The 107,050-nt window shown below is 43.5% G+C and overlaps 2 protein-coding genes across 2 annotated transcripts; both read right to left on the bottom strand.

Annotated features, from left to right (window-relative positions):
- Positions 1 to 16,073: 16,073 nt before the first annotated feature.
- MEGF9 (multiple EGF like domains 9) lies at positions 16,074 to 27,018 on the bottom strand. The gene is made up of 2 exons (XM_075260074.1): positions 26,420 to 27,018; positions 16,074 to 16,731 (listed from the first exon to the last, which is right to left on the bottom strand). The coding sequence occupies exons 1-2, from the start codon at positions 26,778 to 26,780 to the stop codon at positions 16,265 to 16,267; spliced, it is 828 nt and encodes a 275-aa protein (XP_075116175.1). The 5' UTR covers positions 26,781 to 27,018; the 3' UTR covers positions 16,074 to 16,264.
- Positions 27,019 to 31,628: 4,610 nt separating this feature from the next.
- On the bottom strand, positions 31,629 to 99,500 carry LOC142184923 (coagulation factor VIII-like). The gene is made up of 26 exons (XM_075260075.1): positions 99,311 to 99,500; positions 94,595 to 94,698; positions 91,257 to 91,379; positions 83,918 to 84,130; positions 81,228 to 81,299; positions 80,640 to 80,717; positions 77,922 to 78,143; positions 77,310 to 77,559; positions 76,964 to 77,093; positions 74,746 to 74,833; positions 74,053 to 74,264; positions 73,311 to 73,446; positions 72,394 to 72,600; positions 70,572 to 71,220; positions 68,822 to 68,978; positions 65,299 to 65,487; positions 62,702 to 62,972; positions 61,160 to 61,339; positions 60,337 to 60,450; positions 58,947 to 59,018; positions 57,863 to 57,948; positions 56,623 to 56,778; positions 55,649 to 55,793; positions 54,577 to 54,725; positions 41,446 to 41,625; positions 31,629 to 31,787 (listed from the first exon to the last, which is right to left on the bottom strand). The coding sequence occupies exons 1-26, from the start codon at positions 99,448 to 99,450 to the stop codon at positions 31,644 to 31,646; spliced, it is 4,467 nt and encodes a 1,488-aa protein (XP_075116176.1). The 5' UTR covers positions 99,451 to 99,500; the 3' UTR covers positions 31,629 to 31,643.
- Positions 99,501 to 107,050: the final 7,550 nt, after the last annotated feature.

Raw genomic sequence — 107,050 nt, 5'->3', positions numbered from 1 at the left:
TGAGGAACATAGTAAGGAAATGGAAGACCACAGGGACAGTTCTTGTCAAGCCCAGAAGTGGCAGGCCAAGAAAAATATCAGAAAGGCAGAGAAGAAGAATGGTGAGGACAGTCAAGGACAATCCACAGACACCTCCAAAGAGCTGCAGCATCATCTTGCTGCAGATGGTGTCACTGTGCATCGGTCAACTATACAGCGCACTTTGCACAAGGAGAAGCTGAATGGGAGAGTGATGAGAAAGAAGCCATTTCTGCAAGCACGCCACAAACAGAGTCGCCTGAGGTATGCAAAAGCACATTTGGACAAGCCAGCATCATCTTGGTAGAAGGTCCTGTGGACTGATGAAACAAAGATTGAGTTGTTTGGTCATACAAAAAGGCGTTATGCATGGCATCCAAAAAAAACAGCATTCCAAGAAAAACACATGCTACCCACTGTAAAATTTGGTGGAGGTTCCATCATGCTTTGGGGCTGTGTGGCCAATGCCGGCACCGGGAATCTTGTTAAAGTTGATGGTCGCATGGATTCCACTCAGTATCAGCAGATTCTTGAGAATAATGTTCAAGAATCAGTGACGAAGTTGAAGTTACGCCGGGGATGGATATTTCAGCAAGACAATGATCCAAAACACTGCTCCAAATCCTCAGGCATTCATGCAGAGGAACAATGACAATGTTCTGGAATGGCCATCCCAGTCCCCAGACCTGAATATCATTGAACATCTGTGGGATGATTGGAAGCGGGCTGTCTATGCTCGGCGACCATCAAACTTAACTGAACTTGAATTGTTTTGTAAGAGGAATGGTCCAAAATACCTTCATCCAGGATCCAGGAACTGATTAAAAGATACAGGAAGCGACTAGAGGCTGTTATCTTTGCAAAAGGAGGATCTACTAAATATTAATGTCACTTTTCTGTTGAGGTGCCCATACTTTTGCACCGGTCAAATTTTGGTTTAATGCATATTACACATTTTCTGTTAGTACAATAAACCTCATTTCAATCCTGAAATATTACTGTGTCCATCAGTTATTAGATATATCAAACTGAAATGGCTGCTGCAAACACCAAAATATTTAGAACTAAAAATGATTAAGATTAATAGGGGTGCCCAAACTTTTTCATAGGACTGTATGTCCCCCCTCCGTCTCTCCCCCATTTTCATATACACCCTTCATCTACCCCTAGTTTCATGTCCCCCCCTCTATCTCTGTCCCCAGTTTCATGCCATTCTCCCCCTTTATCTGCCCACAGTTTCATGTCCCCCCCGTCTCTGCCCCAGTGTCATGCCGTTCTCCCCCCCTTCATCTGCCTCAGTGTCATGCCGTTCCCCCCCCCCCTTCATTTGCCCCAGTGTCATGCTGTTCTCTCCCCCTTCATCTGCCCCAATGTCATGCCGTTCTCCCCCCTTCATCTGCCCCAGTGTCATGCTGTTTTCCCCCCTCCATCTGCCCCAGTGTCATGCCATTCTCCCCCCTCCATCTGCCCCAGTGTCATGCCATTCTCCCCCCTTCATCTGCCCCAGTGTCATGCCGTTCTCCCTCCGTTCATCTGCCCCAGCGTCATACTGTTCTCTCCCCCCTCCATCTGCCCCAGTGTCATGCCGTTCTCCCTCCGTTCATCTGCCCCAGTGTCATGCTGTTCTCTCCCCCCTTCATCTGCCCCAGTGTCATGCCGTTCTCCCTCCGTTCATCTGCCCCAGCGTCATACTGTTCTCTCCCCCCTCCATCTGCCCCAGTGTCATACCGTTCTCCCTCCGTTCATCTGCCCCAGTGTCATGCTGTTCTCTCCCCCTCCATCTGCCCCAGTGTCATGCTGTTCTCTCCCCCTCCATCTGCCCCAGTGTCATGCTGTTCTCACACACACACACACACTCACCTTTCTTCGTTCCCCCGCAGCTCTCTCCCTCATACACATATTATCGCGGCTACAAATGCCGGAGCTCAGCGTTAAAGCAGGAGCTGAGCTGTGACAGCTCTTGCTTTAAACGCATATGTAAATCGGGACATGCTGACCGGGACCATTTTGTTAGGTCCGGGCCGCGCCGCGGGGCCCCGCTGGGATCCGCCCCTGGTTGGCCTCCGAAGTAGTCGATCTTCAATTACATTAGACGTCACATGACCCAGGACGCAGGCCGGGGTCATGAGACGTCAGACGACTAGGCCGAAGTCTGCACGGATCGTGGACAGGTAAGTAACGGTGTTTTGTTATGTGTTATGTTTCTTACCTCTCCCGGTTCGCCAATCATTATACTCGGGGGTCTGAAAAGACCCCCCGAGTATAATGATAGCAGCGGTAGCGGCTGTCGCCGGACCCCTAATGTCCCAGGCCCTGTGGCAGCTGCCTCTGCTGCTATGGCGGTAGTTATGCCACTGTGCCCAGCCCTAGTCATTGGTATTGGGGTTGTTTCACGCAGCCACACTTGGGCCCATAAAAAAATCAGTCCATTTATCCGGCCTTAGCACAGCTAGGCTACACTGAACACATCAGTGCCATTCTGGGGGGCCATACCACTTCTAAGGAAATGATGCATGGCTAAAAGAGAACCCTTTACCTCCTCCACCAATCCCAGTTAATAGGTGCGGGTCCTCAGATTCTGACTACATTAGAATGTAGTTTATAGAGTACACAGAAGTCCGTGTCTTTTTTAGTGGACAGGTTTTCAGTCTTTTGTGTCCCCATATGGACCTAGACGCAGGAGAGTCGATTACTGTGGTGAACCTAGTGTAAAACAGTACTAGTAAGCCTGCCCCACTGTGTGGCACAATTGCAGTAACATTTCTAACACAAGTAAACCAACAAATAGGAGGTATAACCTGACACTAGACGGTCTAAAGATGCACCAGATTTATTGTTCAGCATCAGCCACTGCTATAAATATGGTGCATTCTTAGACTGTCTGCCTAAAGAGTAATTGAGATTAGCAATTTTGCTCCAACGTGTTCTTTTTATTGTGCGGGTTATTACAGACACAACGTTACAAATTATTTTGTTTTATTTTGTAATGAGAAAAGGCGCTTAGCAAGTGGACTAAAATACACATTTTTATGTGGAAAATGTTTTTAACCCTAATTCACAGTAGGTGACTTGAATATGTAGTCCTCCGATCACTCAGGTTGGGTGTACATCTCTGTGAGTCTCCATTGCTGTGACCGTCATAAATTGCCGGACAAAAAAGTGGTGCAAGTCCAACTTTTTCATCTGGCAGTTTCAGTTTAAAAGAAGTTACAATGGGACCCCATTGGTGTCCATTGTTTTAGCAGTCCCTATGTCTGTTGTTCTGGTCCTCCAAAGCCATGCTCTAGGGTAGAGGGAAGAGTATCAGGAAGACTATCAGTCCTGACCTAGAACACCCTAATAAGTTTCCCAAGTTGTTGAGGAGGATGTCAGCTCAGGGTTGACACAGTTACAGTAGGCCTCTTCTTCTAGCAACCAGAGGAATGTCTGCTCCAGTAAAAAGGGAGATCAGGAGCACAGGAAAAAACAGGTGCTGGTATTAGGAGACTCAGTTATTAGGGGTACAGATAGGGCAATCTGACACAAAGACTGAAAATAGCCAACAGTTTGTTGTCTTCTGGGTGCTCAGGTTCGACATATCACAGATCGGGCTGACAGATTACTGGGAAGGGCTCTGGAAAAACCAGTAGTCATGTCAAAGTTAGAGGTGGATGGATGGTCCTAAAAAAAAATGATTATAGGAACTTGGACAGAAAACTTAAGACAAGGACCTCAAAGGTAGTATCTTCTAAAATAGTGCGTGGCCACACAAGACAGGCAGTAAGAGATTAGGGTATAAACAAGTGGTTCAATAGCTGGGATAGGAAGGTGAAATTTGGGGTTTTAGAGAACTGGGCTGACTCCTGTGTTGGCTGTGTGTATGCATACTAATGCCAAGAGCCTCAATACCAAGAATGACAAAGTAATATTGAAAGAGGAATATGACATAGTAGGGATAAGTGAGACATGGCTGGATGATAGCTATCTATAGAAAAAGCCAAGTCTCTAGGTATGTCTAGCAAGCGACACCCACTACTGGTCACAGCATGTCTACCACGATAAGACGTCTATCACGATAAGACACACCTGGGTCAAGAATCTATTGCTCTATTGCAAGGCTCAATTCTAAGATAAATATATCAGCATAGAAAATTCTGCTGCCACTAATTCAACAGCTGTGTATATTGTATGAGCAAGCGCCTACCTAACCACTTAGTGAATGGCCCATAAAGACAGCATTTTGGCTAAACTGAGACCTGCTTCCGCTTCCTACTGAGTATATTAGCTATAACTGGCCTTTAGTAATCATAGGGCAACAAGCTATGCTCATGAAATGTTGTGGATGAAGGCCAACTAGCTCATACTAAAAATAGACCCGCTGATGAAATAAACATTGTCACGTACTACCCCTATTGTGAGTAACCCGAACACCCTACACGTTTCACCAGACTACTACTTCATCTTCAGGGGCTATACAAAGTGTATTTGAAGTGTAGAGAGATAATCTGAGTGCTAAAACTAGGACAGCGGGTGGCCATCGTCTAGGTATAGTATCTCTCTACAAATGAGGGCAAAGTGCTTTGGGGACGTGTTTTAGATTGCTTGGACTTTGGTCTCAGCTCTAGGTTCCCAGGCAAAGCACTTTTCCTCCAATTTGCATATGAATAAAACAGTGATGTACATGGGACTTCAAAGCTGAGTCACAGAGACATACTTGGAAACTGTAGAATCGCTTCTACAAAGCATTGAGAGTAGGTTTACTAAACTGCTAACAGATGACCTTTAACAAAGCAGATGAAGCGTTGTGGGATTATTGTTCGGTGCCTTCTACACTGTGATGCTAGGTTCACACCTGCGTTCCGGTCTCCGTTCTGTGGTTTCCGTCTTCTGCATGCAAGAAGACGGAAACCATAGACCGGGTCCGGCCGTGAGCGGCGGGGAGCGTTTTATGCTCTTCGCCGCGAAACCTTTTTTTAAAAAATCCGGACACAGAGTACTGCATGTCCGACTCTGTGTCCGGATTAAAAAACCCGGTTTCGCGACGGAGAGCATAAAATGCTCACCACCGCTCACAGCCGGACAGCTTTCTCACCCATTCAAATGAATGGGTGAGAAAGAGTCCTGCAGGTTTCCGTCTCCCGCCTCTGTTTTATGCAGGAAACGGAAACCTGCAGAACGGACACCGGGCGCAGATGTGAACGAGCCCTTAGCAGAATTATTAGGCAAATTAGTATTTTGATGACATCATCCTTTTTATACTTGCTGTCCTACGGCAAGCTGTATAGGCTTGAAAGCCAACCACCAATTATGTAAATCAGGTGATTTGCATCTCTGTAATGAGGAGGGGTGTGGTCTAATGACATCAACACCCTATATAAGGTGTGCTTAATTATTAGGCAACTTCCTTTCCTTTGGCAAAATGGGTCAGAAGAGAGATTTGGCGGACTCTGAAAGGTCAAAAATTGTGAGAGGTCTTGCAGAGGGATGCAACAGTCTTGAAATTTCAAAACTTCTGAAGTGTGATCATCGAACAATCTAGCTGTTCATGGCAAATAAGAAATATCTTAAGACTGATTTTTCTAAGGTTTTATGGACTGATGAAATGAGAGTGACTCTTCATGGGCCAGATGGATGGGCCCGAGGCTGGATCAGTAAAGGGCAGAGAGCTCCACTTCGAGGTGGAGGTGGGGTACTGGTATGGGCGGGTATCATCAAAGATGAACTTGTGGGACCTTTTTGGGTTGAGGATAGAGTGAAGCTCAACTCCCAGACCTACCGGTACAGAGTTTCTGGAAGACGCCTTCTTCAAGCAGTGGTACAGGAAGAAGTCGGTATCGTTCAAGAAAAACATGATTTTCATGCAGGACAATGCTCCATCACATGCATCCAAATACTCCACAGCGTGGCTGGCCAGTAAAGGTCTAAGAGAAGAAAAAAAAATGACATGGCCTCCTTGTTCACATCATCTGAACCCCATAGAGAACCTGTGGTCCTTTAGAAAATGTGAAAAAGGGAGAGAAAACAGTCCACTTCTTGGAGCAGTGTCTGGGAGGTCGTGGTGGCTGCTGCATGCAATGGTGATCGTAAACAGATCAAACAACTGATAGAATCTATGGATGGAAGGCTTTTGGTTGTCATTGTAAAGAAACAAACAGATATCCCCCTAAGATAGCCAAATCTAAAAAAAAAAAAACCACTCCAACTTCCAAAAATATTGAGCTTTGATATTTCAGTCTTTTGGGTTGATTGAGAACATACAGTAGTTGTTGAACAATAATAAAAAGAATCCTCTCAAATACAACTTGCCTAATAATTCTGCACACAGTGTAGTCATCAACGTGCCAGTTATCGCCACGTGTTGCAAAATGAGAGGGACAGAATGCTTGAACTGAGAGACTTTTGTTTAGCACCCTGGCAGATTGCTCCGTTCCTAGGCTGTTCAGCGCTGCATGTCCCAGTGATTGGGAGAACAGCGAACTGGAATGACAGCAAGAGATGCATGGAGGCAAACCTCTGCATGCATGGAAGAATGGCACGTAGTGATCCACTCTGTACTGCAAGTGAAATTGGACGTGTCATCTCAAGCCTAGGACGGCAGACAGTATTGATGTAAACCATCAGAAGGCCTTTGTACTACATTAGGTTGTAAATCAAACATCCAACTACAGTTGTTCCATTGACCACAAACCACCGCTATCATAGGCTATCAGGGTGCACAGATAGATTGTAATAGAAGCTGGAATGAAAATGTATCCACTTTAGCAATGCAATGATAGCTGGAGATTGGTCAGGAGACCATGTGGGCAATGTGATGAAGAGGCCTTCACAAGAGGAACGTCACTCCAGTCCTGGGATTAAGGTGTGGGGTGGTATAATGTACAATAGCCGGACCCCTCTAGTCTTCATTTCAGGCACACTAACAGCTTGGCATTACATTGGTTTGGTCATGGAACCAGTGGTACGTCCGGTTCTTTAAAGTGTCTCAGAAGCCGTTTTTCAACAGGACAATGTCAGGCCTCATGTGGCTTGTGGAAGAAATTTGGTTGAAACATGTCAGTAACTGAACTGTGTGGCTTTTAGTCTGTGTCATCTACAATAACGAGGAATAATTGATCATCAACCCCGGAGTGCAGGACTTTTGGTTTCCTTGTGTTTCAGCTTCAATGTTGTGGACAGGGGCGTAACTACCGTGGTAGCAGCAGTAGCAGCTGCCACAGGGCCCGGGCCATTAGGGGGCCCGGTGACAGCCGCTACCGCTGTGGTTTTTTTTTTTTTTTAAAAGTCCGTTACGGGCCCCATTCACTTGCCGATCCTGGCTGGGCCGGGATCGGCAAGTGACACTGCGGGGCCCACAGAGGCTATCATTATACTCGGGGGTCTTTGCAGACCCCCGAGTATAATGATCGGCGCACCGGGAGGGGTAAGGTAACATAAAAACCAGTGTTACTTACCTCTCCACGATCCTGCCAGGCCTCCGTCATTCGTGTCTGACGTCACATGACCCAGGCCAGCTTCCCGGGTCATGTGACGTCTGACGTCATTAAAGCTGGACAAGAGCGGACAGGACAGCCGACAGGAACAGGTAAGCAACTGTCTCTGTTCTTTTAATGGTTTTATTCCCCCGGGTCTCCGATTATTATACTCTGGGGTCTTTTCAGACCCCAGAGTATAATAAATGTTTATAGGTGTCCACAGTGGGACATATGGGAACACTATTGGGGATAATACTGTGTGTGCAGGGGACACTATAGGGGTTAATACTGTGTGTACATTGGACACTATAGGGGTTAATAATACTGTGTGCATTGGACACTATAGGGGTTAATAATACTGTGTGTGCAGGGGACACTATAGGGGTTAATACTGTGTGTGCATTGGACACTATAGGGGTTAATACTGTGTGTGCATTGGACACTATAGGGGTTAATAATACTGTGTGTGCAGGGGACACTATGGGGGATAATACTGTGTGCATTGGACACTATAGGGGTTAATACTGTGTGCATTGGACACTATAGGGGTTAATACTGTGTGTGCAGGGGACACTATTGGGGATAATACTGTGTGTGCAGGGCTTACTAAGGGACATAATAGAGTGCGGAGGAGGGGGTCAGTCGAGGTCTTCGGCATCGGTTTGGGGAGGGGGGGCCCCATGTCAAAAGTTCGCCACGGGGCCCCGCCATTCCTAGTTACGCCACTGGTTGTGGAGATTATAATGATGTGAAAAATGACTTTTGCACACAGACATTTCTTTCACTTGTGTTTCCTTGAATGTGGTTTGCTCTATTTTAGTTTGGGCACATCTTTCACTTGGTGTAAGCAATTTTCACACTTATCCTACACACATGCACAGTTCTTTTCATACTTTCATATATATGCATGTTTACATTTACATGTTTGCATTCGATATTTTGTTTCATACCTTTCTCACAGTATAAGTATTGTACATATTCTGTATGGATGTTATTTGTAATAATGGGCTGTGTATAAAACCACATACTTAGATGCTGTGACGTATTATACAAGGCGTTGTTATTTGTCATACCCCTGATTCAGCACAGGTTCTATTATTTGCCTTAGGGCAGGTTGTGATCTCGCTTGTGGATCTGGTTATGTATGTCTTGTGTGCACACGTTTGCCGCTGCTGTCTGAGCCTGGAATGACGTTCTTTAGATGACATCATGTGCAAAGCGCTCTAATACTGTGTGCGCCTGACACTGCCTTGTACTGTCAGACAGGTAAGCATGTGTTGTGAATGACATTTAAAGAGGGGCAACACGGTGACTCAGTGGTTAGCATTGCAGCTTTGCAGCGCTGGAGTCCTGGATTCGAATCCCACCAGGAGCAACATCTGCAAGGAGTTTGTATGTTCTCCCTGTGTTTGTGTGGATTTTTTCCCATTCTCCAAAGACATACTGATAGGAGGGGAAAAAAAATGTACATTGTGATCCCTATATGGGGCTCACAATCTACATTAAAGAAAATGATAACATTTAAAGGGAATCTGTCAGGGCAATTTGGGACACTAAACCATCCACAGGTCCTTATGGACTGGGCTTTAGTGTCACAAATCACTCTGTAATAAAACCATCAGTGCACACAATAAAAGAAGAAAAAAAAAAAAAAAAATCGGTGAAAACTGCAGGTGCTGGGAGCACCAGAGGTGAGTCAAATGAGGTAAGTGTAAAGGCTTTTTTTTTAAATATCAATTGTGAGCACAGATGGTTTTAAAAGACCCAGTCTATAAGGACCTGTGAGTGGTTTAGTGTCGAAAATCGCCCTGACATGTTCTCTTTAACATTGTTCAGCTCTAATGTGGATCACTCAATGGTGGTCTTTGGTATAAAAAATCCTCCATTTCAGTTTAGCACCATCTCCCAGCAGAGGGCCTGATGCTTAGGATGGGTTCACACGAACACTGAATATCCGTAAAAAAACAAAACAAAAAAAAACACCTATCATAACAGACACAAAGTGATGTTAATGTGATATATATATATATATATATATATATATATATATACACACACCGTATATACTCGAGTATAAGCCGACCCGAATATAAGCCGAGGCCCCTAATTTTACCACAAAAAACTGGGAAAACTTATTGACTGGAGTATAAGCCGAGGGAGGGAAATGCAGCAGCTACTGGAAAATTTCAGAAATTTAAATGGTCGGAGTTTTTGGGTGCAGTAGATTCTGGGGAAGGGGAGGGGGTGTTTTGGTTGTCTGTCTGCCCCTCCCTGAGCTTGAGGACTGTTTTTTTTTTTTCCCCCACTTGGAATTCAGTCTGGCTGACTATAGGGGATCTGCAGTGTTCCCATTAACCCCTTCCCGACAGAACAGGAGCACTGCACATACCCTATATTCAGTAGACCGGGCACTATCAGACACAGGGATACCTAATGTGTATGTGTGACACAGTAATTTTCTACTTTTGTATGTATTCTAGGGAAAGGAGGGATTTACAACTTTTATTTTTTTTAAAATCTTTTTTTTTTTTTTGCACTATCTTATGGGATATTCTATACATTGATATTGTGGCTGGTCATAGACACCAGATAAAATCTCATTGAAATCCATGGAAATTTTAACACACTTGTGATGGTTCTGTTGCTAAAATCTTGTAACAGATAATAGCACATACACTACTGACAGTCACCAGCGGTGGTAGTGTGAACAAACCCCTAAGATGCATGTTGCGGTTGGATGCCCGTGTCCGCAGATTGTACTAGACAGGCAATAGATTTGGTTCAGACAGGCGGGTTCTTTTGCATATGATTAAACTAAGTATTGTCAGTCTCACTACTATACTGCAGTAACCCCTTCAGTGAGTGTTAATAAAGGGGATCAGCTTAGTATTTATGTAACCTTTGCCGTCATCACTGGTTTTGTTTCGCCATTTTGGAAGAACATTAGGATTTATATGCAATCACAGAATAAGGGCTGAATTGTCGCAGCCGCTATGCCCTGGGTCTGTTTCTGTCGCTTCGTAACAAATTCCCTTTGTAATCTTTTACATTTATATTGTATTGTATTATTGTACTTTATAATGGAATAACAAAATAACACTTTTTACATTTTGTATAGTGTGTGATGGGAACCTCTTTCGTTCATGTAGCTGTATTGTTTCCCACGTGACAGTATATTAAAGGGGGTCCACCATCTACCCCAAGCATATTCATCTGCTCAGACTGCATTGCAGATAATGATACACAACATACCTTTCACATTTGTAGATTTGGAGAACACCAACTTCTAAGTATTATAAGTATTATGCATATGATGCAGTTGGTGCATTGGGGGACGGCTGTCAGCCCTGGGTGCACTGCAAGAGGGCATTTCTTTTGTTGTCGTGTAGAGATTATAAATATCATTGCCTATATACAGTACACCCTAGTGGTCAGCTTATATCTTGTGCAGCTGTAGAAGAATGGAGCCGGCAGACAAAAGCCAGACATTAAAATAAAAAAAAATTACCATGTCCACATCACAGGTTCTAGCCCCACTACAAGCGACACCACACTATGTGTTACCCTCATAAAAATTACTGTAATGCAGAAGGAAAACTATTGAATAATGTCAGACACGTTTCCCTTCCTTTATAGATATAGAAAAAACATGCAAAAATAAATTCAGAAAAATAAAGCCCAAAGAATTATTTCAACAATCCAAATAAATAAAAGTGCATGTACAAAAAAAAAAAAAAAAAATACAAAATGTTTATTGTCCTTGTTGCCATAGAAATGTGACTTCAACTGACTGACAACCCTACATATTAGATTCTTAGATTGTAAATTGTGAGATATTGCAGAATTCTCAGTCCAGTACGCAGAGAAAGCAGTTTGGAGATGTATTAAGGCCGTAAGGAAAACAGCCCCTCCCCTCTGTATTCACTGTGTGATGAGACCAATCCCTCCAGTCTCCACTCACCGTGAACCTGTCTTGCTTTTTAAATGGTATCTATGGACAGGAATTCCCTAGTAACAGAAAGTGAACAGCAAATTAGCGAGAATGGAGATTTTTGGTTCATAATCATATGCTCTATTAAAGAGGACCTTTCATGGATTTGGGCACATGCAGTGTTATATACCGCTGGAAAGTCGACACTGTGCTGAATTCAGCGCATTGTCAGCTTTCATGATCTGTGCGTCGGGTGAAGAGCTATCGATGCCAGTACCGTAGCTCTTCACAGTTAGAAGGGTGTTTCTGATACTCTGTCAGGAACCTCCTCCTGATCACTGGGGGACCCAGTGTTTGGACTCCCAGCAATGGGACACTTATTCCGTTTCAGTGCACAATCCTTTTAATTAGTGACCTTGATTCTATTCAATAGGCATAAATGTATAAAAATCTTCTAACACTCTGCTCTAACACCTTCTCAAAGCTTTCAAAAAACTTGCATTCTCACATTACCTCATTGCTGACAGTTGTTTCACAACTCCATGACCATTAACCACATTCTTTTGCTGTCATCTCTTTGGCAGGATGTTACTTAACCTCCTAACAGTTACATTAAATGTGCAAAAACCACCCTGTATTCCAGAATTCATAGCTTTTTACATTTTATTTCATTGTAGGCTTTGGAGACTTTATAGATTGTGGATATATGTAATGTACTGAATACATTGAAGTTAAATATTGTCTAATTAACTTATCCTGTAAAACAACTTACAGTCAGCAAAGACCACAGGATCTATGAAGTTACAGGGTACCCAAGTTTTCAGACAAATATAAAATACCTCCAGAGTCTTGCTGGACGGTCTATTCCCTGGCTGTACACATATGTATGCCTTTACACATGACGTTCTCGAAGTTTTTCTTCTGCCACTATCTCCATTATGGCTGCAGTACATTTTATCGCTTAGGCTGGGGGGGGGGGGGGGTGTACAATAAGGAGCAGTCTGCCCACCCCTATGAATTACTACTGGATTTACATACAATTGACTGTAAAATAACAAAAATTAAATATAGGGGTTAAAGAAACGCTTGACTGGAAATATAGGTCATGATACAGCTAAACAGCCACCTGACACAGAAAGAGAAAGCTGCTTGCTGTCTATTACACACATCCCATCAGTAATAACAGAAGCAGCCAGACAGATACTTGTCTTACATTGCAAACTGTGATATGTGCAGAACGATCAGTTCAGTGCACAGAGAAAGTTGTTTGTAGATGTGTAGGCTGAGGAAAATCAGCCCCCCCCCCCTTCCTCTCCATTCATGGTATGAAGAGAGAACAGACCCTTTCTCCACTCATTGTTAACCTTATTTCATAGTGATAACTAAGGACAGAAGTTCCCTAGTAACAGGGACTGAACAGCAAATTAGCTAAAAGGGAGATACCTGGTGGCAGGAATTTTAAAGGGGTTTTGTTCAGGCAGAAAACAGGAAATTCTTTAAATAAATTGCATTACATTTTGATCCAGAATCATACTGAAGAGGCAAAAACAGCCTAACTAAGCACAAAGCAGTTACAGCTAAATAAGCGTTCATCTAATCACTCCACTGCTCTCTGACTGATAAGGGGCATGATATCCCTTGATGCCATCTGAAGTCACAGGGACACAAGAATGAGTAAGATTTCAATTGCATCTCAGGTGTTTATCGTATTTTTCGGACTATAAGACGCAGGTTTTAGAGGAGGAAAATAGGGAAAAAAAATTTTGAAGCAAAAACTGGTAAAATATTTAATATATGGGAGTTGTAGTTTTGCAACAGCTGCAAGGCCACATTGACAGGTGACCCTGCAGCTGTACGGGGATGCATAGAGCGTTTTTTTGCGGCGCCAGCTGTACTTTTTATATATACAATAAATGTATTTGTTTATTCAGCACTGAATCAAGAGTGTGCAGCAGATCATTTCTTTTTGGATACTGACAGGGTCGGAGGACCCATTTTCCGCTTGCACCTCAATCCAATATGTGTGCGGTTCCACTGTTTTCTTACATTTGTTAAGAGCACCACTCACACCCTCTTTAGACTAAGGCCCCACGTTGCAGAAACGCAGCTTTTTTTGTTGCAGATTTTACAGTTTGTTGAACCAAAGCCAGGAATGGATTGAGCAGAAGATAGAAGTATAAGAGCTTTCTATATCTCCCATTCCTATTGCTGCCATTACTGGCTTTGGCTCAAAAAAAAACCAAGCAAGCAAAATCTGCATTTCCGCAACGTGGGGCCTCAGCCTTGGTATATTTTATTTGTTAGACAAACCCTTGAACGCACAGCTGTAGTGAGCTGAAATGTTAGCACTAGAGATGAGCGAGTACTGTTCGGATCAGCCAATCCGAACAGCACGCAAGCATTGAAATGAATGGACGTAGCCGGCACGCGGGGGGTTAAGCGGCCGGCGTCAAAGCGGAAGTACCAGGTGCTTCCATTCATTTCAATGTGTGCGTGCTGTTCGGATCGGCTGATCCGAACAGTACTCGCTCATCTCTAGTTAGCACAATTTCTGCAACCTAAATGATAAATACATACATAAAATACTGTCACAATTCTGAATAGTATAACAAATCAGTCAGATTGACGCAATCATTCCAAGTTTAGAAATGTAAATATTATTCACTTTTTTTTTTTTTTTTTTTTTTTTTATATATACTTGCTGAAACAAAGATTGAACAAAATCTTTAACCAATTAAACGTATCAAACTCCACAATAGCAAGATATATAATACATGTCAGGTTTTGTTTGTAAATAACCGGATCAGGTGCATATAAAACTTTGTAATCCTTCCCTCGTCCTCCTACTAAACTGCTCCATTCACTGCCAGATGAGACTGCAGTCCATAGAAATCTATGGAGAGGAGTAAGAGTAGAAGTAATACTCAGAAACACACATCCCGGAGCAGATACAGCAAGATACTTATCTCTAGAGTTTTATTCACATCTAAAACTTAGTGGAAAACTGCTAAAACATGTTAGATATATCTGATTGTTTTCTGTAAAACCACATCCCTGTGTTCGTTTCTTATTTAAGCTCTTCCCCATTCCATAGACTTCTATGTAACCTGATCTATCTGTGTGTAGTACATACTCTCTGGCAGTGAACTGAGCAGTTCAGCAGGTAGGAAAAGAACAGGAGAATGAATTATCCTTAGACAGGTACACAGTTAAAGCAATTAAAAGACAGGAGTTAGTTTTGTTTTTTTCCTTTAAGGCCGACTGTACATTACACATGTATACTTACCTGATGTTGTCCGTGTAGCTTACAGTCTGTTCTGTGATAAAATGGCCTGGACTTTCTCTAATATGCAGAGTAACTCAGACCCTTTATCACTGTGTCTATAAGGCAGTCATGTGACTGTGCCTTGCAGATGCTCCATGGGAAGAAATTGGACATTTTATCACAGAAAGAAAGTTTATTTTTAATGTCCCTGCAGATCGGCAGTATTATATACTGCTAAAAAGCTGAAACTGCGCTGAACTCAGAACGGGCCTGAGATATAGGTGCTGTAAGTTGGTTTGGCTCCTATATCCCTCCACTGTCAGAAGGCCGGGGCTTACAGCCTAGTGTCATCTCTGGGTGTGAGGAATTCCCTCATCCCCCGACAGTACAAGGCAATGGAAGTATACCGTCGGGGAAGTGATGATGATGCCAAGCTGAAAGGCCCACCCTTCTGACAGTGGAGGGATATCGGTGCTGAAACTAACGATACCAGTGTCTCTGGCACCCAGGCATATACCAGCAAAGCTGGCAGTATACTGAATTCAGAGCACTGTCAGCTTTCTAGTGATGTATAATATAGCTGATCTGCGAAGACGGTTCCTCTTTAAGTCCATGAATCGTACTCCACCCCCTTAGCCACTGTTAGGGGGCGTAACAGAATCTAACTCTTGCCAGGAGCATTACTGCAACCAAACATGGTAGTTGATCCCAGCTCAGGTTATCCTCTGTCCTACCTCTGCCATGCATCTCAGTTATGCAGATAAGCCTGTTGAATTGCCTAATATAAGGCACCCCCGAAAATAAGGCATGCCCAAAAATCTTTGCAACCGACTGAACAGCTTTCCTGTGGACACAGAGCATGGCATCCAGCCGGTTGCTGTGTCAGTGAAGTGAGGATCGCTAAGCCCCGCCCCCCAAAGGCATGCTAAGTCCCGCCCACCACTGCCGGGACAAACAGCAGCACCAGTGCTACTATGAAGATGGGAAAGGTAAGTGGAATACCTTCCCCCCCCTCCCCTCCCTACAACCGGCAGTCATGCTGACGCTCCGCTAAGAAAGTGTCAGCATGACTGCCGGTTGTCATAAGACGCCCCCCGAAAATAAGACAGGTCCTATATTTAGGACGACAATTTAATATAAGACACTGTCTTATTTTCGGGGAAACACGGTATAACATCCTAACTTACATAATACTGTTTAGAGATCCATCCCAAAATAAACCTATATTTTCTTTATTGACAACGGAGTAACTCCTGTCTAGGTCACTTGGCTTGAAAACGATCTGCTTGTTTTGTAGCCAATACTAAAATGCGGAAGACATATAATTTAGAAGGAATGGACAAACTGAACAAGTGATGCAATGACAAACTAAAGAAGCCCCCTTAAATAATCCTAAACCATAAAAAACACAGTTTGGCTTAATCTTCCTTAAATGAAAAGCAAGCCATGGTTTTATTAAATAAAAAAAATATCCAAAATGCCACGTTCCATATTGAACATTGAGTTAGTTGCTCAATACATACAGTCCTTGAAGATATTAATTGCAATCTCTAAGTCAAGTCACCTAGTGAGACCAGGTATAGCAGTTTTTTTCTGATTTTAGGGTTTATAGTTGTGTATAGGAGCAGACAATGTGAGTTGGCCATTTGGAGCAATTTCATTTGCATTATCTTCCAGAAGCCCGGAAACATCCGCATTGGGGATGCTGTCATGGTAACTGCTAAAACTGATATTGTCCTCTTTCAGTTCAATGGTCCAGAAAGGAGCGTTTAGCTTCCGGCTCTGATATTCTCTATACATGTACACGGCCCCCACAAATCCCATTAACAGAACCACTACAATTATAATGACTGTCAGGATGATGATATTGAATTGAGTCCATGACATATCTGCTACAGCAGACGTACTATTATCGGGGGAGCTGGTTATATAAAATGTTTGTAATGTTGTGGATATTGGACTTTTGCTGGATAAAAGAACCTCCAATGTAGTAAGTGCAGCTGGTGTGCTTGAGCTGGTGACAGGTCCATCCAAGGCGGCGGTGGTAGGACTCTCCGTAACCGTTTCTAAAAAGAAAAAAAATAACAAAAACATCAATGTAAAGACTTACAACAGCACAGCTCTGAGTCACAACATAGGACTATATCTTTCCCAATCTTAACCCCTTAAAGTGACCCTGCTGCTTCTCCTGAACAGATGCCGGATACCACCATAGCGTATGGGCGAGGTGCTATGGTAGGCATCATACAGTTTGTGGGAAATAATGTGCAGAGTGGGAAACAGCGGTGACAATGAAGAAATGAAAAGGGAACCGGATATTCAACACTGTAAAAGGTCTACAGTATAGTGAGTCGCAGGGTTGCTTTGAAACTGTCCAACGAAGGTTTTACAAAAAAAAATTTGCCATTTTGCTGAAAAGAGGACAAAGCTAAAAAAAATTGCTACAATTTATGCTGCAGACGTGTAAACTATAGCTGAAATCTATGCCAGCTCCTAGGATTTCCACCACACGGAGGGCTACAGATGTGTTAGTTTAGGGAGCGTTCACACTACCGTTGGTGTCCGACATGTAGTGTCCGCTCAAAATCTGTCATGGACACTAGGAGCGGACACTAGCTGTGTCCGTGACACCTGCATGCAGGGTTCTTCTGTCCGCTTGAGAAGTCGGACATCTTCACTCGCGGACAGGGAAGGACGGGCACGGAGTGCAAAAGAACGCACCCGATGCCCATTGAGATGAATGACAGGTGTCACGGACACAGCTAGTGTCCGCTCCTAGTGTCCGTGACAGATTTTGAGCGGACACTACATGTCGGACACCGACGGTAGTGTGAACGCTCCCTTAGCCTTAAAGGGTCAATGGCCAAGTTCTGAGTTCAGACACTGTCCGGGCAGGTTATTTTCATCTACTGAAAAAAAGGTATTTTCCTGTCCTTCAAGTAGTTCATTTATTTGAGAGAAGTGGAAAGGTAATCAGACACCTGGCCCCTGCACTGATCAGCTGTTCTGAGTATAGTGAACAAAGCAGACAGCTCTGTACACTATGTAGTGGGTCAGCAGTGCTATTGCGGTTTCTATTCAAAAGTATGGGAGCAGAGTTGTAATAACATGGTCAGCTCCATACACATCGATATGGAGAGCAGCTGATCTATGCAGGGGCTAGGTGCCTGACCCCCACAATCTCAATCAGGACCTATCTTAAGGATGCAGATGGGCATATGAAAAAAACTATATTAAAAACTTCACTTTTAATAACGCATTAAGAACTACGCCAAGTAAAATATAAAATGCACATAACAGGAAAGGTAAAAGAGGGATAGGGAGATGTATTGAAGTCTCATTTATATATCACCTCCCTTCCACTATATATTGAGGGATATAGCAATAAAATAATTGTGTCTCCTACTTTATAGATTCTGATTTTATATATATGTATATGTTAGTGGCCAATATGATGCCTTAGTGCAGGGCTGCTATAACATAGAAATCCTCATGACATATCATTGCAGGAATGCACAGGGCTATGGACTCCCAGCCATTACTAATGATAAGTACTAGGGTGTTACGGCATCCGGGACAAACCCTGCTCTGTCTCAATGTCACTAAATATATCGCAGCTAATATATAAATAAAACTCGGCTGTGACTAAGACAGGTAAGACTAAGTTCACATCTGCGCCAGAGTCTCTGTGGGAGACAGTACCACACAACCCTGCAGTGACCAGCAGGGAATCAGAACATCGGACGCACCTGGCGGACCCCAGTATAGTCAATAGGGTCCGCAGGTAACCGCTGTTTAAGCGGTCTGGCTTTGTGCCATATGGGTCCCCCGGAAAACCCTAACGATGGAGAGCTGGACATAGATGTGACCCTAGCCTTTGTATGTGGGTTACAACTAGTACTGGTGTGTAATGAACGTGTCCAGCACAAGCAATGCTACAGCTAGAAAACATCTCCAGCATTTATATATCCCTGCCGTGTCTCTAGGCTATGATGTGGTGCAAGGCTGAGACAAAGACAGGTGAGTGTATGGAGGCCTGGAGGAGTCAGAGCCCCTGTATGAGACAGACAGGTGAGTGTATGGAGGCCCGGAGGAGTCAGAGCCCCTGTATGAGAAAGACAGGTGAGTGTATGGAGGCCTGGAGGAGTCACAGCCTCTGTATGAGAAAGACAGGTGAGTGTATGGAGGCCCGGAGGAGTCAGAGCCCATGTATGAGAAAGACAGGTGAGTGTATGGAGGCCTGGAGGAGTCACAGCCTCTGTATGAGACAGACAGGTGAGTGTATGGAGGCCCGGAGGTGTCAGAGCCCCTGTATGAGAAAGACAGGTGAGTGTATGGAGGCCCGGAGGAGTCAGAGCCCATGTATGAGAAAGACAGGTGAGTGTATGGAGGCCCGGAGGAGTCAGAGCCTTTGTATGAGAAAGACAGGTGAGTGTATGGAGGCCTGGAGGAGTCACAGCCTCTGTATGAGACAGACAGGTGAGTGTATGGAGGCCCGGAGGAGTCAGAGCCTTTGTATGAGAATGCTATTCCAGCATCAATTTCAGCCGTTGCTGTCTCCACAACATGCATTTAGCTGCTATAGGAAAGGCACTTGGTAGATTGCCAAGTATGCAGTGGTGGGATAAATTCCATCTGTCCCTCACTATTCTATCCCTAAAGCTTCACCACCGAACACATTTTTCTCTAATACTCAGATTCTTCTAGGGTTAATTTTAGGGATTATTTTCCCTGGCATGGATATTCCTAGACCCATCTGCTATCACCTCTGCCTGACATGCCTATGTGCAGTCGAAAGATGGCAGTGTCACACCCATTAGCCCCTTGTCAATAGAATCCAATTAGAATATCGGGCACCAAAACTAAAGGTGCTGCCATTACAATGTATCATGTGGGGCTGCTGGAGTAATGTCATGAAAAGTACAGTACTTATCACAGAATAAAGGATAAATACCTTATCAGTGTCAGTATGAACTGCGGAGACCCCCAATAACCCCGAGAACCGGGGTAGGTCCTCCCCCTTGCTGTACATTCAGCCTGATTTCAGCTAGGCTAGATTTAGGCTGCTGGTGGACAGCGCGCCCATTCGTGTGTTTCCTCCCACACCCAAAACACATACTGATAGGGAAATGTAGATTGTGCTGTATATGGGACAGCGGCTGACAATGTCTGTAAATCACTGCTATATAAGTAAGCAAAACAAATCACTTCAATGGGAGTTTTGGAAATAGCCAAAAAAGTACTTTGCTACACTAGTGGTGCCTACATTCAGCCGGACCACACAACAGGAAAAAAGGACCCCCCTCCCCCACACGCCTTTCTCTGGATAGGTGAGGGGCTCAGAGGACAGACCCACGTTGATGGATAGAGGACAAATACTTTATATGGTATAACTCCACTTCAGGGATTCTTTTAGTACACTTGTCAAATCATTGGGGATCAGGAGAATCCCTGCATTATCCATGTGAATGAAGCACTAGTATGCTCACCGACTGGCGCTCCATTCACTTCTATGTAACTTCTGGGACCAAAATATCCAAAAGCCCGAGAGAAGTGAATGTCCATAATGACAAAATCCCATTAAAGTGAGTAAAAGCATTTATTGATTATGGGCTGTGCAGCAACCGCATAATAAATCAGTGAGACAGTGGAATAGCGTTTAGCAAAGGGTGCAAATAGCTGGACTTAAAATGGTTAAGGTCCCTGCTAAAACATCACCAGTTCTGCACATGACCCGAGGCCAGTGCTTGGGCGCAACGGTCACAGGAGCTTTACTACTTTGCCACCTTCCAGTGAGAGATAGGGGGACTAGCTGCCCAAACAGAGCACCAAGGATAATAGGGTATACCTTTCCTCTTATGAAATTTTACACTTCTCCACAGGTACCAAGGTTTTAGTTGCAAAAAAAACCCAAAAAAGACAACATGCAACCTGCCTATACACTCATATGTGACAGATGGGATCCTAACTCTCATGGTTAGTAGGGTTCCCAATAATCAAGATGCCTAATAATTACAGTTAGCCCCCAGTTTGTGAAAAGCAGTGACCCATACCCTACAGGAAAAAATCAGTGACCCATACCCTACGGGGGGGAAAAAAGCAGGGACCCATACCCTACGGGGAAAAAATCAGTGACCCATACCCTGTGTGTGGACTGGGATGGATTTATTGACAACTAGCACACATTTCCACGCTTGATAAATAATGTCCTTTATTAAAGCCTCAGGATCCTACTATGGCTGTGATCAAATGTATTAGACAAAGCATGGCCAAAAAACACACTTGTAACGCTAGTTGTCTGAACGCACAGATGTACTACCAATCCCAGCAGGTGCGGCCACCAAGTTAAAATTTGCTATAGGGCTGCAGTCCATAAAGCTATGCTTTTACATACATACACTTTTCTACTAATATTGCTGTTGGATCCACCCATAGAGCGGCGCCCCTTCCTGTTTGTTATTTAAAGGGTTACTGTGCGCTCTGCAATCCTTCCCAGTCTACGTTTTTTCTGTGTATTGACCATTGACTCTTGTCTGTTGATCCTGTTGTGCCTTAGATACCAGCTTGTTCCTCAACTCCTGGTCTGTACTAGACTACTTTTTTGGCTGACCCATTGGTGCCAGGGAGGCTACTTAGACAACACCCTCGGGAGTGGCCGAAAGCCAAACTGATTAGGTGGCACAGCCGATCTACAACCCATTGTACGTTACAACATTGACCTGTAGAGTTGTAGGTAGACAGCAGTGGGAGGTTTTCACATTGAGGGAGCGAATATGCAAAGGATAGACGGTACCCTTGAACACAACATGAACACAACAGTGTGCAGTATATGGATAAAAACAAAATGGATGCCACCAGAATTGATATCTGTGTGCTTTCTGTGATCTTCAGTGACCCACACACTTGAACAAATGGACTGAGCCACAAACATGGACCCGCGCCATATTTTATCTACAGGCCGGAAACATATCCGTAAAAACTACCACTGTATGGGACCATAAAAAAATATTTGGTGCGTATATTATGAACCCGTAATTGAGAATAACATGCGGTATAGGAGACCTTAGCACTACAATGATTCCATTCTTATCTAGTAGTTTAGCAGCTTCAGCCTGAGCCAGTGATAAGGATATATGGATAAGGATCCGGGGCTCTTTGTAGGGTGTGTAGCTAAACTAGCAACCAGTGTGCGAATAAATAGCAAGTACACAACACTCAAAGGTAATAACTTGTATATCATTATTGGGCTTACACATGGACAGTTGCTTTAACTCTTTCAGGACCAAGCTGAATACAAGTGGGTCCAATCACTCCTACAATGTCTTTTCATACAACTGTATCGCGGTATATTGTGCAATTTCTTCATTTCTATTACACGCTGCCAACACTTTGCACTTTTCAATAGGTGCTGCTCCACAGATTGTGGTGAAGGTAGTCCGCACTGTTAGTTTCATCATCCAATATGCTTATTAGATTCTCTACTATCCATCAGACAGTGCTGCAACAGCCGGGGACCGCCCACTTGACAGTAAGCAGCCTAATAAGCATACCAGGTGTTAGAGAGAAAGTACCAACTGCCCCAGGATAGATGGATTGTCACCTATAGAACGCAATAAGCATAAAAAGCTAAAAAAATTTATTAATTTTTTAATATGTGCTGTAAAAAACTAGAGCTGAATAATAGGCCACCATGTTATGTGTATTGCGTATTGCCTGCTTCAATGGCACTGAAGAGAAGGGAGACACCTGCTGCCTGCAGAAACAGTGGGCAAACCTGCTTTCCCTGTCTAGGACACCTTGAAGTAGGTCTCGTCCGTGTCTTGGGTCACTGCCACGCGGCATGTCACTTGTGCACCGGTGTGAGTCACTGCTTTCCAGAACAGAAAGTGATGTTACTACGCAACTATGGTCATCTTAGGTTTCCAAGTACCTGCAGAACAGAGGAAGGCCTTAGGGGCTTGTTCTCCAAAATCAGCTACAAATTGCCTGAAATCTTTTCGCACCGATTTCAATTGAAGCAAGCTAGCCAAAAGTAGTAGTAGTGGTTGCGACGATCCGTTTCCAGAAAAGGGGAAATGGATAATCAGAAAATGTGGGTAAATAAACATTTTTTTGATAAATGATGTTATTTGTAATGTAGGTGGGGGGAGGGGGTTTAGATTGGAGTCTGTTTTCTAGTTATCTCGGACAACCCCTTTAATACACTAGGTGTCCACAATGTTCAGGGTCGGCCAGCTAGCTAGATTAAAATAGAACGGGGAAGGTGTCAGCAACCTATTTTGTTGGTGTGACTTTTTTTTTTTTTTTTTAAAGTTATAGATGAGGTCCTCAGTGTACCCTGCCCTAATAGTAAGGGCGCTGACCCCTACAAGAAAGTCACAACATAACCAATAAACTGGCTGATGAGACTTCCATATCAATGTGACCCTTGTCCTGGATTTTTTTTTTTGCAAAGATGCTCCTTTTCTTGGCTGAAATGTGGACATGCACCTGCACGCTAGCTTTGTGGGAGGCAGAGGGTATCCTTCACAAAAAAAAATAACATTTTTGGACTCCACGCCCCATGCTTCCTCCCCCACCTCGGTCTATCAGAGAGTCCTGTGCTGGGTAAATATGCCTGATGTGCCGACCTCTGCACAGGTGCTGGAGGTCGCTGATCCCTGTTTTCGAAACTTAGACTCAAAAAAATAATAAAACGAAAGACGCTCACCTTCTTCATACAAGTCATAAATGAGTCTAAACAGGGCCTAAACTTCATGATAAATTTGGTGTTGGTGTTTATTTGTCACAAATATCGCTTAATAAATCTCACCCCATGTGTTCTGTCTGGGAGTCAGGGCCAGTTTTTTCTGGTCATAGTAAGAAAAAAAAAAAGTTACTCAAAAGAAAGTGATTATTTGAAGTTCTATTCTACAATTCTTAATATTGCCGAAATAACTGGATGCAGAGCTTGTAGCATATTTATGATCATAACATCTTTACTGCTGTCTGACCACGACTGTCAGTCATTTATCAAGGAGATGGACTGGGGAAAAAGGAGTCAAAACTTAGACCTACCTGCTCCATAGCCCTGCTATGACCTAAAAGCAGAAAACGGCACAAAATAATCAAATAACCACTACCTGTCCCTGAAACGATGATGTTGCATCAATCACATGACCACTGCAGTCAGCCAATGGCTTCAGCAGCAGCAACACTGGCATATACTGTATTACTCGTGAGGGCTCAGGTCAGTGGCTGGCTGCAGGGGTGACATGGACGATGTATGTCATCAGAGCAGGACACTTCAGCCCCAATTTCCTCATTGTGGCCGGCTTATCAGATTGGGAAGATATGTGCATGAGCAGAGAACCAACCGCAATAAGGAAATCATGTTCCAGCACTGATGATTGTAACCATTGGCAGACGACCAAGACGGCAGACTGTCACCGCTAAGTTATATTTAGAGAAATTCTCTGCAAAATTTTTACTTTTACTTGCAAAAAGGTTTCACTCTTATCTACAAATTTAACGAGAACCCTTTCACGTCCTCTAAGACTGTGTGTGTTATATGACCCCTGCAAAGCTGAGTGTGCAGCGAATTCAGTGCACTGCACTTTTACCAGCATCTCCCCTGGTAGCGGAGATATTGGTGTGGTTAGCTTTAGTACTGATATCACTGCACTGTCAGAAGGGCCATCTCACTGAATGGTGAGGAACACTCCCCCCCACTTATATACACTTGTACTGACAGGGGGGCAGTCCTCACTGATAAGAGGCGATACTGGCCATGCTGACAGTACACTGAAGTAGATACCGAAACTAAGGCACCAATATCTCTGCAACCAGGGCAGATACTGGCATAGGCGACAGTGAACCAAATTCTGCACAATGTCAGATTTGCAGCGGTATATACCACCTACGGAAAACCCCTTTAAGCCTACAACATTAGTTAGCAGAGGACGTCATTTTCTATTTGCTCCCTATCCTAACAATTCCTTGACAGTAAATACCAATCACTAACACCCCACAAGCACTTCAGCTGCCCTAACTGGTAGCCATGGTGCTAGCCACAGCGACCTGCTACAGATATATTCCAGGATCCAGCCTACCAGCAACCTCCCTACAATGTTACAACAAAAACATACTATAGCTCTATTCACACGATCGCTGTTCACAGCCATGTGACAGGCTTTATTTTTTAAATGGCTACATTAAAATCAATAAATGTGAACGGGGCTATAAACACAACTGATTTTTTTGATGGTCCGATTTCATTGATCCCTCAACAGGCTCAAATCTATGACAGATCCGTCAACGTGGTCCCCGAGGATACAAGACAAATGTGAATGATATCCCTTTTTTATGGTTGTTTTGTACATCATTCACATGAACGGAGGCCAAGCACACACTTCATCATTCCGTATCAGCTTGACCCCGCAGGGCCCACTTGTTCATTCCTCAAGACACGTCAATAAGACACGACTCTGAGGAGAAGCTGAATCCTTAGAGAGTCTGGGGTAGGTTGGTTAACAATGCGTCCCTTATATGTTGTATTAGCGTTTTGCCATTTCAGCACTATTTTACCAAATACGTCAATACTGTACGGACCTCCACTGATCGGATATCGATGGCGTATCCTTGGTCATCAATATTTTTTAACTGCATGGGGAATACAGGCCAGATAATGTGCTCTACTCATCAGCCATATTTCCCATCCTGAGACCAGTCAGGAGACCCGGACTCCAATGACACTAAGACTCCCTGCTATAGACAGTATGGGCATGTGATATACAGTATTTCCCATCTGTATAAATATGAATGATCGGATTAAACGACCCCAAATAGGTCATTAGTATGTAATCTATGGAGTCCGACACCCAGATCCCGCACTGATCAGCTGCCAGGAGACTGGTCCTATCCATGTAATAGGAGTGGTCAATGCATAGTGGTGCCTTCAGGTAACTGTAGCTCTGACCCTAGTGTATTAGGTGAAGGGGAGTAGCCTGCACCCACTCCCTGTCCACTGCACAGGCTGATCTGTGCAGGGCAATGTGTCACTTCCCCACAGATCAGATACCGATGACCTATCCCATGGATCCATGTAGGTCTGGAAAACCCCTTTAACAATCATCTCTCATTCAGGTTCTCTCTGCCATTGAAATGAGTGCAGATAAACTTATTTCATCATTTATTGGTGCAATTGTTCAGGACAACAATTCACCTCTGGAGAGTACCCCGAAATTGTGAAACGACTGACATCAGCTGAAGGTGTCCCAACCAATCCTAGAGATCTCCATCACAGATCCCAGGAATCTAATAATAGAAGCACAGTGTCTATGGACAACATGGCTGCAGTGTCCCTGATCAGGGCATCTATTCCCCTCTGGAGAGTCCTACAATATTGTATCAATGGTAATGTGTCCCTGCAATCTTACAGATCCCAGGAATGTACTGGTAGGACCATTGTGTCTATGGACAACATGACTGCAAAGGAAGCCCCTTGCCTGCCACCATGCACACCCCCTTCTACACAATTAGGACTACCCCTTTAAATTGTGCAGCCACCATCAGGTGCCGCAGCCGCCGCCAGGCCTTGGACATATAACAAGAGGCATTGTGACGTCACCGGAACAAAGACTGCAGAAATTCGGCTGACAAGAGAGCAGAGCCCGGGCTACAAAACCGGTCCTAAGACAGCGGCCATTTGCCTGGAGAACACCCCAGCCCCTGGCAGCAGAGCTGACACACACACACACACACCGTGCAATTCACCTTCAGTCGTGCCGCTGGTGGGCCCTGTGCTGATGGCAGTGGTGGGTGCCGGGGTCACCGCTGCGGCACCGGTGGTTGGGGGCACGAGCTCCCGGTAGATGGGCACCGTCCCCGGATCCTGGGTTAACCCCTGCAGCGCCGTAGTCGCTAGTTCAGTGGGCGCCGCTTCCGCCTCGGTCGCGCTCTCTAGTATTGTGCTTGTCTCGGTGGCCTCGGAGCCGTTCACCGGTGCTGTAATCTCCGTCGTATTGCCATCTTCCGGGTAAATGGTCGTCGTCTCATTGAAATCAAGGCTCCTACAGCTACGTAGTAGCACAAAGGCGGCCGCCAGATATAACGCCATCCCTGCTCGTACAGCCATCTCCCATTTTCCTGCTCCGGGATCTCGGCCTCGCCTAAACCACAGCAGCGACCCCCGTCTCCCAATCACCCCGGGCACAAGCTGGGTACCTACTGCTCATTCCTTACAATGCGGCTAACACCTGTGAGTGAGCGACAGCCGCCTTCTCCAATCACAGGCCGAGGCTCAGGAACCAGCAATGTGATTGGCCAATGCGGGCCTTGTGTGCGCGGTGACGTCAGTGCGGGAGCCAGTCTGCGTCCTGGGCTGCTCAGCAGGTAACCTGTATGAGGCAGAGCCTGCTGCTGTGTGACAGGACGGACTTGTCATCCCAGTACAAGGCGCTGACATCAGGTGTTATCTGCTCAGTGATGACGGTGACGTCTGCGCGATAGTGTGTTATTGAAAGGAGGCCAAGCTATGACGTCATAAAAGCCAAAAATACTCCACGGTGTGACATGACCTCTATACCTATTCTCTGAGTGACGTCACTAATGGATATTTCTATTATAGCTGCCAGTATAGTGGAAACCCCCGAAAAGTGACCATTTTGGAAACTACACCCTTCAAGGAATCCATCATGGGCTATAAGGAGCGTTATGACGCCACATAGGGATCGTAAAATGTATTAATATTGGGCTGTAAAAGTAAAAAAATGCATATTTTACAATAAAATGCCATTTTAGCCCCAAAGGAGAAAACACACCCCACGATTTCTTACACAATTTGTGGGTGAAACTGCTGTTTGGGGGCTGGGCCCAGAAGGGGGAACGTGTCGGCAGGATTTTGGGGCGCACATTTTACTGGCGCCTTAACACATGTAAAACTCCTTGAACAAAAACAATTAACCCTCGAGCAATTGCCCAATTTTGGAAACTTCTGGAATTTTTCAAGGGGTATAGAGGTCATTCTGATCCAAGTGGTTCCCAAAAATGAATACATGCTGGTGGCTGTAAAGTTGAAATTTTTAAATAAAAACTCAATTCCAGTGCTCAATATGTTGTGCCCACTTGTCAATAGAGCCACACACTAAAAGCAGTTAAGTGGCTGATCCCAGGCATAGGCGTACGCAGAACTCATGGGGCCCATAGTAAGATTCAGAAGGGGCCTCATCTCAATCTAAAAACTCATAAATACGCTGACAAATTTCACTATTGAGCTGAAAGCAAACTTGTGTATTGATGACCCGTTCATAGGATAAGTCATCAGTATCAGACCGGTCAGGGCATGTATATGTTTGAAACTATCTCTGCTGTTATTGAAGTGAATGGGAGCAGAGCTGCAGTGCCCAGTGCCACCGCCATATTGTATGGACAGGATGATGTATGTCCTATAGGAGTGGAGATGTTTCTGGCCATATACTTCTTCCACTGGGAGAAATACAAATACAAAATCTATAAAATCCTACAGAATTCTTATTTATTGGTATTTGAAAAAATGTTTGAGGCTCAGGTCACACTTGGTGAAATGCATTTTTGTTGCATTTCCTCTGCATTTTTCTTTGCCCTAGGTGAGAAGGTGACAGGTAGAGTGCTGGAATCTCGCTATATCTTCCCCAGGTTTCTAACCTATGTGTGGTCCAGTGCGAGTCTTGAGTAGGGATCAGCTCCAGGGATGAGTCCTTGGCTCATTACTGGGCCGCCACAAAAAAGGCTGCAGATTCTGCACTCCAATGCTGGTCCATAGAGTGGGAGTAGACGTCTGGGTCTGTCCTGTAACCCTGAGTCCGGTGAGACTATATCGTGCTTGTTTTGTTGATGTGGCTGATAGTAAGCCACACGTATAGTTAGGTTACGTTTTTGTTTAGTCACTCAGGCGAGCACGAATTTGTTTTCTCTTAAGGCTGTATTTTGTGTTGCTCATTTGTACCTGAAGTGAACCCCTTTAAATTACAATTATTGATTTCCATAGTTTACTTGTATAGCGCTATCATATTCCACAGCGCTTTGCGGATATTGTCAACGCTGTAACAATATCCAAAGCAGCTTTGTGACTCTTGTCACCAGTGTTGGAGATTAGATTACTGCCACTTTGTGGACTCTCTCACAGCAATCCCTCCTTGTTTGTGCATCATTGACATTTTTTCATTTCTGCTTTCTGTTTTTGTGTACTTTGTACCTTTTATTGTCTGCTGATTAATTCTTTAATACAGGTAAACAAAGCAGCTTTCTCTGTGTTTTGATAATTCACTGGGACAGAGCACAAGAGAGAAGTCAGGATGAAATCAAGATGGCATCTGACCAGAAGAAGAAATAATTCTGGATTACAGGGCAGTAAATCCAGTATGAAGGGTTTGATACATAAGAAACGTGGGAGTTGTAAAGAAGGAGAGACGTGTTTCTCTTGGTTATTCCCATCTTATAGTCAAATGTTTTTATTAATATTTTTGCAATAAATTAACTCAAACATAACAGGCAAGGTGCTGCAGCACCCCATGTGAGACAAGGAGACTAGTCTAGGCCAACTATTCTATCCAGCTAAGGCATGGCACCTGAGAGAAGGAGCAAGAAAATGGGGGACATGTGCAAGTGGGATGTAGGCAGGACAGTGTCTTTCTGCAACACTACTAGTACAGCCAGCCATTGTGATGACAAAAATGAATAGGTGTTGCACGCTACCCCCACCAATGCACCACAGCGAGGGGAAAGGTAGGGAATGAACTTCTAAATCCTCATAGAGAGTAAAAAGGAACTAAACAGAGAGTGGAGGGAGGGAGGGGACAGCACTATCGGACTGAGGAGCCTTCAGCCTCCCGGCATAGGTAGCAGAAATGTCACTGACTAGCAAAAGACTGGGGAGGGGGCATTCACTAATAGGGTCAACTGATGATATTGCCGAATAGACTTCTCTGTTTACTTGGGCAATATGTTGATAATGATTTCCCTTCTTACCGAAAGCCTCCACCCAAACCATCTTCATAATGCAAGAGAGTTTCTCCAGCAATGGCAGGGAGGATTCTGGGTGCATCTAGGTATGTAGAATAGTTTTAACCCCTGCAACCACCATGACATGTGGCAGGCTTATACTGCCTAGGATGGATGAGGTTATCTCTTTTTCAGTATATTAAGATATTGCCCCGGTGGGGTCAAATGTGGCTGCAGTAGTAAGATGAGTGGTTGTGAATGTGTGAACCCTGGCCCAAAATGTCTGCACCCGCTCACAAGGGTACAAATCAGCTCCCTCAAGTGGACAATGAAAACATTTATTACTAAGGTAGTAGCGAGAGGTGTAACCTCTCATCGAGGCCGGGTGTCGCAGATAAGAGCGAAGTGCTATGTTCCATTCCAGCAGACACATGGCCCCTGTCACCTTATCAGTGAATCTCTTCTTCACCCGTAGGTCCGCTAGGGAGAGCATGTTGTCATATCAATGTTCACGATCCCACCTTTATGCCAATTATAAAATTTGGTATGAGGGGAGCCCAACTGAAAGTCAGGGTTGGCAAAAACAGAGTAAATTTGGTGCAATTGCATCAGAAGCTGCATCTCCTGCTCAGTATGCCATATGAATATGAGCAATAGATTGGGCCCGATCTTTGCTAGTTACACCCCTGGTAGTAATCCCTCTTTGTTCTATGTACAGAGAACTGACAGTTTATGGTTTTATTTATACAAGTAATAAAAGCTGAGCTTATAAAATTGATGACATATTCTTTAGATAGGGAACAGTGCCATGTGAAGTCACATTTATCAGTCACATAGCCTATCCTCATAGATTGTAAGCCCTCGCGGGCAGGGCCCTCTACCCCACTGTGCCAGGCGGTCACTGTTAGTATTATATCTACCTGTATATTCTGTGTATTGTATGTAATCCCCCAAATGTAAAGCACCATGAAATTAATGGTGCTATATAAATAAACAATAATAATAATTTACAGCTCAGTCCCATTCAAGTAAACAAGTCAGAACTATGTGCTTAGTTTTTAGTGAAAGGGCTGCAGCAAATGTCTGAACTCTGCAGGGTCTCAGACAACAGGTTATTGAGGGTCTCAGGTCTCTGACTGCTAATGATCTGCGGTTGCTGACCTACCCAAAGGATAAGTCCGGAAGGTCCCTTTAAGCAAAACCATAATTGGGAACAGAACGGTCGAGCAGAGGGCTCCATCTGAGCTCAGACTTCAGTTGTAATAGTTACAATGAAGAAAAAAAAACTCTTAAAGGTTCTGTTTATTAAGAAGTTATAAATAGTTGCCATTAAGAACAAAAAACAAACAAATACAATTCATTGTGGTCAAACATGATAACTGCTAATACAATATTCCTACCGCGCTGGCTATAATGCGAAGGATCCGATATATGGCCTAGGTTATATGACCCTGACCCAGCAGCTTACTACAGTGATCTGATGCAGCAAAGTGAGATACTTTGCCATTTATTACCATAAAAATGCTGTTCAATTTGCATTTCTATGCCTACAAATAGTGACCTACTCATGAGGATGATCCTATATAGTGATCTATGTGTAACTATGCATAAAGAGGTAGCTGTCAGTTACCAATAGGTCTGACTTATAGACTGTATTTTAAGCACAAAAAAAAAGCAAAAATATTAAGAAAAAATTATAAATTATACTAAATGTTTTCCCATAAATTACACATTGATCTAACTTCTATGCTAACACAGTATAAACAATATCACAATCCAATACTGTGTGACAGTGTAACCAAGACAATCTGCTATCTAAGTCAAGGTTAGCAAATGTATTTGTACATCTGTAACACATAGGCTTAAAAGCATTGAAAGGCTAAATATATATTATGCTTGAAAATAATTTAAAAAAAACGACGAGGTAAGCTTATATGTGTGTAATATCAGAGGATATAAGTTACTTATAGGTTATTATAGAGCATTGCCTAACCTTTTAATGTTATATCTTAAAACCAGGTTATATATTGCATCCTATAATCTCCATCCTCAGGGCAATGCCTCCCTTCCATTTCTCAGGATGCAGTTTTATAAAACGAGTTATTATTGAATTATCGAAGGTGACCCATATAGGGGTGTCAGAGTCCGAGCTCCCCGGAAATATCTGAAAAAGAAAATACATTTTATTGAAGATTTTACATAAAAGTGAAGTAGATTCAGTTTATAGCTTTCCATATTTGTATATTATTTTATATACAGTATATCGTATATACTCGAGTATTTTTTGTGCTGAAAAAGCCCCCTCGGCTTATGCTCGAGTCAAGCAAAATAAAAAAATGTTGTTTTTTGTTGTTTTTTGTTGTTTTTTTTTGGGGGGGGGAGGGTGTCTATGACCAGCTGCAATAGTAATGTATAGAATCTCCCATAAAATAGTGGGGGGAAAAATTTGAAGCTTTAAAAGAAAATAATAATAAAAAAAAATAAAAGTTGTAAATCCCTCCTTTCCCTAGAATACATATAAAAGTAGAAAATAACTGTGACACACATGCACATTAGGTATCCCTGTGTCTGACAGTGCCCAGTCTACTGAATATAGGGGATCTGCAGTGCTCCTGTTCCATCGGGAAGGGGTTAATAGGAGCACTGCAGATCCCCTATATACAGCCAGGCTGAATTCCAAATGGGGAAAAAACTCAGTCCTCAAGCTCAGGGAAGGGGCAGACAGACAACCAAAACACCCCCTCCCCTTTTCCAGCACCCAGTAACTACTGCACCCAAAAACTCCGACCATTTTAATTTTTGAAATTTTTCCAGCAGCTGCTGCATTTCCCCCCCTCGGCTTATACTCGAGTCAATAAGTTTTCCCAGTTTTTTGTGTTAAAATTAGGGGCCTCGGCTTATATTCAGGTCGGCTTATACTCGAGTATATACAGGAATATATATATAATCAGCACATCAGTATTCAAATCAATAATGAAAAATCTCATTCTCTTAATGTTTCTTTGGGGCAATAGTGTTTTTTTGTTTTTTGTTAAATGATACATACAAAGTGCAGTTACCACAGCACAAAAAACAAGCTGGTTGATGGAGTGTCTTACATTTTGATGGAGTGTCTTACAATTGTGTTTGTTAACCAGTATATACAAAGTGCCCTATAATAGCTGATTGTCGGTGGCGTTGTGACACTGAGGTGGGCCAAATTGTCCACCACAAACATGGTAAAAATTACTTTAGTCAAAATGAATCAGACATGGATCTGTAAGGACATCGACTGATGTCACCAAATAGATTTTCTACTGTCTCCCTGTGTCATAGACCATTTGCTGTACTGCTGTTGCCGTCTGCTACTCCTAATAGGCAGTAAAAAATGTCAATAATATACAGTATATTGTGATGCACTGTTCTGTTATAGGTTAAACAGTAACCCTGGCGTAATGATATAGCTGGAAAAAATTTAAAAAAATCAATAGAAATACAGACCAAAAGAAATGTTACTGCGCTTATAGCTATGGTGTATTTTACAAATAGCGATTTGAGGTCTGAATAGTCTATGGTGGAACTCTGTCACTTGCACTACGCCATGGATTGGGTAAGGTTGCTATAAATGCTTTAGTTTTAGTGACATTTATTCTCCAACTAAGTATGAAGCAATTTCCCTCAGTGTCTCAGTTCCCTGGTGCCGGTCAACTCTTCTAACTCCAACTAAAACATATCTGCCAAAATACTAGAGAGACAGGTTGTATCTAAGGGTAAGCAGGTCTGTGCCCCTTTACATCTATCTCTCTGTACCAATCCCTAAGCTCTAGGTAAGATTACTTATATTCACTCCCTATGTGTTTCTGTGCTGTTAAAATAAAATTATATTTTTCAAAATTAAAGCAAAACTGACAATAAGATGGAAAACAACTGAATTTATTTTTCAGCACTTCCACTATATATTAAAAAAAGTTTCCTTCTACGTTTTTAATGTCAAAGTGTTTGATGAGCTTCTCAAAACTAATCCTGTATATGTAATGTAACACATCATCTTCTACAGATAGTAATGACAGGGCATCCAGCCTGCCTATATTATGTTTTCACTTATTGAGGGGACTCCTTCTTGTACATCCTGGTGTAGCTTCACCCTTTGTAGATTTGCACCATTTGTTCTATCATAGTAAATCCAGCTATGGAAAAATTCTGTGGTGCCCCTCCCCCTTCCTTTGATGCACTAAGCACACGCTTATTTTGCTTAAAGGGATTCTATTAGAGATGAGCGAACAGTAAAATGTTCGAGGTTCGATATTCGTTTCGAGTAGCCACTCAATATTCGACTACTCAAATCAAATATCGAACCCCATTATAGTCTATGGGGGGAAAATGCTCGTTTCAGGGGTAGGCAACATCCGATCAAATTACACTTACCAAGTCCACGAGTGAGGATCGGGCTGGATCCTCCGAGAAGTCTTCTCCTTGCAGCGTCCCCGCGGCATCTTCCAGCTCTGAATTCACTCTGCCAGGCATCGGGCCTGGGCAGAGCAGACTGCGCATGCCCGCACTACAAGAAAATGTAGTGTGGGCATGCGCAGTCGGCTCTGCCCAGGCCGGATGCCTGGCAGAGTGAATTCAGAGCCGGAAGACGCCGCGGGGAAGCTGCACGGAGAAGACTTCTAAAGGTAGGAGAAGAACCAGTGTTGATTGGCCGACTGTATAGCATTCGGCCAATCAATGCTGGTTCTGCATCGAACTTTTACATTCGAATAGCGAGTGGTACTCGATCGAGTACGAATATTTTGAATACCGTAATATTGGATCGAATACCTACTCGATCGAGTACTACTCGCTCATCTCTAGATTCTATCATTAGAATCCCATTTTTAGCTAAATCCACATCAGAATAGCCTTAAGAAAGGCTATTCTTCCCCTACCTTTAGAAGTCTTCTGTGCACCGCCGTTCGGTTAGATATACCCGGTTTCTTCATTATGGTAATGAGTTTTCTCGCAGCATTGGGGGTGTCCCCTGTACCCTGAGAATGTTCTCCAGCGCCGCCTTCTTCTTGTTCTCTGCCTCTTCTCTCCCATTCCGCCACAGGAAAATGGCCGACGGACATGCGCAGTGGGCGGAGAAAAAGAAGGCAGCGCTGGAGAGTTTTCTCACAGCATAGGGGACGCCCCCAGTGCTGCAAGAAAATTCATTACTGAATGAAGAAACCGAGAATATATACCGAACGGCGGCAAAGAGTAGACTTCTAAAGGTAGGGGAAGAATAGCCTTTCTTAAGACTATTCTGATGTGAGTTTAGCTAAAAATGGGATTCTAATGATAGAATCTAGAGATGAGCGAGTAGTGAAATATTCGATATTCGTTTCAAGTAGCCCCTCAATATTCGACCGAATATCGAATCCCATTATAGTCTATGGGGGAAAAAATGCTCGTTTCAGGGGAAACCACAATTCGACTAAGGAGAGTCCCCAAGTCCACAATGACACCCCAGGAAATGATGCCAACACCTTTGGAATGCAACTGGGACAGCAGGGGAAGCTTGTCTGGGGGCATCTAACACACCAAAGTCCCAGTATTACCCCACTATCACAGCCTATCAACTAGACAATTTCCACACTCAATGGAACCTCTATGAAAGTGGAAAAATACTTGGAAACCTTCTTTCCGCTACATTAGTATGGACAGAAACACAAATTTTAAGCTAAAGAAACATTAGCATGCACCCCTTTAAATCATGTTGCCCATGACAACCACAGATGGCATAGGCAATGGGAAATCCAACAGCCCTCTGTCATTGTTTATGTGTGTGTGATGTGGTGAGACCTCTAAAAATTAGTTTTCTGGCCCTTCACGTGAGCCCTTCCAAATTAAGTTAGAGGCCCTTAAGCTGAGCCATACAAAAATTTACTTGGGGCAAGTTGAGCCTTGTACCAGCACAGTGTTAAGGCCTTGAAGTCAGTTGAGCCTTGCACCAGCAGAGTATTAGGCCCTTAAAGTGAGTCGAGCCTTGCACCAGCAGTGTTTTAGTTTTTGGCCCTTTGGGTGAATTGAGCCTGGCACCAGCAGTGTTTTTGGCCCTTTGGGTGAGTTGAGTCTTGCACCAGCAGTGTTTTAGTTTTTGGCCCTTGGGGTGAGTCCCAAAAACATTATTTGCCCTAAAACATCAGTGGGGTTATCTTAATTATTTTTTAACGGTGGTGGTGGTGGTGTTGGAGGAGGAGGAGGACAAGGAGGAGGACGAGGAACTTGTGAGCTGGCACAGACACATGGAACTGTCTCGTCAGTACTGTTGACAGGACATGCTGGTTGCGGGTCCACAATATCTGCTATCCACTGTAACATCAGTTCCTGGTGCTCGGGCCTTGTCAGTGGGGTACCCTGCACCCTGCTTGACATTGTGGCACTGCTGGCTGCCCCTCTCCAGTAGCCATTGGATCTGCAGTAGCTCGACTGTGGCCTGGATCCCCAGCTGGATTTCCACCTCCGTCCTCGTCCCCGTCCCTTTATGCTACCCTGACGCACTGTTAGATGTGTAAAGGTGACATTACGAAACTTTATTCTCACCCCTATGGGACACTTGTAATGAATTTGAGCCCTAAAAAGGGCTTTTGTGAAGCTATGGCAGGTTCAGTGTATATACGGTTGAGTATATACACTGTTCCTGCAGTGTAGCTCTGAAAAGAGCTGTTGATTGAATTTTTTCTACCTAGCAGTAGCTAAACTCTCTCTCACCCCAGGCACTAAGTCTCTCCCTATCTCACCAAACCGCATCTGACACAAATATGGCTGACACTACTAGCCAATGACTTTTTCCTATTTTTTTTCGATGCCTACATTTTCCTGCTTCCTGTCCCACCTCCCCTGCACAGTTATTGGTGCAAAAAAAGTGCCATGGAAGGTGGAAGGGGATACAAATTTTTACTACGTTTACCGTGTGGTATTCGATCGAAATCGAATATGTCGAATACCATAATATTCGATCTAATACCTACTCGATCGAACGGTATTTGCTCATCTCTAATAGAATCCCTTTAAAGGGTTTTTTTCCATGTAAGACATTTATGGCGTATCTCCATTCACCTCTATGGGAGGTACAAAAACATCACAGAGAGCTAAGCTGTGCTTTCTCAGGGAGTTTGAGGTCTGATAACTACCGGGACATGAAGGCTGGGAACGTTCATCTTAGAGATAGTTGTACATCTATCTGGCTTTCATAGTCTATGGATGTGTCATAAATGTCTTTCACAAAAAAACGTTAATATCTTATCTAGCTCTTCTAGCCAACTTGCTGTGAAACTGGTGAAAGAGTGCGGAGGGGGGTGGTGGTGGTGGGGGGGTGAGTGACTCCCTTTAGAGTAACTGTGGTTAGATCATCCTCAGCCCCTGGGTAGAGTGAATTACATTATAATATAAGCATACTCTCCACTTTCCCTAAAGTTGGTGAGACTGTAATGATTTTTATCGGAAAACAGTTTTTTTTTTTTTAGTGATTGCTTATTTAGTCACCAACCCTTGATCCCTTGTGAATCTTCACAGGCCCACCTTCTGTTTGATTCCCGCCTGACACACATTATACCTGCCATTTTACAGATCGTGCAGCATGCTGTACTTTTTTGTGCACATTTTCTGACTTGTGACTAGGTGGAAGTACATGTACTGTAAAGTTACTAAAAATTTAATATTCTGGAAATCCCTGTCAAATGCAAGTCAGAGCCCCTGAAAACCCATCCATCATCCCTCAAAGCAATGTTCAAATGTTGGTGACTATGTATAAGAAGCCCTAATTGCCCCCAGAGGGTCCTTGCACATCTGTTACTCTTGAGATGGGCGGCACAACACAGTATACAGCAGCACTAGTCTGGAACAGCAGGAGGAGAAGGTGTGGGGAGAAATAACATTTGCTTTAGCCTTATGTCTTCTTGTAAACCCACTAAGTTAAACCATTCTATACTTACAACCCCAATTGGATCCAGAGGAAGGTAAAAATCACTTTGTTAATGGCACAGACCCAATGCACTGTTAAAGGGATTCTACCATTAAAACACATTTTTTTTCTCGTAGACACGTAGGAATAGCCTTAGTCTCTCCCTATCTCACCAAACCGCATCTGACACAAATATGGCTGACACTACTAGCCAATGACTTTTTCCTATTTTTTTTCGATGCCTACATTTTCCTGCTTCCTGTCCCACCTCCCCTGCACAGTTATTGGTGCAAAAAAAGTGCCTACCTCCTACCTTTAGATGTCCTTCTCCTACCTTTAGATGTCTTCTCTGCGCCGCCGTTTGGTATATAATCCAGTTTGTCGGTATGCAAATGAGTTCTCTCACAGCACTGGGGATGTCCCCAATCGTGCAAGAGAACTCTTCAGCGCCGCCTCCATCTTCTTAAGGAACGGGTCTTCTTTGAGTCTTCTTCCAGCATTGGCTTCAAACTTCTAGGCCAAGGACCTAGCACATAGCCGACTGCGCATGTCCGTCGGCCACAAGAAAATGGCCGCTTACACAGTATTGTAAGCGGCCACTTTCTTGTGGCCGGCAGGCAGGCGCAGTTGGCTGCCCGAGGCCTAGAACTTTGAATCAACGGCCGGAAGAAGACGCGAAGAAGATCCGTTCCTGAAGAAGATTGAGGCGGCGCTGGAGAGTTCTCTCGCAGCATTGGGAACGCCACCGGTGCTGCAAGAGAACTCATTTGTATACCAACGAAAACTGGATTATATACCAAACGGCGGCGCGGAGAAGACATCTAAAGGTAGGAGAAAAATAGCCTTTCTTAAGGCTATTCCTACGTGGTAGGCAGAAAAAATTGAGTTTTAATGATAGGATCCCTTTAAGTGGAAAAAATCCTTCCTTAGGCTAGTTTCACATCTGTGCTTGGTGAGTGCTCAGGTATTCTGTTCCCCATTCCGCTTGAAAAATTCGGTAAAAGTGGTTACATGTGGCAACTAGAGATGAGCGAGTAGTATTCGATCAAATACCTCCCCGCCATATGTTTCCGTGTAAGCGGCCGAACACCAAGGAGTTAAACGCATTGAATATTCGATGCGCTTAACCCCTTGGTGTTCGGCCGCTTACACGGAAACCTATGGCAGGAAGGTATTCGATCGAATACTACTCACTCATCTCTAGTGGCAACCCATGGATCCCATAGACTATGTTGTGGTCTGCTGGGTTCCTGTCGCTTTTCTCTCCGCCAATTTCAAGTGGAACCTGGGACAGAGTCCCTAAACACTAGTGTGAACTTAGCATGAAAAAGATGTCCTGAATGAATTTATTTGCGTAACTTATAATATCATAATATTATATATATATATATATTATTACTTCTGCATAGTTTCCTATGGTCAGATGTATGTTTGTGTAAATATATACATTATTTTAATATACACAGTCTTGTTTGTTGTATATAATACACACATATCATTATAATATAATGTAGTGTAATATAATTATACATTATATACATATAATATATTCATAACATTAGATTTTTTTTTTTTTTATATATGGCATAAAACACATTTTGAAAAAAATCAAATGTATACGATGTTGTGGAGCCTGTGGCAGAAACCAGGGGTCAAGCTTCATCTCTCTGCCACAGATCTGCCTGCTGACTAACCCATGTAATGTCCTCCTTGCTGGCGATATTGTCCCTTTAAGCTTGCTGAATCACTGTGATCATTGATGTAAGCAGAAACATGGCGTGTCGTGACTTGCTGCAAATGAAACTTGTGATAAATTGTGTTTTCTGCCCTCCTACTCACTACAGCGCTTCTTTAATGTTAAAGTTTCAATTCTCCCTTGATATACCAATATGTGCTTTCATAGTCCACTGTGTATAACCAGTTTGTGTTTTACAGGCAGTATATAAACATATCCTTTCTATGAAATATATGAATACAGATGTAGAAATATATATCAAGGCAAGATAAATGTTTCAAGAGATTGGGAGAGATCATTGCACATTCTTGTGCAGTTAGTTTCAAGGTGCTAAAATTCTATGACCTTCAAAGTTTGTGATAGTGGCCAGAAGATATTCATATTATGTGACAGACTTGTGATCTCCAGGGGAAATACAACTTTCCATGCTTGTGTAAGTTGCTGGAAACCACTACTTTCCACAAAATGGCCTCAGATGGGTGAATTTATTAGGTCTTTATCAAAAATTGTCCTATAATTGTGTCTAGAAGATCAATAGAGTTGGGTCCAGATGACTGTAGGGAAAATCAGGTATTTGGACAAGTCAACCATTGTTATAGAGTCATTTCACCCTCCTGTAGTGTGGAATGGTAATTGTAAGGGATGACAATCATTAACTAAGATTTAGAAATACAGCCAAACAATAGCGACCAAGGTAATTCGGGAGGGGGTGGATTGGATTACAGAGACAGATGAACAAATTTGGGGTTATTAAGTTTAGAAAAAAGAAGGCCAGGGAGATCTACTAACAATGTACAAATACAGGAAGGGACAGTCCAAAGACCTTTCTAATGATCTTACTTCTAGGCTGGTGACAGTGACAAGGGGACATCCCCAATATCTGGAGGAAAGAACATTTCACCAGCATCATAGACGAGGACTTTTACTGTAGGAGCTATGAGACTATGGAAGTCACTGTCACATGATGCGGTGATGATGGATTCATTGTGGATTCTTGAACAGAAAAGATTAAAGGTTTTAGTTGATCCAGGGTTTTATACCGATTGCCACATTTGGTCTTGGAACATGAGACAATTGCCATCAGCTTAATGAGGCTTTTGCCTTCCTTTGGATCAGCAATGTAGGGTTATATGTTGGACTTGATGGATCTGTGTCTTCATAAAACCTCATCTACTCTGTAAGGGTGCATTCACACGGAGCAACGTACCGCGTGACCTGGCCGTGTGAGATTTTGCGGGCCGTATACGCTCCCATTGATTTCAATGGGAGCTTGGATCGTAAACGCCGCGTTATTTTGCGGCCGTGATTTTGCCCACAGGGACATAATACTGTGTGCAGGGGCCACTATGGGGTATAATAGAGTGCGCAGGAATGTGTAGGAGGGTGTCGGTCAGGGGGAGGGCCCATGTCAAAAGTTCGCCACGGGGTCCCGCCATTCCTAGTTACGCCACTGGCCAGATTATAAGATAAGATAATCATCTAATAGTCCCACAGTGGGGAAATTTCATTGGAAGCCTCAATTTATTGTCAAGAAGGATTTTTTTTTTCCCTGAAATGAGAAATATTCTTTTTCTACCTCTTTGATTTTTGCCTTCCTTTACATCCAACATTGCAGGACAACAGGAGGAACTGGAGGCATTTATTTGATGGCTATATGTCTCTATAGTCTACAATGTTATTATGCGTCAAGAGCTGACAGCTATCTTGTCCAACTCCCATATACACATTCATGCTTGCCTTGGTCTAACAGTGCATATGTATTAAATGAGACAGGGAAGAAAATGGCTACCAAGCATGTTCTCATAGTACCTCCTCTTACATCTATTGTCAGGGTAGAGTCAGGAGATCTCCATACACATCAGATATTCTGGGGGACTGGTGATGCCGGCACACTGCCCAAATGTGGTAGCTAATGGATATATGATTTTGTTGGTAATTATCAGGGGTGTGCAGGGTTTTGGCTGGCGGACTATGTGACCTTGTCCTTATTGAATCCTTAGAATAGCCAGGTCATTCTAAGTAAGGCATCCATCTCCTTATGTCCCGAAACAGTCAAACTCACCTACTTAACAAAATTGATATCATATTTTCCAGTCAGCATCAATGATGAATAATGATGAATTGTAAAAACTCTAACAACTGTATATATATATAAGGGATCTCTATTAAACTATAACATACCTTTCGTTGACCGTTTGGTTCATGTACAAATTCCCAGTTTTTGCCGTCATTACTGAAGCTGACAGAGAAGTGCGTGATGTACATAGAAGTAAACGATGAGCGCGCCCCCTGAATTACTACTCCGGTCACCTTCATTTCATTAGTAAGATCTACTTGAAGCCATTGACCACGTGTGTCTGCCTGTATATAAATATAGAATATATGTTAGTCATCATTTATAGAGATGAGCGAACAGTGTTCTATCGAACACATGTTCGATCGGATATCAGGGTGTTCGCCATGTTCGAATCGAATCGAACACCACGTGGTAAAGTGCGCCAAAATTCGATTCCCCTCCCACCTTCCCTGGCGCCTTTTTTGCACCAATAACAGCGCAGGGGAGGTGGGACAGGAACTACGACACTGGGGGCATTGAAAAAAATTGGAAAAAGTCATTGGCTGCCGAAATCAGGTGACCTCCATTTTAGACGAATAGTGGATTTCAAATCCGGGTCATATGAGAATGTGAACTTTGTGACTATGAGACAGGGATAGCTGTACAGGCAGGGATAGCTAGGGATAACCTTTATTTAGGGGGGAATGTTATTAAAAATAACTTTTTGGGGCTCTATCGGGTGTGTAATTGTGATTTTTGTGAGATAAACTTTTTCCCATAGGGATGCATTGGCCAGCGCTGATTGGCCGAATTCCGTACTCTGGCCAATCAGTGCTGGCCAATGCATTCTATTAGCTTGATGAAGCAGAGTGTGCACAAGGGTTCAAGCGCACCCTCGGCTCTGATGTAGCAGAGCCGAGGCTGCACAAGGGTTCAAGCGCACCCTCGGCTCTGATGTAGGAGAGCCGAGGGTGCACTTGAACCCTTGTGCACCCTCAGCTCTGCTACATCAGAGCCGAGGGTGCGCTTGAACCCTTGTGCACACTCTGCTTCATCAAGCTAATAGAATGCATTGGCCAGCGCTGATTGGCCAATGTATTCTATTAGCCTGATGAAGTAGAGCTGAATGTGTGTGCTAAGCACACACATTCAGCTCTACTTCATCGGGCTAATAGAATGCATTGGCCAGCGCTGATTGGCCAGAGTACGGAACTCGACCAATCAGCGCTGGCTCTGCTGGAGGAGGCGGAGTCTAAGATCGCTCCACACCAGTCTCCATTCAGGTCCGACCTTAGACTCCGCCTCCTCCGGCAGAGCCAGCGCTGATTGGCCGAAGGCTGGCCAATGCATTCCTATGCGAATGCAGAGACTTAGCAGTGCTGAGTCAGTTTTGCTCAACTACACATCTGATGCACACTCGGCACTGCTACATCAGATGTAGCAATCTGATGTAGCAGAGCCGAGGGTGCACTAGAACCCCTGTGCAAACTCAGTTCACGCTAATAGAATGCATTGGCCAGCGCTGATTGGCCAATGCATTCTATTAGCCCGATGAAGTAGAGCTGAATGTGTGTGCTAAGCACACACATTCAGCACTGCTTCATCAAGCCAATACAATGCATTAGCCAGTGCTGATTGGCCAGAGTACGGAATTCGGCCAATCAGCGCTGGCTCTGCTGGAGGAGGCGGAGTCTAAGGTCGGACCTGAATGGAGACTGGTGTGGAGCGATCTTAGACTCCGCCTCCTCCAGCAGAGCCAGCGCTGATTGGTCGAGTTCCGTACTCTGGCCAATCAGCGCTGGCCAATGCATTCTATTAGCCCGATGAAGTAGAGCTGAATGTGTGTGCTTAGCACACACATTCAGCTCTACTTCATCAGGCTAATAGAATACATTGGCCAATCAGCGCTGGCCAATGCATTCTATTAGCTTGATGAAGCAGAGTGTGCACAAGGGTTCAAGCGCACCCTCGGCTCTGATGTAGCAGAGCTGAGGGTGCACAAGGGTTCAAGTGCACCCTCGGCTCTCCTACATCAGAGCCGAGGGTGCGCTTGAACCCTTGTGCACACTCTGCTTCATCAAGCTAATAGAATGCATTGGCCAGCACTGATTGGCCAGAGTACGGAATTCGGCCAATCAGCGCTGGCCAATGCATTCTATTAGCCCGATGAAGTAGAGCTGAATGTGTGTGCTAAGCACACACATTCAGCACTGCTTCATCACGCCAATACAATGCATTAGCCAGTGCTGATTGGCCAGAGTACGGAATTCGGCCAATCAGCGCTGGCTCTGCTGGAGGAGGCGGAGTCTAAGATCGCTCCACACCAGTCTCCATTCAGGTCCGACCTTAGACTCCGCCTCCTCCAGCAGAGCCAGCGCTGATTGGTCGAGTTCCGTACTCTGGCCAATCAGCGCTGGCCAATGCATTCTATTAGCCCGATGAAGTAGAGCTGAATGTGTGTGCTAAGCACACACATTCAGCTCTACTTCATCGGGCTAATAGAATGCATTGGCCAGCGCTGATTGGCCGAATTCCGTACTCTGGCCAATCAGCACTGGCTAATGCATTGTATTGGCTTGATGAAGCAGTGCTGAATGTGTGTGCTTAGCACACACATTCAGCTCTACTTCATCGGGCTAATAGAATGCATTGGCCAATCAGCGCTGGCCAATGCATTCTATTAGCGTGAACTGAGTTTGCACAGGGGTTCTAGTGCACCCTCGGCTCTGCTACATCAGATTGCTACATCTGATGTAGCAGTGCCGAGTGTGCATCAGATGTGTAGTTGAGCAAAACTGACTCAGCACTGCTAAGTCTGCATTCGCATAGGAATGCATTGGCCAGCCTTCGGCCAATCAGCGCTGGCTCTGCCGGAGGAGGCGGAGTCTAAGGTCGGACCTGAATGGAGACTGGTGTGGAGCGACCTTAGACTCCGCCTCCTCCAGCAGAGCCAGCGCTGATTGGCCGAATTCCGTACTCTGGCCAATCAGCACTGGCTAATGCATTGTATTGGCTTGATGAAGCAGTGCTGAATGTGTGTGCTTAGCACACACATTCAGCTCTACTTCATCGGGCTAATAGAATGCATTGGCCAATCAGCGCTGGCCAATGCATTCTATTAGCGTGAACTGAGTTTGCACAGGGGTTCTAGTGCACCCTCGGCTCTGCTACATCAGATTGCTACATCTGATGTAGCAGTGCCGAGTGTGCATCAGATGTGTAGTTGAGCAAAACTGACTCAGCACTGCTAAGTCTGCATTCGCATAGGAATGCATTGGCCAGCCTTCGGCCAATCAGCGCTGGCTCTGCCGGAGGAGGCGGAGTCTAAGGTCGGACCTGAATGGAGACTGGTGTGGAGCGATCTTAGACTCCGCCTCCTCCAGCAGAGCCAGCGCTGATTGGCCGAATTCCGTACTCTGGCCAATCAGCACTGGCTAATGCATTGTATTGGCTTGATGAAGCAGTGCTGAATGTGTGTGCTTAGCACACACATTCAGCTCTACTTCATCGGGCTAATAGAATGCATTGGCCAATCAGCGCTGGCCAATGCATTCTATTAGCGTGAACTGAGTTTGCACAGGGGTTCTAGTGCACCCTCGGCTCTGCTACATCAGATTGCTACATCTGATGTAGCAGTGCCGAGTGTGCATCAGATGTGTAGTTGAGCAAAACTGACTCAGCACTGCTAAGTCTGCATTCGCATAGGAATGCATTGGCCAGCCTTCGGCCAATCAGCGCTGGCTCTGCCGGAGGAGGCGGAGTCTAAGGTCGGACCTGAATGGAGACTGGTGTGGAGCTATCTTAGACTCCGCCTCCTCCAGCAGAGCCAGCGCTGATTGGTCGAGTTCCGTACTCTGGCCAATCAGCACTGGCCAATGCATTTCTATGGGGAAAAGTTAGCTTGCGAAAATCGCAAACTGACAGGGATTTCCATGAAATAAAGTGACTTTTATGCCCCCAGACATGCTTCCCCTGCTGTCCCAGTGTCATTCCAGGGTGTTGGTATCATTTCCTGGGGTGTCATAGTGGACTTGGTGACCCTCCAGACACGAATTTGGGTTTCCCCCTTAACGAGTTTATGTTCCCCATAGACTATAATGGGGTTCGAAACCCATTCGAACACTCGAACAGTGAGCGGCTGTTCGAATCGAATTTCGAACCTCGAACATTTTAGTGTTCGCTCATCTCTAATCATTTATAATCAGATCTAACCAGCTGTATGTCTAGTCCAATCTTTTGTCCAGTTTTACTCTCAAATGTTTTTCTGATCTTCAAACCGGTCATTTTAGAAACAAGTTAGAAGAGCTTAAAGGGGTTGGCCACTTTCAGACCAATATTGAGAGACAAATGTTATTGTTTGTATAATATAAAGTTGTACAATTTTCCAATATACTTTCTGTATCAATTCATCACGGTTTTCTAGATTTCGGCTTGCTGTCATTCAATTTTGTTACTTCTAATGGACCATGGTCGTGTGATTTATGGTCCATGGTCATGTGATGAGCACACAGGTGCCGCTCATTATAGTCACTGCCTGCCTGTGTGCTCATCACATGACCATGGACCGCAAATCACATGACCATGGTCCACTAGAAGTAACAGAATGAATGACAGCAGGCCGAAATCTAGAAAACCGTGAGGAATTGATATACACTTCATATTAGCCTATTTCTAATATTTCATCAGAAAGTGGACAACCCCTCTATTGATTCCTACTGGTCTACAAAGGATTAGGGGTTCCTACCTAATCTCATTAAGTGGTGAATCAGTTAATAATAATGGCCATGGTGCTCGGCTATAACTACTAACTTCCACATCTGATAGCAAAGGGACTTCTTGTAGAGATATTATAAAATAAGAAAACTATGTAAAAAATTCTAGAAAAAAACATTAAACTCAGATCGTGGCTGGTTAAGAAAAGCGATGAAAACACTAAACAATTAAATGTCTATTCGTCTACAATGAGATAAGTGCAAGGTCAGATGAAGAAGGGGATGACGTCAACTAAATGTCACCTACACAACTGAAAGGAATGCAGACCCGCCTTAGAAAGACTAAAATAGACAAGTAGCCAGGTATTATATTACAGGGAGAGAGAGAAGCTGGGGGGTTGTGAGTATGAACAGGTGACATGAATGTAATGTACATTGGATAAGTCCATGGACATCTTAATCTAGTTACATTGTGAAAAACCTGGCCAAAGACTTATATTGGGAATGGCTACCGCTCCTGACTCCGCCATGAGACTGAAGAGGAAGTCAAGAGACAGTGCCGTGTTGTCGGCAGGATTGTTACGTGTGGTTACAACAAGAAGTGAGTGGGATGAATAGGATAAGACATTTCTATATTCTATTTCCACTTATTAAAGGACCCTGTAGCCATTACATGGCATGTATAGCACTGGTGTTATGGGTTACTGGGCCCCATTAGGCAGCAGGGTCTAGGTGCAGCTCCTGCACCCATATATCCTTAAGCAGGTATCCTCATTATTAGGATATCCTAACACTTTATACAACCTGTGAGACCCCCTCCATCCAGAGAATGAAGGATTCAGCTCCTCCTACATAGCAGCACATTAAGCAGCCATTGAAGTGAATTTGGCCAACTATAAAAACCTATCTAGACAAGAGTACCAATGTGCCATTATGCAGGGAAAAAATGAATAGGCACTAGATGGGGCAGTATTCACTCCAATATCCTAAACCATACCTTTATTTATTTTTATGGCATAAATGTATTCAGCCACTGGGGAAGTTTATAAAGTGTGTGGAGGTAGTTGGAAGCATTATAATGTATGTAGGGGCCCTTAGAGAGTATTATACAGTGTGCGCAGACCACTGGGGGCCATTAAACTATGTATAGGAGCCATTGGGGAGCTTTATACGATGTATAGGGGCCGTTAGGGAGCATTATACTGTATCTAGGGGCCTTTAGAAAGTATTGTACAATGTGCAGAGACCGCTGGGAACCATTATACTATGTATAGGGGCCATTGGGGAGCTTTATACTATGTATAGGGGCTGTTAGGGAGCATTATACTATGTATAGTGGCCGTTAGGGAGCATTATACTGTATCTAGGGGCCTTTAGAAAGTATTACATGGTGTGCAGACACCACTGGGGACCATTATACTATGCATAGGGGCCTCTGGGGAGTATAGTGTAGACCACTATTTATAATGTGTGGTTGGGTGACAAATATAAGATGATGTTGCTATGAGGGTTTATTTACAAGGTGCAGTTAGAACTTCAGTTTTGGAGGAGTTTTTCTAATCTTACAAAAGTGAAACAAAATGATTTAACACAACTGAGCTATAAATTCCAAAACTCTACTAAAAACATATTTTTTTTTCTTCCAAAGGTGCCCCGAGTCTGAAAAGGTTCAGAAGCATTAGGAATGGATATACTGTGTCACTACATACCTAATGGAGAGCCTAAGAGGAAGGGTGTGTAATGTACACTAAAGAGAGCATGCCTGAATTATACAGTACCCCTCAGGCCCTGTACTAGCTATATAACAATCTATATATATATATATATGTACCTGACATTGAGTCATGAGACTATGATGCCTTTTGATTATTTATACACTTGATCTGTAGTTGTGGAACAATAGTCTCTGTCTCTGTCCAACGATTTTTAGGGGTTTCCCCACAAAGTAAGTTATTCTGTATCTGACTGCTCAGACCCCCACTGACCAGGAGAAAGAGGGAATTATCTCTGTTCTGATTGGAGAAGTGGTCGGGCGTTCATTTCAATGGAAGTCCTGAAGATAGTCGAAGTATTGTCATTAAAATGAAAGGACCGATGCACGCACTCCCTGATCACCGATCCACTCAGAACGGAGGGGACAAAAGTGAGTGGTCAGACCCCAACAGATGTGCAAGTTATCTCATATCCTAGGAATAGAGAATCGTGCCACAGACTTTAAGTAAATATAGTGACAGTGGCACACTTTGTACGTATATATACTCAGTGGAACACATTGTAAATAAATAGTGACACACATTGTAAGCAAATATAGTGGTAGTGACACATGTAAATAAATATAGTGACAGTGACACACATTGTAGGTAAATATAGTGACAGTGGCACATGTTGTAAGCAAATATACTAATAGTGGCACACACGTAAATAAATATAGTGATGTGACACACGTTGTAAGTAAATATAGTGATAGTGACTCCTGTTTTAAATAAATATAGTGATGGTGACATACATTGTAAATAAATATAGTGACGGTGACACATTGAAAGTAGATATAGTGATAGTGACACACATTGTAAATAAATATAGTAATAGTGACAGTGTCACACTTTGTAAGTAAATATAGTGACGGTGACACATTGTAAGTGAGTATAGTGACAGTGTCACACATTGTAAGTATAGTGACGGTGACACAGTGACCAGTCAGCGCTACATTACTTTATATAGTCAATAAGAGTCACTTTCCTGAGTGACACAAAGTGACCTATCAATGCATATTGTGTCTGTACGAATAAAAGGACAATGAATAATACGACAAATAATATGTGGTGCAGGTAGTAGGTTTTTAATATACTTAATAGAGATGAGCGAACAGTGTTCTATCGAACACATGTTCGATCGGATATCAGGGTGTTCGCCATGTTCGAATCGAATCGAACACCGCGTGGTAAAGTGCGCCAAAATTCGATTCCCCTCCCACCTTCCCTGGCGCCTTTTTTGCACCAATAACAGCGCAGGGGAGGTGGGACAGGAACTACGACACCGGGGGCATTGAAAAAAATTGGAAAAAGTCATTGGCTGCCGAAATCAGGTGACCTCCATTTTAGACGAATAGTGGATTTCAAATCCGGGTCATATGAGAATGTGAACTTTGTGACTATGAGACAGGGATAGCTGTACAGGCAGGGATAGCTAGGGATAACCTTTATTTAGGGGGGAATGTTATTAAAAATAACTTTTTGGGGCTCTATCGGGTGTGTAATTGTGATTTTTGTGAGATAAACTTTTTCCCATAGGGATGCATTGGCCAGCGCTGATTGGCCGAATTCCGTACTCTGGCCAATCAGTGCTGGCCAATGCATTCTATTAGCTTGATGAAGCAGAGTGTGCACAAGGGTTCAAGCGCACCCTCGGCTCTGATGTAGCAGAGCTGAGGCTGCACAAGGGTTCAAGCGCACCCTCGGCTCTGATGTAGGAGAGCCGAGGGTGCACTTGAACCCTTGTGCACCCTCGGCTCTGCTACATCAGAGCCGAGGGTGCGCTTGAACCCTTGTGCACACTCTGCTTCATCAAGCTAATAGAATGCATTGGCCAGCGCTGATTGGCCAATGCATTCTATTAGCCCGATGAAGTAGAGCTGAATGTGTGTGCTAAGCACACACATTCAGCTCTACTTCATCGGGCTAATAGAATGCATTGGCCAGCGCTGATTGGCCAGAGTACGGAATTCGGCCAATCAGCGCTGGCTCTGCTGGAGGAGGCGGAGTCTAAGATCGCTCCACACCAGTCTCCATTCAGGTCCGACCTTAGACTCCGCCTCCTCCAGCAGAGCCAGCGCTGATTGGCCGAATTCCGTACTCTGGCCAATCAGCACTGGCTAATGCATTGTATTGGCGTGATGAAGCAGTGCTGAATGAGTGTGCTTAGCACACACATTCAGCTCTACTTCATCGGGCTAATAGAATGCATTGGCCAATCAGCGCTGGCCAATGCATTCTATTAGCGTGAACTGAGTTTGCACAGGGGTTCTAGTGCACCCTCGGCTCTGCTACATCAGATTGCTACATCTGATGTAGCAGTGCCGAGTGTGCATCAGATGTGTAGTTGAGCAAAACTGACTCAGCACTGCTAAGTCTCTGCATTCGCATAGGAATGCATTGGCCAGCCTTCGGCCAATCAGCGCTGGCTCTGCCGGAGGAGGCGGAGTCTAAGGTCGGACCTGAATGGAGACTGGTGTGGAGCGATCTTAGACTCCGCCTCCTCCAGCAGAGCCAGCGCTGATTGGTCGAGTTCCGTACTCTGGCCAATCAGCACTGGCCAATGCATTTCTATGGGGAAAAGTTAGCTTGCGAAAATCGCAAACTGACAGGGATTTCCATGAAATAAAGTGACTTTTATGCCCCCAGACATGCTTCCCCTGCTGTCCCAGTGTCATTCCAGGGTGTTGGTATCATTTCCTGGGGTGTCATAGTGGACTTGGTGACCCTCCAGACACGAATTTGGGTTTCCCCCTTAACGAGTTTATGTTCCCCATAGACTATAATGGGGTTCGAAACCCATTCGAACACTCGAACAGTGAGCGGCTGTTCGAATCGAATTTCGAACCTCGAACATTTTAGTGTTCGCTCATCTCTAATACTTAAGGTTAAGGTGTAATTTCTAGAGATGAGCGAACACTGTTCGGATCAGCCGTTCCAAACAGCACGCTCCGATAGAAACGAATGGAAGCACCTGGCACGTACACTTTGCCGGCGGCCGGTCGCCGTGCCAGGTGCTTCCATTCATTTCTATGGGAGCGTGCTGTTTGGAACGGCTGATCCGAACAGTGTTCGCTCATCTCTAGTAATTTCCCAATTGTATTCTAAAGAACAATTAAAAATTACATTTAGATACAGATATTTTTAGTTCTTATTTGCCATCAACCTTGTAAAAATATGATAATATAATTATATGATATCATTTCCCTAAGCAACAAAAACAGCAACATTAGAAACTTGATATCTGGCTATAACAGTATATCAGCGTTCCCAGGTATATCAGAGGTAAACAGGTAATGTTCAGAGTAGATTGCAAATTGTTGTTCATACGGATAAAAACCTGTAAGCCCATGACCTGCATATCATCTAGAAGACCCTATTGTACTATTATTGTAATGAGAAAACTGCTTTTATGTATATGCCTTATTCTATATCTTACAAATAAGCAGAGAAAACTCTCCAACTTCATATTCTGTATAGACCAAGCCTTGTCCAGGGCGGCTGCCTCTACTGCTTTCCACTTGGCCTAACTACGTCTCTATCAGCCATTGTGAAGATACTTGCAAACAATGTGGTCATTATTGTCCTTGTAAATGCCCAATGAGCTAGAGAATATGTGGGAGCCTTGGCATTTAGAAGACTCTCCCCAGTCTTTATGTTATCTGTAATACTACACATAAGCTGCTTTGTCTTTCTAGGACTTCTGCTTCTAATGACTCAAAAAAAAAGGCGTTGTACTAAGGAATGGGCTAGCCCTTGCTCCTTCTGTAGATTATACTATGTCTTTCTGGAAGAAGCTAAACAATGAGCTCAGACTTTCCATCACGTATAAGATCTGCCTTGTATCACTGCATGGACATTTATCTTCTTGACTTTGCTTCCACCCATTTCTTTCTTTCTTCCATTTCAAGTATGTGAAGAGTAAATTTTTTTAAGATCTATCATGTCAATATAAATTTTGGAAGCTTCTATGTTTTGACAATAGCTGAATGTCAGATATTAATGATTCTGTTACACGAGACCTATAACTTGTATAATAGTAATGTAAATCCTACCCGGAAGTGGGGCTGTATGAGCAATGCTATAGGCACACAGCTAGGGCAGCGACTGCTATGCTGCTATAATGTGCTCAGTGTAACAAGGTTATTCCTGCAGAGGACAAGTTGTTACTTTCTGCATTGGGATGTGGACTACATCTACTGTATACATTGATCTAAGTTTTGTAGAGGACTGATGCATAAATTCTTCTGCGTCAAACTGTATTGAGTGTAACTTTTCTTTATAGAGATTCTGTCAGCAGGATATAACTACGCATATACTATACTACGCAATCGTTCCAAGTTTTTATGTCCAAATATGGTCCAATACTGAGACATTTGCCATTTTAAAACTATGTAAGGCTAAGGCCTCGCTGGACGTTCTCCACGTACTTTCAGTTACAATTATACCTATGGGGAAACCGCCGGCGTTTCCGTAGATATAATTGACATGCTACGATCGCGGCATGTCCGTGCGGCAGTTTTTAACGCAACACTTTGCCTGTACTGTAAAACTCTGTGATTTTTCCTGTGGTGTTTCCGCCCCACGAGGCCCCGGCCTAAATGATAATCATTAAGTGCTTTAAAGACATCTCTACTCTTTGGTACTGCTCGGCTGCATCCTTCTTCCTCCTGGACCAGGGAACCAGTGTGTACTTAACGTGTACACACTGGTCTAGGAAAGCTGGGTGCCTAAATTGGTATCACTGCCTTTCAAACCAAAGAATCAATGTCATCAGACTGATTAGATACAAAGCTCTTCTTTTATTTAGAATACGCATTTCACATTATCTGTCTGATTTCAGGAATCTGGGGATATAGTTGAAGCCCTTGGATAATGCATAGGACCTCAAGGTTTTCCCCAGTCATCAAAAAGACGGTTTTAAGCATCGTTTACACCATAAAAGTGACATAAATGATAATAAATCTGGGAGGGGCAATGGCCTGGCCCACATCGTGCTCCCCTCCGCCATGCCACCTTTCAAGAAAGTGGCAAGATTAGTGTAAAAATAAGGTTTTGTGTCTTTTTAACGCTACTTTTCTGGTGTAGATGCTTTTTAAAAGTGCTTCATTGAGTTTTTTTGCCTTGGTATCATTTTAAATTGCTATGCATTTTTCAATTTGCTGGCATGAGTGTTAACCCCTTAGATGCCACAGTCAATAATGACTGCAGCATCTAAGGGGTTTTCTGATTTGCTGTCACAGTGATTTGCAGAGCCCATGAGATACCAGAGCTACATGATGGAGCTTGAAACAGAAAGGGTAAGTTCACACGGCGGAAACCTTTTCCGCTGTGTGACTTTTTCGTGCGGCATCCCGCTCCTGATTAGGCCCGGATGAATGGACTGAATCAGGAGGGAGTCTCAAGCCACGGACACCATGGCTGACTCAGCCGCGGAATCCGCAGGAAGATAGGGAATGTCGCTTCTTTTTCCTGCTAGCTGAAAAAAATCGCTAGCAAGAAAAAAAAAAGCGAGTGACTCTCCTTGAAATGAATGGGCAACGTTCTTGCAGACGGATTCTGAGGCGGATTCCGCGTCAAAATACACCTGCAAAAAATTCTGTGTGAACATACCCAAATAGCACTATTTGACTTTTTTGACTTCAGATTTTGCTGGAATCGTTTTTGGGTACCAGGTCTCATTTGCAGAGCACCTCAAGTACTAGTACAATAGAAACCACCCAAAACTGACCCCATTTCTGACATCCCTCTCAGAATTTATCAAGGGGTATAGAGATCATTTTGATCCTGCAGGTGTTTAAAGGGGCTCTATCAGCAAAATCATGCTGATAGAGCCCCACATATGCGTGAATAGCCTTTAAAAAGGCTATTCAGGCACCGTTAAAGTTATATTAAACTACCCCCCCCCCCAGTTTTAAAATAATACCCTAAAAAAGAATGTGATCAACTTACCCATCGTGCACGGTGGGCGGGCATTCAGGGTGCGCTGTGTTCTTCATCCTCTTCCTGTGATGTCCTCGGGTCCCGTCTAAGTCGCGAAATGACATTGCTAAAAAATGGCCTGGGCGCATGCGCAGTAGCATGCTGCTTCTACTACAGCTACTGCGCATGCGCCCAGGCCATTTTTAAGCAATTTCAGTTTGCGACTTAGACGGGACCCGAGGACATCGCAGAAAGAGGAGGCGTGGATGAAGAAGACGGCGCACCCTGAATGCCCGCCCACCGTGCACGATGGGTAAGTTGATCACATTCTTTTTTAGGGTATTATTTTAAAACTGGGGGGTAGTTTAATATAACTTTAGCGGTGCCTGAATAGCCTTTTTAAAGGCTATTCATGCATATGTGGGGCTCTATCAGCATGATTTTGCTGATAGAGCCCCTTTAAGAATTTATTAACATTGGGAAATTAAAATGTAGTTATTATTATGATTATTATTTCTAGGGGTTAAAGGAGAAAAAGCACGCCATAGTCCATTATACAATGTCTCCTGATCACAGCAATCGCCCATATGTCGGAGTAAATTGCTGTATGGATACATAACAGGACTCTTTCTGCAGCATTGTACACTGCGTGTTTCTTAATGGATTTTCTCCCCTTATTAACCCTAAAGGAAAAATGCCTGCGTTTCCGTTGGTATAATTGACATGTTGTGATTTTCAACAACACAGGTGTTTTTGAAAACTCAGCTTTTCCGCAGCAATGTTACGTTTTTACAACATGAAGCTTCAGCCTTAAAGTCTGTACATTTGTTCTCCGACTCTAGTTCAGAGCTTCCTAGTAAGTGACACATACCTGTGGTCTCCAGGCATTAATGCGACCTCGCTGGTTAAGTCTTGCTAAATCAGGAGTCCACGAAGAAAAAATAGAATGAGAATAAGACGAAGCCGATATATGATAAGAAGCGATTACACCCGACTGCATTCCAAGGGGCAATGAGCAACCTGAAAAGATAACATATTAAAATACTAAATATTTTGTACATTCTTAGGCTAAGCCCCCACGGGCCGTAATCGCAGCGCTAAAGCACTGTGGAAAGAACCGCGGCGTGAACACACTGCGGTTCTTTCCGCAGCGCTTTTAAGAGAAAGTTCACAGAGTTTTCCTCCGCGGACTTTCTCTTGACATTATATCTACGGGAAAGCTGCCGGCGTTTCTGTAGATATAATTGACATGCTGCGATTTGCAAAGCCGCAACGGCTTTGCAAATCTCAGTGTGTCCGCGCTGCAATGTTTTCTGCAAAGTGGGGATGGGATTCGCATGAATCCTATCCCCTTTGCTTGCACTGTAAAACGCCGCGATTTTTCCCGCAAAATAGCGGCATTTACGTCCCATGGGGCCCCGGGCTTAAAGAGGTTTTCCTATGAACAAGTTAAATATTTTTGCAAATATGATTAAAAATTTGAAGAGTTTTCAAGAATTTTTCTAACCATTTAGTGGTGACACTCTGTTGTCTTGATCTGTTGCCAATGAATATGACCATTGGCAACAAAGCTGGAACTTTTTATGGTCAAAAAGCCAAGACCATAGAAAACTCCTGCATTCATGGTCGTATCCATCAGCAACCAAGACAATATGGTGTCACTATGAAAATGGTTGGAGAAAATCTCAAAAATATGGTTTGCAGGTATGTGCTCAGGTTCCAGGGATAATGGCACAACTATCCCCGACACTGGGGCACATGCCTTCCAAACTAACAGTGTGCTTAATTCAGCTTTAATTCAGCTTCGTCGCGTCTTTTTTCCATGATAAATTCTATAAATAAATATTTGACAAGTGGTGCCCAAATTTTACATAAGACTGTACATGTGTGTGATATGTACAAATATGTATTTCATACAGAGGTATCTTTCTAGATTATCTTACTAGTAAGGTCACAGCCAAAAAGTTCCATTCGCAGTCCAGCTCTCGCTCCTGTATGTGTTGGATGGAGCCGTAGAAAGCGAGCAACAATGGGAGGATCAAAGTGGTTCTCTCGGACAGTAGATGCATCGACATTACCAAAAAATACCTAAAAAATATCACAGTCACAAGGTAAGAGCCAATGCTAAGTATTACTTGAAAATTATAACAGATAAAGTTAAAAAATTCTGTGATATAGAATGAAGTGTTTTTTTCGAATTCATTTAGCTGGCGGCTACATTACATGGATTTTAGATTTGTCATGACAATATGATGCCCTACTGAAGGGCAGCCTATGTTAGCAACAAGTCTGCTGGGGTATTATAGCAAATGACACAAAAATTATAGGGTTAAGGGGATATCGTCAGTCTTTAGGGAGAGACCACCAATAAGGTGTGTGGAGTCTTATTAAGCCATAGATGCTCCACTGTGCAAAGGAACATGGGAAGAATATGTGAATCTGTCTTCCGTGATGTAATTAGGAAGTCAGTGCCTCAGTCATGCAGCCCAGGCACTGTCTTCCTAATTACATCATGGAAGATAGATTTGTATATACTCAGGCAGCGCCCTCTATTGGGCTGTATGACTGAGGCACTGTCTTCCTAATTGGAAGATAGATTTACAAAAATTATAGTCGCTAAGAAAACATATATTCTATAAGAATATGTAGTAATTAGAGATGAGCGAGTACTGTTGGGATCAGCCGATCCGAACAGCACGCTTCATAGAAATGAATGGATGCACCTGGTACTTCCGCTTTGACGGCGGCCGGCCGCTTAACCCCCCGCGTGCCGGCTACGTCCATTCATTTCTATGCAAGCGTGCTGTTCGGATCGGCTGATCTGAACAGTACTCGCTCATCTCTAGTAGTAATATAACATTGGTCAAAACTAAAAATAAAATAAAAAAAATATTCTACTCATGAGTTGTGAACACACCATTTGGTTGCTGCTACTGTTTCCCTGGTACGGGTTCCATTTCTGTCCATTCAAGCTGTAGTATACAAGGAACTGAGATATGTATATAGAGAGGATACGTTGCCGAGCACCTTGTGTTTGTATACTGTGAACCAACATGGGAGATAAAAGATCCACCTGGAAGAACGTCAGATTAGATTTAATGGACCAAATAATAATATGATTTAGAATAATAAATTGAGACTTGACATTTTATCAAACACGTAAATCTGTATATGTATACAGTGGCATATACAGGGGTTACACATACATGTAAACACATTTGTGTCATACACATCTGTGTCATATGTATGTGTAACAGCCAGGGAAGGTGATAAATTTGTGATGTAGGAAAAAAGAGACAGGGTAGAAAGAATTAAGACACAAGGAAAAGCGTCGAAGAGTTCTTAATGAAAAAGCAATTAGCACATTACAAGAGGAAAACGTCTAAGGCGAAGACCCCACTAAAACGCTGTTTTTGCTGCTTTACACGTCGGAATAGCCTTTAGAAAGGCTATTCGTCTCTTACCTTTAGATGTGGTCTCTGCCGCGCCGTTCCTTAGACGTACCGTTTTTTTCCGGTATGCTAATGAGTTCTCTGCAGCAAAGAGGGCGGGCCCCAGCACTCAAATGGCAATGGGGGCGTCCCCACTGCTGCCCAAGAACCCACTCCAGCGCCGCCTTCTTCTTCAGCTGCATCCTCTCCTTCTGTGTCGTCTTCCTTCTTCGTCAGCTCTTACGCCTGCGCAGTCTTGCCTTGCGGCCTCGAAAATATGGCCGCCGGTCGGCATGCGCAGTTGGCTCTACCAGTGTCTCGCTGGCAGAGCCGACTGCGCAGGTGTCAGAGCTGACAAAGAAGGAAGACGACAGAGAAGGGGAGGATGCAGCTGAAGAAGGCGGCAGCACTGGAGTGGATTCTCAGGCAGCAGTGGGGACGCCGCCATCGCCATTTGAGTGCTGGGGCTCGCCCTCATTGCTGCGGAGAACTCATTAGCATACCGGTAAAAACTGGTATTTCTAAGGAATGGCGTCTAAAGGTAAGAGATGAATAGCCTTTCTAAAGACTATTCCTACATCTAAAGCACAAAAAAAAAACAGCGTTTTAGTGGTAGAATCCCTTTAAACGATTATGAATAGATGATGTCATATAATGTATAGAATATTTAATACTATTGTATTTGACATTAGAACAGTGTAACTTCTTGCACAAAATTGTTCTTACCTGTATCCAGGAATCTATACTGTCCACACTCCATGCATTAATAGATCCAGTATTTCCCAATCTGGCCAGTGATGGTACCCAGGTACCTGTGTAAAGAAAAAATGTATTAAATTTTCATGTTAGAAAAATGATATGTATTGAATGGCATGGAATAATGCAAAATGGCCATGAGCTGTTCTCCATCCTTCTCAAGTGTCACCACAGAGGTTCAGGTGTGTGTGCATTCACACGGAGTAACGTGCCGCGTGACCTGGCACGTATACGCCGTGTGAGATTTTGAGTGCCGTATACACTCCCATTGATTTCAATGGGAGCCTGGATCGTATACGCCGCGTTATTTTGCGGCCGTGATGTTGGGAGGGTATACGGCGCTCAAAATCTCACACGGCGTATATGGGCACGTTACGCCGTGTGACTGCACTATACTAGTCCTAATCTATACACATGCCATTCCTACACACATTAATCCACATTTCAAGGTGTAGATCACATTCTTGGAATCCCAAGTATTCTGAGTAATCTTATGTATCATTCTGTTGTGAGGAGCCCAGTCAGCTACGTCTTTTCTCTTATGCAGGGGGTGTTCACAGGTTCAGGGTTTCAGATGTAGGTTTTGATAGCCAAAGCCATGTGAAGGCAGGAGAAGTACAGAGGACAGGGGTTACGTCTGTCCTAAAAACTGCATCTGAAAACCTGAATGAGTAACACACTAATGTCTATCTCTTCACAGGCTTTCCATGGCCCACAGATAGCAAAATATTGTAGTCATTTCTCAAAATATGTTGTAATGTTTGGTAATAATGTATAATAAGGAGTGAGTGGTGTATATGGTTCTTGAAGGAGCAGAGTCCTAAGGCCGGGTTCACACGGGTTTTTTTTGGTCCAGATTTTGATGCGAAATCCACATCAAAATTGGACCAGATTCTGCAGCAACCTCCGCCTCAAAATCCAGTCCAAACCCCCTCCCCCGTGTGAACCCGACTTAAGATAAGTGAATACTGAGAACCCCACTCAACACTCACCCGTGCTCACTCACACTCAATGCTCACTGTTTTTCAAAAACAGATATATCAAAATCTCTCACCGTAGTGTCCTGATGCAGAAATTTGAGAGTCTCTTATTTTTCCACTTGATAAACCAAGAGGTTGTCGACATCCTATGGAGAAAGTCATCACCATAATGAGTACAAGAATATCTCCATCTCAACTCTGAATGACTTCTATTACAGTGAAGGCCACTCTTAGCTTAGAAGGTGCCTTGTGATAGACCTTCTATAGTCACCTTCTCCACACTATTAGCAAAGGCTTTTGCAAATTTTTTTACATATTATGACAAAAAAAACGCAACTAAACCATAAAAAAGGCTCATGTAGATACACTGTTAATATTAGCTGTAATGGAACTATATATTGTGAATTGTATACATAATCTGTTCCTTTTGGAATAGAAATACTAATTTGGCAATAAACTCCGCATCATGGTAGTAGACTTTTTAACTGAGTCATGCATGATGTTAAGGATGCTGCCCTCTAGATGGCGGTATACAGAGTGCACTGTTCTCCTAATTACATCCTGGAGAATAGATTTGCATATTTTTTACCTATATTGTATAATGTTACTGCATAATTGGATGCATATGATATTGTGTAGTATTATAATTGTATATGTATAATTCCTGTATAATATATTAACGTGCATATATATAAATGTTTACTGCATATATAATTATAATGCTATACAGCAGCCCTCCTTATGCTGAGTTCATATGGGGTATATTGGTCCGGATTTTGACCCGGGTAGCCACGTCTGAATCTGGACCAAAATCCACCTGCCGCGGCTAGCCGTGACTGTCACGGCTTCTGACAGTCGTAGCTTTTCGCTCCGGATTAGGCCCAAATGAATGGGACTAGTCCGGAGAGATTGTCTTGACACGGATGCCGTGTCAAGATAGGGCAGGTCGCTTCTTTTTTCTGCAAGCAGTAAAAAAACGCTTGCAGAAAAAGGAAATGCCCGGCTCCCATTGAATTCAGTTTTTTTAAGCCGGATTTTGACGTGGATTCCCATCTTTGTCGTTTGGGTCCACCGAGTAACATGAACGACGGACAGCCTGTTTGCTAAAACAGCAGTGACCTGTGGAATCCATAAACTATAATGCTTTTATACTGAAACTGGCAGAGAGAAAATCCCTCCATGCAGGCGGAGTCTGCAATGCAGATGTGAACGTAACCTTAAAGATCAAAGTTGCTGATGTGTGATGTATGATATGCGTGATTCTTACAGATTTACATTATAGACTGCTACATCTGTATATGCATTCGAACAAGAAAATTTTAGTCCCTCTTTTCATCCAATACAGAGGGTTTTCTCCTGCTCCTGCCCGTGACCGCTCCATTTATCATAGTTTATTTTTTTTACAAAAAATCAGTACTTTAATCATTTTAATAAATTCAATATTGCTCACTAATATGGTCTTACGTGGATCATATACAAGGTAGAGGGCTTTCATTTTATACTCTTCATATACTGCTTCAGTTTCTATATGCCACAATCCAGTTGTTTGAGCTTCCATCTCTAGGGTGACACCAACTCCTATGATAAAACATATAATGATAGAAATGAGTGTGTGAATTGGAATGGGAACATTCTGCCCTTTCAGCCTTTACTGATAAGGAGGCAGTATGGCATGCTATCGTACCATCTTCTTCCACTCAGGAACAGTCATATTTACTATACATGCATGGTGAATTTGGGAGTGGTACAACAGACCTGTGGTCTCCATTGCCAATCAACTCAATGGAAGACCCGTGGCTCACCTGCATGTACCGTATCTCCTTCCTTGTCTACAAAGGTGCAGACGCTCACTCATATAAGCAGATATGCTCAGGCACTGAACCAAGGGAAAAGTTCAGACCCCCTTCCCCATTAATGTTAAAGAAGTTCCATGAAGAGACAGAAGGATTTGAGCAAGATATTTGGAATATCCTCCCTGTTGAGTCCCTTCAAAAACTGTCTGCGAGCACCGAGAAGAACTGACGCTGTTCCAAAGGCAAAGGTCACACCAAATATTGAAAGGATTTAGACTTCTTTTGTTCATTCACTGTGCATTTGGTCAATTTACAAAAATAAACTATTGACCCTTCTATTTTTTAAAGTGTTCCTACATGCAGTATACCCCCCCCCCCCAGTACTGTATATAGTGCTAAGACAATATGTGCTATAAGGTCAGATTGGAAATACTATAAGGAAGATAAGATGTTGTTGTGGACTGAACCTTGCTGACATGTGAGATGTGTCTTACCAGGGTATAGGTTTACTATATTGATGGGATGGTCCTTATGGCTCCGTTGTGTGAGGATATTCCCATGAAACTGAACAGAAATGATTTCTTTTCTTCCTATACTGAGTAGATGCCATCGTACTTTTCTCTCCAAAGGCAGCACCAGACCAGGTGTTGTGTCACCAACGTATCCATTAATAGCTACAATACCATAAAGATATACAGTTTATCCATTGTCTGCATCAATAATGACAACATAAAATGTAATGATAATAAATGAACTTATTAAGTGTAAGTTTACAAGGTGCGCTGTACATCAGTGGTCCCTAAAGGGAGTCTGTCAGGTCCTACCTGTTTGTTCTTGGTGCCAGCGGAACCAGCTCAGGATTAATACTGGGAAGACCAAGGAGATGGTGGTGGACTTTAGAAAACGGAGAAGTGCTCTGACCCCGGTGGAGATCCAGGGGACATGCATTGAGATAGTCAGGACCTATAAGTATCTGGGTGTGCTCCTCAATAATAAACTAGACTGGGCTGATCACCTGGAGGCGCTGCACAGAAAGGGCCACAGCAGACTCTACCTGCTCAGGAGGCTGAGGGCCTTCGGAGTCCAGGGGACACTTCTTAGGGCCTTCTTCAACTCTGTGGTTGCTTCAGCCATCTTTTTCGGTGTGGCCTGCTGGGGGAGCAGTATATCAACCAGGGACAGAAATAGACCTGACAGGCTGATCAGAAGGGCCAGCTCTGTCCTGGGGAGCCCCCTGGACCCAGTACAGGTGGTGGGTGACAGAAGGATACTGTCCATGGTGACCTCCATGCAGGAGAACAAATCCCACCCCATGTATGGGACCTTGATGGGACTTGGCAGCACTGTAAGTGACCGTCTGCTTCACCCCAAGTGTGAGAAGGAGCTATCGCAAGTCCTTCCTTCCAACCGCGACCAGGCTGTATAATCTGCATCAAACCAAGCGAAGCTCACTCCACACAGAGAACTAAATGACTATGAAGTCTTCCTTCTTTCTCTTCCGTTCCTTAGCTGCTATGGACTCCTAGTTTATCTTCTCTTCTCAGCATATGTGTTTCTACGTCTGCATTATATTACTGTGTATTATCCTGTATCTGTATTACTATGCTGCTGTAACATGCTGAAATTTCCCCAATGTGGGACTATTAAAGGATTATCTTATCTTATCTTTTTTTTTTGTACTTTTTACCTGTCCCACCAGAGGACTTGATCCTGGGATCCCTATGTTCATAGGGAGCGGTAGTCAGAAGGCCATTGCTCAGTCTCCCGGCTGCTCCTGCACCCGCGGCATTACATCATTGCACTATTATGACGCTGAGTGTTAACTATATGCTTAGCGAGACATAATAGTATACCGAAAAGCGGGAAGGGGTTAAAGAAGGGATCCCGCCAACAATAGTAGTTGGCAGATAATATCATTGCATATATATTTGATACCCACACATGTTTTACACACACAGTATAGGCTGAAACTGGATCTGTGCAGTAAACAATGGTAAGGATTCATTTATATCCAGAATTACTGCTGAATTACGTACCATGAAAAATGTGTTCGTGCTGCAAATCCTTAGAAGTTTTGTCTGTATAACAGACTGCGGGGCAGGAAGCTGCTGAACCCATTTTAGAAACACAAGTCAAAGGGCAATGCTGCTGCCAATTCTCCTTGAAATACCAGCTCTCAGTCTCATCAACGTCCATGAAGACAAGTGAGAAGTCCTGCATTGATAACTGAAGAACATTGGACCTCTTTAACACTTTAGGTCGACAGATGAGCAAAGGTCCAAAGAGTCCGGAATGAAAATCTTTGTACTTGGAGAAGAACATAAGAAAAGTTGGGAAATACAATTATTAATACTATATACTAAATTGTAGTTCATTACTACAAAGTATACAGATATATATGGAGTCCCAATAATAAATAAGCCATAGAACTTAAAATAAATCCACATTTTATGTCATTTTAGGTATAAAATTTTGTATATTAAATGTTGGTTTAGAATAATGAGCGAACACTATTCGAAACAGCCGAATGGAAACGGACCCCCCGCGTGCCTTCTACGTCCATTCATTTCTATGGGAGCGTGCTATTCGAAACGGCTGTTTCGAATAGTGTTCGCTCATCTCTAATAATGACCATAAAGCACAACAGGGATCAAGTCATAAGCTGTAAACTAATAGACCTTAGAGTAAAAGTACATTCAAGGGAATCGCATGGTGTCATTCTTTACATGTTTGGAGCATTTATATTTCACAGAAGCGCATGAAGATGTAGAGTAGGTATAATAGTTTGTCACAAAAGACAAGTATTTTAAAGCCGAAGTTCAAGTACATCGGTCATATTTAGGACTCACAAGTCATTTATCCAGGGAACCATATTTTATTAAAGGGATTCTATCATTGGAAAAATAATTTTTAATTAAGCATATATTTGCATAGCCTTTAGAAAGACTATTCCAGACATACCTTTATTTTATTAATCCTTCCAGCAGTTTTTGAATTAGCCAGCTTTTATTTATTAATTAGCCATCTCGGAGCATCGGAAGTTCACTGAGCACTGGGTGCTGTGTGTACACAGGGGGAGGTGAGAGAAGAGACTGATGATGATGATGATGATGATGATGACTCGTCACCCTTCCCTGCTCTCACTTTCCCCTGTATACACATATTACACAGTGCTCAGTGAACTTCCAGTGCTCCGAGATGGCTAATTAGTAAATCAATAAAAGCGAGCTAATTCAAAAATGGCTGAGAGGATTAACAAATTAAAGGTATGTTTTGACTAGCCCTTCTAAAGGCTATGCAAATATATGCTTAGTTAAAAATCACCAGAGCCAATGATAGAATTCCTTTAAATCTTGAAGAGGATTCTGTTCATTCACTCCTTAACTATCACTATCAAAGGAATGGTTTCTCCAGGTTTCGGCTATATGTATACAGATAGACAACATAAAAAAAAGGTTTAATTTCTACGTCAAAAGAGTAAGACTTTCACATTTGCTCCTGAAAAGTCATGTTGCTGGGGATAGCATTAGAGTTGTCCCCAAATAAAACCCCTGAGAGTTCTGAAAAAGTGTTATTAACCTATCTAACTTTATAGTAGGTCCAACTTAAGAAAGGCTGGAGTCACGGGTCTTGACATCTTCCAATACAAACAGCTGGTAGACAGGGATATATTTGGCATATAGAATGTAAATTCTGTGGCTGCAGGCTAAAGCCATGTGCGTTGGGACTGCTGCAGGATGTTCGCAACAGACATTTTATAACAGACCCATTTGCACTAAAAACCAGCCACAATTCTCATGTGGCTAGTGTCAGCCAAACCTGCAGTAATAATGGACATGTTGCATGTTCAAGACCCGCAGCTCAAGACACTTCACACTGTAGTTGTTTCCTGCAGTGTGCGGATGGGATTTGTCTATATCTGGTCAGGTGGTTTAGTTTTCAATGTTGATGCAGCTCGAGAACACGATCCTGCGACGCCTCTATCTTCAGCTGGGTCCTCCCCTTCTCTGTTGTCTTCCTCCTGCGTCACCTCCGACACCTGCGCAGTTGGCTTTGCCAGTGAGTCAACAGCAGAGCCGAGTGCGAATGCCGGCCGGCGGCCATTTTTGGGAGGCCGCTCCTGCATTGAACTACAAGAGCAAGAGTGGCCTCCCAAAAATGGCCACCAGCCGGCATGCACAGTTGGCTCTACTAGTGTCTCACCGGCAGAGCCAACTGCGCAGGCGTCGGAGGTGACGCAGGAGGAAGACGACAGAGAAGGGGAGGATCCAGCTGAAGATAGAGGCGTCGCAGGATCGTGTTCTCGAGCTGCAGTGGGGACGCCTCCATCGCTGTGAAAGAACTAATTTGCATACCGGTAAAAAACGATATTTCTAAGGAACGGCGCGGCGGAGATCACATCTAAAGGTAAGAGACTAATAGCCTTTCTATTCCGACGTCTTATCCACAAAAAAGAGGTTTTAATGGTAGAATCCCTTTAAGGTTTAGTGTAAGGGGTCAAAATCTGAAAAATCCCAAATATGATTATTACCAGAAGGACAAATTCTTTTATATAAATATTTAGGACTATTAAACTAGATACTAAATATCATCCTGATATTTGGACTATTTAGGACTCAATGATTCTATTTACCGGGTGAGCATTAGAGGTGTAAAACCAGGTTCGACATTCCTCTTCAGAATCCATGGGTCCAAACTGAGAGCTCACTTTTCCTGTGTATGTACGAGTCTGTTGTGGGGGAACATTCTCTTCTCTCCAAGGTACTGCTAGAACATTAGAATAGAAAGAGTACGGACGAGAGGCCATGTTCTTAAATTGTACCTAGAAAAGAATAATATAAGCCTATAAATGGGACGAGGAGTATAGAAGCAGGATTAAGATAAAATATACAGGACAAATGATGCCGATAACGTACGCCAAGTGGAGTTTCCTTGGTTTGGATCCATATTTAGAAATTTATATAGAAAAAAAATAATTACCGGGAGCTTTTTTTAAAAATTTCACAAGTAACATATTTTTATAGCAAAACAGAGTCTCTTATTGCGCTGTATATAATATAGCTCTAGTATAATGTCCTCACAGTGCTGGATCATCATTCTAGATGATTTTTTTCATCTGTTTTTCAAAACAATAAAAACAAAAATCATTAGCTTGTGTCACTATTTTCTGAGGGCTGAAACTATCTTTTTGTCAGCAAAGATTGGTAAGGACTTGTTATTTCCAGAACGAGTTGAGATTTTGATTGATACCATTTTGGAATCCAAAATGATCACTTTTTATACCCTTTTTTTTTTTGGAAACAACAGCAATATTCTTAATTTTTTCGGTGACAAAAAGTTCTTGGTAGGGGAAAATTGTGAATTACCGTATATACTCGAGTATAAGCCGACCCGAATATAAGCCGAGGCCCCTAATTTTACCACAAAAAACTGGGAAAACTTATTGACTCGAGTATAAGCCGAGGGGGGGAAATGCAGCAGCTACTGGAAAATTTCAAAAATTTAAATGGTTGGAGTTTTTGGGTGCAGTAGGTGCTGGGGAAGGGGAGGGGGTGTTTTGGTTGTCTGTCTGCCCCTTCCCTGAGATTGAGGACTGGGTTTTTTTCCCCCACTTGGAATTCAGTCTGGCTGAATATAGGGGATCTGCAATGCTCCTATTAACCCCTTCCTGATGGAACAGGAGCACTGCAGATCCCCTATATTCAGTAGACCGGTCACTGTCAGACACAGAGATACCTAATGTGTTTGTGTTTCACAGTCATTTTCTACTTTTGTATGTATTCTAGGGAAAGGAGGGATTTAGAACTTTATTTTATTTTTTTGTATTATATTTTTTTAAAGCTTCTTTTTTTTCACTATATTATGGGAGATTCTATACATTACTATTGCGACTGGTCATAGACCATCCCCCACCCCCCAAAAAAAATAAATACTTTTTTTTTTTTCTTTTTGCTTGACTCGAGTATAAGCCGAGGGGGGCTTTTTCAGCATAAAAACTGTGCTTAAAAATTCGGCTTATACTCGAGTATATACCGTATTTTCCGGACTATAAGGCGCACATAAAAACCTACGATTTCCTCAGAAATCGTAAGTGCGGCTTATAGTCCGGTGCGCCTTATATATGGATGGAAGCGGCAGCAAAGTCTGCGTGCCGCTTCCATACATACATAAAAGGCACCGTAAGGGTGCATTCACACTACAGAGCGTCGGCGTGTATCACAGCCGTACACGCCGGCGTTACAGCAGGGCTGCCGGACACTTCCCATTCATTTCTATGGGAGCCGGCATGCGAGCGCTCCCCATAGAAATGAATGCAAAAAAGCAGTCCATTCATTTCTATGGGGAGCGCTCGCCTGCCGGCTCCCATAGAAATGAATGGGAAGTGTCCGGCAGCCCTGCTGTCACGCCGGCCTGAAACAGAATGTGAAACTTACCGAGCGGTGCAGGGCGGGCGGGCGGGCATTCAGGCCTCCTCTTCCTCCGATGTCCTGACCACTTCCTCCGGCGCTCGCGAACTAATGGCCTGGGCGCATGCGCAATATCATAATGCTTCTACTACCATAATGCTTCCAATAGAAGCGGCTGGCACGCGGGGGGTTAAGCGGCCGCTGGCAAAGTCTGCCTGCCGCTGCTTTCAATAACATATAATGCGCACCGGACTGCGGCTTATAGTCCGGTGCGCCTTATATATGAACCGAGACGGACTATAAGGCGCTCATGGGCAATGCGGCTTATAGTCCAGTGCGCCTTATAGTCCGCAAAATACGGTACGGTATGTCTAATTTTAGTTTTTAGGTCTACCCTGGGACGTCATTGTGCTATAATTTTATTGTGTATGTTATTTCTGCTCACAGTCTCTGACTGTGCCTGATATGCTACCATAGATGCACCGAGCTGCCATTGCAACCATTGGTCCCCTACAATTGAGGTCCAAAGGGTTAAAAACAAAAGAACATAGGGGCAGATTTACTATTCCTGCCTAATACTGAGACAATGTAAACTTAGATAAGACAATCTAAATAAGTTCACGCTGGATGAGTAACTATGAAGCTATTAAGCTTTGCACTTTTCTGTTTTCCATTTTTATGTGAGGTATTAAAAGCATCTAAAACACGTCATATTCCCTGCACCAGTGGAGAGTGCACCTCCTTTATGAAGAGGTGCACCTCTGCTCATAAATCAAGTGTACCCTCCACTGGGACATGTGCCTGTTCGGAAATGTTCAGCTTGTGGTTGACATAAAGATCAGGTATCATTTACACCAGAACAAATTATCATAAATCTGGTGGGGCCATTGGCCCTGCCCATGCTACACCCAGCGCCGCACCTCCCATGAGGCGACCTGAAGCGAGCGCTTCAGGCGGCGCTATGGCAGGGCCCCAGGGAGGGCAGCATTTTTTCTTACCTAAGCCAGTCCAGGACAAGCTGTCCTGGACTGGCTTAGCATGGAGCGGTGGATTGGGAAGGCCGCTGAAGCAGCGCTGCTCCGGTAGCCTCCCCTCACGCTCAGGCAGAGAGCAGGACCTCTCCGTGGGGGTGGGGTGGGGGGGGGCGACTTTCTGTCGTTCGCTTCGGGCGGCGAGAGGGGCAGGATCACCCCTGGCTAAACCCCTCACCACACACCCGTCTAGGAAAGTGACGAGGGCAGAAAACGGGTCTACAAAGCATAATAGAGCTGCTTTTAAGAATAGTGTAAGGCATGTATACCAGAATTCTGGTGTATGTTGATTATATCTAAATCTACCCTAATTGTGTTTTACATATATTGCAGTAGTCTACTATTTGCCCATAGTGGGCTATATTTATGAAGACTGGTATATCGAACACCAGTCTTCATATCTCCAGCTCTGGTGAAGGAGCCGTCTAATTTATGCCATGTCTTCAGAAATGTGGGCCATGTGTCTATGCTGAAGTCTACACCAGCTTGTAGCATGTAACGTGCAGCTGGTGTAGATTTCAATGATCATTTGCACCAGTAAACTCGTATGAATTATATTACAAGTAAGCGCAACTCCCACACCAATTTTGTGAAAGTGAAGTGGGAAACAGTTTGCACCTTTTTTTTTCCACATTCAATATCTGGGGTAAATTGAATAATAAATCTGCTCCGATACGGCGACTATTTTACCAGAATATATTGTACAGTCTTCACTTACTAGGATTTCATCATTGACTTCTGCACGGATACAAGGCCCTAACAGTCCCAGGTGAGCATCTCTCTCTCCACGAAGTGCTGGTTCTTTAAAACTGCTATCTAGATACTCACGGAATACCACTTTCTTATACATCGGAAATCCATGGGAATAATGATCTCTGAAAAGTAAGAAAGACTTTTGTGAACAGTTACAAAGCAATGCTGGAAAATTGTTCCGAGCCTCGAATAGTCTTTCAGTAAAATAACATTCCGTTGGTTCAGCCCTGGACAATCACAGGCCACTGGGCATGGTTGTAGGAAACTTCAGTCTCCAGGATGACCATTGAAGTTCAGTCAGTTCCTGTCTAGTGTGAGTTGCCGTCTGTAGAGGTGCAAGCCAGCACTGAGATTGGACTTTAGTGGCCGTCCATACAGATTGTTTGCCCTAGGCTCATCCAGAGCCAGCACTGAGAAGGGAGTCTGGTTGTCAAGACTTTGGACTCTGTGCCAGGAGGAGCAGTGGAGCACGCTGACAGGAGGAATTGACTCAGGCCTAAGCAAAGGTACCAGACTACGAATAAGAACCTTGTGTTCGAAACGCGTCAGTCTTTTCTATATTTCCGCTATGCATCATATCCAATCATCCCGTTGGACATTTATACTTTTTAAATGTGTGTTTGAATAAAGAAGAAATATTTTTAAGGAAGAGCATTGCTGGACTGTCCTTCTTCTTCGTTTAGCTAAGCAAAGGTAACCAGATCCCTATTAGGACTATCCTGCCTCACTATCCCCAGTATCCATAGCTGGGAGTGACACGAGAGGAGTTGTAGTTAGAGGAGAAGTCTGCCATAAAGCCTGTATCATGCCTTGGCACCCTCCGAAGAACAAGGCTAGGGGATTGGACATTGTGATACTACTACTCCCATTTGGAAGCTGCTGTTTCTACCTTCTCCAGCTGCTGAATTAATTTTTAATCCTGTTCAATTGCAACCACTGGCTTCCTAAGTTGTGCCTGCATTACCATCAGGGCCCTACCGAACACCACCACACCATCTCAGAGAGGAGAGGTCCTCTCTCCAACTGGAAGTGCCCTGGGGGAAAATTACTACCACCATCAGGTAGTGCTGCAGGACCCCCCTCAGCGGTTTCCAGCCCAGGAGCCGGGCTGGGACTTGGTTGAGTGTGCTTGGCCTAGCAGGTGGAACATCATCCACCACTACTACTCCCATCCTCTGATTCCCTCCATCTGAGTTGCAGCACTGCAGAAATCTGCAAAATTGGCTGCATGGGGGACCTTTCTCTCCTCCGCTTTCAGTCTGAAAACAACGGACACTTGGGGTTGTAGGGTCCATCAGTGTCCATGTGTAACCGTTGTTTTGGTGGTCTAGCCCCGAGTGGACCCTAATGATGGAGAGTCCAACGAAGAAGTGAACCTAGCCTTAACTGATCTTGTCTCCTTCCGAAAGCAAAGGAAATGTAATTTTTAACGTTTTTTTTATTCCCCTAGTCTCTAACTCCACTTGGTCATTATAAGCTGCTCTTCATATTATAGCTGACACCATAGATTTTTACTTGATATATCTTTATATATACTGTATATTCTCTATATAAACACATTTTTTCATGTAATTCCCTGTTTTAGCACGCCGGGTTGCTTACATACCTCCCAGAGACTACAACATACATGTTCAGCCTCTCCACTTTTAAAACCAGTGTATCCAAGATGATAATATCAATTGCTAATAAGAATAATGAAACATTTAGGTACTTACTTATCGTTCATTAAATATGACGAGTTTCCATATCCGTAATCCCACATGACTTCCACAGCTGCAATAAAATACGTCCGCAGCTGTCCCTCCGAACTACGAGGGTCTTTTTCCGACAGTTCTCCATACATGTCAATGTATTCCAGATCAGTACTGTTGTAATCGTCGTCATAGAAGTCTACCAGGGCGCCCATTGTCTTTGTCACCTCAGATTTATTCTGCGATTGCTTGTCTGTAAGATTGCTGTCCTCCTTTTTATCTCGATGTAATGTGTTCACACTATGAGATTCCTCCTGTTTTTTAATTCCTGTAATTTCTTTTTTGTCGGATTTACCATGCTTTGCTTTACCTGGATTGGATGAGTTTATAAAATGTCTAAGAGCAACATCATCATCATCTTCATCATCACCATGTATTGTATTTTGCTCATGTCCAGCAGCTTTCTTTTCACCTAACATGCTCCGAGGTCCGAAGGGATGCATTCTGTGAGCTGTATCCAAAGAATATTGATACAACGAAGAATCTTGCTGAACTTCTTTAAGATCATCATAATCATAGTAATCGTCTGGACTATTTTCACAATGTAAAACACTCAATGTTGCTCTCATATTTAACTCTGCCAATGATGATTTAGATGTCACAGGCCAATATCCTGCATAGAGAAAAAAAATCACTGTATAAAATGGTTGTGCTACAAATTTAGAGATGAGCGAGTACTGTTCGGATCAGCCGATCCGAACAGCACGCTCCATAGAAATGAATGGATGCACCTGGTACTTCCGCTTTGATGGCGGCCGGCCACTTAACCCCCCTGCGTGCCGGCTACATCCATTCATTTCTATGCGAGCGTGCTGTTCGGATCGGCTGATCCAAACAGTACTCACTCATCTCTAGCTACAATGTATTGGCTATCAGGGAGGAGTACATGTTAACAGTGTGGCATGATGACTACCATCTTGAGGTCTAGCACTGGGGTCCTAGATTAAAATCTGATCAAAACCAGTCAATGTATAAGTGGAGAAACACAGCATCATGGCCCAATAAAATATTCCCTTACTGTATATGGCACAAGGTAGGTACGGGCCCTATTACTGATTTTGCACTGGGACCAAGCAGCTTCAAGCTAAGCCTCTGTATCCATGCCACTGATCCAAGGGATTCTACCATTAAAACCCTTTTGTTTGTGGATAAGACGTTGGAATAGCCTTTAGAAAGGCTATTCGTCTCTTACCTTTAGATGTGATCTCCGCCGCGTTGTTCCTTAGAAATACTGGTTTTTAGCGGTATGCAAATTAGTTATCTCGCAGCGATGGGGGCGGGCCCCAGCACTGGAAATGCGATGGGGGCATCCCCACTGCTGCTCGAGAACAGGCTCCAGCGACGCCTCTATCTTCTGCTGGATCCTCCCCTTCTTTCTTTGTCTTTCTTCGGTGTCACCTCCGACACCTGCGCAGTTGGCTCTGCCAGTGAGACACTAGTAGAGCCGACTGCGCGTCGGAACTATGGCCATGGGCATGCGCAGTCGGCTCTACTAGTGTCTCACTGGCAGAGCCAACTGCGCAGGCGTCGGAGGTGACGCCAAAGAAAGAAGAGGAGGATCCAGCAGAAGATAGAGGCGTCGCAGGATCGTGTTCTCGAGCAGCAGTGGGGACGCCCCCATCGCATTTTCAGTGCTGGGACCCGCCCCCATTGCTGCGAGAGAACTAATTTGCATACCGGTAAAAAACGGTATTTCTTAGTAACGGCGTGGCGGAGATCACGTCTAAAGGTAAGAGACAAATAGGTTTTAATGGTAGAATCCCTTTAAATATGTAACCTTACTGACCTGCTTTCTCCATGATCATGATAACAGTCTTCCCATTCATAGGAAAAAGCGTCAGCGTTTCTTCGTAGCTTGAGTCCACTAAAAATGTATTGCCTCCGAAGTAAATTGATAGGAGTTCTGTGTCCTGAACCAGGTTCAAGACATGCCATACGCTGACTTCATACTGGCAAATGGTGAGGTGCAGAGAACTCACAAAACCATTGATAGCTAGGAAAAAACAATATAGGATGTACAAATAAGCTGCATTCATAGAACAGTCGCTATTGCTAATACAGACCCGGTGATTCTGACGTATTCTGGCTTTTCTGACCTACATTGCCACAGACATGTCATGTTTTTAGGATTTTTTTTAGTATTCCATGGGTCAGAAGGGGTGCTGTAGAGAGATGTCGTCTTTACAGGCCATTCAGTATATGGTGTATTCAGTGTAACAAAGCCAGACATAGTAACCCTTGTGATCCACGACTATGACTCTCACCAAACCAAGCAAGAATTTTGTATTGATGAAGGGCAGCTGTCTGTGGATGGGTCGCTCTAGTGTTTGGAAGTGATATTCTGGATTGACTTTATTCCCAGAAAATATCTCTTCCATAGAAAACCAGGAATGGATTGAAAACAATGAGAGGCATTGGAGCATTCATTGGAGAAGACTGCCTCAAAATCTGCTCCAAAATCCTCTCTGTGAACATACCCTGATAGGGCGCCTCTCACTAGGGTGAAGGATATTGAACCACCAACACAGTTAGATAAGGCGGGCTTATCTCATTGTAACACCCTTTTCCCAATGAAGAGGCGAGCCTCGGCTGCAGAGATATCCATGTATATCAGAATATGCCCACTAGTGATCTGGAACATGGAGGGCAGTCGTGCCATGTCCCAGAATGCTCTAATGCCCCCTTCCCCCGCAGTATACTTACTGTACTGCAGACTTTCTCTTGGGGACATTGCAGCTGTGCTTATATTTTCTGAACTTTGGAAGTTTTGATCACGATACCAGCTAAGCGTTTCATCAAACACAGAGAAGAAAAGTATATGTTCCTTATCTGTGACAATCTAAAGTCAAAAATAAATGTCAATTACACTAAAAAGTTCTGCACATTTTACAATCTCTATACCCTTATTATCTGCGGATGTAGTGTGTTAGGGTGCATTCACACTTCGGATACGCTGACTGATTCTGAACGTTAAAACACGTTCAGAATCAGCGCGTATAAAGCAGATCCCATTCATTTCAATGGGAGCCGGCATACGAGCGCTCCCCATTGAAATGAATGGGCTGCTTTTTTCTCTATGGGCCCCTTCACACGGCGTAAGCGCTCGGCTCATTCCGAGCTGTACACGCAAGCGCTTCTAACTTCCCATTCACTTCAATGGGAGCGCTCGTAGAGAAAAAAGCAGCCCATTCAATTCAATGGGGAGCGCTTGTGTCCCCCCACAACAGGGACACAGCTGATCTATGGCAGTCCTAACAAGCAGACCCCTGCTGATCTTAAAATTGATGGACCATCATTTTGGATAGATGGATAACCCCCTTTAAACCCTCAATACGCCATAACGGCTAATGCGTTCAAGCAACATGCTGGTAGGGTACAAAGGGGGCAGATCCAGGGGCGCACAAGAATTCTAGTAACATCTTTGCCATCACCACTTTCTCAGTACCTGGTTGCCCCCTTGATCCAAAGTTTGCTTTGAGCAAATTAGAAGCGGTCCAATGAGGCCTGAGGCTAAATCTTTCTTTGGGTTGTGGAAACTGCCATAATATCTTGTGAGACAGCGTGGGTCAGAAGATGCGGGACTGTCATATTTTGTCACTGGCCATATATATGTTATAGTCTGATTTGGTTGAATAGGATAATCCTTCAGTTGTTCTCCTGAAAAAGAGAGAAAATAAGATGTATACGTTATCTATCAATCTATAAGCTAATTCTATAAGTAAGCATTCTTGCCTACAATGGGGAAATTCTGAGCTAGGTCACCATCATGGTTGTCTTGCTAATGAATTCCCACCTAGTTGTCACAATAACATTCTACTTTTTGCACATAAAATGTCCTTGCTATAAGAAGAGGGAATAAGCCATTCAACAATCTACAATGATCTATTGATGCTGAACATAAAGAGTCTATCAGTACACACTTTATGCATATTGTATACAGTAGATCCACCTTACAATGGTCTATTGTGGGACAACACATCAACTATGACCACCGGCGCGGGAAGAAACCCAGCAGTCCAACATCACCCAGCAGTCTATAGTATTCAATTGTGGCTTCCTTCTGCTTACCCATTAAGACAAGCATTTGACATACCCCTATTGATTCATTGGGACTGCTGTTATTAAAACATCACAATACCTGTCAAAAAACGATGAGTGGAGCTCACGTTACTCAATCCTTGCGGATAAATGTTGAAGGGATGATGAGCCATATTCTTGAACACGATCTGAAATCACAGACGTAGCAGATTCAGACTTTTATTCTAAGTCATCAAGTTATTATATGTGTAAAAGGAATAAGCGAATAAATCCCCCTCAATGGAAAAAGTAAAATATGCTCTAGTGCCAATTTTTAGAAGGCATCTCCCTATAGATCAATGCTTAGGTTTCTAGTGACACTATTTGGGATTACGGCCAAGCTACAACATCTCTTCTGTAAAAAAAAGAGAGACTCATTTGCAGTTAGCTATTCTCGGGTCACTGCCCCACATCAGTGTAAAACGGGGTACAATTCTGGCTAGGTGAGAGGTTATAGACATGGATCAGAAGGGTTAATATGTCCTCTTTGCGAGACCGCCTTTTGTCAGCCACCTTGTTGTGTGTAGAGTCTCACAGGCCATACATGCTCTACTAGGAACTCTGGGAAAGAAATATGAAAATAAGTTCTGCCTGATGGAAAAAGGACCTTATTTGCATGTTCCTTTCCCAGAATTCCTAGTAGTGTATGTATGTCCTGTAAGACTCTATGCACTGCAGGTGGTCTGCAAAGACAGTCTCGCTAAGGGGACATTGTAGCCCTTCTGATCCATGTCTATGATTTCTCCCGATACAAACCAGTACACGACTTCACACTGCTGTCTTTGCATGGAAAATATCACTAGTTTTTTTTTTAAGAAAACCAGGTACTGATTTATAGGAAACTATCTAGCCAAAGGTAGTGCTAGAGCAAGTTTTCCTTTTTCCATTAAGGTGAACCGATTTACACATTCCCTTTTTAGAACCCCTAATAGGTTTGTGTGTCTTATATAATTTGTATTTTACATTTTATTTACTCATGACTAAGCAATATATGCAATGAAGAAACTTCAGTTTATCATGGAAAAGGTCAAAACTCTGAATGTTGTTCTGATTTATTCTCATCTTGATTCCTCCTCATTTTCCCCTCTCCAGTCTATAGTGGATGCAGCAGCAAGGCTCATCTTTCTGTCCAATTGCTACCCCGATCCTTCTACTTCTGTGTAGGTGAATTACTTTCCACAGTATTGCAGCATCCTACATTTCCTCCTCATCTCTGTCTACCACTTTGCACATCTTACATCTTTCACTAACACCTTAAAGGGGTTGTCCCATCACAAGGATCCTATCTATACTGCTTGTTAATGTGGATGTAAGACTTTTCCTAAATACACTGCTTCAGCAAAACTGCTTTGTTTGTCCGCTATCATAATTTATTCACTTCATTGTTGACACTGCTTTTCTATGGCCCTTGGGATTATCTGCTCAAATGTCAAGTGATGTAGCTGCCTGCTCTCAGGGGGGAGGGAGGAGGGGCTAAGTGCACGGGAGCGAGCCTGTGTCTGTAGCTGTTCCTGTGTCTGCACCACACATGTGACCTAGCTTCCTGCTCTCAGATAAAGGAGGGGGGAAATGAGTGCTGTTTTCTTATATAAAACAGTCTACATCCTAGTGGGCTAAAAGACCTGATCCCTCTGCTCACAAGGATTTAGCTTTCTTATATAGAGCAGGCTAAAAGCTAGTGGGCAGAAGGACCTGGTCGCTTAGCCCACTAGGATTTAGCCGACTCTATATAGAACAAGCTAAATCCAAGTGTTATAGGACCTTTGATGACATCACTGGCACTTCAGTAGTCCCATAGGATCACGCTATGTGGTGGGCGTAGCTACATGCTAATTTGGGGGTGGAGCTAAACTGGAGGTAGTCGGACAGTATGGCTTTGCATATGAAACCCCGCCCACCAATTGATGTCAAAAACCAGGAAGAAAGAAGTCTTTGCAGCAGCGAAGACTGGTGAGCAAGGGACATGGGAATACCCCTTTAAGTCTAATAATTGGAACCTTCCTCTGTCATCTCTAAGACTTTTCTCAAGCTGCACCAGTTCTCTGAATTGTGCTATCCCAGACAATCAGATTAAATTCAGATTCTCTAAGTTTTAGGGTTCCAAAATGACAAATCTTTTTAGGTAGGCCTACCACATTTTATAAATTGAATTTTCTCCTTTTATTACAATTTTTTATCCATATGTTTTTGTAGGAAGATGTAATTTTGTGATGTGACAGTATTACATCACCTTATAGCTCTAGCCTTGTTTAGATCGTCTCGATAATCAATAAGTGTACCTGAATTTGATCTCCGATTTCTCCTCTAAGAACAGGGCCAAGGATCCCAGTTCCAGGAATTTCTGATATTTTTGGATGGGTAAATCGTGAGTCTGTAAACTCTCTGTACACCGCTTTAGTAAACTGGGTCCTAAATGGGAAATAAGAAATAATGTGAATAAAATATCAAGGCGAGAAATGAAAAGGCAGTGTGGCAAAAAGTCAAGAATTGGATTTTTTTCTGCAAAGTGCAGATGGTATTAGCCAGAATCCAGGTAACTGTAAAATGCAGCATTTTTGCAACGTGCGGCTCTGGCCTCAGTATTATTTTAGTTTATTTAAGTTTTACGATTTTCTATTTACAAACCTTTTATCTCCATTTTCTTGCTGATAGTCCCATTCCATCTCTACGGCTGCAATATAATGCGTCCATGTCACGGGTTTTCTCTTCCCATGAGATCTTAAATGAACTTGGGGTGCATCATCGTCCTCTATATTAAATATCGTCGACTCATAATAATCTTCGTAATCATCATCATCGTCATTATCTGACACACGCATTCTCTTTTCAGACTCGGTAACACATTCTTCTACTCTGATCAGAGATGTCATATTTCCTGTTGATCAGAATTACTGTTATTTTAGGGAGCCGGCCAAACATAATCATCTGAGCAAAGGAGACGATTGGGTATGGCGCTGTCTCTTACAGACACATGGTCATGTCATGTACGGTCTATGGTCATGTGATATATGGTCCATGGTCATGTGATATACAGTCCATGGTCATGTAATGGACACACAGGTGCACAGATCGTTACCAGCAGATGTCTGATTACTATGCTCTGACGAGCAGTGCACCTGTGTGTTCATCACATGACCATGGACTGTATATCACATGACTATTTTTGGTCATCTCATACAAACTACTTTAATATATGCATTGCAAATATAATCCATTGTAAGTGTCATAAATAGATACCTTCAGGATGTGTCCAAGTCTGGCAGGATAGTTTATATACTCCTTTCTCTCCAGGGTGCACTATGGCTGTTAGAAAGCTAAAGGCGGTAACAGAAAGAACAGGGACACGATGGTCTCTTATGACAAAGCTATGTCTCTCCAGGGAAAGGCTGTGAATTTCAAAATGGGTCCCAAAGCCAATAACATGAAAATGGATTGGCTTCTTAAGACATACGTACTGTTCTAGTAAACGGAAAAAAGCATTATTAATATATTGTATAGCACGAATAAGAAAAAAAAATCTGATATAAGATATAAAAAAAATCCATAATTATCTAAGGTTATGTTCACACAACTTATTTGGAATTGATTACAGGCTATCTGCATCTCAAAATAAGTGCCAAAAAACCTCCTGATCTACAGTAGCTTGCGGTAGAGTCTGTGTCCCTTTGATATCAATGGGAGCCTAAGAAAAAACTGCACTATCCAAACACAGAGTGTGATAAAAGAATTGTAAGAAAATACCAAGAGGACTAAGGACAGGAGGCCATAAATACATCTTATCAGTGGTGTAACTAGGAATGGCGGGGCCCCGGCAAACTTTTGACATGCCCCCCCCCAACCGACACCAAAGACCTCGACCAACCCCCTCCTACGCATTCCTGTGCGCTCTATTATGCCCCATAGTGGCCCCTGCACACAGTATTATCCCCCATAGTGGCTCCTGCACACAGTATTATCCCCCATAGTGGCTCCTGCACACCAGTGGTGGATCCAGGGTTTGCGGGGCCCTGGGCAATTGACTTTGGCGGGGCCCTACGCTCAGCGCGACGCAGCAAATTAGGCCCCGCCCACTTTTATGTTGACTCCGCTCATTTTCATTAATTTTTCATGTGATTCCACACAGTATAATCCTCCTACAGTCACCCGTAAATTATATGTCCCCCCTCCATCTCTCCCCATTTTCATATACACCCTTCATCTACCCCGTTTCATGTCCGCCCCCTCTATCTCTGTCCCCAGTTTCATGCCATTCTCCCCCTTTATCTGCTCACAGTTTCATGTCCCCCCATCTCTGCCCCTGTGTCATGCCATTCTCCCCCCCTTCATCTGCTCCAGTGTCATGCCATTCTCCCCCCTTCATCTGCCCCAGTGTCATGCCATCCCCCCCTTCATCTGCCTCAGTGTCATGCCGTTCTCCCCCCTTCATCTGCCCCAGTGTCATGCTGTTCTCCCCCCCTCCATCTGCCCCAGTGTCATGCTGTTCTCTCCCACTCTATCTGTCCCAATGCCATGCCGTTCTCCCCCCCTCCATCTGCCCCAGTGTCATGCTGTTCTCTCCCCCTCTATCTGTCCCAATGCCATGCCGTTCTCCCCCCCTCCATCTGCCCCAGTGTCATGCCGTTCTCCCCCTTCATCTGCCCCAGTGTCATGCCGTTCTCCCCCTCCATCTGCCCCAGTGTCATGCTGTTCTCCCCCCTTCCATCTGCCCCAGTGTCATGCTGTTCTCCCCCCTTCCATCTGCCCCAGTATCATGCTGTTCTCCCCCCCTCCATCTGCCCCAGTGTCATGCTGTTCTCCCCCCTCCATCTGCCCCAGTGTCATGCTGTTCTCCCCCCCTCCATCTGCCCCAGTGTCATGCTGTTCTCCCCCCCTCCATCTGCCCCAGTGTCATGCTGTTCCCCCCTCCCCTTCATTTGCCCCCCTCCAGTTTCTTTGGGCCCCCTCCATCTCTGTCCCCAGTTTCATGCCGTTCTCTCCCCACCCCCTTCATCTTCCCCAGTGTCATGCCATTCCCCCCCTCCCCTTCATTTGCCCCCCAGTTTCATGGGCCCCCTTCATTATGTTCCACATTAATATTTAATACAAACAAACACTTACACTCACCTTCCATCACTCACCTTCCATCGTTCCCCCGACGCTCCTCTCTCCAGTGACATACGCGATGCAGGAGCTGTGAGATCAGCTCCTGCTTAGCTCCGGCCCGGCTTGCGTGTGTAAGCGTGATGTGGTGACGTCATCGCGCATACACACGGAAGCCGGGCCGGAGCTTTAAAGCAGGAGCTGATCTCACAGCTCCTGCTTTAATCGCGTATGTATTCCAGCTCATCGGCGGACGGACGCCGATGAGCTGAAATCGTGACAGGCAAGTGCCGGGGGGCCCCCAGAGGCTCTGTGGGCCCCGGCACTTGTCCAACTATGCTGACCGGGACCATTTTGTTAGGGCCAGGCCGCGGGGCCCCGCTAAGCGCGGGGCCCCGGGCGGTTGCCCGGCTCGCCCGGCCCTGGATCCGCCCCTGCTGCACACAGTATTATCCCCCATAGTGGCTCCTGCACACAGTAATATGTCCCTCAGTGGCTGCTGCACACAGTATTATGACCCATAGTGACCTCTGCACACAGTATTATGTCCCATAGTGGCCCCTGTACACAGTATTATGCCCTATAGTGGCCCCTGTACACAGTATTATGCCCCATTATGAACACCCATAAATTATTATACTCTGGGGTCTTTTCAAACCCCAGAGTGTAATAATTGGAGACCCGGGCTGAGAAAAACATAAAAACTACTGTTTCTTACCTGTCCCCCGGGTCCCGAAAAGACCCCCGAGTATAATGATAGCAGCGGTTGCGGCTGTCACCGGGCCCCTAATGTCCCAGGCCCTGTGGCAGCTGCCTCTGCTGCTATGGCGGTAGTTATGCCACTGCATCTTATTCTAAATATTACTTTGTAGTTACCTGGAATGGAGCCGTTCAACCATCCATTAATTGTATGCAAAGGCTCAACATTGACATCCTGTGTATAGTGGCTGTGACCTATAGAAGAGACATCATCATTATTATTATTGATAAATTATTCCTTTCTTGGGTTGTGAAGCGAATTTTTTGGATCTACATGTCATGTTAAAAATTAGAAAGGCAAGAGTGAGTGTCGAGGTATCACATTCTCTTCCAGTTTATGCCAACATGTGGGATTTCCCCATAGAAGAAGATAGGAATGAAAAAAAGCAGAGAAAAAATACAAAAGCTTAATGAAAAACTGCAATGTGCAATGTTTTTGCTGAATTTTTTCTGCATTTTATTTTAAGCTGCATTTCATTACATGGGGCCATAACCTAAACTCTGCCTGGACGTAAAGTTACTTATGCATAGAAGCCATCTTAAACCTGGGTGTCGGGGCCGATTTCGATCATCATGACCACAGAATCCACCAGATACAGCAAGGTAACTTTAAGTCTCCAGACAACCCTTTAGGAGGTTCAACTAAATTTTATATTGTCATACAGAGGAAATGTATTGTCTCATTTATACATTAATATTTTATACCTTCATCAAATACCGCCAGAGCAATAATCTTTTCCTGGACTCCATACTGGTGTCCTTCTTCTGTAAGGGATCCTATGAATTTTAAGATATAAGCATTGCAATTTTAGTAGATGTTGTAAGCAACATAATCACTATAATTTTTCCTTAATGGTATAAACATTACTTATGATATTTGGTGAATGGATGGCAGTATTATTTATAGACATTTGTAGATTTAACCTGCTGCTGCTCCGGCCATGGATTGCTCACACACACTGGATCTCTGTCTTCTAAAGATCTAGTGTGCGCCAACTTACTCAAACCAATGTCAATGTGCCCCAATATAGTAATATTTCTCCCAGCAACCTGTGCCTACGTAATACGGTACATTTGGTTCTTGTCTGCATTGGTGTCCTTTTGTTTGTTTAATTCGGCTTGTTCTCCTAACTAGAGATGAGAGAGTACTGTTCGGATCAGCCGATCCGAACAGCACGCTCCATAGAAATGAATGGATGCACCTGGTACTTCTGCTTTGACGGCGGCCGGCCGCTTAACCCCCCGCGTGCCGGCTATGTCCATTCATTTCTATGCGAGCGTGCTGTTCGGATCGGCTGATCTGAACAGTACTCGCTCATCTCTACTCCTAACTACATGTCTACGATCTGCCCTGACCTCTACTCATGAGTAAATTCTGCCAGAGTGGACCATTGATCAGCTCTGACTCTGACCTGCTGCCTTGGTATCAGAAATGTGGAATACCTTCCAGCTTAAATGTCAGCTGTTGAGATAGGAAACTACTCAGTGGAGGCAACAAATGGATTTGCAATGGGACCGTCAAGGAGAAAAAACCTTGGTCGGGTTTTATCCGAAATGGTCAAATGACGTACAGTATCCACAAGCATAAAAGTAGATCTTTTTTTAGAATTCTATGATAAATACATTTCAATATGACCTTTCCTGTCCTCTGACATCGATGGCATTATGTACCACTAGAAAGCTGCACTGAATTCAGTTTACTGGCAGCTTTGTCAGTATGCGTCCTGGTGCAGGAGATATCAGTGCCATTAGTTTCGGCACCGATATCCCTCCACTTTCATAAGGCCAGGGCCTTACAGCTCAGCTTTGTACTGTCAGGGAGGCATTCCTCACAACTAGAGATGAGCGAACAGTAAAATGTTCAATATTCGATATTTGTTTTGAGTAGCCCCTCAATATTCGACTACTCAAATCGAATATCGAACCCTATTATAGTCTATGGGGGGAAAATGCTCGTTTCAGGGGTAGGCAACATTCGATCAAATTACACTTACCAAGTCCACAAGTGAGGGTCGGGCTGGATCCTCCGAGCAGTCTTCTCCATGCAGCGTCCCCACGGCGTCTTCCGGCTCTGAATTCACTCTGTCAGGCATCGGGCCTGGGTAGAGCCAACTGCACATGCCCGCACTACAAGAAAATGGCCGCTTACAGTCAAAGCGGCCATTTTCTTGTAGCGCGGCCATGCGCAGTCGGCTCTGCTCAGGCCCGATGCCTGGCAGAGTGAATTCAGAGCCGGAAGACGCCGCGGGGACGCTGAACGGAGAAGACTTCTAAAGGTAGGAGAAGAACCAGCATTGATTGGCCGACTGTATAACATTCGGCCAATCAATCCTGGTTCTGCATCGAAGTTTTCCATTCAAATAGCGAGTGGTACTTGATCGAATACTACTCGCTCATCTCTACTCACAACATAATGATGAAACAGCGCAGATATTGGTGGCACCCTATATCTCTGGGCACATACCAGCAAAGCTGACAGTGCGCAGAATTCACTGTCAGCTATGTAGTGGTATATAATACCGCCAATGTCAGGATATTAGGTCCTCTTTAACTTAGGGACATATTTTAGTCTTATGTAACCTCCACTGTTAACCTTTCAAACTATAGCAGGTTTGCCAGGGAGGTTGAAAATTACAACAATTCTTGGGTACAGAAACTATTACAGCAATCCATCTATGAGTAAAATCCTACCATAAACAGTCTAAGGCCTGGTTCACATCTGCGTTGGGATTTCCGTTCAGGTGCTCCGCTTAAGGACTCCCTGATCAGAAACCTATACGCATAAAAAAAATCTTCCTCTGCCTCATAGGGCTGATGGTTCATGTGATTCCGCCCCCTTCTAGTTTATTCAAAGAAAACATTTTGCAAATACAGTTCTTCTTCTTTATAGGCCGGGTTCACATCTGTGTTTGGGTTTCCGTTTGGTTAGTCGCTTTGGGACCCCCCAATCGGAAACCTATACGCAACAAGGAAATCAGAAACCTAAACCTGTAACAAGGCCATTTACTGACTGCTTACTGTAGCGTGGTAATATTGGCATGCAATTAATGCTGTGTACACCATATACTGTTCATTGCGGTATTATATGCATTGCATCCTTGGTATAACCATTTCAGTAATCCTTAAAGCCCCCCGGCGGATTTCCTCAGAGGGGGGGGGGGGGGGGTTACAGTTTCCTTACTAAGATTGTTGTAAGTGGATTGGACAATTTATGCCTAAAAAAAATAGAATACATTCTAGGATATAAAGTCCCCATAGACATGGCACGGTCTATTTTTTGGGTACTGTTAAAAAAAAAACCACACAAAAAAAACAAAAAACAAGGATCCTGACTGTATAAAGGGTTACAGGGTGCACATCATTGGCAAACCCTTGATGACGCCTGTCCATCTTACCTGGTTTACAGATAAGGATTGCCCCCACTAGTCCTGAATTGATATCATAGGAGGAGTTACTGTGAGAATAATAAGCAGAGGTTAAACAGATGGGATCAGATTCAGCCGGTCCATAATTTTCAGGAATTTTCCAAATGTAAGTGTATGATTGTCCAGGTGGAACTGCATCATCTGCCTTTTCCAGTTTACCGGTTCCATCGTTATATCCTGCACCTAAAAATAGCAAACAGAGAAAATATTCAGCATCTGTCATTTCATAATGTAGAAAAACAGGGCGCTCTATAGTGCACACTGTGTGGATAATGTAAAAGCACAAACAGCTGGGGATTTATTCACCTGCTTCAATTGTGCAGCGCAAGCACAGTATAAAACCTTAGTTATTGGACCTCGTAGAGGCGCCAGCTGGTGCTGCAATTCATAGTAACATGCATAGTAATATGCATCTATATCCATCAAGTGACCATAATATAGGAGATCCAGGTACACTAAATTGTAAGTATAGGGAAGATATAGGCAGATATCTGCTCCATTCTAGCATCTACATGAAGGCATGACTCAGGAAAAGAGCAACCTGTGGCACAGTTAGGAGAGCAGGAGAGAACATATAAGACTTTTTTCTTACATTATAAGCTGTAGGATGTGCATAATGTTCAGTCTTTGCAGTTTGCAGACATATGTGAGGGTGTGAGTAATCAGCCTCTCCTATCTGCATTCCCTGTGTGATGAGAGAAAATCCATCCTCACCTCACCGTGTTTCCGTCGTGCTCATCTAATGTATCTAAGGACGTACTTCCTTACTAACAGAGAAGTCAACTGTAATTTAGTTAGAAGGGAGACCCCTAGTAGAAGGAACTTTAGACAGGTTTTCTTAGACAAAATACATTTTTAAATAAAGTACATTTTTCACATGAAATGCCCAGTAATACACCCAGAATGTCCTACATATGGAATATCCCAGTAATACCCACAAATGGTCTTCCATATGAAATAACCCCTAAAACACTCATAGAATTCCCAGTAATTTCAGTAGTTAATGAATACTTTATCTCCTATAACTTACAGTCCTATGAAAAAGTTTGGGCACCCCTATTAATCTTAATCATTTTTTGTTCTAAATATTTTGGTGTTTGCAACAGCCATTTCAGTTTGATATATCTAATAACTGATGGACACAGTAATATTTCAGGATTGAAATGAGGTTTATTGTACTAACAGAAAATGTGCAATATGCATTAAACCAAAATTTGACCGGTGCAAAAGTATGGGCACCCTTATCATTTTATTGATTTGAATTCCCCTAACTACTTTTTACTGACTTACTGAAGCACAAAATTGGTTTTGTAACCTCAGTGAGCTTTGAACTTCATAGCCAGATGTATCCAATCATAAGAAAAGGTATTTAAGGTGGCCAATTGCAAGTTGATCTCCTATTTGAATCTCCTCTGAAGAGTGGCATCATGGGCTACTCAAAACAACTCTCAAATGATCTGAAAACAAAGATTGTTCAACATAGTTGTTCAGGGGAAGGATACAAAAAGTTGTCTCAGAGATTTAACCTGTCAGTTTCCACTGTGAGGAACATAGTAAGGAAATGGAAGACCACAGGGACAGTTCTTGTTAAGCCCAGAAGTGGCAGGCCAAGAAAAATATCAGAAAGGCAGAGAAGAAGAATGGTGAGAACAGTCAAGGACAATCCAGAGACCACCTCCAAAGAGCTGCAGCATCATCTTGCTGCAGATGGTGTCACTGTGCATCGGTCAACTATACAGCGCACTTTGCACAAATAGAAGCTGTATGGGAGAGTGATGAGAAAGAAGCCGTTTCTGCACGTACGCCACAAATAGAGTTGCCTGAGGTATGAAAAAGCACATTTGGACAAGGCAGCTTCATTTTGGAAACAAAAATTGAGTTGTTTGGTTATAAAAAAAAAGGCGTTATGCATGGCGTCCAAAAAGAAACAGCATTCCAAGAAAAACACATGCTACCCACTGTAAAATTTGGTGGAGGTTCCATCATGCTTTGGGTCTGTGTGGCCAATGCCGGCATCGGGAATCTTGTTAAAGTTGAGAGTCACATGGATTCCACTCAGTATCAGCAGATTCTTGAGAATAATGTTCAAGAATCAGTGACGAAGTTGAAGTTACGCCGGGGATGGATATTTCAGCAAGACAATGATCCAAAACACCGCTCCAAATCCTCAGGCATTCATGCAGAGGAACAATTACAATGTTCTGGAATGGCCATCCCAGTCCCCAGACCTGAATATCATTGAACATCTGTGGGATGATTTGAAGCGGGCTGTCCATGCTCGGCGACCATCTAACTTAACTGAACTTGAATTGTTTGTCCAAAATACCTTTATCCAGGATCCAGGAACTGATTAAAAGCTACAGGAAGCGACTAGAGGCTGTTATCTTTGCAAAAGGAGGATCTACTAAATATTAATGTCACTTTTCTGTTGAGGTGCCCATCCTTTTGCACCGGTCAAATTTTGGTTTAATGCATATTGCGCATTTTCTGTTAGTACAATAAACCTCATTTCAATCCTGAAATATTACTGTGTCCATCAGTTATTAGATATATCAAACTGAAATGGCTGTTATAAACACCAAAATATTTAGAACTAAAAATGATTAAGATTAATAGGGGTGCCCAAACTTTTTCATAGGACTGTATCTACCTATACAAGGTGATGGAGGTGGGTTATCTGTAATGGCCGCTTCTTACTGTGTACAGTCCTGAATGCTAAACTGAGGTGCTCTCTGATATCTGGAGTCATCTCCACCGGCAAGGGAGAGCACCCTGCTCACAAAAGCGGCAATGGAACCATCCTTTTGTGATACCTGAGACTAATCTGCACAACTAGCACACATCAACTGTTGGAAAGGGACAGATGCCAGAGATTATTGTTGTGTTCTGTTTGCTGGTTATTTTGGTTTTTTTTTTTTTACCCGTCTTTGCCCCTATTGGCCTGCTTCAGTTAATCTAGTAAAGACTATCTGTCTGACTCCATTAACTTACAGCAGACCATCCCGGTTTTCAAAGAAATGACTTGCTTCTTCATAGTATCACGCTGACACCTAGTGGATTAGGTTGGGGTGACAGTCTCATGCTATAAAATTCTATACTGTGGCCCTCTTTCCTGCTGTCTCCTTTGTTAGGGGCAGGAGGGGACACCCTCAATACTAACCGTGTGAAAGTCAAGCCTGGTCTCCCTGCATCTATATTCCGCTTCATTGTGTTCTACTTTTATGCTCCCCTAGTTGTCATTTATCACCTGGGGCATTGATATGAACTGATACCTTACTAAGTCATAGCCTGGCTGCTCCAAACATTCACAACTATCTTTTTCACAGACTGACAACATGCAGAAACACAAGGGACTGGAATAATCCACCAAGTATTCTACTAAAGGCACAACTTCACGGCTTTCCCAATCGGAGTGGAGTGGTCTTCTATGGGAGACCGTCTGCTATGCAGTCTCACTAAGGACCTTCCACTGGCCCTCTTTTTTGATCTGGGAGATGACCAGTTGAGGACTGATCAAGTTCACCCTCTAGGCCCCCCAGAGCAATCATGGAGAATGCTGTAAAGCTTCCATGTCTGGTGATTGGAAAAAAGCTTCACGGATTCCACCTCAAAATGAGCTCCCAATTCTGCCTGAAACCAGTCTCCATTTATTTCATTGGGAGTAAGATGCTGATTTTTCCTGTCGCAGATTTTTTCAGCTAGTAGTGTATATTCACACAGTTTTTTGCAGGCTGATTTTGAAGCAGAATCCATCACAAAAAACACCTCTTGTTCATTTCAATGGAAGTCATAAGCAGATTTTTTCCTGTAACTTTGGGGATGGGTTTACATGCACTATTTGTTTCCAGACGACACTACTAGTGTCTCAGTTAATTTATTGATTGACCCTTTTAATTAAACTATTGATCCTTTTCTCTGCAACTTAATGAATACAGATACGTTTTGTAGACTTAGAAGGGATGATATTGTATTGAAAGTTCTTCCAATCGCAGATGATATTCTCTTAACAATCCTAAAAAAGCCCTTCCTTAACAGCAGAGCTCGGTCGAATGGTACGTTCATGTTCCCAATGTTCCCTACTAGAGATGAGCGAACAGTAAAATGTTTGAGGTTCGATATTCGTTTCGAGTAGCCCCTCAATATTCGACTACTCGAATTGAATATCGAACCCTATTATAGTCTATGGGGGAAAATGCTCGTTTCAGGGGTAGGCAGCGTTCGATCAAATTATACTTACCAAGTCCACGAGTGAGGGTCGGGCTGGATCCTCCGAGAAGTCTTCTCCGTGCAGCATCCCCGCGGCATCTTCCGGCTCTGAATTCACTCTGCCAGGCATCTGACCTGGGCAGAGCCGACTGCGCATACCCGCACTACAAGCCTGGCAGAGTGAATTCAGAGCCGGAAGACGCCGCGGGGAAGCTGCACGGAGAAGACTTCTAAAGGTAGGAGAAGAACCAGCGTTGATTGGCCGACTGTATAGAATTCGGCCAATCAATGCTGGTTCTGCATCGAACTTTTACATTCGAATAGCGAGTGGTACTCGATCGAGTACGAGTATTTCGAATACCGTAGTATTCGATCGAATACCTACTCGATCGAGTACTACTCGCTCATCTCTATTCCTTACCTAATATTCTCCATCTACCATCTGAAAGCCTATTGCTATTATTGACCTCTTGGAAAGCCTGACATCGCGTGTGTCAGGCAGTTTAAGTCTACCCCAATGCTTCTTTATGTAGGTCTTTGGTGTCCAAATCCAGATTTCCAGAGTGGCCGTCCCCATAGTATTTATTACCACTGGCACACTTGAGGTCTGACCTCTATGAAACACTTTGGGCACTTGGAGGAGAAGTGTATACTGTCTCTGATTGAGCTTTCTGCCAAATAAAGATTCTTTCCTTCCACTATCTCCAGCTCCTGAGTCACCTACAATTTATCCCAAATTGACTAACTCCAACTGATTGGAACCTGCGTATACAGCAATGGTTCTATTGCCCCAGTAGTCCCAGGAGCCAAATCACAATTTGATCTGTAGGTGGATGTTAGTGAAGTTCCTGCCATTTGGCGGGTGGTAACACCGAGCATATTAAGAGTCAGATCATAGCTGTGTCCAGTGGCGTAACTAGGAATGGCAGGGCCCCGTGGCGAACTTTTGACATGCCCCCCCCCCGACCGACACTGACACCGAAGACCTCGACCGACCCCTCCTACGCATTCCTACGTGTCCTATTATGTCCCATAGTGGCCCCTGCACACAGTATTATCCCCCATAGTGGCCTCTGCACACAGTATTATGCCCCATAGTGGCCCCTACACACACTATTATCCCCCATAGTGGCCCCTGCACACAGTATTATGCCCCATAGTGGCCACTGCACACAGTATTATCCCCCATAGTGGCCCCTGCACACAGTATTATAGCCCATAGTGGCCCTTGCACACAGTATTATGTCCCATAGTGGCCCCTACACACACTATTATCCCCCATAGTTGCCCCTGCACACAGTATTATCCCCCATACTGGCCCCTGCACACAGAATTATCCCCCATAGTGGCCCATGCACACAGTATTATGCCCCATAGTGGCCCCTGCACACAGTATTATGCCCCATAGTTGCCCCTGCACACAGTATTATGCCCCATAGTGTCCCCTGCACACAGCATTATGCCCCATAGTGGCCCCTGCACACAGTATTATCCCCCATAGTGGCTCCTGCACCCAGTATTATGCCCCATAGTGGCCCCTGCACACAGTATTATGCCCCATAGTGGCCCCTGCACACAGTATTATGTCCCATAGTGGCCCCTACACACACTATTATCCCCCATAGTTGCCCCTGCGCACAGTATTATGCCCCATAGTGGCCCCTGCACACAGTATTATCCCCATAGTGGCCCCTGCACACAGTATTATGCCCCATAGTGGCTCCTGCACACAGTATTATGCCCCATAGTGGCCCCTGCACACAGTATTATCCCCCATAGTGGCTCCTGCACCCAGTATTATGCCCCATAGTGGCTCCTGCACACAGTATTATCCCCCATAGCGGCCCCTGCACACAGTATTATGCCCCATAGTGGCCCCTGCACACAGTATTATGCCCCATAGTGGCCCCTACACACACTATTATCCCCCATAGTTGCCCCTGCACACAGTATTATGCCCCATAGTGGCCCCTGCACACAGTATTATCCCCATAGTGGCCCCTGCACACAGTATTATATCCCCATAGTGGCCCCTGCACACAGTATTATCCCCCATAGTGGCCCCTACACACACTATTATCCCCCATAGTTGCCCCTGCACACAGTATTATGCCCCATAGTGGCCCCTGCACACAGTATTATGCCCCATAGTGGCCTCTGCACACAGTATTATGCCCCATAGTGGCCCCATGCACACAGTATTATCCTCCATAGTGGCCCCTGCACACAGTATTATCCCCATAGTGTCCCCTGCACACAGTATTATCCCCCATAGTGGCTCCTGCACACAGTATTATGTCCCACTGTGGACACCCATGAACAATTATTATACTCTGGGGTCTTTTCAGACCCCAGAGTATACTAATCGGAGACCCGGGAGAATAAAAACATAAAAAACAACTGTTTCTTACCTGTCCCCGGCTCCTACGCGGTCTTCTCTGCTGCCGTCCTTCTTCTATGACGTTGGACGTCACATGACCTGGGACGCAGGCCGGGTTCATGTGACGTCAGAGACGTCAGACAGGACATCAGGAAGGAGGCCTGGCAGGATCGTGGAGAGGTAAGTAACAGTGTTTTTTATGTTGCTTACCTCTCCTGGTCTGCCAATCATTATACTCGGGAGTTTGAAATGACCCCCGAGTATAATGATAGCAGCAGTAGCGGCTGTCACCGGGCCCCTAATGTCCCGGGCCCTGTGGCAGCACCCTCTGCTGCTATGGCGGTAGTTACGCCACTGGCTGTGTCCCTCTGGGGCAACAATATATGCACCTTTTCTTTGTATAATACACTGCATTACTATTTCCTTAATAATGAGAACAACTTGTAGTTGCTATTACTAAGTCTTTTTTTATATTGCTTGTGCATTTTACACCGTCCCTCCCTCTTCAATTGTTTCCACTCTTCTGTTACTTAAGTAAATATTTACTGTGCCCCTATGGACTCCTGATCTGATGCTATGGACTGTTCTGATTGGAGACAGATATACGTGATATAGTCTTTTTATGTCCTTTTGTTTATATTGACAAAGTTATAAACAGTTTAAGAAAGATAGAAATAATGACTACAGTATACAGTATAATAAAGGTGCGATGAGATTTCTCACCTTCTGACCTTTTCCCATAGGATACACCAACACCATGTAGACTGAATGGAATACTTGCAAGATTCTTGAAGTGAATAACAACATTATCAAATGTTTCAACACGAATTGTAGGACCCAAAAGACCTGCAAAAAGTAGAGTAATATTAGTAGAATAATTCATTTGGTAAAAGAAAGTTAACGTGTACTCACATCTAACAGACAATAATAGACAAATTACTAATATTTATTAATGTAACATAGTTACATACTGGATGAGGTTGGATGAAGATACAAGGTACGTCAAGTCCAACCTATAACCTTACAGTGTTGATCCAAAGGAGCACAAAAAAACCCCCAAGAGGTTGATGCTGATTGCCCCATATCAGGGACTAAAAAAAAAAATCTGAAAATCATGATAAAACCCTGAATCAACTTCTGCACATTTTTCGGGTGGAGACTGGGTGGACCCCATTATAGTCTATGAGTTCCACAAGTTTCCGTGGGTAACCTCTTTTAAAGCAGAGGATCAATGGTGAATCTTAGAGAGAGAAGCTGCCAGGTCAGCAAACCATTAAAAAGCTTCTCATACAGCAACCCATCATGTCTCCCTAATCTGATGATGGTTGGAGTGCCCTTGCTGGTGAATTCAGGGTACAGGAGTCGAGAGACACAACGGTGTAACAACTCAAGCTTTACTTGAAGAACGGCAGGTAACAATAAATAGCAACTCTGGATTATAGCTATGAGGACCGTCCAAAACCACCATCACAGTCTATGGCATGCACATGATTCCATTAAATTGAACAGACGCATTTCCTGACAGGTTGTCAGTTTAACAAAAACATTTCTGCTTCCACTTCCACAGTCTCCCCTCTTGAGGAGAGAGGGAACTCCACTAGTCCTTCCCCCTCAATAGAGCATCCTAAGTTGAGGGTTGTGCCATCTGATCCCCCTCAGCCAAAATGGTAAGTCAACTTAACTGTAGTTGGACCAGGATGTGATGTTGCAGTCACTTATAATGATTCTGCATTCCTGTGCCGTGGGGCCTTAGCCTTAAAGTTGTTTAACCCATAACTTACATTTGCCATAATAGTACAGTGGATGTAGGCTATTTAAATATGGTGGCTGCTCAGGAACTGAAGGTCTTCCTAAGCCACCAGGTCTCTAGTGTATTATACAGTGGAGACCCATGCTTATGCCCACAAGTGCTGTGGATTCACGACCCCCGAAATGAGATCCGGGGTCAGCGATCCATTGCTATGACAGCTGGGAGCCTATTGAAGGCTACCAGGCTTGTCTGCCATTGAATTGTATTACAGGCTGCTCTATATAGCCGGTAATACAAATGCTGGTTCCTTTGATTTGTGAAGGGCTGCGGAATTTATTAGCATTTTAGAAATAAAATGTTCTGGGGTCTAATAATTGCAGTAATAATAAAAAAAATATTTAAAAAATTAAAACGAACTAAAAATTCATATCACTCCCCTTTCGCTAGAACACATAAAAGTATTAAAAAAAATGTGAAACAAACAATCGGGATCACTGTATCCGAAAACTGTGTCTACGAATCTATACAAATAATTTTGCCATACAGTGAACACCATGGTGGGAAAAAAATATCAAAAGAGCCGAACCGCCATTTTTTAGTTGTTTCGCCTACATATTCCAGAAGAAATGTTTCCACAGTGGGTTTACTGATTTCCAGCGTTCTTTGGAACATCAGATCAACAGTGTGGCCCTTTCTGAGTTGCAGAGTGGACCACATTAGAGAAACACAATTGGTATCGCCACATCTGTAACAACCCCTAAAATAAAATTACTATGTTATCTATTCTACATGATAAATACCATAAATCTGAAAATTCCCATGTTTTCTGATCATTTCAACTCTCAACAAACAAAAAGTAATACATTTCGGAAGTGTTTTTTCAATGTTAATGACTGTTAGGGCTAATTCACACAGGGTTCCGCGTGAACGCATTCCGTCGTGGCTGCTGCACTGGCATCCTGTTGTGGCTTTCCACTCCAGATTAGGCCCAAATGAATGGGCCTAGCCCGGAGGGTGGTGTCACGAGGCGGATGCTGTGGCTGAATCAGCCGCGGAATCCACCTGAAGAAAGGGCAACTCGCTCGCGGAAAAAGGAAGTGACCAGCTCCCATTGATTTCAATGGGAGGCGGCAGGATTTTGACGCGGATTCCACATCAAAATCCTGACCATTTTGCCCTGTGTGAACTAGCCCTATGGGGATTAAAACATTATTATGTATCGAAATTATATGAGTGCACTGAAATTTCCAAATCCAAAAATTCTTCGCATTCAATCATAATTCTCCAGCAAAGTTGGGTAAAGGATTTTATACTAATATTATTGTCATTGTTGTGGATCTAGGGGGGGTCTGGCAGGTAAAGACTTTTGACAAAAGGCTCAAAATGGTTTAAAATTTTTTAGAAATATCTCACTGATATCTAGTAGTCCAATACACCCTTTAGAAACTGCAGTTTGTGTCACAATGGGTAAAGGAGCTGTGACTGATAGTGGGATTTTACAGTTCTAATATTTTCACAAGATACTTGAATTCACTGCACATGAACGTAGGAAAAACTGCATAGCAAATGGACTAGGCTGTTGGAGAAAATTGGCTTCAATGGTCTAATCCAGGGGTGCCCAATACGTCGATCGCGATCTACTGGTAGATCGCAAAGGACGTATGGGTCGATCGCGGGATGCAGGGATCCCCGGTGTCTGCTTGTTCACAGTGCAGGCTGAGAGTCAGCCCCAGCCTGCAGTGTCCAGAGATAACTCTCAGCCTGCGCTGTGAACAAACAGACACCGGGGATCCCTGGGTGGCCATAGAACGCCGCTGTCTCCTGCTCTCACGATCCGCCCGGCCCCGCACACAGACACACCCACATGGCCCGCCCATAATCCCGCCCCGGCACCACCCACAGGTCCGCCCCCGGCCCCGCCCTAGTAGATCTTTTGCCTTGGTCAGCTAATAAAGCAGCTCACACGCTGAAAAATTGTGAGCACCCCTGGTCTAATCCATGTGGTGCACAACATAAACTAAAATAATGCTTGTGGTGTGAATTGTACTATAATATATTATGCACGTGTCTTTCAGGCAGTACTTTACACACACAAATAGCACACAGACCCAAAATGTCTGTATCCAGCCTTTCCAATATAGTAAAAATAAGTATGCTGGCTCACACTGCCACTCATGGTACATGTGCTCATACAAGTCTAGGGATAATTTTGGCATGTACACAAAAAACATTTTCCTACATTATATATTATGTATATACGGTATATATTTTTATTTATCCATATGCAGTACATAGATTCAACTATTCTTACCAGTCAAGTCCTCCTTCGGTTTGATATCTGTGAAACTTTCATCAGTATATTCCACAAAAAGTGCTTTTTTGTATATTTGAGAGCCGGGTTGTCTTAAAAATGGCCTAAAATATGTAATGAGAAAATAAAAATTTAACACATACATTCACATTAAAGGGGTAATCCCTCCCATCTTGATATTTAGAGCTATAGCCAGGGCAGCCTCTATTATTTTCCAAACACCAGTTAAAATGGCATGTGAGAGACATGTGGCACATGTGTGGCCCTCTCCCATTTACTTGTGAGATGTAACCATAAATGCCAAGCTGGGACTACCTTTTTACCCTTAGGCTAGGTTCAAGCCACTGTTGTTAATGTCCATTGCTGTCTTCCATCATAGGATGACAGCAACAGACATTAAACTGTTGCAAAGAACAGTCACAGACCGATTCTGTGTCCATTCCCATTGACACCAATGTAAGCAACGTTACGGACACTAGCTTCCATCATGTTGCAACATAAGATGAAGTCTGGACTGCGTGCAGTTTAATGTCCATTGCTGTCATCCTATGACAAGACAGCAACAGACATTAACAATGGTTCTTTGAATCCAGATGTAACATTTGAGGCCGGGTTACATCCATGGTGGCAATCTGCAAAGCCACCATTTTGGATTCAACTTTACTTTTTTCAGTGGTAAGGGGGTCATGTGACACATCAAACACATGGAGAATTGCACAAGAAAAACAATGGTGTGCTCATTTTTAACATAGCTTTATTCACTATCGAGTTATTGACACGTTTCTTATTGTTACAGCCATTGACATGTCGCAGAGGTTAACCGACGAGGAGCGGACAGACATTGTGTTGATGTCTGGTGAACGCAGTATTCGGGTCATTGCAGCAGACTTCAATGCAAGAAACCCTACGAGACCACCCATCTCCCATGCCACAGTTAGCAAATTTTGTACAACTGGTTCGGTGTTGGATTAGCCCAAATCTGGACGTGTGAAAACTGTCACCAACGATGAAACATCAGTGGCTGTCCTGGCAGCACACCCTTCCAGTGGCGTAACTAGGAATGGCGGGGCCCCGTGGCGAACTTTTGACCCCCCGACCGACACCGACGCCGAAGACCTCGACCGACCCCCTCCTACGCATTCTTGCGTGTTCTATTATCCCCCATAGTGGCCCCTGCGCACAGTATTATCCCCCATAGTGGACCCTGCACACAGTATTATGCCCCATAGTGGCCCCTGCACACAGTATTATGTCCCATAGTGACCCCTGCACACAGTATTATGCTCCATAGTGGCCCCTGCACACAGTATTAATAAGATAAGATAAGATAATCCTTTAATAGTCCCACATTGGGGAAATTTCAGCGTGTTACAGCAGCATAGTAATACAACATAGTGGCCCCTGCATACAGTATTATGTCTCATAGTGGCCCCTACACACAGTATTATGTCCCACAGTGGCCCCTGCATACAGTATTATGCCCCATAGTGGCTCCTGCACACAGTATTATGTCTCATAGTGGCCCCTACACACAGTATTATGTCCCACAGTGGCCCCTGCATACAGTATTATGCCCCATAGTGGCCCCTGCACACAGTAGTATGCTCCATAGTGGACACCCATAAACAATTATTATACTCTGGGTCTTTTCAGACCCCAGAGTATAATAATCGGAGACCCGGGGGAATAAAAACATAGAAAACCACAGTTTCTTACCTGTCCCCTGGCTCCTACGCTGTCTTCTCTGCTGCCGTCCTTCTTCTATGACGTCGGATGTCACATGACCCGGGACGCAGGCCGGGTTCATGTGACGTCAGAGACGTCAGACAGGACATCAGGAAGGAGGCCTGGCAGGATCGTGGAGAGGTAAGTAACAGTGTTTTTTATGTTTCTTATCTCTCCCGGTCCACCAATCATTATACTCGGGGGTCTGAAAAGACCCCCGAGTATAATGATAGCAGGGGTAGCAGCTGTCACCGGGCCCCTAATGTCCCGGGCCCTGTGGCAGCTGCCTCTGCTGCTATGGTGGTAGTTACGCCACTGTACCCTTCCTTCCTTTTTTAAAAACCAAGGTGATATCGTTGAGCGCCAGAATAAAGTGATAGGAAATACTGAGTCAGGTACAGGATTTATTACTGACCTACTACTGTATATAGCTCCTGGGTAGGGAGAAACTCATCTATAATTTTGTCATGGATGTGTCATATATGTGCGGTCAGTTGCCACATTCTGTATTTGTAATAGGAAATCTCCACGCTGTTTTTCAATGCTTGCAAAATCATAACTTTTTTACAAAAGATTTTGATGGCGTTATCCATGCTGCTAAATTTGTAACATGCATTTTTCTGTTTCATTTTTTTCCTTAAACATTTATAAAGGGTAATAGTAAAGGGCACTTATAAAGACCATACATGGTAGCAAATAGCAAAAAAAATGCTGAATTTTGTAGTATTTTCTCATATTAAACATTTATATGTTCCAGACAAGTTATTAGTTTGAGGCACAATTTATTACAATTTATTACAGAATAAACTGAGTAGAAAACAAAACGAGAAATAAATAATGCAGAGAAAAAAATGCAAGAATAGACGTGCTCAGATACATTGTATTTTAATCAAAATGACACCAAACACCTTAAAAAGTTGTTAAACGTGCAAAGAAGAAAGCTCCAGCCACTTGGGAGTTAAATTAAAATAATACAATGTTACAAGATAAGAGAATTCTATTGTTCTTCCTGTTATATTTTACTTTGACTCTGGTGCCAATAATTGTTATACAACTGAAGCCATGGTACAGCACGGGGAAGAAATATTATTATACTGGTCACAATATCACCTGCAGCTAAAGGACATAGACCATGCTTACATTGCTCTGCACTAGTTTAAATTTCAGGGATGGGGGCTAAAATGAGGAGGGTATCAGAATATTATGTTACTGTATGATGGCATGGTATATTGAGACTGAAATTCCTGTGTCTTTAAAGAGGACCTTTCACCTCCTGGGGTACATGTGGCTTTATGTACCGCTAAAAAGCCGACAGTGCACTGAATTCATCTGAGATGCAGCAGAGCTGAGTGTGCAGCAGGGTTCAGTGCACACTCAACTCTGCTTCATCTCCGGTGTAGCAAAGCTGGCAATGCATTGAGCTCGATTTCTGGTGTAGCCGAGCTGAGTGCACGGCCAGCTCTGCTTCATCTCCGGTATAGCAGTGCTGGCCGTGCGCTCAGCTCAGCTGCAACTCCGGAGTAGCCAAGCTGAGCGCACGGCCAGCTCTGCTTCATCTTCGGTGTAGCAGTGCTGGCCGTGCGCTCAGCTCGGCTGCATCTCCGGAGTAGCTGAGCTGAGCGCACGGCCAGCTCTTCTACATCTCAGCATAGTAATGCATTCCCTGAAATGACCATTTTTTCCCCATAGACTATAATGGGGTTCTATATTCGTTCGAATAGTCGAATATTTAGGGGCTATTCGAAATGAATATCGAATATTTTACTGTTCGTTCATCTCTAGTTAAAGGAGTTTTCTGGCCACAAATGAATTTTCATACTGATGCTATACAGATCATAGAAATCAGTTGTTCTGGTAGCCCCCAAGTGCCAGAAGTTACAGCAGTGGACACAGGGCATGTGCAGGCTGCTTTTCATATAATAGGAGCCGAGCTGAAGCCCAGGCCACTGTATAGCGTTGGTTCCACGATATTGCAGCGCCACTTCCAATGAAAAGCCCTTTAATGGGAAGTTACACAATGCTTAAAATACTAACTAGATAAAAGAACAAAACAGAAACTAATAGTGGCCTCCATGATCCAGACCGCAGAGATTACTACTGTACGTTACTTAAAGTGGATTTTGACTTTGCACATAATTTTGCTACTAGGCCCAAAATTCTGTGTTGGTTCATTTCATAACAAATCTGTATCGGATTTGGAGCTCTGTTTTCTATCCTGTGGATATGTGATAAGTATGACAACTCCTTTTGGGTCCAGACAACCCCTTTAATGAAACTGAAAAATATCCTAAATTAAGTTAACATATTAAAAATACAGTATATGACTGAAACAGTAACAGAATACATAAAACTCACCTGGAAGGAAATATACTATGTAATAATTGTTATTTTTTTAAAGGGATCCTATCACTCACACACAATTTTTTCTAGGTACCGCGTCGGAATAGCCTTAAGAAAGGCTATTCGTCTCCTACCGTTCGTTGTCTTCTCCGCGCCGCCGTTCGCCTACAAGCCTGTGGGTATGCACAGTCTGCTCTGCCCAAGACCTAGAAGTTACAAGCCACCACCAGAAGAAGAGGATGAAAAGGACACTCCTGATGAAGATGGAGGCGGCGCTGGAGAGAGCTCTCTCGCAGCATTGGGGACGCCCCCAGTGCTGTTTGAGTGCTGGGAACCAGGCCCAGTGCTGCAAGAGAGCTAATTTGCATACCAAGAAAAATCAGGATTGTAGGCGAACGGCGGCGCGGAGAAGACAACGAACGGTAGGAGAAGAATAGCCTTTGTTAAGGCTATTCCGAAGTGGTACCTAGAAAAAATTGTGTGTGATAGGATCCCTTTAAGCAGAAAAATAATTTACTCTACTTTTTTTGGAGGTTCCCCGTTAAGAATTGGCATAACGGTTTCTATATATTCCAAGAGCAATACACATGGTAGAAAAAAATACAAATGAAGAAAGTAAGTATATTCTTCCACTAAAGCAGCGCCATTTACCTTTCTTCTTCTTCTTCAGAAAAAACTGTCCCATCCTTGTAATTCCACAAGTGCTCCTCAGCAGCAATATAGAAGACCCTGGTGATGGCCTCGCACGTGTGACAGAGTAGTGACAGCTGCAGGAAGGTCACCGGCCTCATTGTGAGTATAGACACTCCGAGGAGAATGCCTTACTTCTGGATGCGTCTTACGGTTCCTCTCACGAGTAGATGCCCTTCCTAGAATTTTTTGTTAACTGCCTTAGAAAAGGAAGGAAATTCACAGCAGGAAACTGAGGGTGTGACATGAAATTACATTTCACTTTGATGTCTATTGTGGTGAAAGTGACATAAGTTTATTAATAAGTACCAAGAATGAATGATAGTCGCGACTTTTCCCGTAGGCATTATATTATCTATTGCATACATTTTAGGCTGAAGTCAAGACCTTCCCCTTACACATAATATCTCTTTTATATAGTTTATCCTGAAAGTTCATTTTTTAAAGGAGAGACCTGCCTTTGTGCAAAAAATAAATTTTTTGTTCCATTGAACATTGGTGTGTTAAGTCTGCATCTACCACTACAAAGTTATGTGTAACAGACTACAAAACTCTTATGTATAGTAGTCTGGTCTTATACACATACTTTCTCCTGTCCTGTTTTTTGTTTCTAATTTATATTCGGTAAGGAAGACGGCACAGATTTATGGTGAGGATGTGAGTGTCAGATCAGACTGAAGACAGTTCGTAAAGATCAAAAAAAAAAAAAAAGTTCAAAGACAGCGGCACCGTTCTGTGGGTATGAACATACACCAAATGGCTGGATCTCAAACTAGATGATCTGGCATTTTGGTGGTGCTCACTGCTGGTAAATAATATAAGACAGTCCAATGTAATACAAAAATAGAAAATCAGGGCACTCACCAGCCAGTAGTAAAATTTACCAAGCTTTAATAGTCATCCATAAAAACAGGTACTTAAACAGCGCTTACAGTCGGGGGTAGGGCAGATGGAATGTGCAAAAAATGAAGCGATGACCGTTTCGTCACCACCTGACATATATATCGGCCACCCACATCACCACGTAAATAAATACAATTCAAATAACAAAAAAAAAAACAACCACTTAAAACATGTTAAAACAACTTAACAGTACATTACATCATTGTACATTAACATTTCTAACTGATCGCTAACTTTATTTTAATTCTTTCAAACTTTTTAAACTTTTTCAGCCTGTCAAAGCCTCTAACAGGCGGAAAGAACCTTTTGCTCCGCCCCTTCTAGTAGGTGGACTTGAAGGAGAACTACACTTCTAACGCGGACTCACAAATGCACAGGCTACTATGTTCATTCAAAAAGCCCGCCAGCATAGTCCATTGAAGACAGCATACTAACTGGGCAGCCAATCAAAAAGGGAGCTACTTGCTCCCATTCTAAATATGACCAACGTCTATATAAATACATCTTTTTTCACTAGTGAACCTGAAAGAGAACTGCTATCAACATGATCGATCACATTGATGGTAAATAAATAAATGTTATTCCTCAACTTATTGTGAATCACTGACATCCGCTTATACATAAGTGGATGTCAGAAACCAAGAAAGCATGAGAACCAAAGTGACAGCAGAAGAATACCAGAGGGCCAGGCCACGATTCCAGGAGGTCACAGATAAAGTCAAATCAGCAAGAGAGGGGATAACCAGGAGGGCAGGCCACATCAGTAAACCAGGGAATCGGCAGAAAATAGGGAAAGGTACTGGAAATGGGTTCAGAAACACTGGGAGTCAGATACATGAATTGATCACAGGCAGTGAATGGGTGCCAGAGCTAGATGCGAATATCCTGTCTCAGATCTGGATTGGACGGTGAAACAGCAATCTGATAGGTTCTGTATTTTCAAACTCTGACTGGCTGAGCAGACCCAATCCGAGATTGACTAGTAGACATGGCGACCTTAAAGCGATGGATCTGAGCAGTGCTACATGGAAGGGAACTATGGATGCAAGGTTAAGTTTCCTAACTTTGCTTTGGTGGTGCAATATATTTTCTTCATATGCAGTGCTGCGATAAAACGTTTCAACATTTTTTTTCTTTTTTTTTTTCTAAGTCCTTCTAGGAAACTTGAACATGCGCTCTTCAGATCCCTTGTGCCATAGATTGCAATGTTACTGTATTGTCTATGACAAAATGTTTCTATATTTTCATTAAAGCTCACATGAAATGTGTATTGAGCTCGCTCTGCACTGCTACTAGTATCTTGTAGGCACATATAGGAATATGTTACAGTAAGCATACATGTTCTAATGCGACAGGAAGGCATAATGTATTTTTTTTATAGTGTAGCATAAATAGCAAATTTCCCAAGCAGACTGTGTGACATAATACTTAGTCACAATCTGTGGTCTGACATTTACTTCAGAATATTCAACTCATCAGTTTTAAGAAATAGAACTTTGTATTTTATGTATATTTGGAGATTATGTTCAGAATGGATTGTAGCCATTATAAAGCTGACTTTACATTCTAAAATATTGTTTAAGAACATGAATTTCACGTCTGTGATGGTTCCAGTTCCTTTTTTATGTATCTGATTTGGAGCCAAAAACATCTTTGTGTTGAAACAATATGATTTTGAGTTTTTAAGATTCTACTTGGAGTAACAGATCCGTATTGTAATAATAAATAAATAAAAATAAATAAATAAATAAATAAATAAATAAATAAATAAATCAACAATCAAGAACTATACAACAGCAGGAAGGTTCGCACAAAACAGCAAAAAATCCAAAAGGTGAACAAATACCCTTTAACCTTTATCTAACCTGAAACAAAGTTGCACAACCGTGTCAACCGTAATACAAGAAAGCACAGCAATACAACACAGCGGGTGTCACAATGCAGAAAAAGAAGTCACCACATCCAGAGCCCAACTAAAAGGTCCATACATTAAAAACAACTCCAATATGTTGTATAAATATACATCTGGTCTTAATATTGTAGAAAACCTGTCCCGAGTCACCTCTGTCCAAAAATTGGGAGTACAAGGTAACAATACAAAAATGAAATTGGGTAAGAGGGTTGTAAAAACAAGTCAAGTATTATCTTCTCCATTTTAATATAGACTTATAGTCTCAGATTTGTGTTGCCTCCATTAATGTGAGTCTACCATAACCAAATCTTCTAATACACTTATATGGAGTTGTAGGGGCTGTTAGCAAACATATGATTTTGTGTTAAAGCGCAATCTTACCAGAGCTTAATTCCCTGTTACTAGGTAAGTTCCATCTTTAGATACCAGCCTGCTGAAGATGGCAACACAGTGAGTGGAAAGGGAATGGGAAGTCAACAAATTTCATATAGTGAATGGAGGGGGGAGGGGTAGCTCTCTCTTCACAGTCTCTATATGTCCAGACAGCTTTCACTGTACACTGAACAGATATACTTCTGACTAGCTGCCTGACACATAAGTTACAACTTTACTTATTGTGCTCAGAATTCTATTTTTCTGTGTAAAAAATATGCAAATCTATTCTCCAGGATGTAATTAGGAGAACAGTGCACTCTGTATGCCGCCCTCTACAGGGCAGCCCCTTAACATCATGCATGACTCAGTTAATAAGCCTACTAACATGATGCGGAGTTTATTGCCAAATTAGTATTTCTATTCCAAAAGGAACAGATTCCCAGCTATGGACAGCGCTGTTTCTGTCTTTTGGACCTCCTCAGCATAGCGCAGGGATACTGATTTGTCATAGTGAGAGACTATAGACCAGGGTCAGGGGATAATCATACACATTAGGGAGAGTGTGTGCCTACATAGGCGTACAAAGACTTACAAGTCATTCCTGTTCCGCTAGGGATTCTGGGTAAAAAATATGCAAATCTATTCTCCAGGATGTAATTAGGATAACAGTGCCTCTGTATGCTGCCCTCTAGAGGGCAGCCCCCTTAATATCATGCATGACTCAGTTAATAAGTCAGGGATCTTTTTAGCTGCATGATAATCTGGATTTGCAGTTTAGTGTTCCTGGATATCCTATATTATGGTCATTTGGACTTTTCTGAACTATTTGTTATTGTACAGTTACTTCTGACAAAATAATACATTTAAAGAAAACAGCAGTAGTAATAAAGTATAGGGGTAGAGAGAGCAGTAATTTTCACAGTGAAAGTAATTTTAGCATAGAGAGAGGGGCAAGGAAAACGCCGGCAGAAAGCATGATTTAATTGAAAAGAAATATTAGAAAGCTTCTTACAATATATTCAATATTTATAAAAAGTTTGCTAAAATGACAGTGACTATTTAAGGGTTAACGGCGACTAAAGCCAGTCACTTTTAGTCTGTGCCGTTAATAGAGTGTTTGGGGAATTTTTTGGCGTTTCTCTTGGGTTTATAAATGTAGACGGGATAAACTTAAAGAACCTAAATTTTATTCACTAACTACGTAACTGTACATATGGTGATCCCTCTCTCCTTGTATTTCATCAGTTAAGCACCAATTGTGATATCAGCTGTAAAGTTTGGGTCTGGCTCATCCCTACAGTTGGTTGATTGACTGCTGTGTATACTGTGTAGCCTGCTGAGCAGCCAATCAACCAGCTTTAATCCCACAGAAGTGCCCAGTATGGTTATGGTTGTGATTGGCCAAGCAGGACATGTGACCCATCCATATAAGAGGCGGGGTCACAGGTCCTGTCGCGCCAGGTCAGTCCTCTCTGCGCCAAGCTGATGAGATGCAACACATCGAAACAGCTGTCCTTGGCTGGGAGACTGGCATCCTAATTACATCATGGAAGTCAGATTTGCATATTCTTCCCATGTTCCATTCCAGTTAGGCTAGATACAGAGAGGCTGCATCTGGCGATGGGACAGTCAAAGCCTGAGCTAAATGTAATAATTCTCCTTACCAGGGCAGCGAGGTAGTGAGAGGAGCCGGATACTGTGAGGGACAGGGAGTCTAGAAATAATAAGGGCAGTGACAGTAAACTACATGTATATCCATACTGTCTCCTAGCGCAGTAACAATAACTACGTGTGCACCCATGCTGTCTTCTGGCGCAGTAATAATAACTATCTATACCCATATTGTCTCCTAGCCTACTAACAATAACTGAGTGTGTACACATACTGTCTCCTAGTGCAGACTATGACTCACATGGTGCATGAGTATCTGTTGACACATCTCCTGATGCTGAGTGATGGGTCTTCCCCGTTCAATTCCTGGGTTGGTAAATTGGACACGTGGCCAGAGATTGCCCTTTAAACCTTGGAGGTGCAGCCTGTCCTGTGGGAAGTGTCATATAAGAATGTATGTTCAGCACCGCAGGGGATGCCATCACCAACTAGAGGCTCCGCCTATCCAGGGCCAATGTGGACATACGTTCATTACGATGAACCAGGCATGGATCCCACAGGACTTGGCTACGCCCACGCCTGAGTATGTGGTAAGGGAGTAGAATCATTGGCTATAGTGATTTTTACCTAAGCCTATATTTGCATAGCCTTTAGAAAGGCAGACATACCTTTTATTCATTGATCCTCCCAGCCCGGAATCGCCTTTCTAAAGGCTATGCAAATATAGGCTTAGTTAAAAATCACTATATCCAATGATAGACTCCATTAAAAGTGTTGGCTACCTCCTCCCCCCTGCACCTATATCACCTGTATCAAAATTATTATTATTTTTTTTTTTTCATTTCTTTATTTTTTTATATTAAGTACTTTCTGTACAGCATTTTTTGGAGGGCCCTTGCCCTGCTATTACCCCCATTTTGCAGCCCTCTACTCCTTACTATCCCCATTTTACAGCCATTTTTGGGTCACTAAGTTCGGTCCCCATTGATTTCGAACTTTGACGGGTTCACTCCCCTCTACCAGACTCCCCTTTATAATATTTTCATAACTTAGACGATGACTAAGGATAGTCAAGATGGAAAAAAAATGATCACCACAATTTTCAGAGCTTGGATATTCCTTCCAAATTCACCTTCCCTTTTCTCTTAAGTAGTTCCCATATATAAGTTTTATAATATGATGTTTATTTTTCTGCTTCCTTGTATTGCTCCTGTGTTCTGCTTCTTTGTGTGCGGTTTTTGGTTTAGAAACTTAAAATCCAAAAGCAGAACTATGACATACGCTCTTGGTTATCTTGACAGAATAATCCTATACTAGAGGGACAATGCACAAAGCATGCCCACTACTACTACACCGCAATCTGTGGGGGAACTTACCAAACCCTGCACTCCAGCAATCTGCTAGAAAAAGTCACAAATAGAGATGAGCGAACACTGTTCGGATCAGCCGATCCGAACAGCACGCTCCCATAGAAATGAATGGATGCACCTGTGACGCTGACTTTGCCAGGGGCCGGCGTCACATGTGTTTCCATTCATTTCTATGGGAGCGTGCTGTTCGGATCGGCTGATCCGAACAGTGTTCGCTCATCTCTAGTCACAATGTAACTGTGAAATCTGCGCCAAAGTTGGAGACTTTTTGCATTGTTACACCACTTATGAAAAGGGGGTGCAGAATTGGGTGTTGTCATCCTGTGTGACCGGCTGTACCCCAGATTCATCAACTACAACTGATAAAAGGCCGGGGGCCTAAAAGCGTGGCGTAAAAGCTGCGGACAAAATTGTGGTGTTTTACAGTCAGAGCAAAGTGTGATTCACTAGAATCCCATGCCCACTTAGTGGTAAAAATGGACACGTAGTGATTTCCAAAACCCGCACGGTTTTGGAAATCGCAGCATGCCAACTATACCTACGGAAACCCCGGCAGTTTCCTTATAGATATAATTGAAACAAAGTCTGCAGAGGAAATCTCTGCAAACTTTCTGTCTAAAGCATTGCAGGAAAAAAAAGCTATGTGTTGCCGCTGCAGTTTTTCTCGCAGCGCGTTTTGGTAGTGGGGTGCTGCAGAAAAGACCGTTTTTTTTTTTTTATACAGCGCTATGCACAGAAAGTTTGCCAAGTTTTCCTTTGCGGACCTTCTGCCTCTATTGTACCTATACAGAAGATGTAGGTATAAGTGACACGCCGCGGTTTTTGAAATCGCAGCATTTCCGCTGCAGATATTTTTCTGCATAGTGTGGATGGGAGTAGCAGAATCCAATCCACTTTGCAGGTATTGTAAAAGACAACATTGGGCCCTGGCCTAAAAAAAGGTGAAAAATTGTGACAAACTGACTCCAGAAAGTAGGCGTCATAGAAAGTGGAGCAGCATGTAGGTCAGACGAGTTACAGCAGTGTCAAATGTATCCAAAAATACGAAACACTTCTTCTTTATTGTGTAACGAAGGAATAGACATTTTACTATGCTGTCTTTTCATTTGCGCTACTTCCTTTGAGTCATCGTATAATCGAGTGATCATCAGCTGAGATTAATTCTAAAGGTCTATCTATAGATGAGGTCAAAAGGACCCCAGCCACAAAGGAAAAGCGTCTTCCGTATTTCTCAGACCCATATCGCTCTACAGCAGGAAGCAGCAAAAGATTATTGTGCAAGATGTCTATAATCTATAGAAAACCAGACATTGACAGCTCAAGGAACGAAACTGCTTGTGAGTGGAAGTTAATTATAGAAAACATTGTATCGCAGGAAGATAATGAAAAACTCAATCTAAAAAAAAAAATAGATGTATAAAAGCGCTGTCTGCCTGACGGTTAAGAATTGTTTGCACCTGAGGAAGGTCGGAGTTGACGTCTGAAACGCGTTGTGCTGTAATCATTCAATAACGTCGTTGTTCTTTTCAT

The sequence above is a fragment of the Leptodactylus fuscus genome, chromosome 11 (assembly GCF_031893055.1).
Source record: "Leptodactylus fuscus isolate aLepFus1 chromosome 11, aLepFus1.hap2, whole genome shotgun sequence".
In the NCBI taxonomy this organism is placed as follows: domain Eukaryota; kingdom Metazoa; phylum Chordata; class Amphibia; order Anura; family Leptodactylidae; genus Leptodactylus; species Leptodactylus fuscus.
Note: the sequence above shows the minus strand (reverse complement) of the source record. Positions and strands in the feature narration are given on the sequence as shown.

What these genes read in the sequence shown, in the direction of transcription:
- MEGF9 (XM_075260074.1), bottom strand. Translation starts at nt 26,780, where the DNA reads ATGGCTGTACGAGCAGGGATGGCGTTATATCTGGCGGCCGCCTTTGTG. An exon ending in CACCAGCGGCACGACTGAAG is followed by an intron (nt 16,732 to 26,419) that starts GTGAATTGCACG and finishes TTTTCTTTTTAG; the next exon opens with AAACGGTTACGGAGAGTCCT.
- LOC142184923 (XM_075260075.1), bottom strand. Translation starts at nt 99,450, where the DNA reads ATGAGGCCGGTGACCTTCCTGCAGCTGTCACTACTCTGTCACACGTGC. An exon ending in GTTGAACGGCTCCATTCCAG is followed by an intron (nt 78,144 to 80,639) that starts GTAACTACAAAG and finishes TCCGTTTACTAG; the next exon opens with AACAGTACGTATGTCTTAAG. An exon ending in TTTTGGCTGTGACCTTACTA is followed by an intron (nt 54,726 to 55,648) that starts GTAAGATAATCT and finishes TTATCTTTTCAG; the next exon opens with GTTGCTCATTGCCCCTTGGA.